Source organism: Callorhinchus milii, unplaced genomic scaffold, assembly GCF_018977255.1.
Source record: "Callorhinchus milii isolate IMCB2004 unplaced genomic scaffold, IMCB_Cmil_1.0 Scaffold4, whole genome shotgun sequence".
NCBI lineage: Eukaryota > Metazoa > Chordata > Chondrichthyes > Chimaeriformes > Callorhinchidae > Callorhinchus > Callorhinchus milii.
Window position 1 is genome coordinate 1,889,219 of NW_024704745.1, and position 118,519 is coordinate 2,007,737.

General features: G+C 48.9%; 1 protein-coding gene, 2 long non-coding RNA genes and 2 other non-coding genes across 6 annotated transcripts in view; 4 read left to right on the forward strand and 1 right to left on the reverse strand.

Moving 5' to 3' along the window:
* Positions 1 to 9,328: 9,328 nt before the first annotated feature.
* Positions 9,329 to 73,773, forward strand: usp25 (ubiquitin specific peptidase 25). Of its 2 annotated transcripts, XM_042333915.1 has the most exons (24): positions 9,329 to 9,406; positions 11,391 to 11,532; positions 13,212 to 13,335; positions 17,784 to 17,946; positions 24,977 to 25,063; positions 29,163 to 29,300; positions 30,505 to 30,581; positions 32,421 to 32,494; positions 33,015 to 33,163; positions 35,835 to 35,962; positions 38,349 to 38,444; positions 39,656 to 39,823; positions 41,888 to 42,108; positions 42,960 to 43,030; positions 44,624 to 44,852; positions 46,466 to 46,666; positions 47,790 to 47,929; positions 58,275 to 58,370; positions 62,934 to 63,112; positions 64,345 to 64,423; positions 65,375 to 65,454; positions 70,519 to 70,642; positions 72,192 to 72,387; positions 73,562 to 73,773. In XM_042333915.1, the coding sequence occupies exons 6-24, from the start codon at positions 29,184 to 29,186 to the stop codon at positions 73,735 to 73,737; spliced, it is 2,601 nt and encodes an 866-aa protein (XP_042189849.1). In that variant the 5' UTR covers positions 9,329 to 9,406; positions 11,391 to 11,532; positions 13,212 to 13,335; positions 17,784 to 17,946; positions 24,977 to 25,063; positions 29,163 to 29,183; the 3' UTR covers positions 73,738 to 73,773. The 2 variants fall into 2 exon arrangements, with proteins under 2 accessions (XP_042189849.1, XP_042189850.1); XM_042333916.1 differs by lacking the exon at positions 58,275 to 58,370.
* On the forward strand, positions 65,736 to 65,809 carry trnas-cga. The gene has a single exon. It is a non-coding gene; the product is annotated as a tRNA-Ser (tRNA).
* trnam-cau lies at positions 70,881 to 70,953 on the forward strand. Its single transcript has one exon. It is a non-coding gene; the product is annotated as a tRNA-Met (tRNA).
* Positions 73,774 to 110,996: 37,223 nt separating the features above from the next.
* On the reverse strand, positions 110,997 to 118,262 carry LOC103172178. Its single transcript, XR_006085008.1, has 4 exons — positions 118,235 to 118,262; positions 116,777 to 116,848; positions 111,414 to 111,462; positions 110,997 to 111,211 (listed from the first exon to the last, which is right to left on the reverse strand). It is a non-coding gene; the product is annotated as an uncharacterized LOC103172178 (long non-coding RNA).
* LOC121848879 overlaps positions 116,745 to 118,519 on the forward strand; it is a 67,248-nt gene continuing 65,473 nt past the window's right edge. Inside the window, exon 1 of the long non-coding RNA XR_006085007.1 lies at positions 116,745 to 116,836. This is a non-coding gene — a long non-coding RNA (uncharacterized LOC121848879). The remainder of the gene's footprint in view (positions 116,837 to 118,519) is intronic.

Sequence of the window (118,519 nt, forward strand, 5' to 3'; positions counted from 1 at the left end):
GCTTTGAGACGTCGAGATTATCTCAAGCCCCGCATCGGGACTTTGAGCTTGGTGTCCGGGCTGCAGTCCTGCAGATGAGATCGTATCTGCCTGTGCAGATGACTGTTGAAGGTCTCGTGATACTCATCTCAACGGAGAACGGGAGTTTCTCCCGATGTCCCGGCTAACAACCTATCAGGTAAGATTGACCATGCACTTCCTGACTGACCTGGTTCACTGGGAACTGGCTCCGGGTTTGCACTCGCGTCGCACACTCGTGACACTGCACAGCAAACCCTGTGACGCCTACGGAGACGTTGACAAAGTAACAAGGTACGACATTCAACGCAAGGATTCTAATGACACGAACACGCGACCTTCGCAGATGACGATTTGCATCAACGTTCGGAATGACTCGACTCCCCTCAGTATGGCAGGAACAGAGATGACATGATGGCCTTGCAGTTCGTTTGATTGACGGAGCACACCCTTGAATGGCATTCCAGAGCATGTTCGTGGTGGTAGATTATCAGTCTGATCATCGTTTTGCACTTCCTACTTGCGAGCAGGTATTTTGCTCGTCGGCAGTTATATGCCTCACATATGGATTTTACTGTATTGTATAAAACTAGGGGTCACATAGTCTCAAGATTAAGGGTCAGCCTTTTTCGAACTGAGTTGAGGAAACGTTTCTTCACTCAGAGGGTAGTGAATCTGTGGAATTCTCTACCCCAGAAGGCTGTGGATGCTCAGTCCTTGAACATATTCAAGACTGAGGTTGATAGATATCTAAAAGATAGAGGGATTCAGCGATATGGGGATAGGGCGGGTGAATGGAATTAGGTTAGAATATCAGCCATGATCTTATTAAATGGCGGGGCAGGCTCGAGGGGCCGAATGGCCTGCTCCTGCTCCTAAGTCTTATGGTTTTATGGTGATACCGCAATATGTACGTATACACGATTCTTCCCCTCACCACACACTTCCATAATTCATTTATCATATAACGCATTTATGCTCAACATAAACTAATTTCAAGGCACATCACGACTATTTGTGGGGACGCTGCTGTGCGCAATTGGCTGCCGTGTTTCAACCACAAAATAGACAGTCAATTCACTTTACAGTATATTCTGTGAAGCGCTTTGAGACGTCGAAAGACGTGATAAGGTGCTGTATCAAATGCAAGGATTATTATTGTTATTTATTATAATTATCTCAAAATATACCTGTTTGACCCCCACTTCTGATCACCTTCCCCCCCCCTCCCCACAACACCCCAGGCTGTGCCATCAATGTCAAAATTGTATTAAAGAAATAACTGACAAATGACATCAGTGTCTAATTTGAGAAATTCACATACGGGATTACCGGTATGAATGATGATGATAATAATCATTGCATTCAGCATAGCGCCTTATCACGTCTTCGAGACGTCTCAAAGCGCTTCACAGAATATACTGTAAAGTGAATTGACTGAGTATTTTGTGGGCGAAACACGGCAGACAATCGCTACGTTAATTGCCTATGTTTAAAAGGGGAGATAGAACAAGCCCAGGGAACTATAGACCTGTCAGCTTGACATCGGGGGTTGGAAAGATAATGGAATCCTTACTGAAAGAGGTAATAGAAAAACATCGAGAAACCGAGAATATAATAAAGAACAGTCAGCACGGATTTCAAGAAGGTCGTGCTTGACCAACCTCATTGAATTCTTTGAAGAGGCAACGGAAAGAGTAGACAAGGGTAATGCATAGATGTGATATGTTTGAATTTCCAAAAGGTGTTCGCTAAGGTACCGCTATTAGACTAATGAATAAGGTCAGAGCGTGTGGAGCCGGGGGAAAGCAAGAGCTAGCTGGCTGCAAAACAGAAAACAGAGAGCAGGGATGAAGGGTGGCTGCTCAGACTGGCAGAGAAGTCTGGAATTGATGTTCCACAAGGATCGGTATTGGGACCCACCGTTCACAATTTATTAAAGATTTGGATTTGGGGATCGAAAGTGCAATTTCAAAATTTGCGGACGACACCGAATTGTTGGGGGGGGCAGCGGGGGGAGGGGGTGTAGTTAATACAGAGGAGGACTGCAACAAATTACAAAGCATTAATAAACTTGCTGAATGGGCATTTAATTAGCAAATTAATTTCAATAGAGATAAGTGTGAGGTGGTACATTTTGATAGGAGGAATAAAGAGGTCACATACTGCCGGGAAAATAAGATTCTAAATGGGGTGGAGGAGCAAAGGGACCTAGGGGTACAGATACACAAATTGCTAAAAGTAGCGACGCAGGTTAATAAGGCCATTAAAAAAAAGCAAACCAAGCATTAGGGTTCATTTCTAGAGGGATAGAAATGAAAAGCAGGGAAGTTATGGTAAACTTATATCAAACCTTAGTTAGATCGCACTTGGAGTACTGTGTACAGTTCTGGTTCCCATGTTTATAGGTATATAGAGGTACTGGAGAAGGTGCAATGGAGATTTACAAGGGTGCAGTGACTGTGTATTTGTCGACAAATGTTGCAACCAATTTGCTCACAGCAAAATCCCACAAACAGCCATGAAGTAAATGACCAATTGGAGGAATGTGGGTGTGGACACAGAAAGAAACTTCCTTCTTTTCCTGAACACAATATTGCCATGGGATCTTTCCTGTCCACCAGGATTATGCATCAAAGTGTTTAATGGAGCCGAGTCACGTTACAATATTTCTCATTGCGACTCCGCAGATTAAGTCCCGACGGTTCTGATATTTTCTCTCCTTTCTGTGCAAGTTCAGGTTTGTTGTCCATGGTATAGTGTAACCTGAGCCCCTTGAGTTCCCATTAAAATGTATTATAGGTATAGAAGTTTACAGCAAAGAAGTTTATTCCCCGAAACTCTGGAACACTGTTTCCCTCTGGCTTGCCCTTTCTTTTCCCATTCTCGCCGGAAGACCTTCCTATTTGAAAGTGCCTATGGTCACCTCCCCCACCCCCAGTGGCAGAGCACAATGCCGAGCCGCGGGAGCTGACCTTAAGCATGGTCGAAAAGGAAGGCCTTGATCTAAAAGAAGGGAAGGAGGGGGCAAGATTGAGGAGATAGTTCCAAAGCTTTGGGGCGTAGTGGCTGAAAGTGCAGCCGCCGATGGTGGAGCGGAGGGGACGAGGGACAGAGAAGGACAGAGCCGGCCGAGCAGAGGCAGCGGGTAGTGCAGCGGAGAGAGAAGAGGTCGAAAAGGTTGGGAGGTGTCAGGCCGTGAAGGAATTGTTAGGCGAATGAGAGGATCTTTCACGTACAATCTTTCACATGGGAAAATGTTTAGAAATTCTTCACAGAAATGGGGCTGGAGCCTGAGCAGAGTGCTACAAAACAGATTGCCAAACAGCTCGTTCTCTAAACGGGCTTCGAACGAAGAGTGTGAGGCAGATGGATTTGGAGAGAGTGTTACAGAGAGCGGTGGGTGAAAGCTCGCTTGCCAATGGTGGGACAGAGGTTGCGGGGCGCATGAAACAGGCCGGAGTAGATAAGTAAGGCCTCAGGAGAGGTAGGGTGGGGCAAGGACATGGTTATTCTCACTACTTTGCCCTTTCCGTGTCCATAGAATCCTTATAGCGTAGGATCTACGAGTACAGAAGATTTTACCTTCTCTTTGAAAGAGTTACCCAACTCGTCCCACTTCCCCTGAGTCCCACTCCATTTTTAATTTTTTTTCCTTTTTTCGATACGGCATCACTGCTCCCACATTCTGGACCTCCACCTCGCAATCCTTCCGCCTCACCCCCTCTCTTGTCTCCTTCAAGTCCTGTCTAAAGATCTTCCTCTTCCATGCCAATACCAGAAGGCTTGCCACCTCTGCAAAAAAGGCATCAGAATGGCGAAGAAAAGCTTTGAATTGAGCATGGCAAGAGACGTGAGGGATAATAACAAAAAAATGTTTTAGTTACATTAGGAGTAGAAGAAAAACAAGCCATGGAATAGGACCATTAAGGTGGCTTCAGGAGACAACTTAACAAATAATGCTGCACAGGCTGCAATAGTGCTAAATAATTTTTTTTGCTTCAGTCTTTACCGAGGAGGAGACGGGTAACCTATCTAAGCTGGAAAGAGAACTCAAGCAGAGAAAAGTTGCAACACGATTCATATCACTACCAGCATGGTTGCCAAACAGCTGCGCAAACTTAGGGTAAATAAATAAATCTCCCGATGGATGAGTTGCATCCGAGGATCCTTAAGAAACTAAGGGAAGAAGTCACAGTAACGCCGGCACAAATCTTTCAAAAAATCACTGAATACTGGAGAGGTACCGGGGGGACTGCAGAAAGGCAGATGTTACTCCTAAGAAAGGTAACAAAAGTGACCCAGTAAGTTTGACGTCCATTGTGGGTAAAATTATGGAAACTCTTATTAAGGATAATATCATGGAGCATCTGGACAGAAATAAAATCATAAATAAAAGCCAATATGGGTTTATGAAGGGAAGGTTTTGCCAATCTACTGTTTTTCTTTTGACGGTGTGACAAGGGAGCTGGTAAGGCTGTGATATACATCTGGATTTCAGTAAGGCCTTTGATATAGTTCCTCTTGAGTGGCTGGTACTGAAAGTAAAGAAAGCGGGAATCAGTGGAGGTATATTACAATGAATACACAATTGGTTGACCAGAAGAACTCAGAGGGTGGTGGTACAGGGAATATCATCAGACTGGAAAAATGTTACCAATGGAATTCCTCAAGGGTCTGTTTTGTGACTTCCTTCATTTAATATTTTTATGAATGATCTGGAACTAGAATCGTAAGCACATGGCTAATTTTTCAGGTGACACCAAGCTAACGGAGGCGGTAGATTGTGAGGCTGAACAGATAGGTTACAGGAGGATTTGAACATACTTGGGAATTGGACAGATCGGTGGCAGATGAATTTCAATGTGGAGAAATGTAAAGTACTTCACGTGGGGGCAAAAATTCCTGGAAGGGATTATTATTTGAACAGAAGGAAAATAATATGTATGAAAAATGAAAAGGACCTGGGGGCCCTGATTGACAATAAACTGAAGCTCTCCCAACAATGCTCTGTGTCAGTGAGTAAAGCAAACCAGATGTTGGGATGTATCAAAAGATCAATAGCAGCCGAAATAGTGGGGTAGTCCCTCCACTGTATAAATCATTGGTGAGACCATACTTAGATACTGTGTACAGTTCTGGTCGCCACAGTACAAAAAGGATAATGGAGAAATCGAGAAGATACAGAGGAGGGCAACCAAAATGATTGAGGGAACGGAGGGACTGGACTATGAGGAGCGACTCTAAGTGAATTGGACATGTTCACACTGCGAAAGAGAAGATTGAGAGGCAATAAGATTGCTGTCTTTATGATTCTAAAGGGGCAAAGCAATATAGATCATGTCGGGCTGCTTCAATTTGTCCAGAATAGGAAAATCAGAGGCCACGGCCTGCGATTGAAGGGAGTAAATTCAGAACCAATCTACGCAAACACTATTTCAGTGAGCGAATAGTGAACCTGTGGAACAGGCTCCCGAGGGAGACGGTTGAAGCAGGAAATGTTGAGTTTTTTCTCACACAGATTACATAGTTTTCTTTTAGGAAATAACATTATAGGATATAGCACATAAGTAGTTCGGGACATATGTGCATGCAACCACCAGGAAGGTGGAAGGCAAAGTAGATGGACCTGGGCCTTTTTTTTCGTCTCGCATTTCTTATGTTCTTATGTTCTCTTCGACTGTGCCTTCGGCTACTCCTAAACTTTTGGTTCTATCGATTGCCAGTTCTCGCCTAGATTACTGTGTACAGTACTGGCCACCACATCTTGAGGGGGCTGCCAAGTGACTATATTTTGAGGGGGAAACACTTTTTCAATCTTGAAAGGTGAATAGAAGTGTATGAGAAGCTAAATTAGTTTCTAAATCTAGACCAAACTTTCAAATATGGCAGGACGAGAGGTTCGGGATTGTGAAGGGCAAATTTTAAGACAGATACCAGCAAGTATTTCCTTCGCACGGAAGGGAATTAACAGCTGGACCATCTTACCAGAGAGGGTGGTGGAGGCCAGGACTTTGGATTCAATGAAGAAACAGAGTAGTTTAATGCTGCAAAGGGAAGATGGTCGGGTGAATTTTCTGGAAGAATGAGAATCTACGACTGTTTACGGTGCGCAATTTGCTGCTGTGTTTCGCCCACAAAATATGCAGTCAAATCAGTTTACAGTATTCTGTATTGCTATATCAAATGCAACGCTTATGATTATAATTTATTTGAAATGAGAAGGCGTTTTCTCCGGGTGTCCTGTCCTGGGCAACAATCTCCAGGTAATTGAATTGTCGTTTATGAGGCCTTGCTGTGTGCAAACTGATGGCCATGTTTGCTTACAAATGTACAGTTACTAAATTTGATGGTAATTCCCCTGAGGAGCCTTTTGAATTGTTTCCATGGTGCCGGCACTGTATGAAATATACTGTTATAATATCTCGGATGAGTTATAATAATCCGTGCATTTGATATAGCGCCTTATCACGTCTTCGAGACGTCTCAAAAGTGCTTCACAGAATATACTGTCAGATCAATTGACTCTATATTCTGTGGGCGAAACCAAAGTCCCATTTGCATAATCAGTTGCTGGTTCAATCCTGAAAGATCTCACAACACCATTGGAGAACAGATGGGAGTTCCTCCTGGCGTTGGCTTATGAGCTCCCGTCCTGATTTGATTATTCAAGTCATTTAAATTGCACGAGGAGTTGATAATCTTGTTTGAAAAAAGGAAATCTGTATTTTATGTATTCCTAGCATAATCCACATCTCCAGAGTATCAGAGTCCTTGGCTGACAAGCTGTGCAGGATTTAGCTTTCCTCGTGTTGCTGTAGATTGCTGCCCTGAAACCGCCAGGTTTGAGCAAACGCCTGTACGTGTTGTGTGCTCGGAGCAAAGCTGAAGGTATCTTCCTTTATTCCCTCCTTCCCTGAATAGAACCAGGTGTCTCTAACGTTACTTGCTGAAGAAACGGTGAACGTGGAATGCAGTTAGTTAAGCCTTGTGACAGCTTGGCCTCATCGAAGGCATTTTTGCTTCTGAGTTAAGATCCTGTGGGTTAAAGTACCTTATTGGTACTTTTTGAGCTCATGTTTCAGACTGACGGTTCAGTGCAGTGCAGTGCCGAGACCAGACTGTCTGTGGCACTAGTTTGCCCACAAAAATACAGTCAATTCACTTTACAGTATATTCTGTGAAGCGCTTTGGGACGACTTGAAGACGTGACAATGCGCTAAATCAAATGCAAGGATTATTATTATTTATTCGAAAAGAGAAGGGAGTTTCTCTTGGTGTCCTGTCCTGGGCAACCACCTCCAGATAATTTCGTTGTTGTTTATGAGTCCTTGCTGTGTGCAAATTGACAGCCATGTTTGGTTATAAATGCACAGTTACTACATTTGATGGTAAATCCCCTGAGGAGCCTTTTGAGTTTTTCGATGGTGCAGGCACTACCAGATGCAACAATTATTATCGCCTTTCGACACCATCAAGGGTTAGGCATTGCAAATACAGTGATAACTTGTAAAAAGCGGCGATGTTGTTGCTCAAGGTCTTGTACCACAAGATTGCTGATTAATCTGCTCGGGTCATGTCTGCAGATGAAAGTTGTGACTTAAGTGGATAGACATGTGTTTAGCAATATTACCATCATGTGATATTATATCTGCTGAAAGAAGACACTGGTCCAACACACAAAAAAAATCTGGTGGGCTGTTCTATCAAATCAAAACCGTATCAGGTTTCAGTAGACCTCATTAACCTCAAGCTTCATTTCCTCTCTGTTTTAAACAGTTGCATCTCACTGACTCCCACCATTTTGCAAATGAACTGGATCAGTGAGATTCCAAAGGAATCTTTATCGGTCATCGTTTCTCAGTTGCCAACTTGTAGCGAGGAATGCACAGAAACATCAAAGAAACATCTCAAAGTGCTTTACAAAATGAGATTAATTAGAAACCCACTACCTGCTGCCTCCGCTGGACTGGCTCCTCCAGCCTCCTGCAAGTCCCTCGTGCCCTCCCTTCCACCATTGGCAGCCGGGCTTTCAACCACTAGTCCTGAAACTCTGGAACACTCTCCCTCTATCCCTCCTCCTTGCCCCTTTCTTCCCCGTCTTCAGGTCGTGCCTGAAGACCTTCGTCTTCGACCGTGCCTACGGTCACACACACACCCCCACCCCCGGCTCAGCATCTTGCCTCGCTACTGTCAAGCGCTCTCGGACGCAATCCTGCATGAGGGATAAATGCAAGTTATTGTTGAAATGAAGTAAATGTTGCGGAGGCAAATGCAGCAGCCCACAATGAGCTGAGTAGCCAATTGATTGGAATTTGCAGGTGAATGTGGATGAGGTTGAGGAGGGAATATAAGAGCCCAGGGAAAAACTGCTTCTCTGAAATCGGTTTAAAGAAAGAAATGATGACTTGGAGATGAATACGTTTCTTTTCAAACAAAAAACCTTTATGGCTAGAGTGCATAAAGTTTAAACATTGTGGAAAGAATCGTCTCAAAGTGCTTTGCAGAGTGAGATGAATTAGCGACGAATGTTCTAATGCGCCATGCTTCGACGACAACTTTTAAGAGAGAAGTAAATAATTATTTGGGGAGGACAAGTTTGCAGGGCTATGAGGAGAGAGCGGGGCAGTGGGACTGATTGGATAATTCTTTTCAAAGAGCTGGTACAGGCGCGATGGGCCAAATGGCCTTCTTCTGTGCTGGGGGGGCTGTGTGACCGTCGTTCAGTATTGTCCCAGTATTGCCCCCATCCTAGATCTCTTTTCTGAAGTCCCTCTGCCTCGCGCTCTTCCTCTGCTCAAATAAAACCCACCTAAAGATTTCTCGTTGACTGTGCTTTATTTACCCCCACTCACCTTGACACGTCTCGAAGATGTGAAAGACACTATGTCAAATACAAGGATTATTATCGATATAATATTGTCAGGCAGTATCCCCTCTCCCTCCTTCCTTCCTACGGATAGGCTGCTCCGGTGCCCACTGGACTATTTGCCAACTTTAGTCGTGAGATGTTATGGTTAAGTGGCAGAGGTATGGGCAACAATTTTTTGTTTGTCGGTTCTTCTAGGCAACAAGTGAAGATCAGGTTGCTCGGCTCAGCCGTGGCTCAGTTTTGATGGGTAGATCTAAAGCTGGTTATTGCCTTATCGCTTTGATTTGTCGGGAATGTACCGCTTGATTGCCTCATCGGGTTCACCATGCCTCCGGGCCCCGGGGCTTTTGATTGTTTGCGCACTTCGCTTGTAAAGGCATTTGTCTGCAGTTTAATGGCATTTTCTCTCTTTCCCTTGCGTTCCTTTCTATCCTCCAGCACCAGCAGACACTACTGAACCAGTTGAGAGAGGTCACAGGAACCAATGACATCCAATTATTGCAACAAGCCTTACAGGTACTGACTGCACAGTTATATAAAGGGAGCCTCCTCGGTCTGTTTGGATCGTATTGCTGTTTATCCTGACGTACAGTGTTTTTGTATTTGTAGGTTGTTAACTGGGTTTAGAGGGTCAGACATTGTGTGCTTTTCAGGCAGCTTGCTGGGGTTTTTTTTTGGACTGCCGGGTGCCTGCCACATGCAGAAACCCATCACTGTGCTTGAGAGTATCCAGACCAATCTGTGAATTCCACACATCCCACCTACACAAGGAAATCCCAGAAATAGATTGTTGGAATGGAATACGCACTCTCTCTCTCTTCCTCTCCCTCTCCCTGGAAGGACGCATCCTGCTTACCTAATTCCGGAACGTATTAGGCGCAGGTTGGCAAGAGCCCAGGCTTGCGGGGAACCCCAGAGTGTGTGTCGGGGTAACTGTTGGAGTCCAACCAGCTAAAGCCGCATAGATTGCCATTGATATCTCTGTCTGGCCAAGCTTTCCCGCTGCTTGTCCAGATAGGACCACCCTTTGGCTCTGGCTTGCAGGGTTAACAGGAGCTGACTCCCTGCCCCCAGTGACTGGTCTGCCCTTCCAGGTCCTGCTGATGAGCCAGGCCGGGCTGGACCGTCATTACCAGTGCCCTGGAATATTACTGATTGCCTTGACAGACTGTGATGTGATCTGGGAGTCGTCGAAAGCAGCTTTGTGCCAGCAGTTCTGCCCCTGGTCGTCAAATGGCTTCGACTGATGTTAGTTAGTGGAGGTCATGGACTCACTGCTGGGAGGGTAAAAGATACCTCTTTGCTTCCAGGCAAAGTGTCTGTTTGGCTCAGTTGGTAGGATTCTTGGATCTGGGTCAAGCACTTATGTTGTGAGCTGACAGTTGAGTGCAGTGCAGGGGGGAACGCTGCATTGTAGCTCAGTGGTTAGAGCACTCGCCTTGCAAACAAGAACCTGGGTTCGATTCCCGGGTAGGGGGCGAAATGTTGGACAAGTTTCCTTACTCCACACACACGCCTCTGTTTACCTAGCAGTAAACGGAAACCCGGTTGTCAGTCGATTGGTGGATCGCTTTTTGGGGGCCAGTAATGCCTTCAAAAAATATATATAATAATTTTTTTGTCAATCCACAACTCTGCTGTGCACAATTGGCTGCTGCCTTTCGCCCACAAAATATACAGTCAATTCACTTTGCAGTACATTCTGTGAAGCGCTTAGAGACGTCTCGAAGACGTGATAAGGCGCTATATCAAGTGCAAGGATGATTATTATTATAACAGGTAAATGGGTGGTTGGGGTTTGTGGCTCACAACTTGATGCCTTGATATTTCTACATTGCCTTTGTTTTATTTATTATTCAACTGATTTNAAAAAAACTCAGATCGAAGTGTAGGCTGTTTTTATTAAATGACTTAGCTGCAGGAGCCACTGCTGACTGCTATCACGTTCTCGGGCAGTGAGGGCACAGCTAATGCTCACTGCTTTGCTGTGTCTATACAGCTGGTAATACAGGGATTATAGTTGCATTATAACAGCCCCATCAGAGAAAGGACCAATGCACCTTATAACTGCCGATCTGAGACCTGAAATTTCATTCAGTCTCAGGTTGTAAGACCAACCTTATCTTAAAATTTGAACATCGCACAAATTGTGTGAAACAATTAAATTTGTCTTAATTTGGAACCTGTTTTTCTGCTTTTATAGAATCACAGAAGCGCTCTGAGACGCTACCCTGCGTAGAGGGTGCTATATAAGTGGAAGTTGTTGTATAGAATCTTACAGCACAGAAGGAGGCCATTTGGCCCGTCGTGCCTTTGCCGGCTCTTTGAAAGAACATATTTTATGGGCGAAACGCAGACAGCCAGTTATATATAAATGCAAGCTTTTGTGGTAGAGTTGTGTGATCCAATTACTATTATTCATTGGGCCGTTGGGAGGAGGGAGTGGGGAGTGAGGGAGAGAGAGAGAGACATGACGCTGACCTTTCTGATGTTTTCTCAGGCTAGTAATGGGGATCTAGCGGAAGCTGTCGCTTTCCTAACCGAAAAGAATGCCAAAGCACCACAGCAGGAGGAAGCTTACTACCACACAGGACAAACTGGCAATGACCGTTACATCAGCGTGGGAAGCCAGGCTGACACAAGTGAGTAATGCAACGTAGGAAGACTGGACTCCAAACAAAAATGTATGAAGATTTACAAACAATAGCCATATTGGGGGTCATTTTTTGGGGGCGGACGAAAACGTTTTTAAAAGCTCTTTTTTCCCCCGGGGAGTGGGGCATCAATGGCTTGAAATTCCACCCAGCCTTAGCCGGCGACATAATTTTGCTTTAAGATTTAAATTGTCGCCAAATTGTGCACGATTCTTAAATTTAGTCCGATTTGTCATGGCTTTCAAATTCAGACAGAATTGAAGAGTCTTCCACGATTCAGTTTAAATTTTAGTCCAAAATGACTCGCGGGGCTTAGACTAGAAGGAGGTTGGGATGTGTTGCTGTTTCTCTGTCAGTTTGTCTTCCTGCTGCCAGGATCGAGAGAAAAAAAAACCTCTGTTTAAGCTTTAGGCCCATTTTTCCGTTCTGACATTCTATTGTAATCCTTTCATTTGTCAGCTGAAGGCTGAACTGTTAAGGTTTCCGGTTGATTTCTTCCATTGACCTGAGTGTGATGATTCTTGATGGCTCCATGGTGTCTGGTTGCCTTCAGGTATCTCTTCTGAGTAATCCTTCTTAATGTGCGACCCTGGGCAGTATTCTTGCTCCTCGACCAGCTCCACGTCTCCAGCCTGGCCTGACCCTGCCCCACCATTGGCAGTCGGGCCTCTCCGCCTCCACCCTTTGGAACTCCATCCCACAGTCCCTTCACCTCGCTCCCTCCCTTGCATCCTTCAAGGCAAGTCTCAAGATCCTCCTCTTCGACTGTGCATTCTGCCAAACTCATACTCCCCCAACAACCATCCCTGACTGTCCAGCACCTTGGTACCTCCTCCTGAATGTAAGGTGCTGTACAAATGTAATTTTGTATTGACCTCCTTGATAAGCGCTCCGGGAAGCTGAAGCTGTATAAATGCAAGTTGTTGTTGTTTCTCCACTTCCGGAATGTCTTTTGACTCTGCCCTGTCTCACTCATTGTGATGATGCTCTTATCACCTCCAGACTCAACGTTTCCCACCCTCATCCAGAATTTGCATCTTCTCCTGAGTTAAGACTGCATGTTGCCTATCAAGCCGACTCTATTCTTGCCAAGTTCCACTGACGGCTTTTGTGGCCTGTCTCTCAGTGGATTGACTTCACGTTCCTCTTTAAAATCCCCCCTGTGCCCTTCACCATCTTACCTCGCAATCATCTCCAGCCTCACTTTACCACCTAAACTTGGACCTGCTGCATTGTGCATTGGCAGCTGACCTTTCAGCCACCAGTTAAGTTCTCTGGAACTCTCTTCCCCCCTCCACCCAATCCCTCTTGTCTCCCTCTCAAAACCCTCTTTGAAACCTACTTTTCGACCAAGCCTTTGGTTTAACTCCCTCATACACTTCCTTGTTCTGGATTTTAATACATCTCTGTTATGTGAAAGTTTTATCAGCTGAAAAGTGCAAGTTGTTGTTGTGATTTGGATCAGACAAGTGGCTCATGTGAAGTGAAACATTAGTGCAGATAGAAAGGGCTGAATGGTCTGTTTCTGTGTTCTGTGTAACTTTCTATGATTTTTAGTAGCTGTTTTTGACTTACGTGCACCAATTATCCTAGGGCTATCGCGAACAACTACCTTTGATCTGAAGCTGAATTGTTATTGACGCAAACACTCTTTATGCTGTTCTTAGATGTCATTGACCTGACTGGTGATGATAAGGATGACCTGCAGAGAGCTATTGCCCTGAGTTTAGAGGAATCCAACAGAGCCTTCAGAGAGACTGGCATCACGGATGAGGAGCAAGCCATCAGCAGGTGAGGTGGCGGAGAGGGTCTGTAAACCAGAATCCATAAGGTTTCTGCTTCTGGAAAACCATGGAAATATACTGCTCAGAAAGAGGCCAGTTGGCCCTTTATGTCTCTGCCGATTCTTTGAAAGAGCTATCTGTCCAGTCCCACGTGGAGTCCTGTAACTCGTAGTTCTTCCGCTCGCCTCGCAAGCGAGAGGATCTGGGCAAGGCGAAACGTTGGGAAAGTTTCTTACTCCTTACGCCTCTGTATACCTAGCTGTAAGTAGGAACCTGGTCGTATTGCTTTTCCCGGGATAATAATTCCTTCCAAAAAAAAATTGTCACTCAATCCACCACTGTAGGACGCTGCTGTGTGCAATTGGCTGCCGCGTTTCGCCCACAAAATATACAGTCAATTCGCTTCACAGTTTATTCTGCGAAGCGCTTTGAGACGTCTCGAAGACGTGATAAGGATTGCAAGGATTATTATCAAAACGCAAAATACTGCAGATGCTGGAAATCTGAAACAAAAACAGGAATCGCTAGGAACACTCAGCAGGTGTTCTGGTCTGCCTGTTTTGTTGTAATTCCCCCCCCCTTTGTTTTTAACACCTCTTTAACCCATCATCCCTTTGTCCTCTACCCCATTTTCTCCTTTGTCTTCCTTGCTCTGCCTCTCCCCTGTCTGTTAGCCCTTAAAAGCCTCTCCCTCCCAACATGTCCCAGTTCTGCCGAAGGGTCGTGGACCCGAAACGTTGACTCACTTTCCTTTCTCCATAGATGCCGCCTGACCTGCTGAGTGTTCCCGGCGGCTTCTGTTTTTGTTGCAAGGATTATTATTATTATATTCTGTGAAGCGCTTTGAGACGTCTCGAAGACCTGATGAGGCGCTGAATCAAATAGAATGACTATATTGGGTGGATTGCTGAGTGTTCCCAGCGACTTCTGTTTTTGTTTACGAGGATTATATTCTCCTGCCTTTTGCCCACAAAGGTCCTTCCCGACTGCCGAGGGCAGTCAGTCGAGCTCCAGCATAGGGCTGGGCCCACCACCAACACACAAGAGCATTGTTAAACATTCCCCAAAGGCAAGGATTATTATTGTGGTAAATTGGCTTCTAACTCTATTAGACGAGCAGGTGCGGACAGTACAGTATGGGAAATCGAAAGAACCCTGGCCAATACGAGGAATGTGAAACCAAAACAGAAACAAGAGAAAGTGAAACTTAGTTAATATAAGACTTAACCCTTCATCTGAAAGAGATTACTCCCTAAAACAGCATCAAGGGTTTATTTCAGGTGCCAGTTGACCTGCTCAAAGGGAGAATAATAATAATCCTTACATTTGATATAGCGCCTTACGTTATTGAGACTTCTCAAAGCGCTTCACAGAATATACTGTGAAGTGGAGTGAGTGTGTATTTTGCGAGTGAAACCGGCGGCCAGTTTCGCACGGCAATGAGTCACAAACAGCCGTTTAATTAAATTTAATTTAACGCTCTGATTCTGATTATAGTAATCCTTGCATTTGATATAAGTAACAGGAGCAGAATAATATTTTCACCCACTCCAAAAGCATCTGAACAGCTTTGAACGCCTATTCTTGTAATTAGCTAATTTGATTCTTTTCTGCGCCAGTGCAAGTAGATGGTGTCAATGTGTATTTGTATTATACTGATTAGCACCTTATTCCCAATGAGCTGGTGAGTTATTAATAATAATAATAATAATCCTTCCATTTGATGTAGGGCATTTCAGCTCGGGAGGGCAGCTGGAAGTATTTTACAGGATTTACTGTGCAGTTTAGTGATTGTATTTTGTAGGCTACCCACGACAGCTAACTTGTGCACAGGGATGTCCCACAAACAGCCATGAAGTGAATGGCACCCATTTTATAAATAGCTCTTCCATGCCGCTTTGACCTCATTGTCTCTTCAGTCCCTGATAAGTGTTTTGTTTCCTATGCAGCTTCACCAAGTTTTCTTTTTTAACAATCTTTACATTTCATATAGCGCCTTATCACATTTTCTTAAACATCTCAAAACGCTTCAGAGATTAAAGTGTATATTTTTGTGGGCGAAACGCGGCAGCCGGTGGATTGAGTGACCAATTTTTTTTTGAAGGAATTATTACCCCCGGAAAAGCCGTCCGCCAATCGACTAACAACTGAGTTCCTACTTATTGCTGGGTAAACAGAGGCTTACGGAGTAAGGAAACTTGCCCAACGTTTCGCCCTGCTAAAATACAACCTTCCCTCCCCACACCCACCCTAATAGTGAGATTTAAAATCAGTGCGACTTCTGGTTTTATATCAGATTTTACAGCATCTGCAGTGTTTTACCTTTTTTTTACTCAGCCTTTCAGTCTGGGCTGGTTTTCAATGTGGGTGTCTGGGCTGACTGATGAGCGGAGCCAGGTGCTACCACCCAGTCCTTCGAAGGAATTAATGCTCCTGTGAGCTGGAGTCGTAAAAGTGTATTTGATCGCAGTAGCCGCAGCTTGTTTTATTTACTGTTAGTTACCTCTCCAAATCACGTGGGCTTATTTTAGACCCACTGCTTGCTGCAAGGATCTATTAGACAAGGCTGTCAAATTTGTAGACAGAGTAAAGTGGAACCACAGCCACTCATTGCAAACGTTTAGTACTTTGTTTTATAATAATAATAACAATAATAATCCTTGCATTTGATCTAGCGCCTTTTCACATCTTTGAGACGTCTCAAAGCGCTTTCAAGTGAATGAACTGTATAGTTTGTGGGCGAAACGTGGCAGCCAATCGCGCACAGCAGTGTCCCACAAGCAGTCAGGAATTGAGTGACCTATTTCTGATTTATCCTCATTTTTGAAGGAATGTATTACCCCCGGAAAAGTTTTAATAGAAAGACCGAAACACTTGCTCCGAGCACTTAGGCCAACCTTTGTTTTTGTGTTTTCTTGACAGCGTTCTCTCTCTCTATATATATTTATATGTGTGTATAATATATATAATATATATCTGTGATTGTGTGTGTGCCCCTTGGGAGAGCCTGTAGAGAGATGTATCTTGATGACTGCTTGCATCGAGCAGCATTTATTGACAGACAGCGTGAGTAATTGGCTGCGGATACTCCTGGCATCTCCAGTCACTTGCTGAGCGCAAATGTTACTTGAAACCAAAGCCGATGAGATCATCCACAGCCGAGCATATGTCGCTGTATTTCTTTGATTGAACTGCATCGAGCCTCTCCAGGGGACTCTCCAGAATCTTCTTTTCTAATCCAAAAACGGTAGCGCCTAGAACCTGTTTAATCAGAGAGAATCGAAGGGAAGATTCGCCCATTTTATATTTCCTAAAATCTCTCCTCCTCCCAATCTCCTTCGCCCACACCCCTCACTCCACCTTAATGATGGGAGAACATTATTATAGCGATTCTTGCATTTGATGCAGATCCTGTATTGTAAGCCCTTTACAGGTAATTGCTGTGAAGTCTAGTGACTCTGTGTTTGTAGCAAACACTACAGCTATTTTGCATGAAGCATGTCCTACAATCACAAAGATAATGCCTAATTTATCTGCAGGATTGTTGGCCAGGACACTGGGAGCAACCCGTTTTCCGGTTGTGTCATGCGCTCTTTAATGTCCACTTAAACACAACAACAACAAATCATACATCTATAGCACCCTTCACGTCTGAAAGACATCCCAGGGCACTGGGAATAGGCAGATAGGATCTCAGTGTAGTATCTCATCGATGGGTCACTCCCCTCAGTGCTGTACTGGAGTGTCAGGCGAGTGTATATAGTGTATACTTAACAGAAACAGGAATGCTCATTCTAGGTATCATGAATGCCTGTAGCTTAGTGGTTAGAGCACTCGCCTCGCAAGTGAGAGACCTGGGTTCAATTCCTGACAGGGCAAAACGTTGGGCAAGTTTCCTTACTCCACACTCCTCTGTTTACCCAGAAGTAAATAGGAACCCGGTTGCAAGTCGATTGGCGGATCGTTTTTCCGGGTGTAATACCTCCTTCAAAAAATAAAATAAATAATAATAAATTGGCCACTCAATCCATGACTGTTTGTGGGACGCTGCTGTGCGCAATTGGCTGCCGCGTTTCACCCACAAATATACAGTCAATTCACTTTACACCATATTCTGTGAAGCGCTTTGAGACGTCTCGAAGAAGTGATAAGGTGCTATATCAAATGCAAGCATTATTATAATAATTGTTAGTATCTGACATTTGACCCTTGCGGGTTCTGAAATTTTAGACTGCACCTAGAGGAAATAGCCCTAGAAAATTAAATTCCTAATATTATTTGACGGTTGAAACGTGCGTGCTTTACATGCTTTAGGTACGTGCTTTTTGGGTTTCAATTGCAACACTTTACGGTTGTCAGACTCTGCCACTTTGAAGCGCTCCTGGACGCTACCCCGCATGATGGGCTATACATAAATACAAGTTGTTGTTGACGTATTTTTTTGTTGGCCTCAAGAGTTCTGGAGGCCAGCATAGCGGAGAACAAGGCCAGTTTGAAGAGAACCCAAGGGGAGGTGTGGAGCGACTCACTAAATCCGCACGACCGGAAACGACAAGATAACTGTCCGGTGGGACTAAAAAACGTCGGAAACACCTGCTGGTTCAGCGCAGTCATTCAGGTAAGAGTTTTCCTGCTGTCGAAAATGCTCATTTCTTTGTCTCCTTGTCTTACTGTTTCCTCAACGCCGAGTTATTGGCTGTGCGGCTTAATGAAAGGCGCCTCATCTCTTTCGTAGAGTGTCAACCTTGACTGAGAATTCTGGTAGAGATGGTGTGAGGGAATGTGGATTTAACCAACTGCTGTTTGTGTGTATTATGTATGGTGTTTCTCTCTTAACTTTTTCTGTGTCTCTCTCTTTCACTACAAACACACAGTCACCACACTTTACTGTGTATCGGGCTATGCGCTTTGAGACATCCTCCTGACATGACAAGCGAAATATCAAATGTAAGGGTAATTATTATTATCATCCGTGTACTGACCTGGATCAATACCTCATGCTGCTTGGTAAAATCATATATCTGGTAATAATAATAATAATAATCCTTGCATTTGATATAGCACCTTATCATGTCTTCGAGACGTCTCAAATCGCTGTAAGCTGAATTGACTGTATGCAATGTGCGCGCAGCTGACAATTTGAGGTAACATTGCAGCCCAATTCCACTTTTACATCATACAGCTGAACGTGTGCATAATTGGCATGTACGTGAGTTTGGATCAATTCACCAAACAAAAAAATAATCAATCTGAATGTTTGCGAAGGATTTGCAATGAGAAATCATGCTAGAATTTCCCATCTGTGTGTGTGTGTGTATATATGTATATATATATATGTGTGTGTGCTAGCTGTACCTATTGCAGCTACGCTTGCAACCAAAGGATCCAATATGAAATGTGGATTGATACACAGACAGACACGCAGACAGACATCTCATCTTCATCTATTCTCATCTGGGAGAATTCCTGTGGGAGGAATCCTTTCCAGAGGATTCAGTGGCAGAACTCGGCGCTTTAAAAATGTAATTTTGTTGATGTTGCCATGGCTTAGCTTCGTCTGTGCTCTTTATTTTGTTCACCCCGCTGGGCTACGTGCGAGCTCTGTGACACAGGATGCCACAGCGCCACAGTCAGCCTGGCACGGCCACCAGGTGTAACTGCAGTTTGTGCGTGCGTACGTAGGTGCTCTGTGACGATGCCACAGCCCCACTTTGACTCCGCAGCCACCAGGTGTAACTGTAGCGAAAAATACAAAACTGTAAATAGCTCACGAACAATAGGAGATACCTGAAAACAAATATGCCCATGTCACTCCCAGTTTAAGATCTTTCCGGTGGAGTAAAAACCATGTCTCTACAGGTCAGTCGCTTATTGAGATCCTTCTTGAAGTGTATTGTCATTTTATTAGTATAGAAGAAGATTTTTATACATATATATATATACATATAGGACTATAGAACAGGAGTGGGCCATTCAGCCCATCAAGCCTGTTCCGCCATTCTTTTAGACCGTGGCTGATCTGTACCTCAACTCCAATTACCTGCCTTTGCCCCATATCCCTTGATACCCTGACCTAACACAAATCTATCCACCTCAGTCTTGAAGGTTTGAATGGATCCAGCACGCACAGCCTCATGGGTGGGGAGACAGTTCTATATTTCCACTACCCTTTGCGTTAACAAAAGAATGAATCTTATTTTTGTTTGCATTTTCCTTCCCTCTCTCTCGCTCATCCTCCCACCCCCTCCTTCCCAAACCCTCCCTTTCCACCCGCTCCTCGTGGCTGTGGATCAGCTGATAACAGCTGACATAAGGGAGAGTGGAACTGATCCTGAAGCAGGCAGATTGAGTTGCAGTTGAAGGCTGGGTGATGGTTGTTTACGTAAAGCCAGTGTGTGGCTGTTTGTCACTCGATGTCCTTCTCCGTCTTGGCTCGTGAGATTCCCGTTCACGTCCGAAAATACAACAACAAATGACATTTGTGCAGTGCCCTTCGCATCAGGAGGACGTCCCAAGACCTATTCCCAGAATTGAAGAGAACAGATTTTGGGATGATAACCTGCTAAATTGGGGCTTTTTTTCCCGCGCCGGAACAATGATTGAAGCGCGGTGGCGGGAGAGTGGGTGGGAGCTGGCGGTTGAGGTGGGTGGGGGCTGCTGGAGGTGTTGAAATGTTTTAAGATTCTGAATGCGCACCGCCGGATAAATAGAGAAAAATTATTTCCTTTAGTTGCTGGTCTTCGATGACGAGAGACTGTAGGTTCAGAAATGTTTAGCAGAAGAGTTGGAGTCCTGTAGCTCAGGGCTTGCTTTGCAAGCGAGAGGACTCGGGTTCGATTCCTGGGCCGGGCGAAACGTTGGGCAAGTTTGCTTACTCCACACACGCGCCTCTGTTTTACCTAGCAGTTAAGTAGGAACCCGGCTCAGATAGGTTTGTTTGAACGGCCTCCTGGGCTGACAATTCCTGTCTGTACAACTGCCTTGTGGCATATCCTGTTTGCCATTAGTTATTGACAGTCATGGGACAGCCACACTTTGCAGCCGGTTATCATTGAGCGTAGGTGTAAACAAGTGCAAACAAGTGACTCTGCCAAATCCGTACTGAATCTGCTGTGGAACAAAGTGCACACAGCAATGACAGCTTTGCTGGCCTTTGACGGACTGTGATGTGTGCATCTATTTGGAGTTCGCATCGACCAAAGGTTAAACACATGCAGGAATGTCCACCCTTTGGAGCTCCATTCCACAGACCCTTCGCCTTGCTCTCTGCCTTGCCTCCTTCGAGGCACATCTCAAGACCCTCCTCTTCGACCCCGCCCTTGGCCACTCTCCTGCTCCCTACCCTCCCTGTCCTACACCCCTGATCCCAACCCCTTGTTCGGGTCCAAAAAAAATCCACGAGTGTCCAGCGCCTTGGGATGTCCTCCCGACGCAAAAGACTCTATACAAATTCAATTAGTGGTTGTAACTGTGGTTAGAGCACTCGCTTCGCAAGCGAGAGACCTGGGATTGATTCCCGGGCAGGGCGAAACGTTGGGCAAGTTTCCTTGCTCCACACATGTGCCTCTGTTTACCCAGCAGTAAGTAGAAACCCGGTTGTTAGTCAATTGCCGGATCGCTTTTCCGGGGGTAATAATTCCTTCAAAAAAAATAATAAATTGGTCACTCAATCCACGATTGTTTGTGGGAAATTGCTGTGAGTAATTGACTGCCTCGTTCCACCCACAAAATATAGTCACTACACTTTACAGAATATTCTGTGAAGCCCTTTGAGACATCTCGAAGACGAGATAAGGCGCTGTATCAAAATCAAGGATTATTATTATAATAACTCCGTACAAGTTTCGATTGAACTAAAACTGGTGCCTCTGGTAGAATAATTAATTAACCTGCAGTTGTGTAAGGCAGAGGTGGGTGAAGGAAACGGAACTGATTTAATGGTGAGGTTTAGTGAAAGGGGGCAGCAAACTGCAGTAAATCCCATACAGAGATGTTGTTATATAAAAAAAAGTGAATCACAAATTATTAATAAGTCCAGGATTGTTTTGAAGATTAACTTACACTCCGACATGTCTTGGGGAAAAAAAATGCGGCCAGCAGAGGAGCTAATCGCTCTGTTTAGCCTGGCGGGGGGCCAGCCATGGATCTGACCACTCTGTTAGGCCTGGGACCAAAGGTGCAGCCAGAAAAAAAACATCTTATTCTGTTTATCCAAATTGTAAACCTGGGAACAGAGGGAATTAAAGTCACTTGGGAACTAAACTAAAGAGCACTGAGACGCCTCGAAGACGCGATAAGGCACTATATCAAATGCAAGGATGATTATTACTTGTATTCTATGCTCAACACCTCCTTTAATATTAGCAGTTGGACGAAAAGATATGTTAATTCATGAAACAGGGTTATCGTAGGCAGGGTTACAATGGGCAAACATTATGCAACTTATGGAACATATAGTTTGTCATTGCAGTGACAATATCAAGGTTCCCATGCAGCAGAAAATATTCTCTTGGTTTGAGATCGCAGGCAGTAAATCTCTTGCAACTTTTTAAATAGTAATACCTTACGATACAACACCCTGCTTGTCCAGGGGGTAATAATTTCTTCAAAAAAATTAATAATAAATTGGCCACTTCAATCCACGATGTTTGTGGGACTCTGCTGTGCACAATTGACTGCCACGTTTCGCCCACAAAAATACACAGTCAATTCAGTATATTCTGTGAAGCGCTTTGAGACGTCTCGGAAGACGTGATAAGGCGCTGTATCAAATGCAAGGATTATTATTATTATTATATCTGTATCCTCGTTTCATTGATACCTGTTCGTCTTTCTTCTGATGTGACTTGAATCTCGGACCCTTGCTTGGCTTGAATCTCAGAGCCTCGGGTGGATGCGAAACTCGGCAGCCAATTGGGCACAGCAGTGTCCCACAAACAACCATGGATTGAGCGACCAATTACTTTTTGAGGGCCCCTAGAAAGCAATCCGCTTATCGACTAATAACCAGGTTCCTATTTACTGCTAGGTGTGGAGTAAGGAAACTTGCCCAATGTTTCGCCCTGGCCGGGCAGCGAGGCGAGCGCTCTAACCGCTGAGCTACAGGACTCCCTTTCTTCTTTCTTTGCCAATTTAATAATAATCACAATAATCCTTGCATTTGATACAGCGCCTCATCACGTGTTCGAGACATCTCAAAGAGCTTCGCAGAATATACGGTAGAGTGTACTTTGTGGGGGAACTGTGGCGGCCAATTGCGCACGGCAACTCTTCACAATACAATCTGTTGATATCTTCTCATACCATTTTGTCTACTCTTATGAAGGCTCCCCCCCACCTGTGACGCTTGTTACACTTTGACAGGACTTACCAATTCAGCTTAATTTAATTAAAACAGCGCTTGTAATCATGATCGTTGATCTGCAAGCCGTCTCCCGCACCTGCGATCAAGTGTGAGCGTCCGTCACTTAATCAGAACAGCATTTTCCAATGCTAATTGCCCCTTCCCGCCCAGCAGAGGAGTGGGGGGAGGTGGAGGTGGGGGCCCTTCCTCTTCCCACATCGCCTTTCACATTGGACAGGAAAGGGTCCCAATGAGCAACGGCTCCAGGGTGATTGACAGCCCGGAGCGCCCCACACCCATTCGCAAGCGGCTCCAGCTGTCAGTCGATCTGTATCTCCCCTTCTCTTAAACGCCAAGAGGAAGGAGATAATTCTATGAAATCACAATGCGAGGAGACCCAATTTTGGGGGACTTCAAACGACTGTGCGTATTTCCCCCTATTGACCAGGTAACATAATTGCAAACGTAAATCCGCAGGGTGCATCGCATCGTTGGTAGGATAGTAGAACGATCCCTTAAAGAAAATTAAAATATTTGGTCATTCATTCCACGACTGTTTGTGGGGACGCTGCTGTGCGCAATTGGCTGCCGCATTTCGCCCACGAAATATGCAGTCGATTCACTTTACAGTATAACCTGTGAAGCGCTTTGAGATGTCTCGAAGATGTGAGAAAGCGCTATGGAGTAAGGAAACTTGCCCAATGTTTCACCCCGCCTGGGAATCGAACCAGGTCCTCTCGCTTGCGAAGCGAGTGCTCTAAACACTGAGCTACAGGACTCCTAAACGCAAGGATTATTATTATTATGATTGTAATTCCACAGGTCAGCTCAATACTAACTAAGAAGTATAAACGTACCCAACTTTTAACAAAAACATTTTAACTAATAATTCACTGCTGATCTGATCACATATTAACAATTCACTTTTGATCGCAACCTGTATAAGCTGCTTCAACTTAGCCTTGTGTCTTGTCTTGTTAACCATTCCCCTGGAGTATAAGCCTTGTGACACGGTTTCTCAGCTGCTGCTCTTCCAGCTATAGATTTTATGTAAAATGCCAGTTCCCCACGGGTTGTGGTTCGAAAAATGTGGTTCATTCTCAGGTTAGCGACTTGTCCACTGCATTCAGCCTGACAGACTGTAAAAAGGTTCAAAAGATCAATTCAGTTGTCACCCAGAGCAGTAGGAAACAGGCTGGAAGCTGCAAGTTCTCTTTCATTTGTTGGTTTCTCAAATTTAGCTTCGCTCAACTGAGGAAAAAGCTTCAGGGGATTCAGGTCACTGCCGTTGACAAGCTTAGCTGATTTGGAGTCCTATAGCCCAGTGGTGAGGGCGCTCGCCTCGCAAGCGAGAGGACCTGGGTTTGATTCCCAGGAAGGGCAAAACGTTGGGCTAGTTTCGTTACTCCACGCACATCTCTGTTTACCCAGCAGCAAGTAGGAACCTGGTTGTTAGTCGACTGGAGGAATCCCTTTTCCGGAGTTAATAATCCCTTCAAAGTAAATAAAAATTATTTGGTCGCTCAATCCACGGCTGTTTGTGGGGACGCTGCTGTGCGCAATTGGCTGCCGCGTTTCACCCACAAAATATGCAGTCAATTCACTTTACAGTGTATCCTGTGAAGCGCTTTGAGATGTCTCGAAGATGCGATAAGACGTTGTATGAAATGCAAGGATTATTATTATTACTTCTCAAGCCATTGTTTTAGCTCGTCTCAACTCACAGCACTCTTGCTCTGGGTCAGAAGGTTCTGGGTGTCAGGCCAAGACCAAGGCTCGGAGATTAGGTCAACACTGTATTGCCGAAGGATAGATGTCAAACTGGTTTCTCATTTGCTTGTTCAGGCAAACGTTAAAGATCCTGTGGTGGACGTGACATGATGAGAAAACAAGGGAGTTTCTCCAGGTGTCCGGGTCAACAATCCTTCTGATAATCCCACCATTCACTTTGTGGCTGTTTGTGAGCCATGGCTGGTGCTCGCTCACCTACCACAGCTGACAGCAGTTATCCGTGAAACACTTTTCAAATGCTAATAATAATCCCTACATTTGATCTAAAGCACCTCATCGGGTCTTCGAGACATCTCAAAGCTCTTCGCAGAATATACTGTAAAGTGAATTGACTGTATATTTTGGAGGAGAAATAATTTGGGGAGCTATTATTAACAATACTAAATGATAAGGCACTACAGAATAGTAATTCATTTCTGCTGTTTATCATAATCCTGATTTCTCTTCGAATTGTGTCCCCTGAAGCTCTCATCAGTAGCAGTCTCTAATTCTCTGCGTCTTTTCCTCTCTTCAGTCTCTCTTCAATCTGCTTGAGTTCCGGAGACTTGTGCTCAACTACGTACCGCCCGGAGATGCTCACGATGTACCTCGGAATCAGAAGGTGCGTATGTGGCGTGTGGATGGAACTGGGAACGTTTGTCACCATTCCGTGACAAGGAGAAGGACCATTACCGTCCATTAACCTACTTGTGTCGAGAAACATTACTCCCCCTTTCTCTAGTCACAACCCCATCATCAACCATGAGCTTCAGTGGCTCATTAGTTTCCAGACCTCTTGTCTAAGATGGAAGCAACCCAGCTGCTTTTCCTCTCTCTCTCTCTCTCTCTCTCTTTCTCTCTCATGGTAAAGGAGCTGAGCTCCCAAATTTCTGCTGCTTTCAGTCTTAAGAGCAGCAGAAATTTGGAAACAGCGCAGGTCAAAGTCACTAATGACATTCTGGATATCTGTGATCAGGGGCTCCCTCTGCTTCCTTGTCCTCCTCGACCTCTCTGGGGCCTTTGACATTTTCGACCATTTCATCTTCATATAACCGCCTCTCTTCCTTACTTAATCTTCACGGACCTGCCGTTGCCTGGTTCGATTCCTATCTCTCTCACCGTCTCAAACGTTTTCTCCTCCAACCCCCGCACTGTCATGCCTGGTGTCCCCCAGGGCTCTGTCCTTGGCCCTCTCCTCTTTAATATCTTCATGCTCCCCCTTGGTGATATCATCCATAGACATGGGGTCAACTTCCATACATATGCGGATGACACCCAACTCTATCTTTCTGCCTCCACCCTCAACTCCAGGACCACTGCTGTCTTGACAGAGTGCCTGTCGGACATCAAGTCCTGGATCACGGCAAAAGACTGAGGCCTTCCCGATTGGCTCGCGCCAGTGCCTCTGTACCTCAGGCTCTGGCAGCATCAACCTCCATGGTTGCACACTACAACTCACCAGCCAGTCAGGAATCTCGGTGTCTTGTTCGACCCTCAACTGTCTTTTCTTCCCCACATTCAAGCCATGACCCACTCTGCCTTCCCTCACCTCCGTAACATCGCCCGACTTTGCCACTACCTCACCCCTCAGGCACTGAAACTCTAGTTCATGCCTTCATCACCTCCAGGCTCGACCATGCAAATGTCCTGCTTGTCGGCCTTCCTAACTCCTCCCTCCACAGGCTGCAGTTAATCCAGAACTCTGCAGCCCGTGTCCTCTCCCGTACCAAATTCCAGGACCCCATCTCCCCCATTCTCGCCCGACTCCATTGGCTCCCTATCCTTCAGAGGGAGTTCAAGATCCTGGTCCTCACCTACAAAGCCCTCAATGGTGTCGCCCCACCCTACCTCTGTGACGTCCTAACCCCTTACCAACCCACCCGCTCCCTCCGCTCAGCCGGCTCTGGCCTGCTCCACGTTCCCTGACCCACTCGTCCCACCATTGGCGGGAGAGCCCTCAGCCACTGTGACTCCAACCTCTGGAATTCCATCCCCCAATCTCTCTCCCCCTCCTTAGCCTCCTTCAAGTCCCGCCTCCAAACCCTCCTCTTCGACCATGCCATCGGTCACCCTCTTCCCCTCCCTTCTCCCCCCTGACCCCAGAAGTAATGCTGAAATTCTGCACAATGTCCAGCGCTTTGGGACGTCTTCCCGATGTGAAAGGCGCTATACAAATGTAATCTTGTTGTTGTTGTTAAGAACAGGGTCTTAAAATTTACGACTGGGTAGAATTTTGGAAAAATTGGTAAATTCGTTCTGAATTTAGAAGCCTTTTTTTCCGCGGTCCTTTAAAAGGAACCGGCTTCAGAAACAAGACTGGTGTCAGCTCCCAGCACCACTCACACAGTGAGTCCAAGCCCGTGTCCTGACAATCGGTGGGACTTCACATCCCCACCACAGTTGCGTTGCTTGCTGTGTGTCTGGATTTGCATTGGTGAAACAATTTGTAATAAATCATAAATTTGTCGGTCGGTTAATTACCTCCTCTCTGACGTGAAAGTCTCTGTGTAAATATAATTTGTTGTTGGTTTAAATCCGTGTCACTCATTGGGGATATGTACAGCATTGCTCCAGCATGATCTATTTCCGGAGCGGAATTCTGACACTTTGACAGGAATTGCAATCGAGTTCCTTCTTAATGAATCCTTAATGAATAAGGGAGGTCGACAATTAAGATCCCCCTTTATAGTGTCTCTGTGAAGCACGGCTCGCTAGAACGATGATGATGATAATAAACCTTGCATTTGATACAGCGCCTTATCATGTCTTCGAGACGTCTCAAAGCGCTTCACAGGATACTCTGTAAAGTGAACTGACTGTATATTTAGTGGGTGAAACGTGGCAGCCATTGGATATTATTACTATCTAACCCGATGGAATCTAAATTAATGACCTGATTGGAAAAAGAAAGAATGATCTAGCAATAAACAACGAGCTTGTGTTTAATATAGACCATAAGGCAGACAGTATGAACCGCCCGGCAGTAAAGAACATGGGATGGATAAAGTGCAAACCGTACACTTTACTGTCAATGGGTACAGTGAGCGTAGTTTCTACTTTGCTCTTTGAGTTGAATTCACTGCATTGAACAGCATTGCCAACCTGCGTGATAAGGTAAGTAGGATGTGTCCCTTCAGGGAGAGAGAGAGAGAGAGAGCGCATTCCATTCCAACAATCTAACTCTGGGATTTCCACGTGTAGGTGAATTCTCAGTTTGGTTTGGATGCTCTTAAACAACGGTGATGGGCTTCTGCATTCTGCGCATGTCAGACAACCCGGCTGACCAAAACAAAATCACTGAGTATCTGAAATCTGAACCGTGGTATGTGCTACTGCCCTCCAGTGATCGATAAATGAATCGTGGATATTTGCAGCACGGAGGGAGATCATTTCGAATAGAACCATAACAATTGTGACCCGACTCCATTGGATCTATCAGCCTTTTTCTGTACCTTCTCCCCCCCACCCCCTCCCGTTGTGTATGTGCTGAATACCAACGGCGGGCGGACCTTCAGCCTCTCTGCTTCCCCCATCCTCTGGAACTCCATCCCACAGTCCCTCCACCTCGCACCCTCCCTCCCTGGCTCCTTCAAGATCCTCCTCTTCGACCTTTCCTTCGGTCATCCTCCTGCCCTTACCCTCCCCGCCCTCCACCCCCTCCTGATCTCAACCACCAGGTCGGGTGCGGATCCCAGACTGTCCAGCGCCTTGGGACGTCCTCCTGACGTGAAAAGCGCCGTGTTGGATGTCATTTGCTGCTGCTTCTGTTGTTTTTCTTGCTGTTGTTGCTGATGGTAAACTCCTGCCACGCTCAGTTGCCTGCTCGTTCCCTGCACGCACTCACTTGGGTGTAATTTAGGGATAACGTTTCTGCTCCAGCCGCCTGTGGCCCCACGATCATCACCGTTACAATTCTGTTCGGATCAGTGGGCAGACTGGCGCCGTTGCTCGGCTGTTGCCTGGTAGCCGCAGAAAGCAATGATTAAGAGTTCACAGGCAGCGCCTTATCTTGGTGAGATGAAGCTGGCCTTTGGCAAAAGGCAGTTAGGCGTCAGGAACTTAAAATTGACGTGGTGGCGGCTAGCGATTGAGAATGTTGTGACTGGAGCTAGACACGAGAAGGAAAATCTCCACTGAGCAATAGTTAAAGGTTAAAGGTGCCTTTTACTCAATCAAGCCTGATGTGATTGACAAGTGAAAAGACCTGGGTTCGATTCCCGGGCAGGGGGCGAAACATTGGGCAAGTTTCCTTACTCCACACACACACACGTCTCTGTTTACTAAGCAGAAAGTAGGAACCCAGTTGTTAGTCAATCGGTTGATCGCTTTTCCGGGGGTAATAATTCCTTAAAAACGATAAGAATAATAAATTGTTCACTCGATCCACGACTGTTTGTGGGACGCTGCTGTGCGCAATTTGCTGCCGCGAAACGCCCACAAGATATACAGTCAATTCACTCTACAGTGTATCCCGTGAAGCGCTTTGAGACGTCTCAAAGACGTGATAAGGCGCTGTATCAAATCAAAGGATTATTATTATTATTCATCCCTTCAAAAGCAAAAAAATTAAGGTTGTTGTAAAAATAGACTTGTAACTTCATCCATTTTTTCCCCCTCACTTTGAAGAGAAAATCCCAACTATTATTATGGTTGGTGCAGTGGCTTTGAGAGCCAGCCTTTTACTGGGTGTTTTATTTATTCAAACTTCTTTTCATCTCTAGGAACATCGAAACCTCCCCTTCATGCGGGAGTTGAGGCAGCTCTTTGCACTAATGGTGAGCTCCAAGAGAAAATACGTTGATCCTTCAAAAGCTGTGGAGATACTGAAAGATGCTTTTAAATCCAATGACTCGCAGCAGGTAAGAGTAAAAGACTTGTGGAAGTTGTCAATGGGTGCTGATTTTATTTATTGTGTGTGAAACTAGCCATGGACCCCAGGTTTACAAGTTAGCGCATCACGCAATCCTGGAACAGGATGTGACTGATAAGGCTTTCTGGTTCTCTGCACTCTATATAAGCACCTGTTCTGGTTCTCTGTTGAACACGTTGGCCGACAAACCACACAGTCACTGCACTTTACAGTACAGCACTTTGGGATGTCCTCCTATCGTGAAAGGCACTATAACAAATGCACAGATTATTATATGTATCCAGTGCTTGGTACCTATCTTGATGGCAAGCAGAGGAGAGCGGCGAGATGCTACTGCTAAAAAAGTTTCCGCATTTCTAATTGGTAGAACCACCGCTCAATAGGTGAAGGTGTGTGTCTGACCTGTGAGCAGGAGAATGCGGACAACGGCTCCCCTATTGCATGGCTAAGCAGCTTGCGAGCAGTTTCTTGTACCTGCTACCCACCTAGCGAGGGCTCAGACTTCTGCTTCTCAGATGTCTAATGACTGACACACTGGCAATCATTTTTGGGAGTGAGTAAGTGAGGTCTCTTTGTAGGTTGAGGTGACGCGCCTAACAGTGTAACATTGGCATTCTCTGTGGGGGGTCTCAGTAGGTGGATTGGCATTGTACAATGCCCGGTTCATGATGGCTCCGCCAATCTGACTCGTCAGAGGATTATATTAGTCACTGAAGCCTGAGATTCTTCCCTCTGCAGCTCCTGTTAACCTTGCGAGCCCAAACTCTATAAGACAGGAACGTCCTAGATGGTCAATCAGCAGGAAGATTGCTGGACAGTGTTCACTATGACAAGCTGTGTGTTATTAGCTGGTTAAGCTCCCAGGGGTGCCCCCAATACAATACAATATTACATTTGTATAGCGCCTTTCACATCGGGAGGACGTCCCAAGACACTGGACAGACAGTGCAAACTCTGCGCTCCTCAAGCCATGACTCTTAACAACCTCTGCCGGACAGAGTCTGTGATGAGGTGAGCCAGATGCATCCTCCAGGGAGAGAGTGCCACTCCCTTCCAGGCAAACAAAAAATTCTGTGCACTGTGTTGTGTTCTGGAAGAGTGCAAGTGTACCCGGCTTAGATGTGTGCGCTGAAAACCTTACGGCTTGACTTTAATTTCATTCACTCAGTGTTATTTCCTATGTTGCTTTGCAGCAAGATGTGAGTGAGTTTACACACAAACTTTTGGACTGGCTGGAGGATGCCTTTCAGGTGAAAGCGGAGGAAGAGAGGTAAGTGGCAAGATTGTTTGTGGGTCACCGCTGTGCGCAACTGGCTGCCGCGTTTCGCCCACAAATTATCCATTTTACATTCTGTGAAGCTCTTCGAGACGCCTCGACGACGTGATAAGGCGCGATATCAAAGGCGAGGATTGTTATGATATGCGTCAGAAGCCCAAAAGACCACCTAGCCTTAGGCTATGTGACCGTTTTGTCTTACATTTTGCTGCATTGCCTGCCTTTGCCCCTGCAAATGCAGCGTCACTTTTTGTAGGCTGGGTGCGACAGCCATTTTGCATCCATCAAAGGTCCCACAAACAGCCACCTGAACAAGCAACGCAACCTCGGTTTAACGGCTCATTTGAAAAGAGCGGTACCTCCGACTAGGTAGGGTACGACACTGGAGCGTCAGCCTAGATTTGATCGGGTCCCATCACAGGCTTGACCTCACATCCTTCATGGCGAGAGGCAGTCAGTATTTTTTCTGTTGCCGCCGTCTGTCACAGTGTTGGACTATGCAGCCGAGCCCTTCACTGAACAGTTTTACATTGCGACTCCAGATTGCACACGATTTTTAAGATACTTCCCAGTGCACAGTGTAGAGTGTGTTACTCTTCTCAAAGCAGTGTAGCGAACATGTCCTGATTCAGAGATGCTGTAGTCGAGACTAGACGGACTTTGCCTTCAAAAGCAATGCTTTGAATGTGTTCGTCCAGTGAAAAAATTATTTGTTCTTTCGAAGGTGCGGATTTTATTCAGTCAATTCACTTGTCTATCGGTAGTTCGCTTTTCCGGGGGCAATAATTCCCACAGTCTGGGCTGACACTCCAGTGCCCAGTGCAGTGTTGGGTGGGAGTACTGCATTGTCGAAGATGCCATCCTTAGGATAAGATGTTAAACTAAGGTCTTGTCTACCTGTTCAGGTAGATGTTTAAAGGATTTATGAAAAAGAAGCACTTTTTTGAGAGGTTTGAACGCTATGGAGCGCTGTATCAAACGCAAAGAGGTTGATTACCTTCATCATCATCAGATGAGATTAAATGGTGCAGGACTCACAGTCCTGGACTGGATGGCAATCTGCCTTTTGTTAGAAGCAACATGTATTTTCTGAGGAAGGAATCATTAAATATTCTGTTTACCACGTTACATATTTTTCTCAAACATTAAAAGGTTGTAGGATGAAATGTTGTTTTAAATTAGCTGGAGAAAAGTTGATTGATCGATTGCTGGCAAAATGTAAAGTTTAAGTGTGTGTGTGTGTGTGTGCGCGCGCGGGGGGATGGTGTGTGTTGGGGCTGGGGGGCTGGGGGTGAGGTGAGGGAAGTAAAAGTGCATAGCTGCCAGGTCAAAAAAGCAGAAAAATTCAGCTCAGAATGAGTCTGTTTGGTCCATTTTGTACGTGCCATCTGTTTACCTAAAATCAACTTTTTTTTAGTATATTAATCCCACATCCCAGCTCTCTCCCCTTTATCCTTTAACAGTTTACTATCGTGTAAATTTAAGGGGAGAAGGATAAGGGGAGATTTCTTTTCAGCGAGTCGTTCGGTCTGGAATGCCCTGCCTGAAAGGGTGGTGGGTGGAAACCGATCCGATAACAACTTTTAAGAGAAGTAGATAGATATTTGCGGAGGACAAATTTGCAGGGCTACGGGGAGAGAATGATTAATTAGCGGGATTAATTTGGACAGCTTTCAAAGAGCCGGCACAGGCACGATGGTCCGAATGGCCTCCTTCTGTGCTGTATAATTCTAGGATTCTTTGATTCTATGTCTATAATGCGACTTCAAGGCGCATTGGCAGCTTGTGAGTTAGAACATGCTGTGACTATTTTTTTTCTTTCTCTCCTGCCAGGGAAGGTGAGAAACCAAAGAACCCAATGGTTGAACTCTTCTATGGACGGTTTCTGGCTGTAGGAATGCACGAAGGTGATGTGCAGATTTTGAATTAAAATAATAATACCAATAACCCTTGCATTTCACATCGCGCCTTATCACGTCTTCGAGACAAATCGAAACGCTTCACAGGACATACTGTAAAGTGGATTGACTGTATATTTTGTGGGGGAAACACAACAGCCGATTGTGCACAGCAGCGTCCCCACAAGCAGTCATGGATTCAAGGTACTGCGGAATCTTTAACATCCAACTGAACAGGCAGATGGGTTTAACGTCTCATCCGAAGGACAGTACCGCTGACAGTGCGAGAACCCCCCCCCGGCGTTGCGTTGGAGAGTCAGCTTAGACTGTGATTTTATGTCTTCACGTGGGGCTAGGACCCACAACCTTCTGACTCAGATGGGAGAGTGAGCGCTTACCACTGAGCCAGGCTGACGCACATTATTGCACAGCTCAGCATTTTCGTTGGGGGCAAAGTGTGAATGGTTTGTTTCCATAACTGTCCCGTAAAAGACCGATGGATCTAAATGTTGCTTTCTTCTGGTGATAGGAAAGAAATTTGAAAACTCCGAGATGTTCGGACAGTACCCACTACAGGTGAACGGCTTTAAGGATCTGCACGAGTGTCTGGAGGCTGCCATGGTTGAGGGGGAGATTGAGTCCCTCCATTCTGAAAATTCTGCAAAGTCTGGACAGGAGGTGAGCCATCACATAGAGCCATAAGAATGTGGAGTCCTGTAGCTCAGTGGTTAGCGCTCTTGCCTCGCAAGCAAGAGGACTGGGTTCGATTCCCAGGCACGACTGAGCAAAAGAAATGTTAGGCAAGTTTCCTTACTCCACACACACGCCTCTGTTTACCCAGCAGTAAGTAGGAACCCAGTTGTTAGTTGATTGGCAGATCGCTATTCCGGGCGTAATAATCCCTACAAAAATAAAAATAATCGTCATTTTGGTCACTGCTGTGCGCAATTGGCTGCCGCGTTTAGCCCACAAAAGGTACAGTCAATTCACTTTACAGAATATTTACACTTTACCTCTTTTTCGACCGTGCCTTCAGCCACCCTCCTACCTCTATGCCCTCCTTCATCCTAACCCTCCCCCAACGCTCAGTTCCTAATCCCTGACTGTTCAGCGACTTGGGACGTCCTCCCAACGTTGAAAGGCGCTTGACAAATTCCGTGAAGTGCTTAGAGAGACGTCTCAACGACACGACAAGGCGCTATATCAAATGCAAGGATTATTATTATTATTGGTGAATTCTTAATGAACCTACCACTGATTTGCTGCAATGAGACAAACCAGATAGGATGCAGAACAGTTGTGTTCACTTTCAAAGCTCTGGACAGACTGAAGGACTGACTTATTATTATTATAAGTGCTCTAGAGAGTCCAAGCAAAAGTGGGAAATAGGAAGGTAGGCGGGAATTGTGTGAAGGTACAGTCAAGCGGTTGGTTTTTAGAAGGATTTGAAAGCAGAGAGTGAGGTAAGGGTGAGAGGAGGCGAGATTTGTGAGATATTCTGGAGTGTGGGAGCATTATCGCGTGTGAAACTTGGCCACCGGTGATGGAGAGGAGGGGGCAAGTGATATGCAGCAGGCAGGCAGGCCTGAGTTTGACGAAGTGGGTGGGGGAGTTGGACAAGAGGAGCTTGCTAGAGGTAGGCTGCACTTGTATAGCTTGAAGCTCCAGGTTCCTTTCACAAATTGGGCTCTTAATTGTATCCGTTGCAACGGTCGCACGGAGAATAATGTACACAGTGAGCCCACGGGAAACAGTCACTGGTTCAGATTGAGTGTCGTTACGTAAGGATCCCTCGAATCATGTAAAATGTACACCGCAAAGCATCGTCGTTTCGCCCACAGAATACAGTCACTCCACTTTACAGTATTATCCTGTGAAGCGCTTTGAGACGTCTTGCAGATGTGATGAGGCGCCAGATCAAATGCGAGGATTGGTATTATTAGGTGTTTTAAAAGGGCATCGTAAGCAAATGAAATCCTGGCATTTTCTTGCTGTGTTCCCAGTCTAAAGGGAGATGTAAAGTGCATCCCCCTTCTGTCTCTTGAGCGTGTGTTTGGTCTCCCTCAATCCCTCCCAATATCTCCCTCAATCCCTCCTATCCCTCCCTCAATCCCGCCCTCTCTCCCTCAATCTCTCCCTCCCTCCCTCTCTCCCCTCGCTCTCTGTCTCTATCCCTCCNTCCCCCTCTCCCTCTATCCCTTCCAATCTTCGTCCTTCTTCCCCTCAATCCCTCCCTCTCTCCTTCCCTCAATCTCTCTCCCTCAATCTCTCTCCCTCAGTCTCTCTCCTTCAAATCTCGCTCCCTTTCTCCCTCAGGCCCTCCCTCCCTCTCTCTCATGTCTTTCTTTCTCTGTGTCTCTTTCCCTTGCTCACCCACCCCTTACAAAAAAGTTCCACATGTATCATTGGATGCATTTTCAATGGACTTGAGATATTCCATGGCAGTGATTGAAAAGAGAAGAGGGTTTCTCTCTCCCATCAATCATGGAGGCCATCAATCCTCCAAATAAATTGCCGAATAACTTCATGGCTGTTTGTGGGAGACCCTCTGGGTGTACATTGGCTGTCAGGTCTGCTTACAAAATGCAGTGTGAGAACACGTTTCCTCTGAAGCGCTTTTAATTGTCTTGACGACGTGACAAGGCGCTGTCATAAATTCAAGGATTATTATTATTATTATTAAATGATAAATACCCGCATAGTGGAGTCCTGTAGCTCAGTGGTTAGAGCACTCGCCTCTCAAGCGAGAGACCTGGGTTCAATTCCAGGCAGGGCGAAACCTTGGGCAAGTTTCCTTACTCCATACGCCTAATAATAATCCCTCAAGAAAAAAAGACAATAATAAATTGCTCACTTCAATCCACGACTGTTCGTGGGACATTGCTGTGGGCAATTGACTGCCATATTTCGCCCACAAATATACAGTCAATTCACTTTACAGTATATTCTGTGAAGCGCTTTGAGATGTCTCGAAGACGTGAAAAGCACTATATCAAATGCAAGGATTATTATTAATATTATTATACTGACCTACACTCGACTAGCACCAGCCTCCTGCTCGACCCTCACACCCTCCGCCCCCAACCACTACGCCCCGAATCTGTGGAACACTCTCCCTCAATCCCTCCGCCTTGCCCCCTCTCGCCCCTTTTTCAAGTTCTGCCTGAAAACCTTCCTCTTCGGCCGTGCTTACGGCCCCTTCCCCCCGGCTCGGAGTCAGGCTCCACCACTGTTAATCGCTCTGAGATGCTACCCTGTGCAGAGGGTGCTATATAAGTACAAGTTGTTGTTGTAAATCCTGTGAAAAATCAATTATTATTAATAACAACCCTTTCTTCTGTTCCCACAGCACTGGTTTACTGCACTCCCCCCCGTTCTAACCTTCGAACTTTCCAGATTTGAATTCAATCAAGCTTTGGGAAGACCTGAGAAGATTCACCACAAGCTGGAATTTCCGTCAGTCTTGTACATGGACAGGTAGGGCACCTTCGCGGGACTGTGCACTGGACAGGACTGCAGGGAAACATCCCTGGCAACTCCTTTGGATCATTTGGTTCACAAGAAACATTGTCTGTTAACAGTAGTCCTGCTCACCCCATATCAACCTGTCCATTTTATTAACCTGTTCAGCCTCTCTTCCCCAATCTTTGGAACTCCATCCCACATTACCAACGCTTCCCTCCCTCCCTCCCTCGTCTTCTTCAAGGCACGATTCAAGATCCTCCTCTTCGACCGCATCTTTGACCACCCTCCCTCCCCCATCCGCCATCCCTGGTCCCAACCCGTTAACGCCTTGGGACATCCTCCCGACGTACATATGTCAATTTTGGGTTGTACTCCAAGCCTAACAGAGATTCTTCCACTGCTCGCCTAGCTCACAAGGTCACAAGAGAAGCTCAGAATAAGAAGGCCNTTTTTGTTCTATTTAATGTCAGCTCTCCTGAACCAGCCCTATTATTGATTGGCTTCCATGTACGAAAGTATCCCTTATGAACTTGGCCTGACTGCAGTCTAATTTGGCAGGTATCGACTTAAAAGTTGTAGAGGTAGTGAGGGAAAGAAAGTAAGTGTTTGATAGTAAACCAGGAACATTTTGAGATTCTCACCTCGTCCCACACCAAGCTCCACGAGTCTGTCGCCCTAGTCTCATCCGGTTGCATTTGCTCCACTTCCCAGCACGACTTTGACGATGCTTTCAGTCATCATATGCAAGGATTATTATTATCTCTCCCTCGCCACCTGCCTCAGCTCCCACCCCCAGCTCGGGCACCTAGCCAACGCTGTTAAGTACTTTGGGATGTCCTCCCGACGGGAAAGGCACTACATGAGTATAAATTTGTATTATAGCCTCTCGTATTGTGCTGTGTAAAGAGCCATTCCAGGGCAGTGTACACAACAGGTTTGTGCAAGGAGCTATACCCAGGCCGTACACACAACAGACTTATGCAAGGAGCTGTACAAAAATAAATAATTTGGTCACTCAATCCACAGCTGTTTGCGGGACGCGGCTGTGTGCAATTGGCTGCCGTGTTTCACCCCCTAAATATACAGTCAATTAACTTTGCAGTATATTCTGTGAAGCTCTTTGAAACGTCTAAAAGATGTGATAAGCCGCTATAACAAGTCCAAGGATTATTATTATTATCATATCCAGGGCTTGTAATTTTGTTGTTGTTGTATACGCACAGCAGGCTTATGTAAGCAGCTGAAACCATACTGTACACAAAATAGATGGTAACACAAAGAACTGAATGAAGGTTAACCATCTGATGTTTATAATCCCCTGAGTATATCTGCAGTCTGACTGACTTAGTACTTTTTTATTATTTTTAAAAACTCCTTGGATCTAAAATTGGAGTGGCTGTTGTCTACTTTGTTGCCTTTGCAAACTCGGTCTTATTCCAGCACCTGATTTTTAAGTCTTTCTGCAGTTCTGTGCATTTATAATGTGCAGTGATCATTCTTCTCGTGCTTTGGTCGGCCATCCTCTTTTTTATATTTTTCCTTTCCCATATTTCGGCCCCAAAATACACAGTCAATTCACTCTACGGTGTATCCCGTGAAGCGCTTTGAGATGTCTCGAAGGCGTGATGAGAAGCCGTATCAAATGGAAGGGTTATAATGATGATTGTCCTCATTTTTAAAGCTTACAAATTTTGCTTCAACCAGCGTTTTTAGCCGGACTTTCAATGTCCCAGTAACCTTGTGTGTGCATTTCTAAAAAAAATTCCTAACCTCTCTTTTTTGGGGATACTGCTAAGATGAAACTCTCTAATTACTGATTCACTGACTGGAAAAGGTTTCTTTTTATTTACCTTATGGATTTCACTCGCACCTCCCCACCTGTCCGACCTGCTTACCCCCCATTCCACCCTCCGCTCAGCCGGCTCCTGCCTTCTGTTTGTCCCTCGCCCCCTTCTCCGCTCCACCATCGGTTGGCCATGCCTTCAGCCACTATACCCCGAAACTCTGGAACTCTCTCCCTCAATCCCTCTGCCTCGCCCCCTCCCTCCCCACCTTCAAATCCCACCTAAAGACCTTCCTTTTTTGATCGTGCTTACGGTCACCTTCCCCACTCCCTCTCCCCCTGGCTCGGGGTCAGGCTCCGCCACTGTCAAACGCTCCGGGACCCTACCTCGCTTGAAGGGCGCTATATAAATGCAAGTTGTTGTCAAATTGAGCACCTCTTATCAAGTCTCCTCTCAACCTTCTCGGTTAAACAAATCTTTCCTGGGGAATGAGACTAAATGATTAGTTTTTTTTTAATCCAAAAGAACCAACCCCATCAGGATCGCCTCCTTCCATGCTGTTAACATTCCACGTCCCTAATGTTCTAAATGCTGTGGCTTTGCTGTTGACACAGGTATATGGACAGAAACCGGGAGATCACACGCATCAAACGGGAGGAGATACGGCGCCTGAAGGAGCACCTCACAGTATTGCAGCAACGTTTGGAAAGGTACGGATGGGAACCAGACCTTCAGGAAGGAAATACTCGCCCGAGGCAAACTGGCTCGTCTTAATTAAAGCTGCCCAACAAGAGTAATAATCCTGGCATTTCGAGACTTTGCGACGTCTCAAAGCGCTTCACAGAATATACTGTAAAGTGAATTGACTGTACATTTTGTGGGCGAAACGCGGCAGCCAATTGTGCACAGCAGCGTCCCACGGTGGATTAGGCGACCAAATTATTATCCCAGGAAAAGCAATCCGCCAACCGACTTAAAAAAACAGTTTCCTACTTAATACTAAGTGAATAGGTGTGTGGCCTAGGGAAACTTTTACCAACGGTTTGCCCTCCTGGAAATCGAACCCAGGCCCTCTCGCTTGTGAGGCGAGTGCTCTTGACCACTGAGCTGCAGGACTCCCAATGGGTTTAATCTCAATATTTCGAGGCAAATCTTTTAATCCCATTTCCTTGCCTTTTCTCCATGCCTCTTATTAAATACCCTTACCAAGTCCCAAGTATCTATCTGCAGGCACACTTTGGTATATTGTAGAATTGTCTATGGCACAGTTGATCTTTCGTGTATCAGAAACCTTAGGCAGGTTTCCTTATTCCACACGTCTCTGTTTACCTAGCAGTAAGTAGGAAGCCTGTTGTTATTTATTGACAGTTTGCTTTCCAGAGGTAATAATCCTGCCCCAAAAAAATGTGGTCACTCAATCCACCGGTTTGTAGGACTCTGCTGTGCGCAGTTGGCTGCCGCGTTTGTCCCACAAAATGCACAATCAATTCATTTAAACTGTGAAGCGTCTCAACAACTTGATAAAGGCGCTATGCCAAATGCAAGGATTATTATTAGTATTATTAAATTTAAGATTACGTGAAATTTAGGGACAAAAGACTTATATTCAATCTTAATTATTTGGGAGTCATTTTTACGCAGATTCCTGATTAAGACGGCATTCCCAAATTCCGCAGGATCTTAATTTGTATTTGTTGCTCTTGAAGCAGAAGGGATCACGAGAGAATTCGGACGCCCTTGATTTTTCTGAAATCCCTTATCCATTTTTGAGGTCTATTGCGCACACAAAACACACAGCCAATTCACTTTGCAGTGTATTCCGTGAAGCGCTTTGAGATGTCTCGACTGCCCCGAAGATGTGTGATCAGGCACTGTATCTAATGCAAGGTTTAATATTATTATTATTTTGTATCCCTCCCAGGTATTTAAGCTATGGCTCGGGCCCCAAACGGTTCCCGTTGGCGGATGTACTGCAGTACGCCCTGGAGTTCGCCTCCAGCAAGCCTGTGTGCACCTCGCCGGTAGAAGATGTGGAACCCGCTCCCCTCAGCAGCGCGATACCCCCACAGACCACGGCGAGACAAGAAAGGTGTGTGCTGCGGTGACGAACCATTGAACATATATCAGATCCTTTTCCACCCACAGTTACAGCAGAATTCTCCGCGGCCGGGTTAGGGGGTAGCGTTGTATTGTCAATCCACGACTGTTTGTGGGGCTCTGCTGTGCGCAACTGGCTGCCGCGTTTCGCCCGCAAAATATACAGTGAATTCAGTTTATAGTCTATTCTGTGAAGCACTTTGAGACGTCTCGAAGACATGATAAGGCATTATAACAAATGGGAGGATTATTATCCTTATTGTTGTTGGATGTTAAATTGAGTATCGTAAAGATCTCTTGATTCTATTCGAAAAGAGAACAATTTTTCCTGCCGTGCAGGTCAACAATCCTCCAGATAAATACAACAACAACTTTTTATAGAGCGCCCTTAACGTAGACATGATCTCTGATCTGTCCATCATAGACAAGGACATCCCAGACCATTTCCTCTCCCCTCTCACATCACCCTCCCCTCCTCCAAGACTCTCCACCATCTTTTTCTGCCCATGGAAAAAGCATCCCGCTCCCCCGAGTCCCTCAAAAACGCCCTCCCATCCTCCGACCTTCTCTCCTTCTGGCCTTCCACCTGCGGTGATCCAGACGCAGCTGTCAAGCTGCTAAACGATCGCTTCTCCTCATCCTTCAGTTCCCTCGTCCCCCTGAAAACCAGGTCCGTCTGCAAGCCCACCCACTCACTCCATTCCCTCAAATCCCAAACATGGTCGCTCAAGCGCAGATGGCACAAAACCGGCCTTGCTGTTCATCGGCAACCGTTTCTTGAGCATCTTCGCAACTACCTCCACTCCCTCTCAAGACAAAACCACTTTCAACTGGCAGGTTATTCTTGAAGCCAAAAAACCCCCTAAAATCCTGTTCTCCACGACCCACCACCTCCTCACATCACCCTCCCCTAATAATTTGGTCACTCAATCCACGACTGTGGGGTCACTGATGTGCGCATTTGGCAAAATATACAGTCAATTCACTTTACAGTATAATAATAATAATAATAATCCTTGCATTTGATATAGCGCTTTTCACGTCGGGAGGACGTCCCAAAGCGCTTCACAGAATAGACTGTAAAGTGAATTGACTATATTTGTGGGCGAACGCGGCAGCCAATTGCGCACAGCAATGTCCCACAAACAGTCGTAGATTGAAAATGACCAATTTATTATTGTTTTATTTTGGAGGGATTATTATTACCCAAACTGTCACATGTATCAATGCTGTTGGGTTCTGCATGAAGCAGAGACTGGATGCTGGTATTTGGGAAGAAAGGAAATCAAATAGCCAATGAGCCATGATGAAGGAATAGATGGATGGAAATATCCTTTTTTTGGTCAGCCGGGTGCCCGACACGTGCCAAAACCCATCACCATTCTTAAGAGTATCCCAACCGAACTGAGAATTCCACGCAGCCCCCCCTACACATGGAAATCCCAGAGATAGATTATCGAATTATAATTATAGATTATAATCTACGAAACGCCTTGAGGCGTCTCGAAGAGGTGATAAGGGGCGATATCAAATGCCAGGATTATTATTGTTAAGCCCACAGTCACAAAGCCACAGGTCCAGATTCAATTTAAGGCATCAGAGAAGGAGATACAAACCTCGGTTTGACGTCTCACCCGAAGGATGGTACCTCGTCCAGACCAAAGTCACGAGGTGACTCGTGAACTCACAACCTTCAGACTCGGGAGGCATAACAACGTCGTGGGTTCAAGACCCCACCTCGACCTTAAGATTAAGCGCTTTCAGCCACTACGCTCTGAAACTCTTGAACGCTCTCTCTCTATCCCTCTGCCTCGCTCCCTTCCTTCCCCATCTGCGGGTCCCGCCTGAAAGCCTTTCCTCTTCGACCGTACCTGCGGTCACCTCCCCCTCTCCCTCCCCCCCCGTCTCGGAGTCATTGTCAAGCGCTCTGGGACGCTGCCCTGCATGAGTGACGGGGCGCTGTGCAGGTACAAGTTGTTGTCGTCGTCGATGGATTTCCACGTGTGTCAGTCAGCACGGTGTTAAAGCTGACTGCCCAAACTATCTTGCTTTCTAGCTCCTGCAGCTCGACAGAACAGCCAGGATCCCTGGCCCCCACGGACGCGCCCGGCACCTCCCCTATCCAGCGGTCGGTGGTCCACAAACCTTTCACGCAGTCGCGGATCCTGCCCGAGATCCCGATGCACCCCGCCCCCCGGCACATCACCGAGGACGAGCTGCGGGTGCTGGAGGGCTGCCTGCACCGCTGGAGGACGGAGGTGGAGAACGACACGCGGGGTACGGTGTCCCTCCTGCTTGGCCTCGACGCTCGTAACGTCGCGCTTTGCCACGCAGCCCCGTAAGCGCGCGTCCGTTTGTAGAGCTCGACTCGCAAGGCGAGAGGACGTGCGCTCGGTACCCGGGCGGCGCGGAAACCTTGGTCAAATTTTCTCACTCCACACGCGCATACACATGCCATACGCCACACGTGCACACGCGCCACGCACGCACACACCACACACACACGCCTGCGCGCCTCCGTTCACCTGGCGGTAAAAATAGGAAGCCGGTTGTTAGTCGATCGGAGGAGTGTAACAATTAATCCCTTCGAAAAGAAAAGTTGCAATCGGCTGCTGCTTTCCGCCCACAAAGTATACAGTCATTTCGAGTTACGGTTTATCCGCAACGCGCTTTGAGACGTCGCCACGATGTGACAAGGAGCACGATGTGGGGAGAGAGTTCCAGATTCCCACTCTCCTTTGGGTGACAAACTGCCTCCTGATTTCACTCCTAAATGGCCTGGCTCTAATTTTAAGCTGATGTCCCCCCCGTCCCCCCCCCCCCACCACCGCCACCACCCACCAGAGGAAATAGTTTCTCTGTATCTCCCCTAACAAATCCCTTTATTATTTAAACCCCTCAATCAGACCACCCCTCACCTTCCAAACTCAAAGGAATAGAGACCCAAGTCTATGTAGCCCGTCCTCGTAAATTAAACCCTTAGGCCCTGGTATCGTTCTGGTGAATCTACGCTGCACCTCATCCAGAGCGACTGTATCCTTCCTGAGGTGCAGTGACTTGGAAGCTTTCTGCGATGCCTTCTGTTCACATTCAATGGCGCTGACGGTCTCCCCCCTCTCATGTTGCAGATTTGCAGGAGAGCATCGGCAGACTTCACCGCACCATCGATATGATGTATGCCGACAAGACCATGATGCAGGTCAGTGATGGGAGACACCAGATGCCTGTAGGCAGCGCTTTGCCCACTCCCACTTCACCACCCGCTGCCTCCGCTCGGCTGGCTCCGGCTTCCTGTTCGTCCCTTGTCCCCCTCCGCCTGACCATCGGTGGCCGTGCCTTCAGCCACTGCGCCCCGGAACGCTTGAATTCTCTCCCTCAATCCCTCCGCCTTGCCCTCTCTCCCTCCCCACTTTCAAATCACGTAAAGATCTTCCTTTTTGATAGTGCTTACGGTCTCCTCCCCCCTCTCCCCACGGCTCGTTGTCACACTCCGCCACTCAAGCGCTCCGAGACACTACTTCATGTGAGTGTGTGTGGCGCTGTATAAATACAAGTTGTTGTTGGTTGTGGGGAGCATCAGGCTGACACAATTGCTGCTGAAGTGAAGAGGATTTGATAGCAATGGCTAGTCTTGGGTTGTTAGTTTCAGAAATAAGGGCCACTTCAATTTCCTCCATACACGTGAGTTAGCCTGGCTCAGTTTGAAGCAGCCTCACCTCTGAGTCAGGGGCTGAGAGTTCAAGTCCCACGTCAGGAGTGCCATTCCATTGCATTGCTCGGGGTGGGGGGGGGGGGGGATCTGCTGCAGTGTTGGAGAGTCAGTTTGCCTTTGAAGTGGCCTGTTTGTGGGACGTCGCTCTGCGCAATTGGCTGCTGCGTTTTCCCCACAAAATACACCATCACTACACTTTACAGTTTATCCTATGAAGCGCTTTGAAACGTCTCGACGATGTGATAAGGCGCTGTATCAAATGCAAGGATTATTATTGTTATTAAGCATAGTTTGAAAAGAGAAGTGCATTCCTCCCGATGTCCTGGATGACAATCCCTCAAATAAAATTATTGATGCTGTTTCCACCACCCTTTCAAGCAGTGCATTCCAGACTGTAACAACTCTCTGTGTGTAAAAAAAACTCTCCTCGTCTCATCTCCCCTCTGGTTCTTTTGCCAATTATCCTAAATCTGTGTCCTCTGGTTACTGACCCACCTGCCAATGGAAAGAGTTTCTCCCTTTTGACTCTTATCGAAACCCTTCATCATCCCGAACACCTCGCAGAGAGAATGGGTGCATTCTCAGAGATGCCGTCCTTTGAGGAGAGGTTAAACCAATGGCCTGTTTAGCTGTTCAGGTGGCTGTTAAAAATCCCGCAATATTATTTGAAGAGAAGGCAATTTTTCCTGTGTACTGAGCACAATCTCCAAGACAAAGTTTTGTATTACTATGATTATTTGCAAAACCTTGCTGTGTTGTGTGTAAATTCATTACAAATTCATCTACAAAAATCTGCTGTGCTCAATTGGCTATCGTTCATAAATAAAGAGTCAATTCACTTCACAGTCTATTTTGTAAAGCACTTTGCGACGTCTCGAAGACGTGATAAGGCGCTATATCAAATGCAAGGATTATTATGATGATTGTCCTAGTTATTATTGCAGTTGCGAGATAAAATGCAAGATTTATATTATTATTTACAATTAAAATTTGTCGTTGTATTTTTTACCATATTTAAAGTAGAGATATATATATACACAATAGACCCTTTCTTGTAGTAATCTTCTCTTTGTGTTCTAGGTTCCTTACCGATTACACGCAGTTTTGGTTCACGAAGGCCAGGCAAATGCTGGGCATTACTGGGCTTATATTTATGATCACCACCACGAGAGATGGATGAAATATAATGACATAGCTGTTACCAAATCCTCCTGGGAAGAGCTAGAGCGGGACTCGTTTGGTGGTTACAGGAACGCCAGTGCATACTGTTTAATGTACATAAATGATACAGAACGATATCTAATAGAAGGTACCGTATGAGCTAATAATTACTCATTCCTCGTTGCAAAAGCTGTACAATGTGGCACAATATAGATAAGTGTGAGGTGGTATATTTTGGTAAGAGGAACAAGGAGGTCACATACTGCCTGGAAAATAAAAATCTAAATGGGGTAGAGGAACAGAGGGACCTAGGGGTACACATACACAAACCGTTAAAACTAGCGATGCAGGTTAATAAGGCCGTAAAAAAAATGCGAACCAAGCATTAGGGTTCATTTCTAGAGGTAAACTTCTATCGAAGTGCTTAGACCACACTTGGAGTACTGTGTACAGTTCTGGTCCCGATGTTATAGGAAGGATATAGAGGCACTGGAGAAGGTGTAAAGGAGATTTACAAGGGTGATACCAGAAATGCTAGGTTGCACCTATCAGGAAAGGCTGAACAAGCTTGAAAAGGGAAGCTTTTCTCTTGAAAAGAGCCGTGTGAGCTGTGACCTGATAGCGGTCGTTAAAATTATGAAAGGTTTTGATAGGTAGAAATAGAGAAGATGTTTCCACTTGTGGGGGAGACCAAAACCAGGAACCATCAACATAAAATAGTCACAAATAGATCAAATAGGGAAGTCAGAAGAATCTTCTTTACCCAGAGAGTGGTGGGAATGTGGAACTTGCTACCACAAGGAGTATTTGAGGTGAATAGCATAGAGGCATTTAAGGGGAAGCTAGATACGTACATGAGGAAGAAAGGAATCAATAATAATAATCCTTGCATTTGATACCACGCTTTTCACCTCTTCGAGACGTCTCAAAGCGCTTCACAGAATATACTGTAAAGTGAATTAAGTGTATATTTGTGCGCAAAACTCGGCAGCCAATTGCACACAGCAGCGTCCCACAAACAGTTGTGGATTGAGTGACCAAATTTTTTTTTTCTTGAGGGATTATTATCAAGCGTGTGGAGTAAAGAAACTTGCCCAGGGTTTCGCCCTGGCGGGAATAGAACCCAGGTCTCTCGCTTGCAAAGCGAGTGCTCCAACATCTGAGCTATAGGACTCCTATAGAAGGTTATGCTGATAGGGTTAGTTGAGGAAGGGCAGGAGGAGGCTGATCCCAGCATAGACCAGTTGAGCTGAATGGCCTGTTTCTGTGCTGAGTATACTCCCATGTAATTCTATGTAGATTGATGTCCGTTTGGCCCAGTCCACAGTGCTGTTGCCTCTGGGTCAGAAAGTTGTTGCAGCTCAGTGGTTAGAGCACTCGCCTCGCAAGCGAGAGGACCTGGGTTCAATTCCCAGGCAGGGCGAAACGTTGGGCAAGCTCCCTTTCTCCACGCGCCTCTGTTTACTTAGCAGTAAGTAAGAACCCGGTTGTTAGTCGATTGGCGGTTCGCATTTCCAGGGGTAATAACCCTTCAAAAAGCAAATAAGAAATTGGTCGCTCAATCCACGACTGTTTGTGGGACGCTGCTGTGTGCAATTGGCTGCTATGTTTTTGCCCAGAAAACATACAGTCAATTCACTTTACAGTATATTCTGTGAAGTGTTTTGAGACGTCGCGAAGATGTGATAAGGCTCTACATCAAATGTCTTTACATCTGAAACTGTTTGTGGTATAAACCAGTTTAATCTTGTGATCTTGTAGAGGAATTTGATAAAGAGACAGGGCAGGTGTTGACTGGAATGGACACACTGCCTTCAGACCTGAAGGAATATGTCAAAGACGACAACAGGAAGTTCGAGAAGGAGCTGGAGGAGTGGGACGTACAACAGGTGAAGCGAGCCCAACAGGACAAGATGTTAATCGACACCAACCAAAGGGAACCCGCAGGAACCTCTACCTCAGGTCAGTGCAAGAGCAGATGACACTCTACTCCTCTGTGCTTTGTAGTACATTGTCACGTAGCCTGGCTCAGACGCTAGGACTCTCATCATTGGAGGACAGGAGGTTTGTGGGATCGAAACCGACGTCGCTTACAGTCCAGGCTGTGAGATAATCTCCAGCCTTGACTTCCTTACAAGCTCCAATCCCGATGTCCCAGATAAGCCTCAGTCCGTCCGGAAACCCATCTATCTCCAAACCAAGCTGAGAATTCCATGCCATCCCACCTACAAGTGGAAATCCCAGAGATAGATTGTTGGAATGGAATGCTCTCTCTCTCTCTCTCTCTCTCTCTCTCCCCCTGGGGGGAGGCATCCTGCTTTCCTAATTCCAGCAAGTATTTGGTGCAGGTTGGCAAGACCCAAGGCTTGGGGGATCCACCAGGTAACTGCTGGAGTCTGACCAGCTAAAACCATTGATATCACTGCCTGGCAAGCTTTCCTGCTGCTTGTCCAGCTAGGACCACCCTTCCCGTTAGTTAGGGCTTTGGTTTGCAGGGTTAACAGGAGCTGAGTGGGATGCCTCTCTGGTCCCCAGTTCCAGGTCCTGCCGATGAGCCAGGCTGGGCTGCGCTGTCATCAGCAGTGAGCGCCCTGGAATACTGCAGACCCACTCCTGGATGATTTTGGGTCTATCTCTGGTGCGCTACACTGCATGAGGGGTGTATAAATGTAAGTTGTTGTTGTACCTTTCCTGTAAAATCAGGTGCTAGTGTAATCTTTTTCATGGTCGTGTGTGGTGGGGGGGGTGGGGTGATGTTCCTGAGAGGATTTGAAATATGCTCTTACCTGCTGTCCTCTTTACCTGACCCGCCAGCCTCCCCAACCATCCCCACCACCCACCCAGCATAAGTGTGTTAATAATAATAATATTACTATTTGATGTAGCGTCTTAGCACATCATTGAGACGTCTCAAAGCGCTTCGCACAATATACCATAAAGTATTTGGTGGGCCAAACGCGACAGCCAATTGCGCACAGCAGGAGTCCCACAAGCGGTGGTGGATCGAGTGACCAAATTATTATTATGATGATTATTATTATTGTTATTGCACCTGCAAACGTATGGTTTATTCCGTCTATTTCAGCGCCAGCGAAAGAGCTGGAATACTTAGAGCAGCCGTCGCCGACGGAACCAAACAAGGTGTGTGAGGAGGACACGGCCAAGGCAATCTCCAAAGCAGCCGCTGAGTTTGAAGACCGAGGTCCTGAAGCTGCCCTACAAGCGGTATGACTGCTCGCACAACGTTTATTTTCCCCTCTTCCCTCCCGGTTAAGCGGTCACAATAGATAAGCCCCAACTCTTTTGTTTATCTTCTGTCCCCGTCCCCACCCATGAAAAAAATATCTTATTTTATATACAGGGATATTGTATCCTGTGATGGAGTGGATAAGGAGAAACTGTTTCCACTGGTGGATGGGCGGGTGGGTCAGTAACAAGGGCACGTAGATTTAAGAGAGTTGGCAAAAGACCAGAGGGGAGATGAGGAGAATTTTGTTTTTCATATTTATTTTTTGCACAGAATATGAGGGTATGGAATTCACGGTGGAAACCCATTCGATAACAACTTTCAAAAGGGAATTGGATTGGTACTTGAAGAGGAAAAATTTGCAAAGATATGTGGGAACGAGCGGGAGGAGGGAGTGGGGACTGATTGGGTAGCTCTTCCAAAGAGCCGGCACAGGCACAATGGGCCGAATGGCCTCCTTCCTTGCTGTAATACTCTATGATTCTGTGGAGTTGTATCTCTTGCCTTTACCCTCGATAGTCACTGTTCCTGTCAGAATGGTGCTATTGCAACCTTGGCCTCTGGGCAGTGAAATGTTTGACTTGGGGACGGTTTTATGTGCTGTAGAGCAGGCGGTGGGTTTACAGACTAGTCCTCGTCAAGTCTCTTATTCACTGATCTGGTCAACTGAACCGAGTCGCTGCACGAGAGTGCAAGACGTGGGCATTCTGGAAGGTTGAGATCAAATGGGCCATGGAGCTGTGTTCATCTGGACCTGTCTTATGGTCTTAAACAACAGCAGTAACAAATTACACTTGTACAGCGCCCTTCACGTCGGAAAGATCTTCCCAGGGCCCCGGACAGTTGGGGGTTTTGTGGACCCGAGCTGGGAGTTAGGTGTCAGGAGGGGTGGAGGGCAGTGTGGGGTGGGTGGTGGGAGGTTGGTTGAAGGCACTTTTGAAGAGGAAGGTCTTTAGACGGGATTTGAAGGAGACAAGAGAGGGGGGTGAGGCGGAGGGATTACAGGATAGAGTTCCAGAGTGTGTGGAGGCAGAGAGGCTGAATACCTGACCACCAGTGGTGGTGGGAAGTGCGGGGGACCTGAAGCAGGCCGGTGTCCGACAAGCAGAGGGAGCGGACAGGCTGATGTGGGGTTAGGAGGTCGGAGAGGTGGGTGATGGGGAGCAACTCCGTGGAGGGCTTTGAAGGTGATTCCTACTGAGGAAAGCAGAGGAAATATGGCTGAGCATGATAGTTCCCTCAGTTCCTTTTGCCTCTCCTTTGCTAATAACTCATGCTGGTCTCGTGTCTCCTTAGGCTGCACTCTTCTGTTGTAAATGTGTTTCGTACCATTAAACTGCTCTCCTCCAGTTGCTCCTTTGCCAGGAGAAGACACTGGTAGGGGGATCCGTGAAACCTCCAGCACAGTGTTTTTAATCTTACGCTCCGGCCTCCCCTGTTCGTCCATCTCCGCCCTCCTCCGCTCCACCATCGGTGGCTGCACCTTCAGCCTCCACGCCCCGAAACTCTGGAACTCTCTCCCTCAATCCCTCCGCCTCGCCCCCTCCCTCCCCACTTTCAAATCCCGCCTAAAGACCTTCCTTGTTTGATCGTGCGTCACCTTCCCCCCCCTCCCTCTCCCCCTGGCTCGGGGTCAGACTCCACCACTGTCAAGTGCTCCGGGACCCTACCCCACGTGAAGGGTATGATATAAATACAAGTTGTTGACGTTGAAGTGGCGAGAAAGGCATGCCACGGTGTAGGGATAGAGCACAACTCACAGGACGTAATCACAAGGCTCGTACAAAACACCGTTACGGTTTTCCTGAGAGTGTGGGGTACAGCTCTGCAGTCTGCTCCGGCAATGGCCCTGTAGTGTTCTAAGGTACAGCAAGGTTATTCAAAAGAAAAATAATAATAATTTGGTCACTCAATCCACGACTGTTTGTGGGATGCCGCTGTGCGCAATTGGCTGCCGCGTTTCGCCGACAAAATACAGAGTCGATTCACTTTACGGAATATTCTGTGAAGCGTTTTGAGACGTCTCGAAGACGTGATAAGGCGCTGTATCAAATGCAAGGATTATATATTGATTTATTTATTGAGTGATTGATTGATTGGTAGCTAAGGGGAATATGTGGATGTCATTCATCTGACATAAGAGGAATGAATATATCTTTGTCACTCAGTCTGTGCTTTTTGTGTGTTTTACATATACAGTCGGCCAAAGGAAGAACGAGGAGGGTTAGAGGAGAATATTTTGCTCAATAATCAGTAATGTAAAGCGACAAGACAAAAAAACTGTCTGTAGTGAGGAAGGCATTGGTGGAAGATCCCAGCGACAACAATGACAGGTCTCCATTGGGGGAAGAGGGGACCACTTCTATATACAGTGAACCTCACATAAGTTGGGACCATACATTTAATACGACTTATGCCAAGTATGAGTGATGTCAACTTGCTTAGAATACACCACTGATGATAATACTTGCATTTGATTTATCAGCGAATCATGTCTTCGAGATGTCTCAAAGCACTTCACCGAATAACTATATTATAGAGTGAATTGACTATATTTTGTGGGCGAAACACGGCAGCACAGCAGCGTCCTATAAACAGCCGTGGATTGAGTGACCAATTTATTATTTGTTTTTTGTGAAGGGATTATTGCCCCCACGGAAAGCAAACCGTCAATCGACTAAGAACCAGGTTCCTATTTACTGCTAGGTCAACAGTAGGTGTGTGGAGTAAGGAAACTTAGCCAATGTTTCACCCTGCCTGGGAATCAAACCTAGGTCTTCTCACTTGCAAGGCGAGTGCTCTAACCACTATAGTGCAGGACTCCACTATATAATATAAATTCAGTAACGTGACTTGGGCAGATGTACGACTCAGGCGATTATTCGATTTTATTCAGATCAGACTTATGCGAGTTTTACTGTATATCAGCAACAGACGGCTAGCGATGGGATCCAAACTGCAACCCTAGTCTCAATCCCTTCAAAAAAAAATCACTTCAAAAAATAATAATAATAATTTGGTCACTCAATCCACGGCTGTTTGTGGAACGCTGCTGTGCGCAATCGGCTGCCGCATTTCACCCACAAAATGCACAGTCACTACACTTTAGAGTATATTCTGTGAAGCGCTTTGAAACGTCTCGAAAACGTGATAAGGCGTTCTGTCAATTGCAAGGATTATTATCGCTTTTATGTTTGGGGAAGGGGAGGGTGTGCGTTCTGAATTTCAACAACGCAGCTTGGTTGGAATCCCAAACATTTTTTTTTTTTAACAGGTTTGATTTGAACAGCAAAGTTGTTTTGTGATGTGTACCTACCCTGCCCTGTGTTCTCCTGTATTTTGCTACCATTAAAAGATGACCCTGGTGGTGTTAAAGAACAAGTCCTGTGATGCCGTTGTGTTCCTTCAAGTGTGACGTCCCCTCTCAGTGTTGCACTGTTGCCTTTGTTGAGTGTCTGCCTCCTTTCCCTTGACTTTGGGGCTCGCGGATAACGGGATTGAGAAATCCCGTTCTTTTTTTTTTGAAAAAAAAAGGGTTTTCTGTGAAGTTGACTTGGGAATACGGGATTGTTTTCGGAGCGGAGATCTCAGTGGTTAGAGCACTCGCCTCTCAAGCCAGAGGACCTGGGTTCGATTCCCGGACAGGGCGAAATTTTGGGCAAGTTCCCTTACTCCACGCACACGCCTCTGTTTACCCAGCGGTAAGAAGGAACCCGGTTGATAGTTGATTGGCGGATCGCTTTTCCGGGGAAAAAATAATCCTTCNAAAAAATAAATAATAATTTGGTCACTCAACCCACGACTGTTTGTGGGACGCTGCTGTGTGCAATTGACTGCCGCGTTTTGCCCACAAATATACAGTCAAAACAGTGCATTTTGTGAAGTGCTTTGAGACATTCTAGAAGATGTGATAAGGCACTATATCAAATGCAAGGATTATTATTAGATCTCTTGGGTACAATCCCTTGAATTGGAGTGTCTGCCTATTGCTTAATTAAAAAATAACATCAAATGCACAAAGTTTCAAAGTTATTTCAAACTGTCCGGCAGTGAGACAGAAACCAGCCATTGGGTTTGGAAATTGGATTATTATAGGGTTACCAGGGTTGAGGGACTTCAGTTATGTGGAAAGATTAGAGAAGATGGGATCATTCTCCCCAGAGCAGAGGAGGTTAAGGGGAGATTTAAAACTTGAGGGGTTTTGATAGAGTCGCTAAGAAAAAACTGTTTCCACTGGTGGGCAACCGGGTCGTTAATAGGAGGACACAGACTTAAGATAATTGGCAAAAGAACCAGAGGGGAAACTAGGAGAAATATTTTTACGCAGCGAGTTGCTATGGTCTAGAACAAAATGGCAAATGCAAAGATTCTTAGTATTATTATTTTAACTTCAGCATTGACACCGAAAGAGTGTAAGTTTTTAAAAACTGTCTGGTAGGGGTGGGGTGAGGTGTGTGTGTGAGGGAGGGAGGGAGGGAGGGAGGGAGAGGATGGAAATTGAGGGGGAGCTTGGAGAGAGGGGTGGGGGGGGGGGGTACAGAAGGAGAGAGAAGAGAGTGGATGCAGGCTGTGGGTTTTTTGCCGTCATAGTGGAATAAAGTTTTTAATCCAGAGAGGTAAAGCAGTCACCAAATTGAACAGCCTGTCAAACTACTACTAATAATCCTTGCATCGGATATAGCGCCTTATCAAGTGCTTGAGACATCTCAAAGCGCTTCACGGAATACAATTGTATACCTTGTGGGCGAAACGCGGCAGCCAGTTGCGCACGGCAGTGTCCCACCAACAGTCGGGGATTGAGCGAGCAATTTCTTCTTATTTTATGACCCCCCGGAAAGTGTTCCGCCAATCGACTTAACAACCGGGTGCTTTCCTACTTCCTGACAGGTAAACAGAGGGGCGGGCGTGGAGTGAGGAAACCTGCCCTACGGTTTCGCCCTGACCCGCCGGGGAATTGAACCCGGGGTCCTCTCGCTTGCGAGGCTGTAGCTTCTTGGCGAGAGCACTCGCCTCGGTCGCAAATGAATTTCGCAGTGCATCTACAGATGAATTATTAATCGGTGCCTGTAAACTCGAGGAAGCTCAGGGGCTGGGGCAGCAGTCCGTGTTTTCCACTTCCACCCTCTACCCAAGGTAGTGAACTGATCCAGAGTCGATTGTAATTTGCCCGCATGTCTCTACACGAGTGCGTACGTGCGTGCGTTCTGGGTGCATTAAGCACTCGTGGAGTCCTGTAGCTCAGTGGTTAGAGCACTCGCCTCACAAGCGAGAGGACCCGGGTTCGATTCCCGGGCAGGGGGCGAAACGTTGAGCAAGTTTCCTTACTCCACGCACACACACACGCGCCTCTGTTTACCTCGCCGTAAGCAGGAACCCGGTTGTTGTGGATCGACGGATCGCTTTTCCGGGGTGGGGTGGGGATGGGGGGAGTAATAATTCCTTCCAAAAATAATAATAATAATAATAATACTAAATTAGTCGCCTCAATCCACGGCTGTTTGTGTGGACGCTGCTGTGCGCAATTGGCTGCCCGCGTTTCGCCCACAAAATGTACACCCAATTCGCTTTACCGTGTGAAGCGTCTTGAGATATTTCGATAACGTTTTAAGGCGCCGTATCCAATGCAAGGATTATTATTGTTATTAGGACCTTGCAACTGGGTGGCGCTCTCTTACTGAGGTTTTTCTTTTGGTCCTGTAAACGATGCCACCCGATTCTAACCACTGTGCGGCGCTGTGCAGAGTTGCAGTAAAATCTTTCCTGCGCTGCAGCTCTCAGTTCGCTATCGAGCAGCGTAGGTGGGCAGGGTCGCGGCTTGCGATTCACCCCCAACGTTCCTACTTGTACCCCCTGATGCAGTAATTTCCCGAACAGTTGGAGCGGGCTTACGAACCTCAGATAAATTGACCGCGGCCGTTTGTAATAATGATATAATAATCCTCGCATCACGTCTTCGAGACGTCTCAAAGCGCTTCACAGAATCTACTGGAAAGTGTAGTAACTGTATGTTTTGTGGGCGAAACGCGGTAGCGAATTGGCGCACAGCGGCGTCCCACAAACGGTGGTGGATTGAGTGACCAAATTATTATTTTTATTACCCCCGGAAAAGCGAACCGCCGTTCGACTAACAACCGGGTTCCTACTCACCCCCGGGTAAACAGAGGCGTGTGTGTGTGTGTGTAAGTAAAGAAACTTGTCCAACGTCTCGCCCTGCCCGGGAATCGAACCTAGATCCTCTCGCTTGCGAGGCGAGCGCTCACTAACCACTGAGCTACGGGACTCCATTCCACTTCGTATTTGTCAGTTGACGGTTTCTGCCGCCAACCGGCCGTTCATTTATTTCATGGCTGTTTGTGGGACGTCGCTGCCGCGGTTGCTCGAGAAAACCGCGTAGTTAACCCACCTCACAGTAAATCTTGTCAAGCGCCTTGGAACGTCCGGCTGATGTGAAAGGCGCTAGAGCTAATGCAAGGATTATAACAAACAATGACTGCCGTTGCTGAGAAAAAACGCACACAAAGGGAGAATTGGGGGAATTCTTTCTAGCCAGTTTCTGCAGTCGCTACGCGTGACGCCGATTGCCTGTGAAATGCTTTGCGATGTTGGGAGCGGACTCACAATCCCTGGATAGTGGAGCCCTGTAGCTCAGCGGTTAGAGCGCTCGCCTCGCAAGCGAGAGGACCGGGGTTCAATTCCCAGGGCAGGTCGAAACGTTGGGCAAGTTTCCTTACTCCACACACACTCTTGTTTACCTAGTAGTAAGTAGGAACCAGGTTGTTATTCGATTTGCCAATCGCTTTTCCAGGGGTAATAATCCCTTCAAAGATTAAAAAAAATATAATAATTATTTGGTCACTTCAATGACTGTGGGACGCTGCTGTGCGCAATTGGCTGCCACATTTCGCCCACTAAACATACAGTCAATCCACTACGGCATTTTCTGTGAAGCGGATTGAGACGTGTCAAAGACGTGATAAGGCGCTATATTAATATCAAGGATTACTGTTGTTATTATTTTCTGCAGTTTATCCGTAGCCCCGCTGGGCAGAACAGTCGTGTTTGTAAGATCATAAGACCATAAAACGTAGGAGCAGGAGTAGGCCATTCGGCCCCTCGAGCCTGCCCCGCCATTCAATAAGATCATGGCTGATCTTCTAACCTAATTCCACTTACCCGCCCTATCCCCATATCTCTTAATCCCTCTGTCCTTTAGATATCTATCAACCTCAGTCTTGAATATGTTCAAGGACTAAGCATCCACAGCCTTCTGGGGCAGAGAAGTCCACAGATTCACTACCCTCTGAGTGAAGAAACGTTTCCTCAACTCTATTCTAAAAGGCTGACCCTTAATCTTGAGACTATGACCCCTAGTTTTAGATTCTCCAACCAGGGGAAACAGTCTCTCCCTCTCTACCGTGTCAAGACCCTTAAGAATCTTATAGATTTCTATAAGATCACCTCTAATTCTATATTCTAGAGAATATAAGCCTAGTTTATTCAACCTCTCCTCATGGGTCAACACCCCTCATCCCAGGAACCAACCTAGTGAATCTACTCTGCACCCCCTCTAAGGCGAGTATGTCCTTTCTTAAATAAGGAGACCAAAACTGCACACAATATTCTAGGTCCGGTCTACAACTACAGCAAGACTTCCCTACTCTTGCACTCAAACCCTTTGGCAACGAATGCCAACATGGCATTAGCCCTTCCTAGTTGCTTGCCATACCTACATACTAACTTTTTGTGACTGGTGTACAAGGACACCCAAATCCCTCTGAACTCAAACACGACCCAATCTCTCCCACCCTCTAGAAAATAACCTGCTTTTCTATTTTTACTACCGAGGTGAATAACTTCACACTTCCCCACGTTACACTCCAATACTGTACTGAGATGGCTGGCAGCCCTCGAATGAAGGGAAACCACTCCTTTTGCTTCTAGTAAATTCTGCTGAGATTACGGTGACTCTGCAGCAAATATATCTTGTGTTTAAGCTATTTCGCAAACCCTAAAAGTATCTTCTTCCCAGCACCACAGCCTAACATTCCCCCTCCTTCTTCCCCACCCTGACAATCAACTCAAAACAGGTTGTGGGTTCAAGCCCCACGTCTAACTTTGAACTCGTATGGACTTAAACTGACATTCCAATGCAGTTGTCGGGAGGTGCCGCCCTTCAGATAAGACATTAAACCGAGGTCCCTTCAGTCTTTTCGGATGGATGTTAAAGATCCTATGGTACTACTCGAAACGAGAAGGGAGTTTCTCTTTCCCGGTATCCTGGCCAAGAAAATTGGTCATGTTTGTGGGAGGCTGCTGTGCGCAAACTGGTTGCCACATTCACCCACCAAACTATGCAGTTAACCCACTTTACAGTGAATCCTGTGAAGCGACTTGAGGTGTTCAGCTGATGTGAAAGGTGCTAGATCAAATGCAAGGATTATTGTTAACTGTCACTGGCGTGTGTCTTCGCAACTGTAATTCACGAGTGTGTATTCACTAAAAGAATGCACACAAAGGGAGAGATTGGCGGAATTAGTTTTATACACAGATGCAGTGTGATTGGGACATGGGATGCGCTAAATAAAAACTTTGTGAAGGGTGCTATATAAATGCAAGTTGTTGTTACTTTAAAAAAATGGGCCACTCAATCCACGATTGTTTGTGCGACGCTGTTGTGCGCAATTGGCTGCCGTGTCTCGCCACCAAAATACACAGTGAATTCGCTTTACAGTATATTCTGTGAAGCGCTTTGAGGTGGGAGAAGATAAAGCAAAGTGTTTTCCCAAATCCCGTAAACCAATCCCGTCCCCCAAACGTTCACACACAAAATATACGGTCAATTAATAATAAAATAATAATCCTTGCCTTATTACTTCTTCGAGAAGTCTCAAAGCACTTCACAACATGCTGCAAAGTGAATCGAGTGTATATTTTGTGGGGGAAACGTGTACAGCACGTCGCACAAACGGCCGTGGATTGAGTGACCAAATTATTATTGTAAAGTATACATTCGCTGTGTATATATATATCCTGTGAAGCGCTTTGAGAGGTCTTGAAGACGAGAAGACGCTCTTATCAAATCCAAGGATTATTATTATTAATAGTACGTAATGTAAAGTGGCTGAAGTTTACTGGAAAGATTGTAGCTGCTGGCAGCTTGTGTTCAGGCCGTCCGCTGTGCAGCTCGTGGGGAGGAGAATGCGCAATCATAATAATAATAATGTGCAATCTTGGCAGCCCACACCCACACCAGGCAGCAGTGGTGTGTGGTTTCCTGTTCAAAGCGATATGGTTAGCACCAGTGGGTTTCGCAACTTGTTCTGCCTTCCTGTGTTTTTGTGGGTATTTGTGTGTGTATGTTGTGGATGCTTGGTTGTGTGTGTGTGTGTCTGTGCGCACACTGTATGTGTGTGTTCTTTGTGAGTATGTGTGTGTGTGTGGATGGATGTTTTGTGTGTGTGTGTGTTGGGTGGGGTGGGTGTGCGTGTGTCCGTATGGATTGAATGAATCCTGCTCCAAACTCTGAAACGTAAACCTATGGACCTATTGGAGACTTGTGAATTTCCGGAGAATGCATCGGTTTGCACTTGATCCCATACCTTACCTTGACTTCAGAGAGCCGTGAAAAATAATGCTAGTCTTAGATATTTTATGCGCGAGCATTTCAAATCAAAACTCGCTCTTCACTGCTATCTCATTTGACGTTAGTGTAGCATTAAATTTAAGACTATTTAGAGTAAGTGGAGTGCTGTAGCTCATTGGTTAGAGCGCTCGCCTCGCAAGCGAGAGGACCTGGGTCCGATTCCCGGGCAGGGGGCGAAACATTGGGCAAGTTTCCTTACTCCACACACACACACGCACACACACACGCCTCTGTTTACCCAGCAGTAAGTAGGAACCCGGTTGATAGTCGATTGGCGGATCGCTTCTCCGGAGGTAATAATTCCTTCAAAATCAAAAATAAAATAACAAAAATAATTTGGTCACTTCAATCCACGACTGTTTGTGCTGCCGCCTCTCGCCCACAAACCACACAGTCATTTCACTTTGTGGTATATATAACCTGTGAAGCGCTTTGAGACGTCTTGAAGACGTGACGAGGAGCTGTATCAAATGCAAGGATTATTATTTTTATTAAGTGGGTGTGGGGGGATTTTTTTTATCTAGGCGCTGCGTGTGTGCGTTCGCGGGTGCGCGAGCCTGTGGAAGAGACCGTTTCAGTTTTCGACAAGATAAAAAAAAGCATAATTTCACTTGATTTGACTGTCCTTTCTGTGTCCTCTCGCCTATACAACCTCCATTCCTCTCCTCTCTCATTGCCAGACTCTGCTGACACCAACCATGCAAGGCATTATCATGGCTATAGATAAAGCCAGGCATGTGTCTGAGAAACATGGGCCCGAAGCAGGGTTTTTCAAGGTACATGTGAACTCCCTCTATTTCATTCAGTGTGTGTGTCTACACCGCCTGCTGCCTGCCGTGTGCTGACTCATTGCTGCCTTGTGCCTTCATCACTGCGCACTTGAAGGAGCTGGTCTCTCCCTCGTCCTCGAAATCATAAAACACTGTGTAGTAGTTATAATAATCCTGGCATTTGATACAGCGCCTCATCGCATCTTCGAGACGTCTCAAAGCGCTTCACAGAATATACTGTCAAGTGAACTGACTGTGTAGTTTGTGGGCGAAACGCGGCAACCAATTGAGCCCAGCGGCGTCCCATGAAACAGTCGTCTCGAAGACGCGATATGGCGCAATGTGGCACGCAAGGACTATTATTATTACTTCGGAAACATGCTAAAAATCGGGCCTTAATTCGGGAGTTGGGTCCTTTTAAAGAACTGCGGAAAACCGGCTTCTAAATTAAGAGGCGATTCAAAGACTTCACCCAACTTCTGAATCCTAAAAACCTGGACGTAATTGAAGGTCACAGCTCCTTTAATCCGCTTGGCGTTCATTCCTTATAACCCGCTGCCTCACTTGAATCCGCTGAATGTTTCGGAAAAGCTACAGGGAAAGGAGAGTGTCATGTGTTGGCTGATTCCATGGGATTTGTGCTGTTTGCTGCATTGGTGTCTTTATGATTGGGTTTTGGTGTCGGGGGTTTTGTAGGGGAGGGAGAGGGTGTTAACCTTTCTGAATTTATTTCCCGTTAGATTAACCTGCTCAATCCACGAAAGGGTTGCTGTTATTAATAGGCGTGTGGCTAGGCTCGGAAATTGGATTAAAAGATGCGCCATGGTCTAATAGACTAGCGGGAACAGGCTGGATGGACTGAATGGCCTCCTCCTGTTCCTGCTATTGAACAGGAGGAATATTTTCCATCAGGATCAGTGAGCGGTTCTGACTGGAATGAAGCTGTGCGCGTGCGTGATAGAGCTGGCGGGGTGGGGATTGGATGATAGCTGGCTTTCAGCAGAACCTTTCCTTGTCCCCGACCCACAATCTGATCTGCCGCTTTGTGTGCCACGTCAGTCTAACCCTGGCAGTTTCTGTCTTGCCTCGGCACCACCCGACCTCTCCGACCTCCTCACTCCCCAATCCACCACCTCCGCTCGACTGGCACCGGCCTCCTGCTCGTCCGTCGCACCCTCCGCCCCACCATCGGAGGTCGCGCTTTCAGCCACTACACCCCGAAACTCTGGAACACTCTCCCTCAATCCCTCCGCCTTGCCACCTCCCCTGTTTCAAGTCCCGCCTGAAAACTTTCCTCTTCGCCCGTGCTTACGGCCACCTACGCCCCCCCACCACCCCCCACCACCGGCTCGGAGTCAAGCTCCGCCACTGTTAAGCGCTACCTGCTCGGAGGGCGCTGTATAAGTGCCAGTTGTTGTTGTTGTACTGTGACTGATGAGCAGTACTGGATGACTTGGAATGCCCGAGAGAGTGCGAGCGAGAGAGAGAGAGCACTCGACTGGACTCCTGAAATATTCCCCTGCATTGTCGTATGTTTTATTTGCTCCGAATGATTGTCGGTCCGACACAGAGAGTTGTTACGTTCCGGAAAGCACTGCCTGAAAGGGTGGTGGAAACCGATCCAATAGCAACTTTCCAAAGGGAATTGGGTAGGTACTTGAGGAGGAAACATTTGCAAGGATTTGAGGCAAGAGCGGGGGGGGGAGTGGGGACTGATTGGGCAGCTCTTCCAAAGAGCCAGCACAGGCACGAAGGGCCGAACGGCCTCCTTCTGTGCTGAAATATTCTATGATTCTGTCCGGTGGAAGCGAACCAGAGCAAAGGGATTGTCATCTCAAAATCAACGCCAAGCTGGTTAGAAGTCAAACCGGAAGATATCAAGTCCCACAGAGAGCTGGTGAGAATGTGGAGGCCTGATATATTTGGGTTTTTTATAGGGGAGATGGATCAATTCACCAGGAAGTAAGGTGATTAAAAAGGAGCATGTAGGGTACAACAACAACATAGGCAGGGAAATGAGATTAAAACATCAGTGATGACCTAACAAATGTTTGCCCCCAGTCAATTCACTTTACAGTATATTCTGTGAAACACTTTGAAACGTCTCGAAGACGTGATGAGGCGCTGTATCAAATGCAAGGATTCTTATCATTATTGGTGAAACAACTGACGGCTCATCGTCCAGACCTGGAAGGGCAGACCAGTCACTGGGGGAAGGAAATCCTCCCACTCAGCTTCTGTTAACCCTGCAAGCCAAAGCCCTAAGGGGTAGATACGGTAGTCCTAGCTGGACAAGCCCTAGTTACCCTGAGATGCTAAGGGTGGAATGGAACTTCTCTCTGCTCTCACCACAATTATTGAGAGAAGATAGAGCTGGTCAAAATGATGAGCGGTTTTGACAGGGGTGAGTAGGGAGCGACTATTTCCATTGTCTGTGAGTCGATAGGTCATTTAGGAGTGAAATCGGGAGCCAAGTTTTGCTCCAAAGGGTAGTGGAAATCCGGAACTCTCTCCAAGGCTGAGGATTATGGCTGGATCCATTCACATCCTCAAAATGGAGGGATGGATATTTGTTAGGTCAGGGTATCAAGGGATACGGGGAAAAGGCAGGTAATTGGAGTTTTAGTACAGATTAGCCATGATCTAACAGACTGGCAGAACAGGCTCGAGGGGCTGAATGGCCTCCTCCTGTTCCTATGTTCCAGGTTACCTCCTCAATTCTCTCTGATCCGCTGCCAATACTGTAAAGGAAGTGGCCTAGGAGTTTTTATATAAAAAAACACCCAGAGGGTTATAAGGAAATGGGTTTTCCTGACCAAAAAATCGCTGGCTAGCATCCACAACAGCTTTTAAAAGGAAATTAGACAAATGCTTGACAAAGGAAAATACGAAAGGGTGCATGGCGGGTGGGGTGGAGGTTGAGGGTTGTGGGAGAGAGTGGGGAGGAGAGGGAAGGGATGGGCCGGGAACAAGACTGAACAGAGAGCCTGTGGAGACTGCATGATGGAATAACGTCTTAGAATCGTAGAGTTATACAACACAGAAGAAGGTCATTTGGCCCATCGTGTCCGTGTCGGATCTTTAAAGAGCTGTCCAAATTAGTCCCCACTCCCCCGCTCTGTCTCCCCATAGCCCTGCAAATTTGCCCTCCCCAAATATCTATCTATTCACTTCACATTGTATCCTGTGAAGGCGCTTTGAGGTGTCTCAACGACGTGATAAGGCGCCATATCAAATGCATCATATATATCATATATATATCAGATTATGAATAATAATATTTAATAATAATAATTAATTATAAATAATAATCATTATAAATAATAATCATTATAAATAATAATTAATAATAATAATTCTGGCAGCATTCTTATGGTCTTGCGATCCCTCACTGCAGCTGATTTGACCTGGGAGACGAGGTTTGTTCAAGTTTGCAAGATTTTTGTTTTGCTAAGGTTTGCCGAGTTCCTCCGAGCTGCAAACTCCTCTCCAAGTCTTTGTTGGGGACTCTTGAGCATGTTGAAGGTTTCCCAGTCCTGTAGCTCAGTGGTTAGAGCACTCGCTTTGCAAGTGAGAGACCTGAGTTCAATTCCAGGCAGAGGGCCAAACCTTGGGCAAGTTTCCTTACTCCACACAGAGCCTAATAATAATCCCTCCAAAACCAAAACAATAATAAATCGGTCATTTTCAATCTACGACTGTTTGTGGGACATTGCTGTGCGCAATTGGCTGCCGCGTTCGCCCACAAATATAGTCAATTCACTTTACAGTGTGTTCTGTGAAGCACTTTGGGACGTCCTCCTGACGTGAAAAGCGCTATATCAAATGCAAGGATTATTATTATTATTATTAGACACCCGGCTGACACACCTTCCCCCACCAACTCCCCCGCCCAAAAAAACCTCCAAGTGCATGGGATTGGATAGGTACTTGAAAAGAAAAAACTTGGGCAGCTCTTTCAAAGAGCCGGCACAGGCACGATGGGCCGAATGGCCTCCTTCTGTGCTGTAATATTCTACGATTCTAAGAGCTACAGGATAGGAGAACTGTAGCTCAGTGGTTAGAGAGTTTGCCTCTCAAGCGAGAGGACCCGGGTTTGATTCCCGGGTAGGGTGAAACATTGGCACGTTTCCTTACCCCACACACGCGCCTCTGTTTACCCAGCAGTAAGTAGGAACTCGGTTTTTATTTGATTGGCGGATCGCTTTTCCAGGCGTAGCAATCTCTTCAAAAAATAATAATGATTTGGTCACTCAATCCACGGCTGTTTGTGGGGAACGCTGCTGTGCGCAATTGGCTGCTGCGTTTCGCCCACAAAATATACAGTCAATTCACTTTACAGCATATCCTGTGAAGCGCTTTGAGACGTCTCGAAGACGCGATAAGGCGCTGTATCAAATGCAAGGATTATTATTATTATTGCTGGGAGGTGGGCGGGAGCAGTGGATTGATTGTGGGAAGTGCTGTCCTGTTTGGTTGAAGTGTTTAGCGAGGTCCCAACTGTCTCTACCACCCACCCCCACCCCCACCCAGTGAACCAACCTCCTGTCCGGGTGAATGTCTCCCCAGGCGTTCACGGCAGAGCACTCCCGCCTGGTGAGGCTGGCACAGGAAGACACCGCCCCCGGGAACGACAACCGGCTCAAACACGTGGTGGTCTACTTCCTGCACAACCAAACGCCCAACAAAGTCATCGAGAGGACCCTGCTGGAGCAGTTTGCTGATCGCAACCTTGGCTTTGATGAACGGTAACTCACCTGCGTCTGTGCGCAATCTTGTGCTGCTGTCTTTCGCCCACAAAACACACACGGTCGTCCACTTTATAGTATATCCTCAGAAGCGCTTTGAGACGTCTCGAAGACGTGATGAGGCGCTGTATCAAATACAAGGATTATTATTATTACTACTATTACATTTGTTTTGGTCGAATCGCTTAAGATGGTTATAAGTCACACCCGTTTCCCCGTTCCTCCTTCCGCGCCCACACCCCCCCTCCCCCATGGCCTCTTGGTGTCTGTGCCAACAAAAGTGCTCAGCACACGGAAGGAGGTCCCTGGAGCTATCTACTCCAGGAGTCCTGTAGCTCAGTGGTTAGAGTGCTCGCCTCACAAGCGAGAGGACCTGAGTTTGATTCCCGGCAGGGTGAAACGTTGGGCAAGTTTCCTTACTCGGCACACACGCGCCTGATAATAATCCCTCGAGAAAAAAAAGAACGATAAATTTGTCACTCAATCCACGGCTGTTTGTGGGACGCAATTGGCTGCCGCGTTTCGCCCACAAAATATACAGTCAATTCACTTCACCGGATATTCTGTGAAGGGCTTTGAGACGTCTCGAAGACGTGATAAGGCGCTGTATCAAATGCAAGTATGATTATTCTTATTCTTACTCTAATCCCATTCCCCACCTCTCTTTCACAACATGTCTGAATCAACAACAGCAGCAAAATACATTTACACAGCGCCTTTCAAATCAGGGTGACATCCCAAGGCACTGGACAGTCGGAAAAGGATTCGGAACATATCTTGTGCATATTAATCCATTGCAAATGCAAATGTTTCCTGCTGGGCAAACAGCAACTGCTAACGAGTTAATAGTGGTCTAATGATTATTATAATCCTTATAATCCTGAAAGTGCTGTCTTCCCCAACTTGGAGCTCTTGACTCCAATTTCACTGAGATCCTATTGTCCGATCCCACTGATAGTCTGGAACGCACCGCCTGAAAGAAAAGGGGGTGGAAACAGATTCAATTACAACTTTCAAAAGGGAATTGGATAGTTACTTGAAGAGGAAAGGATTGTGAGGATAGGCGGAAAGAGCGGGGTGGGGGATTGGGGAATAATGGGGTAGCTCTTCCAAAGAGCTGGCACAGGCGCGATGGGCTGAATGGCCTCCTTCTTCTGTGCTGTAATATTCTATGATTCCGTTCTGTCCACTCGTGGATCCCGTGAACGTTTCTCATTGTGAATCTTTTCCAGGTGTCTCAGTGTCATGAGAGTCGCCCAATCCAAACTGGAGCTGATCAAACCCAAGGAGATGAGCATGGAAGAGTATGAGGTGAGACTTGGGTGGGGTGGTTGGAGGGAGGGCTGGTGGGAGGGGATGGAGGGAGGGTGTTCCAAAGCGAGGGGGGAGATAGAGGATATCCAAAACCCAGGGTAGGATCCTTAACGAGAGTGGAGCTTAGAGGAGCACCCAACCCAAAATGGGGATGAAATTGGCTGATGATCTCCCTCGTTGGCTCGACCCTTACGGTGGTGTTCACCGTCCATTTCCGCTGTGGAGCAAGTGAAATTATTTTTCAGGCAAACGTTACGATGATGATGATAAGGTCGCATCAAGTACTATCCTGTAGGGTATTGGTTAGAGGGCTCGTGCCGCGTGCGAGAGGACCTGGATTTGATTCCTGGGCAGGGCAAAACGTTTGGGGCAAGTTTCCTTACTCCACACGCCTCGAAGTAGGCTGTTAGTCGATTGGCGGATCATTTTTCCAAAGGTAATAATCCCTTTTTAAAAAAAATGATTATCATTTGGTCACTTCAATCCATGACTGTTTGTGGGACGCTGCTGTGCGCAATTGGCTGCCGCGTTTTATCCCCCAAATATACAGTCAGTTCACTCTACAGTATATTCCGTGAAGCGCTTTGAGAGGTCTCAAAGACGTGATAAGGAGCTATAATCAAATGCAAGGTTTTATTATTATTATTATTTGATATAGCGCCTTTCACGTCAGGAGGGAACCTCAAAGCGCTTCAAAGGATTCCCTGCAAAGTGTAGTGACCGTGTCATTCGTGGGTGAATTCCGAGACACTTTGAAATGTTTTCCTGCCGTAATGGCCCCCCACCCACTCCCCCCATACACATTTCGCCCACAAAACGCACAGTCACTGCACTTTGCAGTGTATCCTGTGAAGCTCTTTGAGGACTTCAAAGACGTGATAAGGCATGATATCAAAGGCAAGGATTATAAAGTGTCTGATGTGTGTGTGTCTGGGTGTATTCCTGCAGAGATGGCACAGAGAGTACAAATTGTTTCGCGAGACGAGTGTGTGCATTCTGATCGGCTTGGAGCTGTTCCAGAAGAAAAGGTAAGTGTTTGGCGGGCCGGTGGGTGGGACTGTGCTTTGAGCCGGGTTGTTATCTTGCGCTTCGTCCACTCCCTCGCAACTGAGAACGGTGGGACTATGAATTCGATGACATCTTTCGAGAGCGAAGTAGATAGATATTTCGGGGAGGACAAATTTGCAGGGCTATAGGGAGAGAGGGGGGAGGAGTGGGATTAATTCGGACAGCTCTTTCAAAGAGCTGCCACGGACACGATAGGGCCGAATGGCTTCCTTCTGTGCTGTATAATTCTATGATTCTATGGAGCCCTGTAGCTCAGGGGTCAGAGCGCTCGCCTCGAAAGCGAGAGGACCTGGGTTCGATTCCCGGGCAGGACGAAACGTTGGGCAAGTTTCCGTACTTCACCACACACGCCTCTGCTTACCCAGCAGTCAGTAGGAACACAGTTGTTAGTCGATTGGCGGATCGCTTTTCATTCTAAAAAAATAATAAAAATTTGGTCACGCAGTCCACGACTGTTTGTGGGACGCTGCTGTGCGCGATTGGCTGCCGCGTTTCGCCCACAACATATACAGCCAATTCACTTCACAGTATATCCTGTGAAGCTCCTTGAGACGTCTCGAAGACGTGATAAGATGCTATATCAAATGCAAGTATTATTATTATGCAATTTTACAGCACACAAGGAGAGTGTTTGGCCTATTGTACCTGCGGTGGACTCCATTTAATCCCATTTCTTTTGTCCTCACTCTCCCCCCACCCCCACCAAACTATCTACCCGTACTCTTATATCTTTCCTGCTCAAGTGTTTGCCTGATCCTCTTTTTAATAGGTGACGTCCTGGTTAACTGGACAATATTTTTGCCTTCTGCAAATCGACTTGAAAAGAAGGATCAACATTCCAGGGCTGGGTGGGTGGGTGGGTTGGGGGGGGGGGGGAGAGAGAGACGATGGGTTAAATTGGCACTTGCTCTATCACCAGCTGCATGGGAACAGGACCAACTCCCAGTACAATGCACTCAATGGCTTTCTATAAACCTCCCTCCCTGCTCAGTCTTTAACCCCTGCTCCCACATATCGTGGGAGAAACACACAGAAAAGACAGAGTGAAAGAAAGGCACAGAGGGAGAGAGACAGACAGAGAGAGAAAGACAGACAAAGAAAAAGATAGAGAGACAGAGAAAAAGACAAAGAGAGAATAACAGAGAGAGAGAGACAAAGAAAGAGAAAGACAGACAGACAGAGAGAGAGAGACGGACAGAGAGAAAAAGACAAAGCGAGAGAGACAGAGAGAAAGAAAGCGAGAGAGAGAAAGACAAAGAGAAAGACATGAGAGAAAGAAAAATGTAGAGAGAAGAGAGAGGTACAAAAAAGAGCGAAAGGTACAAAAAGAGAGGAACGAGAGAGCGAGAGAAAAAAAACGCTGCATTGTCAAAGATGTCGTCGTTCGGATGAGACGTTAAACTCGGCTCCTCTCTGCCTGTGTAGACGGCGGTAAGGGATGTTTCTCAGGTATCCTGGCAGACTGTTCCCCACCAGATCAATGAATGAATGAATTAATCAATCATTGACTTCACGACTGTACCTGGGAACTTGGGAGAGCCGTGTTCGTTGACAAACACAGTCGCTTTGACACTTGACAGTAAAGTGCGTTGAGAGGGGTTTCAACGCGGTGGGGAAGCTCCTATACACTTCACGCTGGCGGCGTGATAAAGTGGGGGATCCCGAATATAAGCTCTCCCTCCAGTTCCTAGCCTCGGTTTACCCATCAGGAACCCGCTTGTCCGTCGATTCCAGAGGTAATAATCTTTCCCGCCCCCATTCCCCCCCAAAATAATAATAATTTGGTCACTTCAATCCACGACTGTTTGCGGGACCATTGCTGTGCGCGATTGGCTGCCGTGTTTCGCCCCTAGAGTAACACAGTCGGTTCACTCGACAGTATATTCCGTGAAGCGCTTTGAGATGTCGGGAAGACCCTGATAAGGCGCTGTGTCAAATGCCAGGGTCGCCGTGCGTGTGAGCGAAGGGATTGGGGGGGCAGCTCCGCGCGCGTCTCTGCTGAGATTTTCTGGCACGGGCAACCCTCAAGTGCTGGCTTCAAAGAGGCAGATCGAACGAGTGCCCGTCAGGCTGGTCTGTCTGCCCAGCAAACAGCCTGGAGACCACGGTCTGTTGTTCGTTTCCATCTGATGGCACATGCCCTTTGCCCTGTCCCCACTCGGGAGGTTTGTCCGTCTCCCCAGCAACTGGGCACGAGTTCACTTGCGTTCACTCTTACCTGTGCGGGTATGTGTTTGTGTTTGAGTCTGCGTGAGTCTGCATTTATTTTTATTTTTCTGGCGGTCAGCCGGGTGTCCTGACACACGCGGAAACCCATCACCGTTGCTTAAGGTTCTCCAAACCGAACTGAGAATAGATTGTTGGAATGGAACGTGCTCTCTCTCTCTCTCCCTGGAGGGACGCATACTGCTTACCTGATTTCGGGAAAGTATTAGGCGCAGGTTGGCAAGAGCCAAGGCTTGGGGGAACCTCAGAGTGTGCGTTGGCGGTAACTGCTGGAGGCTAACCAGCTAAAACCACATAGCTCACCACTCAGAGCACTGTCTGGCAAGTTTTCCCACTGCTTGTCCAGCTAGGACCACCCTACCCGTTAACAGGAGCGGAGTTGAATAACAGTAAGAGCTGAGAGTGCGTTGGGGGCGTAACTGCAAGTACGTGACTGTGTGTACTCTGACTCTGTGTGTTTATGTACATATCTGTCTGTGTGTCTGTGTATGTGTGTCTGTTTGTGTGTGTTCATGTCTGTGTATGTGTGTGTTTGTCTTGATTCCCCGCTGATTCTCCCTGAACTGGGCTTTTCTTTGTCCGACCCAGGAATTCACTCCGGGAAGCAATGTAGCTCCTCACCTCTCTGACCAGGAGGCTCCTCGTAAAAACAGTACTGAGAAAAGACTCGGCGAGCGTTTCATGGCAATTGTAGCACGAGACAAGGCTGTTTCCAACACCCACATCGCAGCGAATGTCTCTGGCGTGTTTGCCTCCCCCACTGGAGTTTCCTAACCCTGTTACCTTACTCTGCCTTGTCCTGGTGCTCGCTTCCCCACTGGAGCTCTCTACTCTAACCCCATTCCCTGCTCTCTCTCTCTCTCTCTCCCCATCGTGTCTGTGCTGGGGTTCGCTCCCCCCACTGGAGCTCTCTACTCTAACCCCCATTCCCCTGCTCTCTCTCTCTCTCTCTCTCCCCATCGTATCTGTGCTAGGGTTCGCTCCCCCCACTGGAGCTCTCTACTCTAACCCCATTCCCTGCTCTCTCTCTCTCTCTCTCTCTCTCTCTCCCCATCGTGTCGGTGCTGGGGTTCGCTTCCCCACTGGAGCTCTCTACTCTAACCCCCATTCCCCTGCTCTCTCTCTCTCCCCATCGTGTCGGTGCTGGGGCTCACTCCCCCCACTGGAGCTGTCTACTCTAACCCCATTCCCCTGCTCGCTCTCTCTCCCCATCGTGTCTGTCCTGGTGCTCACTCTCCCACTGGAGCTCTCTACTCTAACCCCATTCCCTGCTCTTTCTCTCTCCCCATCGTGTTTGTGCTTGGGCTCGCTCCTCCACTGGAGCTCTCTACTCTCTATTCCCTTTTCCTTGATCTTTTCTATATACCCTCTTGTATTTTGCCTCTTTAAAAGTCTTATCCATTTGGGCAGCTGATAAATGTGGGCGATATTAGACACACGATATTAGATGATCTTGCAGTTGCCCCTTGAAAAAGTAGCGCGGGGTTAGGGGTGGGGTGCGGTGGGGGGAGGAACGAGAGAGAGAGATGAGGAAGAAATTATTTGCTGCTAGAAAATAATATCTGGGGATAGATACCGTGTAGAGTTTGGGACACAACATGTCAAGCGATTGCCAGGATGGTGGAAGGCGAACGAGATGGACTTGAGTCTGCTTTCACCTGCAAAGAACTTGAATTTTTATAATGTCCAATTGTGACAAAATGTCTCAAAACGCTTTCCTCTTAATTCGTGCCTAATGTAGTGACTGTTTTTGTAGGCGATTGCAGGAGCCATTTTACACAGAGCAGCGTTCCCACAACCAGCCAGCAGAACATGCAGCTGGAACTTTCATTTACAACCACAATAATCATATGATAATAATAATTCCTGCGTTTGATATAGCACTTGATCACGTCTTCGAGACGTTTCAAAGCGCTTCACAGAATATAATGTCCTTCGGTGTGATATAGCGCCGTATCCCATTATCGAGACATCTCAAAATGCTTCACAGGAATCGCTGTAAATTATAGTGACTGTTTGCAAGCTCAGGCAGGAGCCAAGTTGCACACAGCAACGACCCATTAAAAAAAACCATGAAGCGAATGATAAGGTTTATTTGGGGAATTTTTGGCCAGGAAACTCCCTTCTCCTTTCCAGTTGTCCTGTGGGATCTTTAACGTCCACAGGCAGACGTGACCTTGGTTTACTGTTTTATCTGTCCACGCACAATATGCAGTCACTTTTAACTATTCATAGACAAGGTTTTTTTTTTGGGTCGGCCGGGTGGGTGTCTGACACACTGGGAAACCCATCACCGTTGCTTAAGAGTCTCCAAGCTGAGAATTTCATGCCATCCCACCCACACACGGAAATCCCAGAGATAGATTGTCGGAATGGAATGCGTTCTCTCTCTCTCTGTCTGTCTCTCGCTAAGACCACCCTCCCCGTTAGGGCTTTGGCTGCAGGGTTAACAGGAGCTGAGGGGGATGTTGTATAGACACCACATACAATCACTACACTTGACAGCAATTCCATTTGAGACGGTTTGACCCGATCGGCGCTAATTCCTTCAAAAAAAAATTAATAGTAATAAATCGGTCACTTCAGCCCACGACTGTTTGCGGGACGCTGCTGTGCGCGAGTGTCTGCCGCGTTTGGCCCACAAAATACACGGCCGATTCATTTGACAGTCTATTCAGCGAAGCGCCCTGAGGCGTCGCGAAGACGTGAGGAATCGCTGCATCAAAGGCCAGGATTATTATCAGGTCGAAAGCTTGATTGATTATTATTATTGATCCTGTATCGGTTGTTATTTTCAGCTGCAGCGAGGCATTGCTTTACCTCGTCCACGCTTACCAGTGCAACAAGGAGCTGCTGTCCAGGGGCTCGTACAGAGGACACAACGAGTACCTGATAGCGCATTACAGACGAGAGTGCCTGCTGGTGAGTACACCTCGACGCTAAGGCATTTTGTCTGGAAGGCTTTGCCTTATTTGCTGGAGCAGTGCTGTTTCACTAAGACTCTCAGGCGCTCTGAGCCGCACTGTTAAGCGCTCTGAGACGCTACCCCACATGGATAAATATAATTGCCACCCGTCTGGCTGTCGGGAATAACGTACAGTACAATGTGGTGCAACCCCTTCATAGCGCAGTATCCCTAATCCTAATAATGTATACTTGGAGCCCTGTAGCTCAGTGGTTAAAGCGCTCGCCTCATAAGTGAGGGACCTGGGTTCGATTCCCGGGCAGGGCGAAACGTTGGGCAAGTTGTGCGCAATTGGCTGCCGCGTTTCGCCCACAAAATACAGACGATTCACTTTACAGTGTATCCTGTGAAGCGCTTTGAGTCGTCTCTTTGACCGAGCCTTCAGCTCCCCTCTCGACTCTCTTCCCCCTTCTCGCTCCCTCCCATCCTTCCCCTCACCCTGACCATTTCCCCCCCCCTCGCTCCCTCCCCTCCCCTGACCATTTCCGCCCTGCTCGGGTTATGACCCAACTGTGCAGCGCCTTGGGACGTCCTCCTGACGTGAAAGGCGCTTTATAAATGGAATCTTGTTGTTGTTGTTGTCTCGAAGACGTGATGAGACGCCGTATCAAATGCCAGGATTATTATTATCATATAGAGAGAGGGAGACAGAGAGAGATGGGGTGAAACTTGCAACGTGCGCAACTTGAAGCCTTAAAGGTGGATGTGAGATCAAACAGTGTCGTGAAGATGTCGTCAGTTCCACTGGGCGGGTTAGCAATAGCAGGGCAGGGTCTTTAACTGCCATCCGAACAAGCGGACAGGGGCTCCAGTTTGACATCTTATCTGAATCGTGGGATAGAGCCGGTTGGCAAGAGCCGCGGCTTATGGGGTGGGGGGGGGAAACCCCATAGTGTGTGTTGGGGGGGTAACACCTGGAGGAGTCTAACCAGTTAAAACCAAATGGCTCACCATTGAGAGAGCTGTCTGGCAAGCTTTCCCGCTGCTTGTCCAACTCGGACCACCCTACCCGGTAGGGGTTTGGCTTGCAGGGTTAACAGGAGCCGAGTTGAGTAAGAATAAGAGCTGAGTAGGGTGGGCGTTGTGCGGTGGGGGGGGTAAGAGGACTTTGTAAACAACAACAACAAATTCCATTTACACAGCACCTTTCGCGTCAGGAGGATTTCCCAATGCGCTGCACAGTCAGGGATCCACACCCGAGCTGGTGGTTGGGATCAGGAGGGGGTGTAGGGTGGGTTAGGGGTAGGAGAGTGACCGAAGGACCTCCGAAGAAGAGGGTCTTGAGACTGGTCTTGAAGGAGGCAAGGGATGGGGCGACTGTGGAATGAAGTTCCAGAGGGTGGGTGGAGTGGGGGGGCAGAAAGGTTGAAGGCCCGACAACCAAGGGCAGGGAGGGGAAGGGGTAGGGGGAGCGTGAAGCTGGCCGGAGCCCCGCTGAGCGGAGGGTTACTTCTTTGTCGTCGGGCTCATGCCCCTCTCTCCTCTCCGGGCTCTGCGGGGCGACAGAAGCTGAATGAAGAAGCGGCATCCCTGTTCGAGTCGGGGGACGAGCGAGAGGTGGAGGACGGGCTGAGCATCATGAATGAGCTGGTGGTGCCCTGCCTGCCCCTGCTGCTGGCGGACGACCTGGAGGACAAGGACATCGCCGCGGTGGAGGACATGAGGAACCGGTGGTGCTCCTACCTGGGGCAGGAGATGGAACGTAAGCGCTGGAGCCCGGCGAGGAGATGCGCAACCGAACCTCGTACTGTTCTCTCCAACGGACGACCTAACCCTCCCTAGCGCTGTTCGTGGGCAGAACAAAATGGTTGGGGGCGCATGAGGGGGTGTTTGACCGCAGGCAGGGTAAAATAGGAAGGTCTTCAGGCGCCACCTGAAGATGGGGGAAGGCGGGAAGGGGCAAGGCCTTTGAGGGATTGAGGGAGAGAGCGTTTCAGAGTTTCGGGACGCAGCAGCTGAAAAGCTCGGCCGCCGAGGGCGGAACGGGGGACAAGCAGGAGGCCGGAGCCGGTCGAGCGGAGGAAGCGGGTTGTGGGTTGGCAGTGGGAGGTGTGGGTAAAGCAGGTCGGAGAGGCAGGGAGGTGCCAGGGCACGAAGGGATTTGAAGACGAGTGTGAGAGGATCTCGAAATTCCCCCGTTCGGCGATAGGGAGCCAGTGGAGCCTGGCGAGGGCTGGGGTGATGGGGTACGGGGTTTAGGGGGTGTGATAGGGAGCCAGTGGAGCCTGGCGAGGGCTGGGGTGATGGGGTACGGGGTTTAGGGGGTGTGATAGGGAACCAGGGGCTCCAATGTAATCCGTCCACATGTTATGGCCCTTGTAACATCGAAACGTTCCAGAAGCGCTTTGCAGATAATTGCTAGCAAGTGTAGTGACTGTATTTTGCTGTTGATCTGATTTACATTTCTCCTCCCGTTCCCCTCCTCTTCCTTCCTCTTCCTTGAATTTTCTCTCTCTTCTCCTCTCCCTCCCTCTCTCCCTCCCTCCCTCCCTCCCTCCCTCCCTCCCTCCCTCCCTCCCTCCCTCCCTCCCTCTCATTCACTCTCTCTCACGCTCTCTCTGCCTCCCTTTCTTCCTCTCTCTCCCACTTTCTCTGTTCTCCTCTCTCCCACTCTCTCACCCCCTCTCCCATTCTCTCCCTCCCTCTCTCCCACCCTCTCCCTCTCTCCCACTCTACCCCCCTCCCACCCTCCCTCCCCCCCCCTCTCTCCTTTTCTACTTTTCCCCCCAATTTCTCTCTACCTCTCTACCCTTTCCCCCCCTCCATCCCCCACTCCTCCTCCCCCCCCCACCCCACCTCACCTCTGTCCCTCTTCTACCCTTTCCTCGCTCCTCCCCCACCCCCCCCATCTCTCCCCTGCCCCTCCACCCTCACAGCCACTCTACAGGAGAAGCTGACCGACTTCCTACCCAAGTTGCTGGACTGCTCGACGGAGATCAAAGCTTTCCGGGACCCGCCGAGGCTGCCCTGCCTCTCCACCCACGAGCTATGCGAACGCTTCTCCCAAGCCCTGGCACAGCCACAGGCCCGAGCCCCGGCAGACGGCAGATAAAAGCAGACAACACACCCCCCCCATCCCCCTCTACACCCCACTCCCCGTACCCCCCCCTCGCCGCCCCCCAACCCCACGCCACTCCACCATCAGCACCACCCTCCCTCACTCCCGACCTCACCTATTCCTCATCCCGGAGCACGTCACCAACAACGGAAAACTTTTATTTCTCTCTCTTTCTCTCTCTCTCTCTCTGCTTTGGTTTTTTCCCCCCCCCACCACTTTCCCCCCCCAAAAGAAATGTAAAAAAAACCCTTGCCTTTCTATTGTGGGGGTTTGCTTGCTGCTATAGATTTTCTCTCTCTATATATATATATTATATATTATATTATATGTGTGTGTGTGTAATATATACACGCGCACACATATAAAACAACACACATTGAATTGGCGCAAACATCCAGACGTTGAAGAGAGCGAGGCTGTGGCGGGGTGGGGGGGGGCTGGGGGGGGAGCGGGAGACGGAATTTGAGTGCGCAAGATTGCAACTCGCATGTGCAGACGAATGCTTTGACCTCCATTGGGAGCTTGAGGATGTTGGGGGAGTGTGTGCGTGTGTGTGTGCGTGTGCGTGTGCGTGTGTGCGCGTGGGGCAGAAGGGAGGGAGGGGGTTTGGGGGGGTTGCAATTATTGGAGGGAGGGAGGGAAGGAATGACGGGTGTTTAAGATTTACTCGGCTTTTTTGCCAGCTGTTTCTCTGTTACAGTATTAGACCCCCGCTTTCTTTCATTTTAAGCAACCACCGCGTCCCCCCCACCCACCGCCACCCACTACACCCTCCCCAACTCCATTTCTCTTTCCTCCTCCTCCTGTCCCCCCACCGCCCCTCTTTCCGTTGATATCCGCTGCATTTTATCCTTTCACGTTACCCTCTCTCTATCGTGGCCACTAACCTTTTAAAGCTGGGAGGTGTTGAGTCCACAGAACTAATGGCCTCCTATTCTCATCCCACCCCCAACAAGCTCCTCCGCCTTCCCCCGAAAGGAACTGAAGGAATAAAGTTTTATTTTACGGCTGCTTTTCGATGCAACGACATAGGTTTTTTTTTGGGGGGGGGTGAGTTTGGCTTTCGTTTTAATTTACACAAAAAAACTTGCGGACTGCCCTGCCCCCCTCGCTGTATCCAGATGCTTTTTAAACCAATGTCTACAACAAGAGCCAACAAATGACATTTATGCAGCTCCTTTCACGTCGGAAGGATTTGGAGGGGGCGGGTTGGGGGTTTGGGATCAGGAGGGGGTGGAGGGCAGGATTGGGTAGGAGGTTTTGACTGGCTTTGACTTGCGGGTGGGGGTGGGGAGGGGGCAGAGAGAGGGGTTTGAGAGCTTGTCTGAGACTCCCCCGCTCCTTCCCAAATCTCTTGTGTTTGAGCCAGGTCAACCTGCTCGAGGCTAGCGACGGTGATTTCCGGTCTCGACAATAATCCTTAACCCTCGCGTTGGATATGGCGCCTCATCGCGTCTTCGAGGCGTCTCAAAGCACTTCCACAGGAATGCACTGGAAGGTGAATTGACCCTGTCTGCTAGAATTAGGGAAGAATTTCCCTCCCTCCCTCCCAACATCGTCACCACTCCATCAATCCTCGCTCCCAACTCCTTCTTCTTCTCCCCAGCCCTCCGTCCCCCCTCCTCCTTCCCCACCCATCAGGACAATATATCAGACCCGTTATATTGGACCTCAGAAGAGCTGGGTACATATGATCCCCATGTCTTGAGCTCAGCTGAGCACTACCAAGTTCTTTTATTCTGGCACTGCATGATTGCTCTGCATGAAAAAAAGCCTTTTGGCCCATCAGATCTCAGCTCCCCCCCCCCCCCCCCAGAACACCCACCCTCCTGCACCCCTTCGTTGTATCCAGATGCTTTTTATACTAGTCCCAGTGTCTTCATCTCTACAAGAACAACAAATGACATTTTATCCAGCTCCTTTCACGTCGGGAGGACGTCCCAAGGCGCTGGACAGTCAGGGATTTGGACCTGAGCTGGGGGTTTGGATCAGGAGGCCGTTGAGGGCGGAGAGGGTGAGAGTAGGAGGGTGCCTTGAAGGAGGCGAGGGAGGGAGGTGAAGAGAATGTGGGACGGAGTTCCAAAGGCGTGGGGGCAGAGAGTCTGAAGGCCCGACCAACGATGGTGGGGCGAGCCAGGCTGGGCGGGGGACATGGAGCAGGCTGAGCGGAGAGAGCGGACAGGGTTCTACGATCTTTCCAAGCAAACTGTTCCCAGTCTCATTAACATCTGCTCTTGTGCGACCGGAGCGAGGGAAGAGGAAGGTAAAGTTTAGTCTGGGGTAGATTCTGGATGGGAGTATCTCTTTGTGTCTCAAGTGAAGCTGCAGCACTGTGGGTGTGCCCCCCCCCCTGTGGATACACTACCTCTAACTGCGCAAATAAAATCCCCCTCTCCCCACCACCCTCCCAGCTCCGGGATCCATGACATTCCAGAGCTCAGTGGTTAGAGCGCTCGCCTCGCAAGCGAGAAGACCTGGGTTTGATTCCCGGGCGGGGTGAAAACGTTGGGCCAGTTTCCTTACTCCACACACACACGCCTCTGTTTACCTAGTGGTAAGTGGGAACCCGGTTGTTAGTCGATTGGCAGATCGCTTTCTGGGGGTAATAATTCCTTCCCCCAAAATAATAATAATAATTTCATCATTTCAATCCACGACTGTTTGTGGGACGACGCTGCTGTGCGCAATTGGCTGCTGGCGTTTCGCCCACAGCCTATACAGTCACTACTTTACAGTATATTCTGTGAAGGGCTTTGAGACGTCTCGAAGACATGATAAGGCGCTGTAGCAAATGCGAGGATTATTATGTTATTATTACCAAGCCGTGAACACAAGGCGTTGAAGGAATCACGTGATGTGGACCCAACCTCACACCTTCCTCTTCCCCTCCACTCTCCACCCAAGCGATGATTCAGAGGTTTCAGGACATCTCAGGCCTGAAGTTCCACCTGGTCTCAGCCCTGTAACACTATTTTCCCTGAAGATTTAGGGGGGGAACGTGGGTTTGGGAGCAGAGAGAGGAATAGAATTGTTATGTCAAACTCTCAGAATCCAGATTGCATTTGAAAGCTTCCCCACCCCCCCCCACCCCCCGATCTCCTCATCGCCTAATTGCCAAAAAAAAAGGCTTCCTGAGTTAGTTTGGATTTTAAGAACTAATATTTAATGCATAAAATAACAGCAACAACAATTCCGTTTATGTGGAGCCTTTCGCGACGGGAGGATGTCCCAAGGTGCTGGACAGTCAGGGATTTGGGACCCGAGCTGGGGGTCGGGATCAGTTTACGAATTCATATAAACTGGTTCGTGCAGCGTCCTATGGGTCAGAAGGACCTCAAAAGGCGCTTCACGGGGTTACACTGTGGAACGTAGGGTCGGAGGATGGTTGACTCGTGATTTGGGGGCAAAACTGTGCACTGGCTTCAGTCACGAGGTGAAGCAGTCTCACAGGGCTTCAGAAAAGAGAAAGAGAACTGAAATTCTGAAATGGGTAACAGAGGCAGAATATTGCTGGAAAAGCACCAGAGTGACGGTGGGGGAGTGCGGGGGGTTGTTGGGGAGTAGGGTGAGAGACTGCGGACTAATGTCAGTGCCTGAAAGCCAAGGTTATTTAACGCTGGGGGTGCGATATTGAGCTGATACCAAAATGGTACCCGGAATGTTAAGCTGTTTTTTTCTCTTCCAGGTCTCCCTTAACCTCCCAACGTTTTCCCTCATCTCCTGTGCATTTTCATCACCTCTGAATTCTGAGAGGAGGGGGGGGGGGGGGTTCTCCCTCTCTGTCTCTCTCTCTGTCTCTCTCTGTTGAAATCGTTCCCTTTGCACTTTTTTTTTTGTCTGTGGTGTCTCGTCTTTTCTAATAATAATATAACACTGAGGAGTTGAAGGGATGGTCTCGCTTCATGTTGGGGTCTGTTTTATTTCGCCACCGAGCATCGATGGGAAGCTGCCGGAAGCCGAGAGATCAATACCATGATCTCCGGAAAATTATAGCATTGCACCTTTCAGAGTGATCGGGGTCTAAAATGCTAGATTTCTTAGCGGGATTCCTTAATTGGTGGGTGGGCGGGAGGGTTGGGGGGCAGTTGTAAGGGACTGCATTTTTACCTCGAAGATCTTGTAATCTTGAAGTAATTGTTGTCTAGTGTAGTGACTTTTTTGCAGGTCAACCACAATCAGCCCATTGGTGATTGACTGATCTGGTCAGTGTTGGCCGGTTACGCAAAGGAACTTGACTTGCATAAATGGGGCGTGAGGGGAATGGGGTGGAGTGGTGGGGGCGGGGGGGGGGTTGCGGGGAGAAAAATTCTTCCGATAGCAAGCAGTAGGTCATATTGATCCACCGAGACTCTTACCCCATCAAGAATGTCTTGACAAAGGAATCCCGTGAGAAATGCCACATCTTTTGACCCTCGCTCTTTGGGTTCAGGTGTCAGGACATTAGTGGAAGAAAAGAAACAAGGACTCCTTCTGCAAAGCTCACCAATGATTAAACATGGAGCCCTGTAGCTCAGTGGTTAGAGCGCTCGCCTCGCAAGCGAGAGGATCTGGGTTCGAGTCCCGTCAGGCCAAAATGCTGGGCAAGTTTCCCTACACACGCCTCTGTTTACCCGGCAGTAAGTAGGAACCCGGTTGTAAGTTGTTTGGCAGATCGCTTTGCCAGAGATAATAATTCCCTCAAAAAAATAATAATAAATTGGTCACTTCAGTCCCACGACTGTTTGTGGGGACGCTGCTGTGCGCAATTGGCTGCTTTGTTTCGCCCACAAAATACACAGACAATTCATTTTACAGTGTATCCCGTGAAGCGCTTTGAGACGTCTCGAAGACGCGATGAGGCGCTGTATCAAATGCAAGGATTATTGCATTATAAGGATTATATAAGACTGAAACGAGTGTGTGAAAGGTGTTTGGGATGCTTTACGGAAGCGAGATACAACGTGGGTTACGCCGTGCTGGGAGCTCCACCGTGCAGAAGACACTGAAGTAATCCCTTCAAAAGAAAGAAAGAATAATAAAACGGTCATTCAATCCACGACTGTTCGTGGGACACTGCTGTGTGCAATTGGCTGCTGCGTTTCACCAACAAAATACGCAGCCGATTGACTTTTTGGTATTTATTCTGTGAAGCGCTTTTGAGACATTTCGACGATGTGATAAAGTGCTATATCAAATGCAAGGATTATTATTATTGTTATAGGTATCTTCTGTCTCTTGTCATTCTCACCTTGTGCAAAGTTCTGAAATGTTCTACGGTTGGTTTTCATGAAACGCAGCAGAAGGTCTTAATTAATAATGTTTATTATTATTATCTGTGTCGTGGAGCAGGAAAGACTGCAGATAATTGGTCATTGCCAGGGCCAGTAGAAAATCGCACAAATACTTGACAAAATTGCAGGGAGATTTGCCGAATGTTGCGGTGGATTGCGTGTGGTCGGTCGGTTGGTCGGTCGATCGGTCAATGCTATCGAGAGGAGCATTTTACTGCCAACCTACAGTTTCTTTTCACTTTATTGATTAAAAACTAAACATGAAGAAATAACATATTAGATTGTTAGCCAAAAAAAAAGAGATGACGAATGCCTTTCTTTAACAAAAACTGGGAGGTCCATTTGGGGGGGTGGGTGGGGGGGTTAGGGGGGAGGACACCAGAGGAAGCCTGAAGGGATGAATGGCCTGATTTCACCCCGCCTCCTCAAATACATTTGAAGACCTTGAGATACGCCAAACTCCAGCAGAGCGCACCAAACTCACCGATGTCTTAACTGCGGGACTCCAGGATGTCACCACCTCCTGCCTCTCAGGGCCACCACCACACATAGACACAGAGGGACACACTCATAGACACAAAGAGCCACACTCACAGCCACGGAGAGACGCGCAGACACAGAGAGAGAGACACGGAGGGACAGACATAAACTGAGACAGACGCACAGCGAGACACACAGGCACATGGAGATACAAACACAGAGAGACGGACACACTCAGACATACAGAGAGAGACGCACACAGTCAGACATACAGAGACACAGGCGCACACAGGCACACCACAGCGAGCGAGAACTCTAAACATAGATACATACACAAGTACAAGGGAGAGACACAGAATCACATAGCGAGAGAGAGAGCCACAGACACACAAAGACACGTACAGAGGAGAGAGACACACACGCACACAAAGAGACACACAGACACACAACATACAGAGGAGAGAGTCTCACAGAGAGATACACATACAACGACAGCAAATTACATTTGTATAGCCCCTTTCACGTCAGGAGGATGTTCCAAGGCACTGAGTCCACACACACACACAGGAGCGAGAGAGAGACAATCTCAACAACGAGGTCTCGGGTGAGCGAAGCCCATTTCCCGGTCGTTCCACTCGGAACATGTGCACAATGAGCTGCCCCCAGCTCACCGTGTGTATATACATGTGTGTAGCGGAGGCTCTACAGCAAATGCAAGTTTTATTATTAATTATTGTATTACTATATTATTTATTTTGTATTGATTTATTACCAGCTGGACCTGTTGCAGTTACGCTTGCAACCAAAGGATCCCATATGGAATGTAGATTTCAGTGATACCCACTCACAAACCATTTAACACACCATAAACACTGTGCGCAATTGTAATTGGCTGCTGCGTTTCGCCCACAAATATAGAGTCAATTCACTTTACAGTCTGTTCTGTGAAGCGCTTTGCGACGTCTCGAAGACGTGAAAAGCGCTATATCAAATGCAAGGATAATTATTATTATTGCACCTTAAGCAAAACTGCCATTCATGTGTGATGAGTTTGTTCAGGTCGTAACTCATCAACGGTAGGAGATTCCCCCCCCCGAAAAAAAATACGCCCATGACACTCTCGCATGCAAGACCTTTCCGATGAGGTATAAATCATGTCTGCGTCAATTGATTATTGCGTTATTGGCAGACAGACACAAAGACAGACATTTCGTCTATATTAATATAAATGTATCTCTCTGGAAGGGTGTGAGATTTCCTCTGCCACTACGTTGTTCCAGAATACCATGCATACCTCACATTTTGGGGCTTAGTGCTTAAATTTTTTAACATCGCTCATCAACGATAGGAGATCTCCGAAAAAAGTATGCCCATGACACTCCCCCATGCAAGACCTTTCCGATGAGTTATAAATCATGTCTCTATATCAATCGGTTATTGTAGTCTGGCAGACACGCACACAGACACTTCATCTTTATTAGTATAAATTATAAGTAGAGATTCAGTATATAGTGACTGCGTGTTTGGCTGAACAAAATCTTCTTCCATTAGGAATGTAACACTGTTAGTATAGTACCACACTTCTCTCGCTCACACTGCTACTCTCTCTCTCTCACTCTCACTAATCTCTCCCTCCTCCGCCTCTCTTGACATAGCCTTTCACCTGTTCTGTCTCCAACGCTCCCCATGTCTCTTGCCTTGCAGAGCTGCACCTGTCACAGATTGCTGCACGAACACTGTAGCTTGGTGCTGAACGGGTAAATCTCATTCCTGGTAACCTCAGATGCAACTAAAGTATTCTTTTGCTGGCATCTCTTCACCACCCCCCCCCTTTGGAACTCCATCCCACAGTCCCTTCGCCTAGTTCCCTCCCTTTGCCTCCTTCAAGGTACGTCTCGAGACCCTCCTCTTCGACTGCGCTTTCAGCTACCCTCCTAACCCTACTCTCGCTGCTCTCCATCTCCCCTGATCTCAACTCCCACTCCAACCCCCGCCCCACACAGCCCCTCTTAGGTCCAAATCCCTGATTGTCCAGCACCTTGGGACATCCTCCCAATGTGAAAGGCGCTTTACAAATGTGAAATTATGTGCTGCATTGTGTCCTGATATAGCGGCTGACATGTGGTTTGTGGAAAAGGAAAAACCAGGAATAAGTTCCAGCATACTACAACGATTTGTTACTTAATCCAGGACACTCCCCCGCCCCTCCTCCATCCCCCCCTCCCCAGCCCCCCCTTTCACATGACGAAAAACACTCCCAGTGCAATCCTGCAATAAACATCTTCCCCATCCAAGTCTGGGTGGATTTCCTTTGGCTTTCACCAACTTGGCATTTACCAACTTGTTTTTTCATTGGACTTTCTGCATGAGAAGATTTCCCACCTGTCTTGTCTGTGAACCTCCTGGAAACGGAAACAATTGACGTGGTGAGGTTGATGTCCTTGGACTCTGGGGTCTCCATTGATGACCAGATCAAAACAGAGTCCAGTAGCTCAGTGGTTAAAGCGCTCGCCTCGCAAGCAAGAGGACCCGGGTTCAATTCCCGGCAGGACAAAACCTTAGATAGGTTTCCTTACTCCAACGCCTCTGTTTGCCTAGCAGTAGGTTGGAACACGGTTGTTAGTCAATTGGCGGATCGCTTTCCAGGGCTAATAATCCCTCAAAAACAACAACAAAAATTGGTCACTCAATCCACGACTGTTTGTGGGACGCTGCTACGTGCAATTGACTGCCATGTTACACCTACAAAAATACAGTCACTGCACTTTACAGTGTATTCATGAAGTGCTTTGAGATGTCTCAATGACGTGATAAGATGCTAGATCAAATGCAAGAATTATTATTATTACCTGGACCGAATGGGAATCAGCTATGATGAAAGGGTGGGGTAGGCTTGGGTTATGTTCAATAGAGCTTGAGCCATGCTCTGCCGCTGTCAAGCGCTCTGGGACGCTACCCTGTGTGAGCGGTGCAAGTTGTTATGGAGCTGAGGTGGTTAAGGGATGATTGAATCGACAAAGCCTCGTGAAGGGAATTGGCAGGCTAGATAGCGCATGACTCTTCCCTCTGGTAGAGGCATCCAAAACAAGGGGCCACAGCCTGAAAATTAGAGCTAAACTGGTCTGAAGTCAGGCTGGGAAACATTTAATTATTATTATTTCTTCACACACAAGGTTGTGAAGGCATGGACCAGAAGTTGTGCCAAATTAATTTGGGATGTTTAGAGAGGAATAATAACAATCCAAATAATAATCCCTGCATTTATCCTTGCACTTGAGCAGAGAGCCTAGCAGCATGAGGAGGGAATTGAGTGAGGTGGAACAGAGCGAGAATTCTGTTAAGGAATTTGGTGAGAGTGGGAATTCTGTGCAGAAGGGGAAAGAGGTGCATAATTATAAAATATAGAATAGTTATACTAAAATAACATAAAACATGTCGGGGACTATGGCAGGGCAGCTGAGACCAGTTGCGTGCAAAATGTGTGCCATGTGGGAACTCCAGGATGCTTTGTGTGTCCTGGGCAGACACGTGTAGGAAGTGCCTTTGGCTGCTCGAGCTTGAGCTCAGCGTTTCTGAGCTTGAGGAGAGGCTGGGATCACTATGTATCATATGGGGGCTGATTAGTTAATGGATTGAACGTTTCAGGAGGTGATCACCTCACAGCCACAGGGGTTCAGCAGGAGAGTGAGTGGGTGACCACCCGGCCTGGTATAAGAAGAGGGGACGGGCAATACAGAAATCCCTGAGAGTGTGGCACTCACAAACTGGTTCTCTTGAATAGTGGTCAGGGTGATGACCTCTGGGGAGGGGCGTCAAAAGCAAATGGATGCACAGGGGGACACAGGGAAGAGTGTCAGTGCAATTATCATTGAGGACACAATGGTGAAAGGAGTTTCTGCAACCAAAGATGTTTCTGACTCTCGCATGGTACGTTGCCTCCCTGGTGCCAGGGTTGAAGACATCATGCAAAATGTTCTACGGGGGGGAGGGAAACATCCAGAAGTCGTGGTCCATTGTTGGGATCCACGACTTAGGGAAAAGAGGGCTAAGATCCTACAGGGAGAGTGTCAGAAGCTAGGGAAAAATCTAAAGAGCAGGACCTCAAAGGTGGTGATCTCTGGATTACTCCCAGTGCCTCGTGTAAGTGAGTATCAAAACAGCGGGATCAAACACATCAATACATGGCTGGAGAAAAGAGGGCTTCAGGTTCCTGGATCATTGGGACCAATTCTGGGGCAGGTGGGACCTGTACAAGGTGGATGGGAGTGCTGTGGGGAAGGGTTTAAACTAATTTTGAAGGGAGAAGGGAATCAGGATGTAGCATTAGAGAGAACAAACAAGTTACATAGAGGAATGGGAGAGATGAATAGTGATGTAATAAGGAGTAATCCAGAAAAAAGAGGGATTAGATGTGGGAGAAATGCTGAAAAGACTAAGTCGGTCTTCGAGTGCGTGTGCGTAAGTGCACAGTGTGTAATAAATAATATTGGTGAGCTGTGGCTCAAGATGCCACATGGGGTTATGATGCAGTGGCAATAACGGAGACCTGGCTCAAACAAGGGCAGGAATGGGAGCTGAATATTCCCGGCTACACTGTATTCAGGAGGGATAGGAACAGGAAAAAAGGAGGTGGGAAGGTGGCAATATTGATTAAAGACACGGTTACTGCCCTGGAAAGGGACGATGTGCTGGAGGGTCCAAAACAGAATCTCTTTGGTTAGAGTTAAGGAGCAGAAAAGGAGCTGTTACTTTGTTAGGGGTAAACTATAGACCGCCAAATAGTTGGAAGGAGATAGACGAGCAAATCTGCAGCAGATTTCAGAAACGTGCAAAACCGATAATGATAATGGGGGACTTCAGTTATCCTAACAGAGACCGACAAAATAACAGTGTAAAGGGCAAGGAGGGGAAAGGGTTCCTGAAATGTGTGCAGGATAACTTTCTGGATCAGTTTATTTCCAGCCCAATGAGGAAGCATGTAAAAAATAAAAGGTTAGTGAAAGGTAGGGTGGGTCCAATTAGGGACCAGAGAGGAAATCTTCTTGTGGAGGCAGAGGGCACGGCTAATGTACTGAATGAGTACTTTGCATCTGTCTTCACAAAAGGAGGAGAGGTAGGTAAGTCGTCCGGACGGGATGTATACTGGGTTCCTGAGGGAAGTAAGGATGGAAATAACGGAGGCTCTGTCCACAATCTTTCAATCCTCCTTGGACACTGGGGTGGTCCCAGAGGACTGGAGGGTTGCAAGTGTTACTCCCCTGTACAAAAGGGCAGAAAGATAAACCCGGGAACTAACGTCAGTGGTGGGGAAACTTGTGGAGACTATAATCCGGGACAAAATAAATTATCACTTAGAAAAATATGGGTTAATAAAGGACAGCCAACATGGGTTTGTTAAAGACAAATCGTGTCTAACAAACCTGATAGTTTTTTGATGAAGTAACGGAGAGGGTGGATGAAGGTGAAGCAGTTGATGTAGTTTATATGGATTTTCAAAAGGCGTTTGATAAAGTGCCACATAAGTGACTTGTAAGCAAAACAGAAGCCCCCGGTATTAAAGGGACAGTGGCAGCGGATATAGAACTGTCTGGGAGACAGAAAGCAGAGAGTGGTGGTGAACGGTTGTTTTTCTGACTGGAGGGAAGTGTAGTGGTGTCCCTCAGGGGTCAGTATTGGGACCACTGCTGTTTTTGTCCTATATAAATGACCTGGACTTGGGTGTAGGGAGTACATTTTCCAAGTTTACAGATGATCCTAAGCTGGAAATGTAGTAAACAGTGAGGAGGATAGTCACAGACTGCAAATGGACATAGACAGACTGGTAACACGGGCAGACACGTGGCAGATGAAGTTTAATGTGTAGAAATGCTAAGTGATGCATTTTGAGAGGAAGAATGAGGAGAGGCAATACAAGCTGATCTTATATCTTAATCTTAAAGGGGGTGAAGGAACAAAGAGACCTGGGGGTCATATAAGTAAATCTTTGAAGGTGGCAGATCAGGCAGATAAAGCTGTTGAAAAAGCATACGGGATACTGGGCTTTATAAATAGGGGCATAGAATACAAACGTCAGGAAGTTATGATGAACCTTTATAAAACACTGTTTAGGCCTCAGTTACAGACTGTGTTCAGTTCTGGGCCCCACACTTTAGGAAGGATGTCAAGGCATTGGAGAGGTGCAAAGGAGATTGACCAGGATGGTACCAGGAATGAGGACTTCAGCTATCAGGAGAGGCTGAAGAACCTAGGATTATTCTCCTTGGAGCAGAGAAGGTTAAGAGGGGACTTAATAGAAGCTTTCAAAATTATAAGGGGATTCGATAGGATGAACAAGGAGAAACTATTTCCAATGGTGGTGGGTCGGTAACTCGAGGACACCGATTCACAATGGTTGTTAAAAGAAACAGAGGTGAGGAGAAATATTTTTACACAGCGAGATGTTTGAACCTGGAACGCATTGCCTGAAAGGCTGGTGGAAGCCGATAAGATAACAGGTTTTAAGGGAGATAATTATTTAGGGAGGACAAGTTTGCAGGGCTATAGGGAGAGCGGGGGGGAGTGGGTTTGAATTGGGTAGGTCTTTTCAAAGAGCCGGCACAGACCCAATGGGCTGAATGGCCTCCTTCTGTGCTATATAATTCTATGATTCTATGATTTGATACAGCGCCTTATCACATCTTCGAGCCGTTTCAAAGTGCTTCACAGAATATACTGTAAAGTGAATTGACTGTGGGCGAAACGGCAGACAATTGCGCACAGCAGCGTCCCACAAACAATCATAGATTGAGTGACTACATTTTTTATTTTTTTTATTTGGAAGGGATTATTACCCCGGGAAAGCGATCCGGGTTCCTATTTACTGCTAGATAAACAGAGTCGTGTGTGTGGAGTAGGGAAACTTGCCCAATGTTTCGCCCTGCCCGGAAATCGAACCCAGGTCCTCTTGCTTGCGAGGCGAGTGCTCTAACCAATATGCTACAGGAAGCACTTTGAGACAGCTCAAAGACATGATAAGGTGCCATATCAAATCAAGGATTATCATCATACAAATGAGATTTGTTGTTTGTTGTTGGGGTACGGAGTCCTGTAGCTCAGTGGTGGGGTCCTGTAGCTCAGTGGTGGAGTCCTGTAGCTCAGTGGTTAGAGCACTCGCTTTGCAAGTGAGAGACCTGAGTTCAATTCCAGGCAGAGGGCGAAACCTTGGGCAAGTTTCCTTACTCCACACAAAGCCTAATAATAATCCCTCCAAAAAAAAACCCAAAACAATAATTAAATTGGTCATTTTCAATCTACGACTGTTTGTGGGACATTGCTGTGCGCAATTGGCTGCCGCGTTCGCCCACAAATATACAGTCAATTCACTTTACAGTGTGTTCTGTGAAGCGCTTTGGGACGTCCTCCTAACGTGAAAAGCGTTATATCAAATGCAAGGATTATTATTATTATTATTACTTAAGGTTTTTGAGTGATGCAAAACTCCTGACCGAGTCTCGAACATAGAATCATAGAACTTTTGATGCTCAGAAGATTATTTCTCCTGTATTGTCTGCTGGCTCGCTTAAAGATCCATCTAGTCATCCATCCGTTTAGTCCCACTCCCCTGACCTCCTCTCCCCCGTACGACAACCCCACCCACATCCTTTTATTTTTTTCAACCTTTCCAAATATTTGTCGAATTCGCTTTCACAAAGCTGTTATACATTCTTCTGCCTCAACCAGGGTTTTCGGTTGTGTGTTTCCATATCCTGACCTCCTGGGTGTAAAAGAATTCCTCTAGTCTCTCCCTTTGTTTTCTTTGGTCATTTTTTTGGTCAGCCGGGTGTCTGACACATGCGGAAACCCGTCACCTTTGCTTCAGAGTCTCTAAACCAAGCTGAGAATTCCACGCCAAACCACCTACACAACTCCCAGAGAAACACTGTTGGAATGGAATGTGCACTCTCTCTCTCTCTCTCTTTCTCTCTCTCTCTCTCGAGATGCATCTGGCTTACCTGATTCAGGAGAGTATTAGGCGCAGGTTGGGAAGAACCAAGGCTTCGAATTCAAGATCCTCATCCTTGCCTACAAGGCCATTCACGGCCTCACTCCCTCCTACCTCTCCGACCTACTATCCCCCTACTTACCTGCCCGTACCCTCCGTTCCTCTGGCTCCGGTCTGCTCCACATCCCACGCCCCAACCGCCCTAGCATCGGTGTCCGGGCCTTCAGCATCTCAGCCCCGAGGCTCTGGAACTCCATCCCCCAGTGCCTTCGCCGCCTCCTCCCTTTCCTCCTTCAAGGCCGGTCTCAAGACCTTTCTATTCAACCGTGCCTTCAGCTCCCCTCTCGACTCTCTACCCCCTCCTCGCTCCCTCCCTTCCCTCCCCTCACCCTGACCATTTCCCCCACTGCTCGGGTCCTGACCCAACTGTCCAGCGCTTTGGGACGTCCTCCCGATGTGAAAGGCGCTCTATAAATGGAATCTTGTTGTCGTTGTTGTTGTTGCTTGGGGGGAACCCCAGAGTGTGCATTGGGGTAACTGCTGGAGTCTAACCAGGTAAAACCACATAGATTGCCATTGAGAGCGCTGTCTGTCAAGCTTTCCCGCTGCTTGTCCAGCTAGGACCACTCTACCCTAGGACCAATTTTATCGGGGGGAATTGTTGTCCAGGACCCCGGGGGGGGAGAGAGAGAGAGAGAGAGAGAGAAAACCTCCCTCCTCTTTTCCAATAGTGTCATATGGGATCTTTAATGTCCACGTGAACAACACCTCTTTGACCTGAGGCCTGACATTCCACCCAGTCTTAGCCTTGTGGGACTATTTTGGCTTCAATTTTATTGAAGTGCATCTTGTTTGAAAAGCCTCCACTCCCCTCAACATGCTCTATTGGTTTATATCATAACATAATCCAATCCTTGCGTTTGATGTGGCGCCTTGTCACGTCTCCGAGACGTCTCAAAGCGCTTCCCAGAATATTCTGTAAAGTTTGATTGAAACGAGGGTGTGCACTGCTTTGTCCTATTTATTTTGAGCAATTACATTTTTTATTTATATATCTATCTATAGGACTTTGAAAAACAGTCGTCAAGTGAAGTGACAGTGTGTATTGGTCAGGTAAACGCTGTAGCCAGTTTGCACGAACAATCATTATTTATCTAGAGACGGGTAATCCAATTGGCGGCCCGCGAGCCGACTTCATCCATACCCCCGCCCACTACCGCCGCATGCCCTTCATTTCATCTTCGCCCTATTTATTTCATAAATAAAATAATAATAATTTGCTCACCCAATCCACGACTGTTTGTGGGACACTTTGCTGGGCGCACTTGGCTGCCGCGTTTCGCCCACAAAATACAGTCACTTTACAGTTATATGATGTGAAGCGCTTTGAGCCGTCTGAAAGACGTGATAAGGCGCTGTATCGAATGCAAGGTTTATTATTATTATTATTATTATTATTATCTGGACCACCTGCTTCCTCCATACCTCGTAAAGGATATGCTATGCCCACAAACATACGGTCAATTCACTTTACAGTCCATTCTGTGAAGCGCTTTAAGACGTCGAGAAGATGTGAAAAGTGCTGTATCAAATGCAAGGATTATTATTATTATCAAGTTTCTGGAAGGGAAACACAGAGATATTGCTTGTGCAGCCCGCCGACGTTTCAGAAATAGGGTATCTGCTCGGCAGCCAAAAGGATAGACACCACCCCTCCCACCCCCCCAATCTAGGCCAGGGTACGTAGAGTGCAGGATGTAACCTGCCTTTAACACCTCAGCCATAAGATGGCACCTCTGACAATGCAGCACTGGGCCGGAGTGTCAGTCTATACCTTGAGCTCAAAGTCCCTCTAAGATATAATAATGATAATAATCCTCGCATTTGATACAGCGCCTTATCACGACTTCGAGACGTCTCAAAGCGCTTCACGGGATACACTGTAAAGTGAGTTGACTGTGTGTTTTGTGGGCGAAACGCGGCCGCCAAATGCGCACAGCAGCGTTCCCCACAAACAGTCGTGGATTGAGTGACCAAATTCTTTCTTTTACGGAAACTTGCCCAACGTTTCGCCCCCCCCGCCCGGGAATCGAACCCAGGTCCTCTCGCTTGCGAGGCGAGCGCTCTAAGCGCTGAGCTACAGGCCTCCACCATGTCCATCAGACACGTGGCTTGTATCCACAACCTTCTGACCCAGAAACGAGAGAGAGAGAGAGAGAGCGCTACCTATTAAGTCAGAGACTAGACACAATCGATTGCTAAATGCAAGAGGGTGTGTGTGTGTGTGTGTGCGGGGAGGGTGGGGGCTGGGGTGGGGGGAAGAAAGGAGAAAGGTTACTCCGCTTGGGATAAAAAAATAAGATTTTTACTAAACCCACCGGAGCGATGCATTGCCTTAAATTTCCTCTGCGCGGAAGAATTTGTGTGCTCTCTGGGAAGCTCAGACGCTGGGAGGAACACAAGAAATTCCCCAGTACAAAGGTGAGGTCTCTAAACTTTGCAAGACTCAGCAAACCGCAAACCCCCCTTTCTGGTGCCTCTCTTCACTCAAAGCAGCGTAATTTGCGAGAGAGGTTTTTTTTGTTCACTTCCCCCCCCCACACCACCACCACCCCCCCAACCAACCGCCCCCACCCCTCCCCTGCCTGAGCTGGGCTGAATCCCAAAGAAAAATTGGATCCAGTGCCAAGATTGACTCCAGAGACAGAACGAGCTCAGTGTCCTCCTGTGACCCACAGCCTCGCATTTAACATTGCTGCCCGTGCTCTTAAAGGAAGAATTCAAGAGAGTATGTGAGTAATTATAACAAGCACCGATTCCTAACGGGATAACCGTTTAGGCTCCTAACCTTTTCTCTCCTCCGTCCTGCGCTGTGCTGTGGGGCATAGATTTTTCCCATTTTTCTTAATCGACCGGAGCGCTCAAGATAACCCCCAGGTTGGCCACAGAACGAGTTAGGTACAGAGTTACGCTCCGTCTACACTAAATAATAATAATAATAATAATAATAATAATCCTACACTGTAAAGTGAATTGATTGTATATTTTTGTGGGCGAAACGAGGCAGCCAATTGCGCACAGCAGCGTCCCCACAAACAGTCGTGGATTGAATTACTGCATAATTTAATTTTGCCTTTTGGGGGGGAATTACTACCCCAGAAAGCGATCCGCCAATCGACTAACAACCGGGTTTCCTGTTACTTATTGCTGGGTAAACAGAGGCGTGCGCGTGGAGTCAGGAAACTTGCCCAACGTTTTGCCCTGCCCGGGAATCCAACCCAGGTCCTCTCGCTTGCGAGGCTATAGTGCTCTAACCACTGAGCTACAGGACCCCGCAAATGTCCAGCACTCCCAGGTCAGCTACAGAATGGGTTAGAGGCAAGAGATGTGTCGCCTCTACTCCAGCAATTGCTACGAAAAGGTTAAAATACTGTAGATCGGAAAGGGTTCTAAGCACATCACAATCCAGGTCTAGCTCAGTTTGGTGTCGGACTGGCCCAGTGACACTTCAAAGCCGTTCTACTGCCTTCGTCCTCCCTAAGCCTTGTGATCTGCTAACTCCATATAGACCCCTCCGCTCCCTCCGCTCAGCGGGATCCAGCCTTCACCGGATCCCCCGCCTGGGTTCGCTTTTTGTAGCAATTAATTAATCGCTAGTGTAGAGCGAACACAACATCAGCGGTCTGGCCTTCAAGCCTCTCTGCCCCCACCCTTTGGTGCTGTACCCCACAGTGCCTTCGCCTCGCTCCCCCTCTCGCCTCCTTCAAGGCCCGTCTCAAGACCCTCCTCTTTGACCGAGCCTTCAGTCGTCCTCCTAAACCCTACCGTCCCTGCTCTCCGCCACAACCCCCGGCACTCCCCCACCCCCCCCCGATCCCAACCCCCAACTCGGGTCCAAATCCCTGACTGTCCAGCCCTTACCGAGACGTCTCAAAGCGCTTCACGGAATATACTGTAACGTGAATCGACTGCATGTTTGTGGGCGAAACGCAGCAGCCGATTGGGCACAGAGGCGTCGCCACAAAACGGTCGTGGGTCGAGTGACACTATAGATTTTTTTTTGGGGGGGTGGGGGGGGGGTTTGAGAGGGAGAGCGATCCGCCGATCAAATAACAACGGGGTTCCACACTCGCTGCGCACACGCGCGTGCGCGCGGAGCCGAGGAAACATGGCTGAGGCTTCTCCCCGCTCGGGAATCGCGACGCGAGCGGTCTAACCGCTAACGCGGTCTAACCAGGACTATTGTGACCCGGTTACTCGCTGCTGAGTTCTCGTTGCGAGGCTCTTGTTGATTTTCTCGACCGGTCTCCGCAGCCAGCAATCAGTGTGGCTCACAGACGGGCAGACAGACAGTCAGACAGACAGACAGTGGTCTAGTCAGACGACAGATTAAAAGTCTGGGATGTCCAGAGCGGTGTTCACAAAGTTACCTCGTTAGTACTGCGAGGGAGGGAGCGAGGAGGGAGGAGGGAGGGAGCGCGTGTTTTAACTCTGGTCAAATTGGTCTGGAGTTATCGCCTACCCACACCCACCCCTCCCCCCAACACGCGCCCCTCCACCCCCTCCTCCACCCCCCCCTTCCCCTCCCCCTCCTCCTCCTCCTCCTCCGCCGCCCTGTTATTCAAACTGGTAACTGGGGCGAGAAGCTTGTCTGTGAGGCCACGAGGCAGTCACCGAGGGAAGGAGAGCACTTAAGATCATACGCTTGGACAACAATGAGAAATGATCAGTCAGGAAGGAGCAGCCGTGCTGAGAGACTGGAGAGCGAGGGAGAGGGAGGGAGGGAGGGAGGGAGAGAGGAGAGAGGGAGGGAGGGAGGGAGGGAGGGAGAGGAGAGGTTAACTACTTGTGGGAGCGGAGACGGGGGAAGACCAGCAAAAGATGCATAAATCTGATCCGTATCAAGTTTACATTCTACCCGTGTTTGCCACACTTTGCATAAGTTGTTCCCCTCGCCCCCCCCCACCCCCCTCTCCTTCCCCTCGTTCCCCCTCTCTCCTTCCCCTCGTTCCCCCCCTCTCCTTCCCCTCGTTCCCCCTCTCTCCTTCCCCTCGTTCCCCCTCTCTCCTTCCCCTCGCCCCCCTCTCTGCTCCCCTCTCTCCTCCCCTCACTCCCCTCTCCTTCCCCTCACCCCCCCCTCTCTCCTTCCCCTCATTTCCCCTCTCTTTCCCCTCGCCCCCCTCTCTCCTGCCTCGCCCCCCTCTCCTGCCCTCGCCCCCTCTCTCCTTCCCTCGCCCCCTCTCTCCTTCCCATCGCCCCCCTCTCTCCTCACACCCCCTCTCTTCTTTCCCTCACCCCCCCTCTCCTTCCCCTTGCCCCCCTTCTTCCCCTTGCCCCCTCTCCTTCCCCTCGCCCCCCTCTCTCCTTCCCCTCATTTCCCCTCTCTTTCCCCTCGCCCCCCTCTCTCCTGCCCTCGCTCCCCACTCTCCTTCCCCTCGCCCCCCTCTCCTTCCCATCGCCCCCCTCTCTCCTCACACCCCCTCTCTTCTTCCCCTCACCCCCCTCTCTCCTTCCCCTTGCCCCCCTTCTTCCCCTCCCCCCTCTCCTTCCCCTTGCCCCCCTTCTTCCCCTCGCCCCCTTTTTCCTTCCCCTCGCCCCTTCTCTCTCCCCATTTCTACATCGCGCTTGAAGACCTCCCTCTTCGAACCTGCCTAGGGTCACCTATCCCCCTCCCACCGGCTCGGCATCGGGCTCCGCTACGGTCAAGCTCTCTGAGACCCCGTCCGGCGCGAAGGCCGCTCTATAAATGCAGGTTGCTGTTGTTGTTATTGTCATCATCAGAGTAAATGTATGGCCCCAACTGACACGACTTACATGAGGTTCACTGACCCGAGAGGTAAGAGAAAAAGAGAGTGGGTTTGGAGAGGATGTTTAAGAGCTTTAATGTGCACCTGGTGGTCTCAAGATCCTCCTCTTCGACCGTGTGCCTTCGATCACCCTCCTACCCCTCTTCCCTCCCTACCCCGCCCTCCACCTCCTCCTGGTCCCAACCACCAGCTCGGGTGCGGATCCCTGACTGTCCAGCGCCTTGGGACGTCCTCCTGACGTGAAAGGCGCTGTGGAAATGGCGTTTGTATAGTTGTTGTTGTTGTTGATGGGGACCAGAAGGACGACATCTCCGACAGCACAGCGTTTTGCCCCCCGACACTGCGCTGGGGCGTCAGCCCGGACGGTGAGCTCAAAGCCCAAACTATGTCCATTTGCGCGGGGCACACACCCATTGCCCCCCCACCCCCACCCTCAGGGAAGTGGAACGGAACAAGGCCATCCAGCTTGTCAAGATCAGATTAGATTAAATCTGGTGACCCCATTTCCCCAGAACTTTTCCCCACCCCGCCGACTGGAACCGGGCTGAGTAGGTACTTGCGAACGTTCCCCCCGATCCCTCCATCCCTCCGCCCACTCTTCCCCCACACACACAAACCACAACGCTCACACATACATGATTGCCGTGTTTCCTACAGCTCAGCGGTGAATGCACTCGCCTCGCGAGCGAGAAGACCCGGGTTCGATTCCTGGGCAGGGGGTGAAACCTTAGACAAGTTTCTTCCCCTCCCCGCCCCCCCTCTCCTTCCCCTTTCCCCCCATTCTTCCCCTCTCCCCCTCTCTCCTTCCCCTCACCCCCCCTCTCTCCCCATTTTTAGGTCGCGCTTGAAGACCTCCCTCTTCAAACCTGCCTAGGGTTACTCCACACACACACGCACGCACACCTCTGTTTACCCAGCGGTAAGTCGGGGAACCCGGTTGTTTGACGATTGGGAGATCGCTCTCCGGGGGGGAATAACCCCTTCAAAAAAATAATAATAATAATTTGGTCACTCAATCCACGAGTCTGTGCGGTACGCTGCTGTGCAATTGGCTGCCCATTTTCGCCCGCAAAAGACACTTTACAGCATATCCTGTGAAGAGCTTTGAGACGTCTCAACGACGTGATAAGGGGGCAAAATTATTATTATATTACTATTATTAATAATCATCAATCCAGAGAATGCCAGGACTTTGAGAGCCTCCCCCTCGGACAACTCAGCACTTATTATAACAATAATAATCCTCGCATTTGATACAGCGCCTTGTCGCGTCTTCGAGGCGTCTCAAAGCGCTTCGCGGGATATGCTCACGCGAATTGACTGTGTATTTTGGGGGCGAAACGCGGCAGCCGATTGCTGACAGCACAGCACTTCATTGCAGCCCCTCGCTGTACTCCGCCCCCTTACCCCTTCCCCCCCCCCCCAAACACACGTCCACACCCCCCACCCCCCCACCCCCACCCCCACCACCACCACCACCACACCACAGTAAACGCAAAGAGTGGGTCGGGGATCTGGTTCAAGCCATCATCTTAATAATTCCGTGCCCTCTTCACCTGCGGCTGACTGAGCTTTGACTGGTGGATCGGAGGCTGACTCGAACAGACAAAATGAGAGCTAAATCCAGACCCGTGACACGCATGCACACACGCACACACGCACACACGCGCGCGTACACACACACGCACACACACACATCCTGGAGCCGGTCACCGGGGCTCCTTGTCGGGTTCCTTGTCTCTCTCACTCAGCTGACAGCGAAGGAATTCCCGGCTTTTTTTTTTGCATCGCCCGGCGGTGGGGGGGTGGGGGGAGGTGGGGGGGAGAAAATAGGTCAATGGTGAGAGAAGAGGATCTCAGGAGAGTTCGATTCCCGGGGCAGAGGGCGAAACCTTAGGCAACTTTCCTTACTCCGCACACGCCTCCGTTTACCTAGCGGCAAGTTGTTAGTCGATTGGCGGATCGCTTTCCAAAGGATAATAATCCCCCCTCTCACCTCTTCCCCACGCCCCCCCACCCCCACCCCCCAATAAAATTTGTCACTCAATCCCCCGACTGTTTGTCTGCAAAATACACAGTCACGATACTTCACAATATTTTCTGTGAAGCGCTTTGAGCCGTCTCAACGACTCGATAGGATGCTGTGTCAAATGCCAAGGATTATTCATGTTATTATATATAGCTTTTCACATTGGGAGGATGTCTCAAAGCGCTTCGAGGGATTTACTGTAATGCGTAGTGACTGTGTATTTCGTGTGTGTGTGTGTGTGCGTGCGTGTGCGTGTGCGAACACCCTTTGCACATGCATGTTAGTCTTGAAATTCTTTCAGTTGTGGTTGTGGAGTTGGGAGAAACCAGCACTGCTGTCCTTTCAGATGAGATGTTAAAGCCGAGGTCCCGCCTGCCAGTTCAGGTGGAGTCCTGTGGCTCAGTGGTTAGAGCGCTCGCCTCGCAAGCGAGAGGACTCCGGGTCGATTCCCGGGCGGGGGGCGAAACGTTGGGCAAGTTTCCTCACTCCACACACACACGCCTCTGTTTACCCCGCAGTAAAGTAGGAACCCGGTTGTTAGTCGGCTGGTTTTCCTGGGATAATAATTTCTTAAACAAATAACAATAATAATAAATTGGTCACTTCAATCCACGAATGTTTGTGGGGACGCTGCTGTGCGCAATTGGCTGCCGCCTTTCGCCCACAAAGTACACAGTCAATTCACTTTACAGTATACTCCGTGAAGCGCTTTGAGACGTCTCGAAGACGTGATCAGGCGCCGTATCAAATGCCAGGATTATTACTGTTATTGAATGCTGCATAAGATACAGAACTCGCATTGATATTGTGCTCTCGTTTGCATTGAGATAGCGACCGCTTTATATGAAATGGCCTTTTTTGGCCTGAAAGGCGCTGTGTCAAATATGTAAGGGTCCTAATGTTTTCGCTCCCGGAGTGCTCATTCAATCTCACGGTTAACTAAACTCGCTGGCCTCCAGTTTAAGGAGGTGGGAGGTGGGTGGGGTGCGCATTTTTTACACCTTCTGTGTCAGCTGCGTGACACCTAAAGTCTCAGAAAGTTGTGGGTTCAAGCCCCACTCGGCTGACGCTCCAATGCAGAGGACAAGTTTGCAGGGCTGTGGGGGAGAGAGAGTGGGGGAGGGGAGGGGAGTGGGACTGAATTGGACGGCTCAGATGGGCTGAATGGCCTCCTTCTGTGCTGTAAAATTCGATGGTTGTATGAACCCTCCCCTCGATAACGTTTTCATGGGCTCTTGTGGGACGTTGCTGTTTGCGTAGTCACTTCATTTCACAGTGAATCCCGCGAAGCGCTTTGAGACGTCCTCCTGATCTGAAAAGGCGCTGCGTCAAATGCAAAGAGTATTATTATTATTATTCTCGGAGGGAGGGAGGGGAGGGAGGGAGGGAGGGGGAGGGAGGGAGAGAGAGAGAATGAGGTGTTTGTGCCCCGAGATTAGAGTGCGCCAAAGGTGTAGATTCCTTGATCCCCGTGACGTGAACTGATTATTTTTGTAGGATCCCTTTGATATTCAAGTGCGAGGCATCTCTGCTGATGCTTTACCGTCCTTTACCCGAACAGGCAGAAGGGACCTCGATTTAACGAAGGACGACACCTCTGACACTGCAGCATTTCCCCCCCAGTGCTGCCCTGGAGGAGAAGGATTATAGTTTGCTTTACGTTTTGCAAAGAGTTTTCGATGAGGCAAATGACCGAATCCTGCGTTGGAATTCTTCTCCTTGTTTATATTTAAATCCTGTAAGTCAGCCATCACAAAACACATTAGCGTGGCGTTCCCCTGCTCATCTCCCCCACCACCCCATTTGCACAGACAAAAAACAGCACCCCCCCCCCCCCCAGGTTACTTAATAATACCTCGTAATTGATTGTTAAGGTTTCTGGAGTCTGCGCATTAACATGCAAAGTGTCGTGAAGATTTAAGTGACGTGGACTCAATCTGGTGACAAGGCTAATGGTTGCTGGTGTTTTACGCTCCCAATTAGTTGTCATCAGGATTGAGGTGCTCTGGAGGGTGATTGTAAATTAATTTACAGCCCGCTCGTTTTCTTTAATTGACTTCTCCCACTCCAGCCTCTCTCTTTCTGTCTCTCTCTTTCACACTCGCACAACCCTACACACAACCCTACGCACCATCCCCCCTCCCAACTCCAAACACCCCTTCCCACCCCCCCGCACCCCTCTCCATCTCCCCCCCCCCCCCCATCTCCTCTTCCCAGAAGCTTCAATACCCAGCCCATAACCTCCGGTCCACCATCGGCTGCCGCGCTTTCAGCCACTGACGTACCCCGAAACTCTGGCACATTCTTCCTCAATCCCTCCGTCTTGACCCCTCATTCCCCGCGATCTTCCTCTTCGATCTCCCCCCCCCCCCTCCCACCCCGCCCTCCCACCATCCCGGCTTGGCTTCGTGCTCTGCCTTTGTCGAGAGCTCCGAGGCGCTATCCCGCATGAACGGGAGCGAGTTGTTGTTTGTTGTTGTTGGTTGGTGAGGGTGAATCAATCGGGGGCATTTAAGAGAGCGCAGTGGATGTGAGTGTGTCAGCTCAGCCGGTCGTACTTTTTCACCCCAGGACTGTAGAGCTCAGAAGAAAGTCATTCAGCCCACAGGTTCTTTCGGAAAGCAATCTTTTTCAATCCCGTCTACCTGTCTCGCAAGCGAGAGGACCCGGTTCGGTTCCCGGACAGGAGGGGCGAAACCTTAGGCAAATTTCCTTACTCCACACGCCTCTGTTTACCCCGCAGTAAGTAGGAACCCGGTTGTTAGTCGATTGGCAGATCGCTTTCCGGGGATAATAATCTGGCTCATCGGCAGGACCTGGAAGGGCCGACCAGTCACTGGGAGCAGGGAGTCAACCCTCTCAACTCCTGATAACCCTGCAAACCAAAGCCCTAACGGGGAGGGTGGTCCTGGCTGGACAAGCAGCGGGAAAGCTTGGCCAGACAGCGACATCAATGGCAAGCCGTGTGGTTTTAGCCGGTTAGACTCCGGCAGTTACCCCCCAACGCACACTCCGGGGTCCCCAGCTTGCCAGAAAAATGCCCGCTGAGCCGGGGGGTCGGGATCGGGATGGTGGGGGTGAGGTGGAGCACGGAGATGGTAGGGGTAGGAGGATGGCCCAAGGCGCAGTCGAAAAAGGAGGGTCTTGAGACGTGGCTTGAAGAAGGCGAGGGAGGGAGCGAGGAGAAAGGACTGCGGGGATGGATTTCCAAAGGATGAGGCCCGACCGCCGATGGTGGGGTGGGCCAGGCCGCACGGGGGAACGTGGAGCACGCCGGAGGCTGCTGAGCGGAGGGAGCGGGCAGGTTGACATGGCTTTCTCAGCTTCATTTCCACCGTGTTGCCACAGCAAGTTCATTTGCTACTCTTGTTGTTTTTATATTTTCATATGTTCAGCTTCTAGACATCCTCGAATACCTGAGGCATTTTTATTCTGGAAAGCAATTTGCGTTGAGCAATTCATTATTGTACTCAGAGAGAAAGGGAGAGAGAGAGGGAAAGAGCGAGGGAGAGAGAGAGATGGAGAGAGACAAAGCAAGAGAGAGGGGAGAGAGAGAGAAGCAGAACGAGCGAGAGAGAGAGAGAGATGGAGTGAGCGAAAGAGAGAGATGGAGCGAGAGGGAGATGGAGTGAGAGAGAGAGAGAGCAAGACCGACAGAGCGAGAGAGATAGAGCGAGTGAAAGAGAGAGATGGAACGAGAGAGATGGAGTGAGAGAGAGAGCAAGGCGGACAGCGTACGAGAGAGAGAGAGATGGAGCGAGAGAAAGAGAGAGAGACGAAATGAGAAAGAGAGAGAGAGAGAGAGAGACTGTGGGGTGTGTGTGGTGGAGGGTGGGGGGGGGGGGGGGGTGGGGGAGGGGGGGAAAAAGTGAAGATGTGAAGATTTTTCCAACCGAAATGAAACAAAGATTCCAGGTCAGCACACACATCCCTTCACTCTGTTTGCAAAGCGTTTAATGACGAATAATATATTTTTATATATATATAGAGAGAGATATATATAACTATATCTATGTACGTGTGGGGGACAATGACTGCATTTGCCATCCTGCTAAGTGTTTTGGTTTGTTTTTATGATCTCCTCCTTTATTTAACACGTTCTCGAAACCCATCAAAGAGTTTTTTTTTCTCCCCCCACCACCCCCCCCCAAAAAAAAGGCCCAGCTCAGCACATAAGTCTGGGCAGAATGCCAAAGAGGCTGGTATTTCGCAGCATCCATTTGGGTTTGAGAGTGACCTGCGTGTTAATAAAAAAAGGCAGGAAAAAGGAGGGGGAGAGAGAGAGAGAGAGAGAGAGAGAAAGAGCGAACACGAGAGAGAAGGAGAGAGGGAGAGAGTCAGGGGCTCACTTGGGGGCGTTCTAATGCGAAGGAGACATGGCTCTCAGTCGCCTTCGAAACCACAGCTATACTGTCTCAGCCCGGCTCATTCGCTTGCACGCTTGCGACCGAGTCAGACAACTGCGGGTTCAAGCCCCACTTTGGGTTCCTTTTCGCTCATAGTCAAGGCTGACGTTCCATTGCAGCAACAACAACAATAACAAATGACATTTGCACAGCGCCTTTCACGTCAGGAGGACGTCCCAAGGCGCTGGGCAGTTTGGGATGCCCAGCCGAGCTGAGCTGGGGGGGGGGGGGGGGAGGGGCTCGTTGGGATCAGGAGGAGGTGGAGGGCGGAGGAGGGTAAAGGGGTGGGTGGGTGGGTGACCGAAGGGGCGGTCGAAGAGGAGGGTCTTGAGACGGGTCTTGAAGGAGGCGAGGGAGGGGGTGCGAGGCGGAGGGACTGTGGGATGGAGTTCCAGAGGATGCAGGTGGGGGGGGTGTGGGGTGCGGGCAGAGAGGCTGAAGACCCAACCGCCGATGCTGGGCTGGGCTGGGTGGGCTATGTGGGACCGGAAGGGTTGATTTGGAGCGAGCAGGTCACAGAGGTAAGGAGGAGGGAACATTGTCGGAGATGTTTCTCAGGTGGATGTTAAAGGGAAGGGAGTTTCTCGCCCCCGGTATCCAGGCCAACAACACCCCCCCCCCCACCAATAAAATTCACTCGCTGTGTGGTTGCTTGTGGGATTCATTGCTGTGTGCAAATTGGCTGCTGCGTTCACTCGTAAAATACACAGTCACTGCACTTCACGGTGAATCCTGTGAAGCGCTTTAGACGTCTCATCCAGAGCTCTGCAGCCCGTGTCCTCTCTCGCATCAGGCTCCGCGACCCTGTCACCCCCATCCTCGCCCGACTCCACTGGCTTCCCATCACGCAGAGGATACAGTTCAAGATCCTGGTCCTCACCTTCAAAGCCCTCCGTGGTCTCGCTCCCCCCCGACCTCTGCAACCTCCTAAACCATCCTGTTTGCTCCCTCCGCTCAGCGGGCTCCGGCCAGCTTCACGTCCACCGCCTCGCTCTCCCCACTCTTGGCGGGTGGGCTTTCCGCCACTCTGCCCCCACCCTCTGGAACTCCATCCCGCAGTCCCTCTGTCTCGCCCCTTCCCTTGGCCCTTCAAAACCCACCTCAAGACCCTCCTCTTCGACCGTGCTTTCTATCTCCCTGCTTCCCTCCCCTTTGCCCTCCATCCTCCCCGATCCCGACCCCAAGCTCGTGTCTGTAACTCTGTCCTCCCGACGTGAAAGGCGCTACGCGCATGTAATTCTGCTGTTGTTGCTGTTGCTGTCTCAGCGCTGTGATATGGCACTGTATCAAACGCAAGGGTCGTTATGGTGGAACAGACGCAGACTGGTGCAGGCAGCAAGCGTTCGTAATGTCAGCTTCCTCATCCTGATTTAGTCTTGTAGTTGTTAATTGTTCTAACCTGTGTGACTAACTGGGCCAGATCCCTGGTAAAGGCTTGTCGCAAACCAGGTTTAAGCTCGAGTAATCGTTATTAACTCTCTCGTTGCCCTCTCCCCAATAAACTCTACCCACATCAGTGCCTCGCTGACGTGCCCACATTTCCCCAACCCAAACCTCCTCAATTTCACCCCACCCAGCTGTCAAGTGCTCCAGGACACTACTACTGTTGTTGTTGTTGTTGTAAACCTCCCCGGTGTGACCGGTGCTGTATAACCGTAAATAGTTGTTGAGCTGTTAGCCGCTGATTGCTTTTATTGCCCGGTCCTTCCATCAGGGGTGGAGCACTGTAGCTCAGAGGTTAGAGCACTTGACCCACGAGCGAGAGGACACGGGTTCGATTCCCGGGCAGGGGGCGAAACGTCGAGCAAGTTTCCTTACTGCACACGCACGCCTCTGTTTATCTAGCAATAAGCAGGAACCCGGTTGTTAGCTGATTGGCGGATCGCTTTTCCGGGGGTAATATAAAAAATAATAATAATAATTTGGTCACTTCAATCCACGACTGTTTGTGGGACGCTGCTGTGCGCAATTGCTGCTGTGTTTTGCCCACAAAACATACAGTCAATTCACTTGATAGTATATTCTGTGAAGCGCTTTGAGACGTCTCGAAGCCGTGATGAGGTGCTATGTCAAATGCAAGGATTATTATTATTATTAGCTGAGAATCAGAAGCCCAGTCCACCCGGGTGATGCTGAAACCATTATTCTCTGCCACAAATCCACTCAATCTGAATGTATGATATGTGTGTGTCTATACCTCCACGTGTGTGTGTATCTATCTACTATTTGGTGTGCGAGTAGGTGCGTGTCTGTCTGTCTGTTTGTGTGTGTGTGGTGTGTGTGTGTGTGTGTCTCTGAGTGTCTGTGTGGTACCTGTGTATGTGCCTGTGTGTGTCTGTGTGCCTGTACCGTGTGCTTGTGTATCCGTGTGGTGTCTGTGTGATTGCACCCCTCCTCAAAAAAAACCACCCTCGATCCCTCTAATCTCTCACACTGCCGTCCCATCTCCAACCTACCCTCGCTTGCCGAAGTCCTGGACTGCATTGTTGCAGGTCAACTTTGGTCACACCTCTCCCTCCACTCCCTCCTCGAGCCCCTGCAGTCTGGTTTTCGCCCCGACTGCCCACAGCACAGAGACAGCGCCTGTCAAAGTCACAAACAACGTCCTCTATCTGTGACCAGGGCTCCCTCTGCCTCCTCGTCCTCCTGGATCTCTCTGTCGCATTCGACGCAGTCGGCCACACCATCCTCCTCCATCACCTCTCCTCCCTCATCCACCTCAGTGGGACCACACTCGCATGGTTCGAGTCCTACTTAAATGGTTAAGTATTTACATTTCATCTCGGCAAATGGGTTCTCCTCCTGCCCCAACCCGGTCACCTGTGAGGTGACCCCAGGGCTCCATCTTTGACCCTCTTCTTTTCCTTATCTATACGCTCCCTCTGGGGTATGTCATCCGCAGACATGGGTTAAACTTCCACATGTAAGCGGATGACACACAAATCTACTTTGCCTTCTCCAGCACCAACTCCAGGTCTGTCGATGTTCTATCAGGTTGTCTGGCAGACATCAGGGTCTGGATGAATGTAAACTTCCTGCAGCTGAATGTGGACAAGACAGAAACCATACTCCTTGGCTCCCGTCAACGCCTTCACTCCTGAGGATCTAAACTCCTCAACCTACTCAGACTCACCGAACCAGTGCGCCATCTCAGCATCCGGTTTAACCCCCCAGCTGTTCTTCCTCCCCCTCATCCGGTTCCTGACCAGGACCGCCTTCTTCCACCTCCGCCACGTTCTGCGCCTCCGACCGTACCTCACCCCAAGTGCAGCCGAAACCCTCGTGCATGCGTTTGTCACCTCCCGCTTGGATTACTCCAACACTCCTCGCCGGTCTCCCCAGCTCCACTATTCACAAGATCAGCTCTTTCAGACTCTGCCGACCCCATACTGACCCGACCAAACTCCGTACCCACATCTCACCAGTTCTGGCCCAGGCTCCACTGGCTCCCCATCACCGAACAGATCGACTTCAAGATCTTCACACTTGTGTTCAATTCCCTTCACTCTCTGGCATCTCCCAACCTCTCCGACCTCCTCATTCCCAATCCACCACCCGGCATCTCCTCTCGACTGGCACCGGCCTCCTGCTCGTCCCTCGCACCCTCCGCCCCACCATCGGAGGTCGCGCTTTCAGCCACTACGCCCCCGAAACTCTGGAACACTCTCCCTCAATCCCTCTGCCTTGCCCCCCCTCTCCCCTTTTCCAACTCCCGCCTGAAAACCATCCTCTTCGAGCTTATGGCCACCTGCCTTCCCCCCCACCCCTGGCTCGGAGTCAGGCTCCGCCACTGTTAAGTGCTTTGACACACTACCCTGAATGGAGGGCCCTATATAAGTGCAGGTTGTTATTGTGTGTCTGTGGTATTGTGTGCGGTCTGTCTGTGTGCTGTGTGTGTGTGTCCGTTTCCTGTGTGTGTGTGTATATCCCCTGTGTGTGTGTGTATCTGTACCTGTGTGTGTGTTCCTGTACCTCTGTGTGTACCTGTGTGTGCGGTGCGCATGTGTGTGCGTTTGTGTCTGTATGTGCAGTGCCTGGATGTGTGCAGTGCCTGCCTGCGTGCAGTGCCTGCGTACGTGCGTGTGTGGTGTGTGTGTCTATGTGTGCAGTGCCTGTGTTTGTCATGTGCCTGTGTGAGGCATGTGTGTGTGTGTGTGTGTGCGTGCGTGTGGGGCGTGTGTGTGCCTGTGTGCTGTGTGCGTGCGTGTGTGTGCCTGTGCGTGTGTGCCTGTACGTGTGCATGCCGGTGTGTGTGTGTGTGTGGGGGGGGGGGGGGGAAGGAGTGCCTCTTTGCAGACTCAAGTAGCCGCCTTCCAATTACATTTCTCTGGGAGTTTGTGGCTTGTTGCCAAAATTCAGCCATTATTCATCCGGTCGATGAGAAGCTCTGAAAATCAGGAGCTACAGCGAAATGGTGCACTGCGCTACTGCACTGGGAATCCAGAACTTTCCCACACAGCTCTGCTGCCCGTTACTGTCCGGAGCCACCCTGGCCTTTTATCCACCCCTTTCCACTACGTGGAGTCCTGTAGCTCAGTGGTCAGAGCGCTCGCCTCGCAAGCGAGAGGACCCCGGGTTCGATTCCCGGGCTGGGGGCGAAACGTTGGGCAAGTTTCCTGACTCCACACACACACACACACACGCGTGCGCGCGCGCCTCTGTTTACCCAGCAGGAGGTAGGAACCAGGTTGTCAGTCGACTGACTATTCCGCGGGTAATCGTTCCTTCAAAAAATAATAATTTGGTCACTTCAATCCACGGCTGTTTGTGGGGACGCTGCTGTGCGCAATTGGCTGCCGCGTTTCGCCCACACACTGCACAGTCAATTCACTTTACAGTGTATTCTGTGAAACGCTTTGAGACGTCGCGAAGATGTGATGAGGCACTGTATCAAATGCAAAGAGAGTCAGATCAATTCAGAAGAAAAATAAAGTCGAAGGGTATCGGATAACAATAGGGAATTGGAGCTCCAGTGGGGGGAGCGAACCCCAGCACAGACACGATGGGGAGAGAGAGAGAGCGCAGGGGAATGGGGGTTAGAGTAGAGAGCTCCAGTGGGGGAGCGAGCCCCAGCACAGACACGATGGGGAGAGAGAGAGAGAGAGAGCAGGGAATGGGGGTTAGAGTAGAGAGCTCCAGTGGGGGAGCGAGCCCCGGCACAGACACGATGGGGAGAGAGAGAGAGAGAGAGAGCAGGGAATGGGGTTAGAGTAGAGAACTCCAGTGGGGGAGTGAGCCCCAGCACAGACACGATGGGGAGAGAGAGAGAGCAGGGAATGGGGTTAGAGTAGAGAGCTCCAGTGGGGGAGTGAGCCCCGGCACAGACACGATGGGGAGAGAGAGAGAGAGAGCAGGGGATGGGATTGCATCAGATTGTAAAAGGGAACAATTCTCTCAATTCCGGTATGAACGTGGGGAGCGATGGCAGAATGGATCTTCACACTACCTGAGTGAGTTGGCAAACTGTTTGCTAAAGCCATTCTGTTTGGTTCAAAGGTTTTTATCGTGTAACTTTGATCGATTTAGGAACATTTTGTCTTCCAGGTTGGGAGAGACAGCAACGAGTTATGGACAGAGAAGTTAAAGTGCGTGTGGGCAGAACCTTCGCTCCTCCCAGAAGGAAGTCGGGGATTCGTATTCCAGTGAGGTTGGTCTATTATTATCATCATCATAAATAAATAATAATAATAATAATAATCCTTCCCTTTGGTGCAGTGCCTTTCATCATAATAATCTTTGCATTTGATGCAGCGCCTCATCACGTCTTCGAGACGTCTCGAAGTGCTTCACGGGATACACTGTAAAGTGAATTGACTGCATATTTTGTGGGCGAAACGCGGCAGCCAATCGCGCACAGCAACGTCCCCACAAACAGCCGTGGATTGAGTGACCGAATTCTTCTTCTTATTTTTTTTAATGGGATTATTACCGCCGGAAAACCATTTAACAACCAGGTCACTACTTACTAGGTATACAGGGACGTGTGTGTGTATGTGTGTGTGTGTGGAGTAAGGAAAGTTGCCTGAGGTTTCGCCCTGTCCGAGAATCGACCACGGGTCCTCTCGCTTGCGAGGCGAGTGCGCTAACCAATACGCTACACGGCTTCATGTTGGGGAGTGCGTCCTAAAGTGCTTCTTTAGGAAGGATATAGTGTAAAGTGGAGTGACCTTGTGATTTTTGCAGGCGCACGTTCCAACAGTATTGCATCTGAGTGCTGTTAAATGGGTTATTTCAGGCTTGGATTTCAGGTCAAATTAAAAGGACAAAGCCAAAGTGGAGATCGAGGAAGGGACATTTATCGATACCAATCTTTGCCACTGATACAGCACCTTATCATATCATCCAGACGTCTCAAAGCGCTTCACAGGATATACGCTACAAAGTAGTGCGCCTGTATTTTGTGCCCGAACACTGCAGCCATTACACACAGCAAAATCCCACAAGTCGCGGTGGAGTTCGTGACCGATTGTATTTGGGGGAATTGTCGGCCAGGACACAGAGAAAGAGAGAGAGAGAGAGAGAGAGAGAGAGAGACAGACGGGACCTCGGATTAAATGTCTCACCAGAAGGAGAAAAGGGTTAAACCAATTTTTCGACCTTGCCTGCGGTCACCTCACCCTTTACCCAACACTCTCTATTGCTCAGTCCCACTCCATCATTGCACAGGGCTCCGAGACTCTCTCCTAAGTGAAGAGGGCTGTGTGACTAAAAATGGCCCCATGCAAAGTGGAGTCCCATAGGTCAGTGGTTAGGGCACTCGCCTCGCAAGCGAGAGGACCCGGGTACGATTCCTGGGAAGGGTAAAACGTTGGGCAAATTTCCCTTACTCCACACACACACAGGCTTCTGTGCAGTAAGTAGGAAACCGGCTGTTAATCGATTGGTGGATCACTTTAAATAATCCCTTCCAAAAAAACATTGATCACTCAATCCATGACTGTTTGTGGGGACGCTGCTGTGCGCAATTGGCTGCCGCGTTTCGCCCACAAAATACACAATCAACTTACTTTCCAATATATTCTGTGAAGCGCTTTGAGACTTGATAAGGCATTATATCAAACGCAAGGATTTTTTTTATTATGAATTCTGCTCAGTGTGGTATCATTCGAGCTGTTTATTAGCAGTTAACAAGAGAGCGATGATGGAAAACGGCAGCAACTTGCACTTATATACAGCGGAGGGCAGGGGGGGTGAGAGGAAGGAGGGTGGCCCAAGGTACGGTCGAAGAGCAGGGTTTTGAGATGGGTCTTGAAGGAGGCGAGGGAGGGGGCGAGGCGGAGGGACTGCAGGATGGAGTTCCAGAGGGTGGGGGCAGAGTCACTGAAGACCAGCCTGCCAATGATGGGGCGGGTGAGGGATGTGAAGCAGGCTGGAGCCCGCTGAACGGAGGGAGCGGTAGGGGAGGTTGGTAGGGGGCTAGCAGAGGTACGGAGGAGCACGGCCGTGGAGGGCTTTGAAGATGAGGACTAGGATCGTGAACCATCTCCTCTGTGTGACGGGAAGCCAATGGGGTTGGGCGAGGAAATGGGCGATGGAGTCACGGGAGAGGACACGGACTGCAGAGCTCTGGATGATCTGCGGCCTATGGAGGGAGGAGTTGGGGAGGCTGACAAGCAGGGCGTTGGCATAGTCGAGCCTGGATGTTATGAATGCGTGTATGGGGGTTTCAGCGTCCTGCGGTGTGAGACAGTGAGGGAGCCGGGCGATGTTGCGGGGGTGGGGGAAGGCAGATCAGGTCATGGTACGGATGTGGAGGGGAGAGGACAGTTGAGGGCCAAACAAGACGCTCAGCTTCCGGACTGGCTCAGTGAGGTGGAGTGAGGAACCATCGATGGTGATGTTGTCAGCGCCTGAGGTGAGGAGGCGCTGACAGAAGCCAATCGGGAGAGCCTCGGTCTGGCTGACGTTCAACTGCAGAAAGTTAGCGCTCATCCAGGACTTGATGTCTGACAAACATTCTGTCAGAACCGCAGGGTGGAGGCAGAGAGGGAGAGTTGCGCAAATGTCATCTGCATACATTGCGTGTGCGCGCGCGCGTGTGTGTGTGGTGTGTCTGTGTGCGCGCGTGTGTCTGTATCTATGCCTGTGCATGTGTGTGTCTGCCCATCCACCAGTGTGTGTGTGTGTGTTTGTATCTATGTGTGGTGTATCTGTGCGTGTGTGATATGTCTTAGTGTGTGTGTGTGTGTGTGTGTGTGTATCTATGCGTGGCTTGTCTGTGTCTGTGTCTGTGGTGTGTCTGTGTCTGTGGTGTGTCTCTGTGTGTGGTGTGTATATATCTATGTGTGGCATGACCGTGTGTGTGTGTGTATGTGAGATGTGTATCTGTGTGTGGTGTGTCTAAGTATGTGCGTCTATGCCTGCTCATGTGTGCGTCTGTCTGTCCTTAGCGTGTGCGCGTGTGTGTATGTGTGGGAGGAGAGCTCGCTCTCCCTCAGGAGGTGTTGGTAAGTAAACTCTCACAGATTACACATCTGATCTGATTTACAATCCCAGATCAGCCACTAATTAGCAAAGTCCAGGGTCTGAGCCAAATCCCTCACGGCAAACCCTGGACAGTCAGGGCAACGGTGCCCCCAGTGCGGACACCCACCTCCTCACTGTCACCCCATCATTTTCTTTCCTCCATTCCCCCCTCCACCACACTTCTCTCTCTCTTTCTCTCTCTCTCGCCTCCATTCCTCTCTTTCTCTCTTTCTCCCATCCCTCTCTTTCCTCCACCCCCCCCCCTCTCTCTCTCTCCTCTCTCTTTCTTCCATCCCTCTCTTTCCCTCTCTCTCCTCTCCCTCTCTCTTTCTTCCATCCCTCTCCCTTTTCCTCTCGCCTCCATCCCTCTCTTTCTCTCTCTCTCTCTCTCTCTCTTCCATCCCCCCCCTCTCTCCACCATCCCTTTCTCTTTCTCTCTCTCTCCTCCACCCCGCTCTCTTTCTCTCTCTCCACCTCTCCATTTCCTCCATTCCCCCCCTCTCTCCTCCAACCCTCCCCCTTTCTTCCATCCCTCTCACTTTCTCTCTATCCACCATCCCTCGCCCTTTCTCCCTTTCCGCCATCCCTCTCTGTTTAAGGGTCAATCCACTTTACGGTATGGTCTGTGAGGCGCTTTGAGACGTCTCAACGACGCGATCAGGCGCTGAATCAAACGCGCGGATTATTATTATTAGTAGTATTAAGACGGGAGGGTGTGGATTGTGGAGTAGATCAAATGGGTCGAGGGGGGAAATCCTTTACGCCAACCTCCCTGGTCTTCTTCTGAACGACAGCAACAACTTGCACGAATATAGCGGCCCTCACGCAGCATAGCGTCCCAGAGCGCACGAACACCAGTAACACCCTACCCGCTCCTCCCCCTGACTGGCTGTGTCCAAATCCCTGACTGGCCAGCGCTTTGGGACGTCCTCCCGGCGCGAAAGGCGGTGAGTACATGTCATTTTGTATTGTGTTGTGTGTCGACGTCCCTCGCACGGCGCTAACCGTACCTGGATTCGATACGGCGCCTTATCACGTCTTCGAGACGTCTCAAAGCGCTTCACGGGATACGCTGTAAAGTGTACTGACCGCGTGCTTTGCCGGGTGAAACGGGGTAGGCCGCTGCACGCGGCAGCGTTCCACACACACTGCCGTGGATTGAAGTGACCGATTTATTATTATTTCTTATTCATTTTGTAAAATTAATCTATTTATTTGTCCATGCGGTGCTGGCGTGTGTGTGCGCGTGTGTGTGTGTGCATGCGCGTGCGCGCGTGTGTGTGTGTGCACGCGTGTGTGTGTGTGTGCACGCGTGTGTGTGTGTGAGCACGCGTGTGTGTGTGTGGGTGTGCATGCAAGAGCTGCTGCATTATTAGCGCCATTTCGGGGTAATAATAATAATAATAACAATCCTTGCATTTGATACGGTGCCTTATCGCGTCTTCGAGACGTCTCAAAGCGCTTCACAGGATACACTGTAAAGTGTAGTAACTGTGTGCTTTGCAATAATAATTGTTAAACCCGTGAGACATTAAACCCGGTGACTGTGTCCCGGTAGACTCTACAGATCCCGTGGCAAGTTCGGAAAAAGATTAGGGCAGTTTCTCCCGGGTCTCCTGACTGGCAGATTGACAATTTCACCCCCCCCCCCCAACCCCCTCCCCCCACCTACCCACCACCACTATTGATGAATGAGCTTTGACCCAGGCAAAGAGAGGCTGGCGGGTTGGTCTGCTGAGCTCTCTTTCAGCCCAACAACAACAACAAGAACAACTTGCATTTACACAGCGCCCCCTCGCTCACGCAGGCCAGCGTCCCAGGGCGCTGGACAGTGGCGGAGCCTGACTCCGAGCCGGGGAGGGAGGAGATGACCGTAGGCACGGTCGAACAGGAAGGTCTTCAGGCCCGACCCGAAGAGGGGCAAGGGAGGGAGCGAGGCGGAGGAGAGTGTTCCAGAGTTTCGGGGCGCGGCGGCTGAAAGCGCGGCCGCCGGCGGTGGAACAGAGGGCGCGAGGGACAAAGCAGGAGGCCGGAGCCGGTCGGGAGGAGGCAGCGGGTTGTGGGTTTGGGTGGGTGAGCGTAGGGAGGTGCCGGGGCACAGAGCGATTTCAGGGCAAGCGTGAGCACAGTTCACGTTACGGAGTGGTCAGATGGTGAGACCTTTCAGCCTGTTTTTTCCTGCGGTCTGCGCCCGCCCGCCAGCCGGCCAGCCGGCCAGCCAGTTTAAAATGATCGTTCAATAACACGGAGTAGACTGTAATCTGATACCACCAGCGAGCTCGTTTTCCTGGTCGGACCTGTGAGTGTGCGACTGGGACTAGTGATTTACTCAGGTGCTGAACTGACTGAAGGCATCCGCAGTTATTCAGCCCACACCTTTCCTTATTATCGGCATCGTCGCCGTCATGATAATAATGATAATCCTTGCATTTGAGGCAGCGCCTTATCACGTCGTCGAGACGTCTCAAAGCGTCTCACGGGATATACCGTAAAAGTGAAGTGACTGGGTTATTCTGTGGGCAGTTTTCAACGCACAGCAACGCGCCACAAACAGCCACGGAGTGAGGGACCAATTTTATTTGGGTGTATCGTTGGCCAGGACACTGGCAGAGAGAGAGAGAGAGAAACTTATTATTATTATTATCGAATCTGTTTCCACCACCATTTCAGGCCGTGTGTTCCAGATCATAACAACTCTCTGCCTAAAAACATTTCTCCTCGTCTCATCTCCCCTCTGGTTCTTTGGCCAATTATCTTAAATCTACGTCCCCCTGGTTACCGACCTGCCCGCCAGTGGGAACAGTTTCTCCTGTCTACTCTTATCAAAACCCCTCATCATTTCGAACACCTCTATTAAATCTCCCCGTAACGTTCTCTGCTCTGAGGAGAACAATCGCAGCCTCTCTCGTCTCTCCGCACAATTGCGGATCCCCTCGTTCCTGGTGTCATTCTTATTTCTTTTCAGGAAATGTGACAAACTGGCTCCCAATTAAGACCTAATTGAAGGGTTTCTCCAGCATTTCGCAGACCTGGCGATGATACAAACACACAAAATAAATACACAGTCACTACACTTGACGGAGAACTGCGGGAGAGGCTTTGAGATATTTTTGACGTGCGGAAGGCGCTGTAAGGAATGCCCTGATCATCATCATCATTATAATTATTATTATTATTAACGGCGACCGAAATCTCAACCAGTTAAACAGCTTCAGAGGTGAAGGCACTTACTTTCTCCTCATTCAGTGTCTTTGTCCCACTCCACTCGCGACGTGTTGTCCTGCAACAGAAAATGTGCAAAGTAATTCTCAGACCATCTCCATGTTGATTCCCTGTCTCACAGCGGTCGCCTTCACGAGATGTTTTGATGTTATCGGTGCTGTACCAGATGCAATGAGTATTATTATTATTATTGTTCTACCGTGGAGTTGTTGTTGCTGTTAACCCCGCAAGCCAAGGCACTCACGGGGAGGGTGGTCCTCGCTGGACAAGCAGCGGGAAAGCTTGGCCAGACAGCGACATCAATGGCAAGCCGTGTGGTTTTAGATGGTCAGACTCCAGCAGTTACCCCCAACGCACACTCTGGGATCCTCCCCCCACCCCAAGCCTTGGCTCTTGCCAACCTGCGCCTAATACTTTCCGGAATTAGGTAAGCGGGACGCATCCCTCCAGGTGGCTTCTCAGACAATACAACGCTTTCCCCAGCACTGCACTGGAGTGTCAATCTGGACGTAACACTGTGGGGAGTTGATGATGTGGGGGGCGGGAGGCGGGGGTCTGCGGGTGGGAGCTATCGTCTGAAGGTGTCGTCCTTCAGAGAAGACGTTAGAGCAAGTTTGAGTAAAAAGAGAGGGGGATGGAGGAAAAAGAGGGATGGAGTAAAGAGAGAGAGGGATGGAGGAAAGAGAGAGGGATGGAGGAAAGAGAGAGAGGGATGGAGGAAAGAGAGAGAGAGGGATGGAGGAAAGAGAGAGAGAGAGATGGAGGAAAAAGAGGGATGGAGGAAAGAGAGAGGGATGGAGGAAAGAGAGGGATGGAGGAAGGAGAGAGAGAGATGGAGGTGAGAGAGAGGGATGGAAGAAAGAGAGGGATAGAGTAAAAAGAGAGAGTGATGTAGGAAAAAGGGAGAAGGATGGAGGAAAGAGAGAGGGGGGATGGAGGGGAAAGAGAGAGGGATGGAGCAAAGAGAGAGGGATGGAGGAAAAAGAGAGATGGCTGGAGCAAAGAGAGAAGGATGGAGGAAAAAGAGAGGGATGGAGGAAAGAGAAAGAGATGAAAGAGAGAGGGATGGAGGAAAAAGGGAGATCCCACAGGACAACTGGTAAAAGACCAACAAATCTATCTCTCTTACAAAACACTTTGAGATGCCTTTGAAGTTCCGACCTCAATCCTTCCGGACCACGACACGTGATCCCCTCACCCGCTCCGTACACCCCATCGCGCCGCCTTTTTAAGCGAACGCAAGGTGCCCCGTGAGTCGATGGTAAGTGGGGGGGGGGGGGGGGGGTCGATGCGTTTTCCGTTTCGAACCGTTTGAAGTCCGCGCCGAGTGTGTGGGCGGGAGAGAGGATTGCACTTGCTCGGCCAGGCTATTTCCTCCTTAAGTCAGAAGTATTTCTAATTAAAGCGAAGCAATAAATAATTCAGCCCGTATGGATTCTGTGAGTGCCTTGCAAAGTGCTTAAGGTCTCACTCGGCCTGGCTCAGTCGATAGCACTCTCGCCTCCGAGCTAGGGTTCAAGCCCCACGTCGGGACTTGGAGCTCGCACGATCTGGACTGAGGCTCCAGTGCAGTGCTGGGGGGTGGGTCGGGGGCGTTGGGGTTTAAGGGGAACACTGCATTGTTGTTCGTGTCTCGTCCTCTGGTTTAACACCAGATGCCATGTTAAACTGTGGTCTCGTCTGTGCCTCCACACGGGGATGTCGAAGACCCAATGATAGTAATTCTGTGACCTCCTTAACCCCTGACCAACCTGCCTCCACCCCCCCCCAACCACCCCACCATTGGCGGGTGGGCCTTCAGCCTCTCTACCCCCACCCTTTGGAACTCCATCCCACAGTCCCTCTGCCTCGCCCCGTCCCTTTGCCTCCTTCGAGACCCATCTCAAGACGTTCCTCTTTCACCGCGCCTTCGGTCACCCTCCACCCCTCCTGATCCCAACCACCACCACCCCCATCCCACAGCTCGGATGCGGATCCCTGACTGTCCAGCGCCTTGGGACGTCCTCCTGTCGTGAGAGGCGCTGTGGAAATGCCATTTGTTGTTGTTTTGTTGTTGGAAAAGGGGAGGGGGTTTGTCCCGGTGACTTGGCTGACGCTCCCACAGTTTGATCGGTGATTTGCTTCATGGCTGTTTGTGGGACTGTGAGGCATCCGAAATGGTCGTTGCGATTGCAGACAAAAATACAGCCACTACACCTGACAGCAAAAAATCAATGTGTGTCTATCTGTGGGGCGAGGAGGGGGGGAAGGGTGGGAAGTTAAACATAATAAACCCCATCATCCCAGTACATCGATGATCTCAGGATCTCTCCACCCTTCCCCATCACACCGGTCCTCTCCAAGGCTCCACCGGCTCCCAATCACCGAGCGGATCGACCTCAAGATCCTCTCGCTCGTCTTCAAATCCTTTCACTCCCTCACACCTAACTCCCTATCTGTCCGACCTGCTTCCCCTCACCACCACCCCCCCCAACAACTCCACCACCCGCTGCCTCCACTCGGCTGGCTCGGGCCACCTGTTTGTCCCTCGTCCCCTCCTCCGCTCCTCCATCGGCGGCCGGGCCTTCAACCGCTACATCCAGAAACTCTGGAACTCTCTCCCCCCACCTCCCTCTCACCGCTTCCCCCCTCCCCCCACACCTTCAAATCCCGCCTAAAGACCTTCCCTTTTTGATCGTGCTCCCCCCCCCCCCCTCCACAGCCTCTCGCTCTCGCCTTGGCTCGGTGTCACACTCTCTCAAACGCCGCCCTACGCTACCCGTTAAATTCTACTTCGTTAAAATTGATTAAGAAATCGAATTTTACATGTAAGAAAATGCAATGAAATTTCGATTGCAGGGGGTGAGGACAGCGCAGGCAGTCTACGTCGCTTGGCGGGATTTCCAAGAGAAATGATCGGGAGTGAGATTGCCGAGCGAGAGACAGAAAGGTACATCGCGGACCGAGTGATAGCGATTTATAGAATATTACAGCAGCAGAAGGAGGCCATTCGGCTCGTCGCGCCTGTGCCGGTTGTTCGGAAGAGCTACCCAATCGGTCCCCACTCCCTCTAAACAAACAGACAAGTGCTACATCCCCCCCAAAAAATAACAGTAGTTCGGTCACTCAATCCATGACTGTTTGTGGGACACTGCTGAGCGCAATTGGCTGCCGCGTTCGCCCACAAATATACAGTCAATTCACTTTACAGTGTGTTCTGTGAAGCGCTTTGGGACGTCCTCCCGACGTGAAAAGCGCTATATCAAATGCAAGGATTATTATTATTATTATAACCTTCTCTGCTGTAAGGAGAACAATCCCAGCTTATCTAGTCTCCCCACATAACTAGGGGCTCTCATCCCTGGTACCGTTCTGGTAAATCTCCTCCGCGCCCTCTCCAAGGTCTTGATATCCTACCTAAAGCGTGGGGCGAAATTGCGCACGGCAGCGTCCCACAAGTAGTCGGCGTTTGAGCGACCAAATTATTATTTTGTTTTGAAGGGTTTATTAACCCCCAGAAAAGCGATCCGCCAATCGACTTACAACCGGGTTCCTACTTACTGCTGGGTAAACAGGGGCGCGCGCGCGTGTGTGTGTGTGGGGGTGTGTGTGTGGGTGGGGGTGTGGGGGAGTAAGGAAATTTGCCCAACGTTTCGCCCCCTGCCCGGGAATCGAACAACGGGTCCTCTCGCTTGCGAGGCGAGCGCTCTAACCACTGAGCTACGGTAGTAGTTAATAGTTGGTACCGTGTTATCCTAAAGATAGTGAAACGAGATGCTAAAGCGAGTTCCTGTCTGCCTGTTCGGGGTGGGGGGGGGGGGGGGAGAAAATTCCCTGACATTGTTCGAAAAGAGAAGGGAGTTTCTCTCTCTCTCTCTCTCTCTCTCGGTGTCCTGGCCAACAATCCCTCTCATAAATCTGTCATTCACCTCACGGTGTGTTGGGGGGTGAGGGTGGGGGTAGGTGGGGTGCTGTTGGGGAGCGCGGGGGAGGCTGGTCGGCACGATATGGCTACTGCCTTTTGTGTTCACTCCCCCCACTTGACAATAGTTCCTTGCGAAGCACTTTGAGGCGTTTCCCACTTGATGAGTTTCTGCGCGTTTGCTTCTTTCTCTCTCTTTTTCTCTCTATCTCTTTCTCTCTCTCTTTCTCTTCTCCCCCCCCCCCACCACCGCCTCTCTCTCTCTCTCGCTCTGTCTCTCTTTGAATGTTGCCTGTGTCTGTGTTGAAGTTGAAACTAGACACAACTCCTCCTCTCTCCCTCTCGCCCATTGAACCATCCTGGAGATGGGTCACCAGTTCTCTGTCAAGGGGGTGGAGGGGGGGGGGGGGGTGGGAGGAGGGGGTGGAAAGGGGAAAGGGAAGGTGGTGGGGGTGGGGGAGGCAGGTGGACTGAGGAGATGAGATTCAAGCCAAAGTAGAGATGCATGTGTGCGTGCGTGAGTGTGTGCGTGAGTGAGTGTGCGCGTGTGCGCGTGTGAGTGTGTGTGTTTGCGCGTGTGGGGGGGTGGGGGCAGAGGTCCTGTGTGTGTGTGCGCGCGCGCGCTTGTGTGTGTGTGTGTGTGGAGGGGGAGTGGGGTGGGGGTGGGGAGAGGGGGAGAGGGGAATACACCGAAAATAAGTTAACATATTAAAAAAAACACACCGCTTTAGGAAAGTTTAGGAAAGTTTCTTTGTGTCCGACTAAAAATACATGGAAGTATTTATCGATTCATCTTTCCTACGTGGTCAGTCAGGGGCCAGGTTGGCTTCCTACGTTTGCACCCCCCTCCCCTCCCTCCCCAACCCAAAAGAAAAAATATATATAGAGAGAGAGAGAGAGAGAGCGAGTGTTGAGCTGGGAGTGAGAGAGTTAATTAGCATCAGGGAGCTCAGGCTAGTAGCCGGCCAAGTTTAATCACCGACAATCCTACCCTTGCTGACGCTTAAAGGAACTGAGTGCAAAACACTGTGCAGTCAAAGAGAAATATTTCAACAGTAAGGAGGCTGTCTATCCCTCTAAACTTCCTCCTTACTGCATCACCCCCCCCCTCCACTCCCCAACGCCCCCCCCCACCTCCCCCCCTCAGCCCCGTCGGGCTTGTGGAGACTGTGGGAGGAGGAGGAGGAGGAGGCGGAGGAGGAGGAGAAGAGTGGGGGGTGGGAAGTTGCGACCGAACCGCTTGAGAGAGCTGCTGTGATGGAAGATTTATTAATCCCAGTGCGACTGAGCGTAGGGGAAGGGCGCATAAGGGGCTGCTGTGAGTTTCCAGCGAGCTGGGCAAAGGGAAGGAGACAGAGAGCGAGAGGAGAGAGAGAGAGAGAGAGAGAGAGAGCGCGAGAGAGAGAAGAGAAGAGAGAGAAAAAACACACGACGGCAACACACCAAAAAAAAAAATCAGGAGCAAAAATACCGCAGATGTGCTGGAAATCTGCAACGATCACCGAAGTGGCTGGGAAACACGCAGCAGCAGGTCAGGCAGCATCTATGGAGAGAGGTGGGGGGGAAAAACGAGTGAACGTTTCGGGTCGATGACCTTTCATCGGAACCGGTGTGGGGTTGGGGTGGAGTGGGGGGGGGGGGGGGTCGGGGAACGTGCGTGAGCGAGCGAGCGCGTGCGTGTGTGGGTTTTTTTGGGTTTCCCACCCCCACGCCACCCACTCCGTCGTTTTTTTCCGAGAAAAAATATTTCGCTTTTTTTTGTGGGGTGGGGTGGGGGGTGGGGTGGGGGAGAGGAATGGGGGTGGGGGGGGGGGGGTGTAAGGGAGCGACGCAACTTCATCCCAACCCCTCCTCTCGCTCCCTCCGAGCGCGCGTACACACACACACACACACACTGACTTAACGTGACCTTATGTCACCAGTAATGACTGCAACTTAATTGATTCAGAAAACCTTGTCTGGGTAGGTTTCGGACTGGGCCTCAAGAGTTCAGTCAGTGCATTCCAACTCTCTACGGAGCAGGACGGCAGAGGCAAGGGGGGGGGGCGGGGGGGGGGGGGGGGGGGGGGGTGCGTCAGAGGGGAAGGCAAAGGAAAGGGGGGCCGGCGGGGGGCGCGCGGGCGGTGGGAGTTTGGCGAGTTTTGATTATGCGCAGACTAATAGTTGTCCTACTTCAAGTTCTATTCTCTCTTGCTCTCTCTCTCTCTCTCCCCCCCCACACCCCCCCCCACCCTCTCTCTCTCTCTCTCTCTCTCTCTCTGCCTCGCCCCCCCACCCCCACCGCGCCCCCCTCTCCTCCCCCCTTGCTCGCTCGCTCGCTCGCTCTCCCAACCTCGTACCGAGATTTGGTTAAGCGAAGAGCGAGCTTCTTCAGCAGCCAACTCTATCTCTCTCTCTCTCTCTCTCTCACTCTCTCTCTCCGTCCGTCGCACTTTCTCTCTGCCTCCCTCGCCATTCGTTCTTTTTTTTTTGGGGGGGGGGTGTGGGGTAGGTGGGGTGTGGGTTGGGGTGGGGGTGGTGGGGGGGGTTTGCTTTGAACGTGGGGGGGTGAAACACGGAAAGTAGGTGCTCAGTGAAAACCGATGCCTTTGGTTGGAGACGGACCAAGACGGGGTGGGAAAAAAAGCCGTAGGACGGGAGGCGATGGAGCATCGAGGGAGGTGTGTGTGTGTGTGTGTGTGTGTGTCCGTGTGTGCATCCGTGTGGGCGCGCGCGTGTGCGCGCGTCTGCAAAGAGGAGAGGAGGGCCTCAGCTTAACATTTGTGAGGTCTCGAAGACCTGATAAGGCGCTTTATCAAATGCAGGGATTATTATTGTTGTTATTATTAAGTCACTGATTTTTGCTGCTGTGGGTAACACACACTCCACACGCTCGCTCACACACAGGGACACACACACACACACACACACACACTCGCACGTACCTCACCTCTCTTTCCCCCACCCCACCACCACCCCCCCAAACCCCCCGCGCGCCCCCACACACCCAAAAAGAAAGTTGGAAGCATTTTCCTGGCGTTCTGTGTGCAAGTAAGTAAAACGGGGGAGTGGGGCGGAGTGGGAGTGGGGGGGTGTGGGGGGGGGCCGGGGGGCGGGGGGGAGGGCGGTGGAGTGTGACGGGGAGGGAACGGGGGAAGAGATTTGCTTTGACTGTTTGTGTTTGGATATCGGGGAGCGTTTCAAGGAGCGAAGCGAAGCTGGTTGAGATGTGCTT

Bases quoted from the DNA above. Each gene is read 5' to 3' on its own strand.
- usp25 (XM_042333915.1), top strand. From the start codon at position 29,184: ATGCGGGAGTTGAGGCAGCTCTTTGCACTAATGGTGAGCTCCAAGAGA. The intron at 42,109-42,959 runs GTACGGTGTCCC...CTCATGTTGCAG, and splicing joins GGTGGAGAACGACACGCGGG to ATTTGCAGGAGAGCATCGGC. The intron at 63,113-64,344 runs GTAACTCACCTG...AATCTTTTCCAG, and splicing joins AACCTTGGCTTTGATGAACG to GTGTCTCAGTGTCATGAGAG.